Source organism: Chamaea fasciata, unplaced genomic scaffold (assembly GCF_029207755.1).
Source record: "Chamaea fasciata isolate MVZ Bird 193981 ecotype frontalis unplaced genomic scaffold, bChaFas1.0.hap1 SCAF_6, whole genome shotgun sequence".
Lineage (NCBI taxonomy): Eukaryota > Metazoa > Chordata > Aves > Passeriformes > Sylviidae > Chamaea > Chamaea fasciata.
This window is the reverse complement of record NW_027094091.1, coordinates 35,744,907-35,889,085: the sequence shown is the minus strand read 5'-3', so window position 1 is coordinate 35,889,085 and position 144,179 is coordinate 35,744,907. Positions and strand designations below refer to the sequence as shown.

General features: G+C 36.9%; 2 protein-coding genes and 3 long non-coding RNA genes across 14 annotated transcripts; 2 read left to right on the top strand and 3 right to left on the bottom strand.

Annotated features, from left to right (window-relative positions):
• Positions 1 to 28,295: 28,295 nt before the first annotated feature.
• LOC136290624 (uncharacterized) lies at positions 28,296 to 76,358 on the bottom strand. Its single transcript, XR_010721258.1, has 5 exons — positions 76,294 to 76,358; positions 71,748 to 71,885; positions 34,705 to 34,794; positions 30,635 to 30,738; positions 28,296 to 28,451 (listed from the first exon to the last, which is right to left on the bottom strand). It is a non-coding gene; the product is annotated as an uncharacterized lncRNA (long non-coding RNA).
• Positions 76,359 to 84,212: 7,854 nt separating this feature from the next.
• LOC136291171 (uncharacterized) lies at positions 84,213 to 100,842 on the top strand. The gene is made up of 3 exons (XR_010721443.1): positions 84,213 to 84,246; positions 99,418 to 99,463; positions 100,773 to 100,842. It is a non-coding gene; the product is annotated as an uncharacterized lncRNA (long non-coding RNA).
• A 2,144-nt stretch (positions 100,843 to 102,986) lies between these two features.
• LOC136291170 (uncharacterized) lies at positions 102,987 to 105,393 on the bottom strand. Its single transcript, XR_010721442.1, has 3 exons — positions 105,166 to 105,393; positions 103,935 to 104,399; positions 102,987 to 103,075 (listed from the first exon to the last, which is right to left on the bottom strand). It is a non-coding gene; the product is annotated as an uncharacterized lncRNA (long non-coding RNA).
• A 4,166-nt stretch (positions 105,394 to 109,559) lies between these two features.
• FBXO8 (F-box protein 8) lies at positions 109,560 to 129,610 on the bottom strand. 2 transcript variants are annotated; one of them, XM_066185966.1, is made up of 6 exons: positions 129,420 to 129,610; positions 127,273 to 127,612; positions 124,974 to 125,100; positions 118,683 to 118,801; positions 117,028 to 117,224; positions 109,560 to 116,240 (listed from the first exon to the last, which is right to left on the bottom strand). In XM_066185966.1, the coding sequence occupies exons 2-6, from the start codon at positions 127,599 to 127,601 to the stop codon at positions 116,053 to 116,055; spliced, it is 960 nt and encodes a 319-aa protein (XP_066042063.1). In that variant the 5' UTR covers positions 127,602 to 127,612; positions 129,420 to 129,610; the 3' UTR covers positions 109,560 to 116,052. The 2 variants fall into 2 exon arrangements, with proteins under 2 accessions (XP_066042063.1, XP_066042062.1); XM_066185965.1 differs by having other exon boundaries at positions 127,273 to 127,609.
• A 52-nt stretch (positions 129,611 to 129,662) lies between these two features.
• CEP44 (centrosomal protein 44) lies at positions 129,663 to 142,504 on the top strand. 9 transcript variants are annotated; one of them, XM_066185960.1, is made up of 11 exons: positions 129,663 to 129,759; positions 131,309 to 131,413; positions 132,008 to 132,155; positions 133,133 to 133,279; positions 134,158 to 134,265; positions 135,711 to 135,842; positions 136,211 to 136,420; positions 139,107 to 139,176; positions 141,098 to 141,225; positions 141,478 to 141,515; positions 142,304 to 142,504. In XM_066185960.1, the coding sequence occupies exons 2-11, from the start codon at positions 131,325 to 131,327 to the stop codon at positions 142,410 to 142,412; spliced, it is 1,179 nt and encodes a 392-aa protein (XP_066042057.1). In that variant the 5' UTR covers positions 129,663 to 129,759; positions 131,309 to 131,324; the 3' UTR covers positions 142,413 to 142,504. The 9 variants fall into 9 exon arrangements, with proteins under 9 accessions (XP_066042057.1, XP_066042053.1, XP_066042054.1 ...); XM_066185956.1 differs by having other exon boundaries at positions 131,306 to 131,413; XM_066185957.1 differs by having other exon boundaries at positions 131,271 to 131,413.
• Positions 142,505 to 144,179: the final 1,675 nt, after the last annotated feature.

Below are 144,179 nucleotides of genomic sequence, written 5' to 3'. Positions count from 1 at the left end.
GCTGCTCTGGAAAGCTCCTTTTATTTTCTTGGTAGACTCTCAGCCACTATCTGCTCACACATAAGATTAATTTGCTGCCTTTGAGGTATGCAGGCAGTAGAAAGTAGCAAAAGTAGAATCAAACAGTCTGGAGAGCATGGCTGTTCCCCAAGCAAGGTTTTTCTTGTGTTTTAAATTGCATGAAAATCAAAGCATCTGTGTCTATGGGTTTCTGGAACACTTTGGCACTTATCAGCTGACCACTTCCTGATTGTCATCTTATGAAAAGAACAACCATGACTGGTTGGATTTTGCTTTACCATGCTACTCAGAAGCTAATGGCATGATTAGGGAGAGAGGAAAAACAAATTAACTACTATGGACATTTAGTGGAAGTTTCTTGAGTTTTGTAAAATTTTCTTATATGAGCAGTGGAGGGTGTTTTTTGCAGACTTTTACTGATATGTACAGACTCCATTAAAATATGCAGTTTCTCAAACTCCAAATCGAAATGGTTCATAGTCACTTACTCATATTTCAAAATTCTTTTTTAAAATTTGGTACTTTAAACTTCCAAAGGAAAGAACAATGCAAATGGATGTTTAAAAAAACCCAGCAACAAAGCCCAAAGTAAAAATCTGGACTTAACATTTTGTTTTTAACCTTGCTACTTGTAGTTCTTTGGAATTTCTTGGAACTGTAGTATGATTTTCCCATATTTCAGATGAATAAAGAGTTTGCACAGATCATCTCAACCTCTACTTTTTTACACAACTGTTTAAATGCAGCTGACACCTTGAATCTCAAAACCAAATAAAGTAGATCTGGAAAATATTCAGAGAGGGGGCAGGATTGCATCAGCTCAAAGAAAGTCTTGCTTTGAAAAAAAAAAGCATTTTGGGAAAGAAGTATGATGGGGGAGGCAGAACATGAAAGAGACCAATAAACTTGAGACTAGCATGGAGAAGTTAAAAAGATATTAATTGTTTGTTTTTTCTCTTAATATTGCGACTAAGGATCATCAAACCAAACAGAGAAGAGGTTCTTAGTGCAGGTGGATAGATCAGCTGAGAACTCTTTAACAAAGAATGTAACAAATGCTAAAAAAAAGTTTGTGGTTTGTGGAGAAGTTCGACATATTCCTGAAGTAACTATTTGGTGTGACTATATTTACAGAAATAATTTCTTAGCTAATCCCTAAATTAAAAAAAAACAAAACAAAACAAAAAAAAACAACAACAAAAAAACAGATTCTGAATTTATTTTCATTTTCAGAAGATTTTAAGGTCTTCTACTGCTGGAGACCAGGTGTCCTATTTGGATTATAAGTAGTGTATGTAGTACTTTCTTGTAATTGCTCACTTCACAGAATTGTCTGACAGGTGATTTTTGGTTGTTCTAAAAACCGTATATCTACTTAACAATTAAAAAAATCTGTTGTATTGCAAATATTGTAATGTGGGAGCTGAAGGCAAGGGAAAAAGGGGGAACAAGAGCAATACAGTTTATATGGATTTATTATTATACTTGAATTGATACTTCAAAAGATCTTGTTTTCTGCCTACTGTCCTTTCTTGGCTGTCATATTTTAACGGCTTGGTTGAAATTCTCTGTTTTATTGGCTCTTTTGAATGACAGATATTTAACATCCACTGCCAAAGTCATGTATTTGAGAACTTTTTGAATAGAAGCAAAAATGTGACCATGCCCCAGAAATGCAGAATGCTGTTTGTGAGTAAAAGCCCAAACTGAGAAATCTACAGATACAACTTCTGGGAGGGTATTTCCTGTTCTCGTTCTCAAGACAGATTTGGCAGGACACAACAGTGGGACTCTGGTTGGGAAAATATATTGCAGGCTTTTAATCTCTGCAAACTCTTGAAGAACACAGTCAGTCAGAAAAATTTGCCCTAGAACTTAGTGTGTACTTATTATCTATTTTACTTCTCTGTTCAATTTCGTTTTAATGAGTCCTGTTAGACAACATGAAGTCTGGTAGCAGTGTTGGATTTCTTTTGAAGCAAGTTTAATTTTCATCTTGATCTTTTATATTTTGTCTGCTCTTGGCTTTAGAGTATTTAGCCAAAATCTTTCTTCTATGTCCACTTTCTTAACAGTTTTTTTTTAAGATATGGAGAAAATTGAGAAGAAAGTTACTGCAAAAAATATTAACAGAGCATAATACAGAAGGGCATACTGGGATCAAGGGTGATACCTTCCCTAACCTAACAAATTTAACACGCATATGGGTAACAAACTGAACTGGACTAATTTTTTCTTTACTAAAAATATTTCTATAGGCTTTTACCTGATTGTCCATTCCTAACTTATTTTTTTAATAGCAAGCTAACATAGAACAAAAAACCAAAGGAGCTCAAGACAGCTTTGTTTCTTGCAATACTTTTCCTTACACCTGGGGAAGACCAAAAGAAAAAGAAGTAAAGGCTTCATGTGGCCTTTCCTCTCTTGCAACCTTGCAACCTTCAATATTTGAAATTGGGCCAATATGTGTGTGCAATTTGGGTGCCAGCTCAAAGTTTTGTTAACTGTAGGCCCTTTTACTAATCTGTCCTGTGTAATTTGTCACAATCCTGAACTACTAGGTCTGTGTGTAGATTAGGAAAGTGAAGCTGGCAGAAATTCAAGTCGAGGGATGGCAAAAAGCACTTCTAATTGTCTCCAGTGCTTGTGATTAATCCTCAGAACAACACGGAGAAGAAAGTTGCAATGACAAGGCCAGCAGGCCCTCACGGGGTGAACAACGTCTCAAAACGCCTATAAGTTTTGGGAGGCAAAGGTCATAGGAACAATATTGGGCCACTCCAAGCCTATGTCATAAACTGTCAATAAAGAGCTCTTGTGCAGGGCAGGCCTCGTGTTTTCTCTGCCTATGCTTGTTTTTCCCCAGCACCCCATCAATTCACAGTGCAGGGTTAATAAAAATCCCCACAAGTCTCAAGGTGTTTCCTTTAAACTTCTTTGGAGGTTGTGTGGGTAGACAATAACACACATCTGACTTCCTGCTCAGACCTCTAGTGGTCCATGCTCTTTATGCAGTGCTTTTTAGGACACATTGCACATATCTGGCATGATTAAATTGTAGGGCTGCATTTTTTAATGAAGTTTATCTGGATCAAAATTTTGTGTGTAACATAAATCATAGGAATCTGTCACAAGAAGAAGACCTTAATCATCTTGGCCACACTGCCAGCATATCTAATCAAATTTATCACTGCATGACACAGGCTCAGCCCCAGGTCTGGTAAAAGAGGAGATGGAGCTCTTCTGTCTGATCTTCCTGCACCTCAATTCATTTTTATTCAACTTTTTTAAAGGTTATCTATGACCTATAATCTCATTTTGTCTTCTTAAACATCTTCTGGCTGTCTTCAGATTCCACATCATTTCACAAAATTACCTTTGGGTTGAAAATTCATATTAATAGCAAGGTTGAAAGAAGAAAAGACTAATACCTTGGGATCACAGCAGCTATTCATCAAGTTTAATTGCCATCAGGTCTACTTAAAAGATAGTTGATTTACCTACACTGCATTGCACAGTGAAGGAGCATTATATAGAAAATACCTGAAAGAGACAATTATTTTAACAGGTGCACACTGACATGTTTTTAAATTAATTTCCAATGTAATGAGATAAGTTCCCATGTTTTGTTTTTTCTCATAACAATCTGGAAAAAGATACTCTTTTAGAGGTCAGTTTCACCAAGGATTTCTACGACCACAAAAAATTCTGTACATAAATGACAGAAACCCAAATTGATGTTGTTCAAATGTGGCTAGATTTTGCAACCCACCATATTAAGATACAGACAGAGCAACTGAAAATTATTTGATCCATTGTCTGTCATATCCAAAGGCTCTGTGATGTTTTATCTGCAGTTCTAGTAATTTAAAAGGTCAAGTGATTATTTTAATGAAAAAGCAGCTAAAACAGAGTGTCAGGAAGTGAGATAAAGAAAATCCTTTTATGTTTGAAAATATAGTCTTATCATAAAGTTCACTTTTCATGTAAGAATAAGGCCAACTCTGAAAAGAACAAACAATATTTTATTTTGTAAAGGAAGCAAATACAATTGGTGTATTTTTACAGTAGAATACAGACTTTTTTTTTTTCTACTATTGTCAGTCCAGCACCTATCATAACAACTTGGGGTTCATATATATACATATATATATATATATATATATATATATATATATATATATATATATATATATATATATATATATATAATTTTAGTTATTTTTCCCTATGAATAGAATTACCTTTGTGTGATGAAAATGTTGTTAATGAAAGAGAACTAGTCCTGAAGTTCCAGAATAGACTTCACTATGGACGAGCCATTTCATCACTGCATTCAGAAATGCAGAAATTATCCTGGAGCAGGGGAAGTTTTGATAAATCAGAACTAATAGGATCATGACTGAGAAAATTATCTAGACTTCTTTATGAATAAGAGTATCCATTTCTCACAATTGATCACAACATATTTATTCTACAGGAATGTATTTTCCCTTTTTAGTTTTTAACTTTATTACAACCTGACCTTAAGAAGCTAACACTATGCCACCAACCTAAGCATCATATTTTATTGCTGATGTTTCACGAAAAAGCAGAAAAAATATGAGATAACATTAACATTATGGGTAGTGAAATATCAGAACCAAATGCAGTCCATTGAACATAATCCCAAACCCCACATCCCGACTAATCAGGAATTACCACAGGAGCACAAAGTGTTGGCTTAAAAAGCCAATGAAACATTTTGATACTTTCACAGTTTGGAATTTATCATAAATTTTAAATACGCACCAGGCCAACTGAAAACTTAAATACATGTTTATAAATTTTTTATCATAGTTTTATTGTAATTAAGATATCTTAGATAATTTTAGTTTGTTATATAGAAAAACTTACAAAATATCTTTTATTTATTCAGGGTATTTATTGGCTGCAGAGCTGTTCTTAGATGTTTCTGTGTACTAATTGTTGAAACTTCCCCTGTACCTCTTTATGCTTTTCGTTTCACAGAACTTTTTCAAGAGAGGAGTTTGACCAGAAGTGTGAAATTCAGGAGAGGAAAATGTATTTCTGTTAACCTCCTGCATGAGGCATTAATAGTAATCTGCTTTAAAAAGCTTGAGGAGACTAAGCTGCTTAACAGAAGTCTACCTTTAGGATAAACAATATATGAATTAATGTAAACCAATAAACATGCAAACAGAACCCCTAAGAACACCTTGCTAGATGAAGACTGACTAATAGGACTCATCTCTGATGTATCTCAAGACAACATAATACCTTACTTGCTTTTTAACATATATCATCATCTGAAAGCAAGGTGGTTCTTGGAATTTTAATGTCTGTTCTAACAGCCCTTCAATCTTTTCTGATTTAGCCTCGTATATTCAGTCACAACAACCCCATGCAGCACTGCAGACTGGGGGAGAGTAGCTGGAAAGCTGCCCAGTGGAGGAGGACTTGGGGGTGCTGACATACAGCAGCTAAACATGAGCCAGTGTGTGCCACTAGTCAGGCCATGCCTCGAATCCTGTGTCCAGTTCTAGACCTCTCACTGCAAGAAAGACATTGAGGGGCTAGAGTGAAGCTGGTGAAGGGTCTTTTGAGGAGCAGCTGAGGGAGCTGGGGTTGTTTAGCCTGGAGAAAAGGAGGCTCAGAGGAGCTTTATAATCCCCCACAATCACCTGAAAGGAGGCTGTAGCCAGGTGGGCGTTGGATCCTTCTCCCAGGTGACAAGTGACAGGACAAGAGGGTATAGCCTAAAGCTGCACCAGAGGAGGTCCAGGTTGGACATCAAGTAGAATTTCTTCATGGAAAGGGTTGTTAAGCACTGGAACAAGCTTTCCAGGGAGGTGGGGGAGGCACCATCCCTGGAAGTGTTCAAGAAATGATTGGAAATTACTCTTAATGCCATAGTCTTGTTAAAAGGGTGGTGATCAGTCAGAGGTTGGACACAATGATCTTGGTGGTCTTTTCCAACCTATATAATTCTGTGATTCCATCGTATTTCACATTTTTTCAGCATTAATGTACTGAATAATGAAATATATAATATAGTAAAGCTGTCTAATGAAAAGATCCTACAGAGTTCTTGGTGATCTATACACAGTCTGAAAGGTGCTAGCATTGAGAACTTTGAGAACATGTATAACAAAATAAAGGTTCTCCTACAATGTCTGTTTATGCCCTACTGTAAAGGTACGAATGTAGTCAAAAGTACAGAGAACTGTGGAATTCTTATTTGCACATTTATGTTGTTTCCAGATTGTTTTGTTCTAATGACTCTTTGTATCAGTAGAAATCATTGTATTTTTACGTATCCCAGTCAAGCCAACGGATTCATTGGAAATTGTTCCAGTTTAATTGCTTCCATTCTACAAAAATATTCTGGAAGTATTTGGTGATGTATCACAACAAGTAAGTCTGTGAATTAGAATATTTTTCTGTGAAATTCTCACATATTTTTAACAAATGTATCTTCTGTGAGAAAAACTTTACTTACAAGAAAAACAAGTCACAAAAAAAATTCTGGGCGTTTAAAGTAAGTCACTGAGTAACTAATGATAAAGCAGGATCATCAGACTTTACCACCACAGAATTATAAATAACCAATAAGAGAGAATTACTTTGAGGAATTTCATTGACTTGAAAAGAATTTTCTATTAGCCTTGATAGAAAATTCCATTGCTAATTTTTCTGTCCTCTGAAGGAATATTTTTAGATAAAGAAATAATCTATACCTATTTAATGAATTATCTGTTACAAATTATTTCCCCAAATCTAGTCATTAGGCCAAACTTTTATTGTTGCCTGTAAAGAGTTTTAAAATTTAATTTGTGAATTAATTTAATTTGTGAATTTTAATACGTAAAGAGGAAGAATTATGTTTATTTTGCTGGGGGAAAAAACCAACCCTGAAACATTTCTGCAGCAAACAGCATCCAAACTTCCAAACTGCCCAAGTCTATCAAATACTTGGCTGCTTCTCATTTTAAATAACTGCTGTTAGTTTTCTACAGCAGAAAAGTGAGACATTTTATTTAACTCTCCCAAATTACAAGTGTAATGTGCTTTCACAAAGAAACACAAAAGTGACTTTAGAACCACTGCTAATCGTAGGAATATCCTATTTCTCCCATCGAAACATATGGGCAAGTTAAAGCCTTATTTGAATACAGAGTTTCTGGGTTTTTTGCATTAGATTTACTTTGTAAGATGCATAGCTCAAAGCTTCCTTTTTTAATTCAAAATAATGGGAAATTTTCCACCTAGGTTAAATGGAATGCAATATAGTTCACAAGGTTTTAAACTATGGACTAGGAAAATGATCTGGCTAACTGACCTGAAGCCTTATGCAAGACTTAAACAAAACTTTGTAGTTTGCAAAAATCTAACTTAAAATAATCTACAAACTTAAAAAGTCATCATGGCAGGGAAATAATAGATTTTTTTTTCTATTCTATAAGGCCTATACCCTTATTTTGAGGATCTTGATTTTGTTCAGATAATAATCCAGATTTTTAGATGCTTATTTAATTGAACCTCTAAACCTTTTGACTTTGCCCATCTCCAATTTAAAAATTCTCTCAGGGAAAGTTATCCAGATGTCAGTTCTACAAAAGCACACCTGACAAAACAACATCTGCCTGACAATGACTTAGTGAGCTTCAGTAAAGGCTGACATATGTGCACGTGCAATTGGACCTTATACCAACAAAGTGTTTTACATATTAGTGTACACTAGGGAGTCCTGAATCCTGACAGAAAAATATGATGGCTTTTACACTTTAAATTACAGTGAAGCTGTATCCACAGATGGTACAGGTACAACATGTGCTCTTGTACAGCTGGCAGGTAAGGGGAGGTTATTTCCCTAACAGCCTCTTCCTGATTTCTAGTGTTTGCTTCAATGCAGTTTCAATTTGAGATCAGCATTCTGAATGGAGTTAGTTCCAGCTGCTGATATAATGCTGACTGAAAGCTGCAGTACCAATGAAGAGGCTTGATTCTTACTGTTGATGATACAGACGACAAAATATCATTTCCTCTCTTTTATTACAGCATCTCTTTCATAAGGTATATGGGGCACATTTGTTGTGGTTTGGTCAGACACAGTCCTTGAGTAAGTTGGCAGAGTTTCTTTGAGATTAGTTGGCTGGAGAACTTACAGAGCCATTCCTATGTGCCAAATGGCCATGCTTTGAAGATAGGGAAAGTAAATCTTACATGCTCAGGTTCTTGCAAACTAACAAAGGAGCTTTAATTCTGAAGGAAAAAGGACTGATACATAGTCTGTACTCTTATGCTGACCTTTGTCTTAAAACTATAACAAAAATTCCAGGAAATATTTATACATATTTATACTTGGCCAAATTTTGATAACAGGACATGGCCCAGCTGACCACCGGCATCTGAATGTGGAACAGAAGGACACTTATGTTCACAAGACAGAACACCAGAGCCATACTTCTTGCTTCAGAGCTGTAGAAACCCTCTAAGGCAGGATTTATTAATTTTTTTCCAGTGAAAAATGCAGTTCATTTCATTTGGATACCCAGCCTGACTCATAGTTCTTCTCTTTCTCAAACTGCCCAAGAACTTTATGTTTTTGAGAGAGTTGTGCATTATAGAGTTCAGTCTTAGAGGACTAAACCAGTACTGCTTTTGGAAGGCAGGCATGAACTTTTATCTAGGTGTCTTCAGAGGATAAATGGCCAGGGATAAAAGTTGTCTGTGAGAGTTAGGAAAATCCTCTGCCTGCCTACTTCTAGTAGGCCTAATCTAAGCCCAGAGTGTGCTCACCCATTTTTACCCTTTCCTGTGTCTTGTTTTGGCGTCTGCAGCTCATGGATTTGTTCTTTCATTTCCAGACAGCAAGGAATCCTGTGCCATAGCACAGGATTAACTGGGAATAGTTCCACAAGCAAAGTTGTATAGCCTAGTGACTAGGAAAATATGAGCCAGAAGTGTAAGTTTGCAGAGTCTGAAGTAGAGGGACACTGGCTTCTGCTGGAAGAACAGCATGAAAATAATTCCCCTGTTTCCAAGTTGGTTGTTTATATGCTGTCTTTAATCACTTTTATTTGGGCATTAATCTGTTCATCTTCAAAATCTACTCTACACAGCTGCCTCTTCCAAAACATTTCCAACCATTTCCTTGTGTCTTGGCGCCTTGATGCCTCTGTCTATAGCTCACTTCTGTGCTATAGACATTTCCAAAAGCTTGGGCTGGTCAGGTGTGTGATAATGTGGGACTCAAGTTTGGACAATGGTGTCAGCAGAGACAAGGGGTGTAAAGATGTACAGCTGTCTCCTCAACAAAGGCACTGCCCTTAAGACTGTGCATCACACTGACCCCCCTCTTTGCTGTATTCATGGATACACTCTTTTTAGAGGTTGAAAATTATGAAATCAGATTTCTTTTCCTGGAAAGGGGTATAAGTAGTGAGTAGATGCAGGTTTAACTACGTCTGCATCTGGAATCAAATAGCCTCTTGGGACTTGACCTTAGAGACCAAGGTCAAATCTTTTAATGAGAACTGAGGCAATGTCTTATAGCAACACAATTGACTTGTTGGGAGGTTTGTATAACACCTACCAAAGTAAATTTCCATCAAGTTGTGGCATTTACACACTTCAGCAGCACAGCTTTTATTTTTTCTTTTTCTTTGAATGGGTAATTAATTTTTTTTTCACTAATAGAACAAAAGTTCTGTAAACTGTTAGATTTTAATAGGTATTAGAAGTAACTGAATAACTTCAGAATAATATCCTAGAGATTGAATATAAATTTGACACAAGCCTAGAAGAAGGACCTAGTCAAAAGTAAAGCCTCTCCATTTTAGTAGAAATCTCCAAATCTGACTGAATAGTCTGAATAGACTGAAATATTGGTGTATTCTTTCATGAACAATTAAGATCTCAATAGTTGTTAACAAAGGAAATTTCTGAGGAAATCTATTAATTAAATCATCAGCTTAAGTGAGATAATGAAAAAGCAGTAAAATTGAGGAGAAGGTAAGGCTAATGAACTGAGATTGATCATGTAATTCATAGGCTTTATCCTGAATTTGTTCAACCCAGAGAAAGAAAAAGTAGAGAATAAGAAATTCAGATGTAGACTAGAAATTCTGAGTTTCTATACTGCAGCAGTGCAGGACAGTGTAGCTTAAGCTGGCTGAAAAGCACACAGAAGTTGGATAGAACAACTGCAGAACACAGTGTAAAAGATTATTAGAGACCTCAGTAAAGGACATATGCCCAGCAGGAAATACCTCATTATTTTGGGCACGCGTGTTAATTATAGTAAGGACAGGATCCTTACACATATAGGTGGAGAGAGCTATCAGTCGGCCTTTCTCACCTATCATTGTACCAGGAGCCTCAGCTGAACAAGGCTTAAAGGAGTATCTTGTAGCACTGATAGCACCAATACTGCTGGGGCTACAAAGGTTTGGTCTCGCTGGTCACTGACACAGCTATGAGCACATGGGCTGAAATACTACTGGCTTTGCTGGTCTCAGCACTTCTTTGTCAAATGGGATCAGAAGAATTTGAAACGGACTGAGAAACTGCTGGGTTTTTCCAAGCTTGGAGGAAAACAGATGATGCTTGTTGTGATTGCCCATGAGACTGGAGAACGAGAAACCTGAAGTGAATGGACAGGATGATGTCAATTAAGCATACGGGAATGTATTTGTTGTGCTCAACTATGCTTTTAAATTTAAATAATTGAACATCCGTACAACATTTTGAAGAATGGATACTAGTAAATCTAGTCTTCAGAATGTTCTAATTAAAGATATTTTAAATAGGACTTACAAAGTTTATATTTTGAAGTGTTTCCTGTGTTGACTGCAAGATCTTTTTTCAGAGATTTCTTTATGGTAAACTTGAGGTTTAATTCTGTATTTTACTTTTTGAAATACTGCAAAACAATGGATCCCCAGGCTCTGTTTCATCAAGAAATTAAGCTGAGGTGCAGAAGAGCTGTAATAATTGTGCATAATATAATCTCATGACTCCTCCACCATTTCTGTCATACCGCAGATATTTCTGGATACTGTCACAGCATCTGTGGAACCATATTCCAGCTGTTCTCAGGCTTTCCCACTTCTGGAAGCCTACCCCTCCTTCAGCTCCAACCACAGATGTCCACACAATAGAAATCCAGTCATTCTCCAAGAGGTCAGACAAAGACTAACCAAAGACTACCCCAGGATGTCTCTGTTATTCTTTCACTCCCGTCTAAGGACCTTTAGAATCATGAAGTCAGACATGAATTCATTACCTCAAAGAAAGACACCAACTTTTTTGTGAACTAGCCCTGATAAAATTGTGTGTAAAGGTCTTTTGCAAAGTTACTAAGTCTGCAAATCAGGATGCCAAAATATGCAACCCCCCACATCTTAATAAGTCACCCCCCCCCCCCAAAATAAAGGAATGAACAGGTTTTCTATTCTCTTTAAAATTTAGGCAACTTGCTTGATGACAATTAACAGTCCTGTCACTTTCAGATGTCACCAGCCATCTCATGCTGCTGCTTTACTTCAGGTTTAAAGTTCCATCTGCTCTTTGCTCTTTTTTGGTTTGGAAAAACCTTCCCACCATGGTGTCTAAATACTTGGGAAACCTTTTTCAAAAGACCCAAAAATGCATGATGTATGTATGATTTTGATCAAAATATATGATTAAAATATATGATTTTGTTTAAAAAGAAAGAAAAAGGAATAAACCTTCAGAGTCCTGTTGAAAATTTGTATATCTGTATATATTTGATTCCTCATGTCTTTAACCTCAACACTAGTATACAGAACTCCACTGGATCCTAATTTCCAATAATGTTTAGTAAGTTAATATCCTAGTTCATTTTTACAATATTACATGTTAAGCTTGCCTTTATGATAATCACTAGGACATGTGCTATGTTGCTCCAATATGTACATGTAGAATGATTGTGGGTGTTCCCACAAATTAAAAAAAAGAAGGATAAAAAATTAAGCTGCTAAACTGAAACTGTATTAAAATAAAAAACTTACCCTACTCCCTAGCCTACCCAAGTCTAGGGTTTTTTAGTTGCTTTTCTATAGTAAAAAAATGTGCTTTTGCTGCAGGATTTTTTTTTGAAATTTTGCTATGAGAGCACAGGATGTAGCTGATTAATACAAATAGCAAAAAAACTCTAATGCAACCCAAACCAAAACCCCAAAACCCCAAACTGGTTCCTGGAAACATTAATGTGCACTAGATTTTAGGCTTGTCTGCAGCAGGGAGCATTTTAGCTTGTACATCTCACTTCTGCACCATGCCTTTCAAGAAAATGTCTAAATTTTCTTGTTTCCTAAACTTTTCTTATGGTCCAAATTGTTTTGATTCTTATTCATGTAAGTTACTTTTCTGATTCTGTTCAGGGGGGATGACATTTATCTGAAAATAAAATATTTCAAAATCTGTTAAGCTCATCATTATATGCTATTGGATAAAATAGAGGGATTGTCTCAAGGGTTTAAAGCAAACGTTTATCATTATCATTGTTGCATAAAAACTAGGTAGCCTTCATTATGGAAGGCACAGAAAATCAATCAATTTGTCCATTATCATGTTACTGAGAAGCATGCTAAATGCAGCTTATTAGGAAGTGCCATTCTCATCCCTGAACCAAAAAGACAAGAATAGAACCAAAAGGGGATACTGATAAGGGGAATTATTTTCCTATGCAATTAGCAGAGTTGTTCCCTTTTGCAAGACGATTTTGTAGCCAGGAGTTCATGAAGAGATTTTCCCTAAGAGAATTGTTTGCTATATAAAACATCCTGTGTAGTCAGGGCTAAAATAACAAGACATTCACAACTCTTTGACTGCTGATCTTTATCTTACTTCTGAAAATAATATAGATTTAGGAAGCCTTTTTCTTCTAGATGTCTTATTTTACAGCAGGCTTTCTATATCAATTTTTTTTTTCTCTTTCTTCCAGAACATCAATACTGACCTTTAAAAGGAAAGGATTTCTAAACTAGCTAATCTAGAGGAGAGATTCAACATGATAAACTCCCTACAATATGATCAATACCTTTGTGTAGAAAAAGGGAAGACTACATAAACAAAGTCTAGGATAAGGAGTAGTATTACTGGAAGGATTACTGAAATTGCTATGATTATTTAGAGGTTTCATTTTGCTGCTTTTTGGGCCAAAAATTAATCCTTGTCCAAAGAGCTTGACAAATGATACTGGGGTGATGAACAGACAAGCAGGTATGTGAGCAAATATGGTTGCTTTTAGAAGGTGCTTTGATTTTTTATTTGTTGTGGCAGTGTTTTTCTTTATTTCCAAGACAATCAAAAAGAGAGTAGTATCTAAAAACTTGCTTTAAAACTTTTCATTATTTTTTCTTAACTTGTACTAAATAGATAATGAAAGAGAGCAATGGTTATTTTCCATGTGGATAATCTGGGATTAGAAAGGGCATAGGAATACTGACATATTGTTCATTCATTTCAAATAAATTCACATTTCTGTATAATTCCTTATTTATTTTCATGTCTCAACTGTTCATTACATTTAACTGCTAAAATGAAATCAGTACAAGGTGTTTGTGAAAGTGCATTTGGCAGTGTCTCAATAATACATATCTAGAGGGGGATGAACACAACTCCAGTCTGAATAGGTGTAGAGGAGTCCATGTGTTCATGGCTGAGTTGCACACAGGTTGAGCTGAATCATATAACACTAATAGGGAAAGAGCTCTCTTAATAATAAGTCTGGGAAAGCAGCCTAATTTATATAAAAATAAATGGAAGTGGGATACAGGTGATAGACAGCTGTGTTGAAGCCTCTCCTCACAAATCCTTCTCACCGTGGTGGCACGTAAGCCAGCCCATTTGTGCCAGTACACACTGAAGGCTTTGGAGTATGAAAGCTTCTGGATTTGTCTCCCAGGTTGGCCCTTATAAAAGGCAGCTCCTCTGAGGTCATAAAATCCTTGCATGTGGGGCTTTAAAACAATTGCCAGAGTTATGTTTGGGTCAGTCAAAATAAAGAAGCTGCTCCAAACCCATTCTTCCAGACTGGGGAAATTGCCACATTGCTCATGGTGTTAGGTGGACTGTCTTGAAAGAAGAAGACAAAGAATGCAGAATCATGTGCTGCTTTCATCAGCAAGCAACCTTTGATGCATACTTCTCCTGCATTCAGCCCTTAGGTAACAGATAATTGTAGAATGTATTTAATTTTGGACACATTCCATATTTACTTGCAATAACTGCCCTGTGAGACTCATTAATGCTTTAAAGCTTCCTATTAAATAGAAACCTCACAGTACTTTCTTTCTAATAAAATAAACTGAAAGGTGAAAATATTTTCTGTTTGTTTTTTTTTATAATGAATATGTGTCTCAAAAAATTACTCTTAATTTGTTGGATTATTTTAGTTTTATGTCCTTTCAGAAGCATGTAGATGAATAATGAAAAAAAGTGCAATAAAAGCAAACAATAATTATTCATGCTGACCTGAGGCATTTCAAGAAATAGTAGAAAGTCTAAAGAAACAGATTTCCTATAGTGCTACTTTCTTAAGTATACTAAGGTAATTAGCTTTAAGAGGAGATAATTTCAGTTCACTGAGGGTGCTCTTTTAAGTCTTTCTGGGAAATTTGGATTTTCCATTGATAGTAGTTTTAGCATGTCACACTGGAGCCAGAGTGAATTAAAGTGAATAGTTACACAGTCTAAACAAATAGTCCTTCCCATGATCAGAAACCTGACAACATAACAGCATAAATTATATCACATGCCCAGAAGTAATGCAGGAACAATTAAAAAAATAATAGCAAAACCTCACTGCAATCCATAAACAATATGTGATGCGTTTTATTGAGCTAACATTTTATGCTGTGCAATTTTCCAATTTTTCATGTTGCACTCTTACCGGTCTTAAGGAAATAAACAGCAAATGTTGTCTGTTCTGCAATCTATTATTTCTTCTGATTAAATGGTGACATAGCAATTCTCCATAAAAATAACTGGTTAAATCCTCAAAGCCATCAATGAAAAACAGAAGTTCAGTTCTTATCTCACTTTGAAGCATAGTTAGGATACATACAATATTTGTTTGTGGGTAGGAATATTTTTGTAACTTATTTTATCTATTGAAAATTTCTATTTCAATCTCGTTTGTGCTTCCTCTGCATCTCTCCTCTACAATAATTTTTAAATTTCTTTTCATGACACTTTCTAATTAAATAAGAACTTGAAGTCTCTTATTACTGCTTGCTGTAAGGATCTCTCCCTCTTTGATATCGTTATTCTCCTGACTGAATGTCCTAGATATGGGCAATCGTAGATGGAGAATTAAACCACAAACTGTTTGAGGGTTCTGACTCAGCAAAAAAAATAATCTGTCAGTCTTTTGGGCATTGCTACCTCCCTCATTCTACACAGGTGTGTGCTGCTATGCTTCTGTGAGACCCTTGTGCTCCACTATAAAGGTTACATTTGACCTCTTTTAGTTCAAAGTCTTCAGTGGCATCTTGAGATAGTATCTGGAAGGTGAGGCTTAGGTGCAGGCAATATGTGTCAGCACATCCCAGCTGATACCTCTGCAAGCAGATGCCATTCCTCCCGCTATGCTCTTGTTAGCCCACCAGCAGCGAGTTCTACTCAATTTCAGCTACACCGGGAATGACTTCACCTTTCTTTTTTGTTAAAGTGTTGCTACACATGTTTCTTGTTTAAGATGTGTTCTTTAATTGCACTTTCGACAAAAGGCAAGTTAAATGGTAAAGTTGATGGCAGTGCCTCTCAGCTTCTGTCCCATTCTTTGTACCTACAGACAAGAGGCACTTGATAATGACAGTACCTTGATGACTGCCATAACTGGATGGTAAGAAGAAGGATAGTTTTTCCACTACCCAAGTAGAATTTAAAGATTACTGTGTAGCACATGTGCTTCTCAACATCAAATCCTCCAGCCAGATGATGCAGATAAGAAAGGGTATTAGATCTTTTCACGTATCACTTTATCCTTTCCCAGCCTCAGTTTTCAGGTACTGTTTTCATAGATATTGTTTGTTGATCACATATGCATGGTCAAATACAACTCTGGAAAGTGCTATGAGAATTTTGACCAAAGACTGCAGAAGCACCATTAGAAACTACATAAAAGAAGAGAAATCACAGAATATGAATTTCTCATTGAGGATGTAGATACTGTTCTCAAAATTGCCTGGCTTGGTACACAGCTGAAAAGATTTGGTACCCAGGTTTTCCAAAGTATCAATACTACAGTGGCAAAGTTTAGAGTCTTCTATTAATCTGGTCTGTATCATTATTTTTAACATATAAATGTTATTAATGTATTTCACTGTTTTTCTGACTCAGACTTATTTTATTTTTCTTATTACACTGCAAAAAATTATTATTATTCTCTACTAATGAAAATTACACATGGAAAGGATAAATGAGAGGTGAAGATTCTTACAATACCTAAAAAACAGTAAGCTCTTCAGTAGGTCCATGTTGTTGTCCCTCTCTACAAAAATCATTGTAAGCAACATTAGGCAGCAGGTTAGTTGTTTGTTGGTATGGCTCCATACCAATCATGGCAGGCATTTTTCAAAGAGGGAACTAAAATATTAAAAGTCTAAGTGAAGTAGGTGCCCATTCCATTTTAGAATGACCTGAGCGTCAGGAGCAAACATTTTACCCGGACTCCTAAAATCAAGACCAGATGCCTTTCTAAACACTATGCTGTAATTCAACCATATTTTTATTGGACACAGCACAGGAATTACAGGATGAAATCCCATGATTTCTTTTATGTAAGAAGTCAGACTACATGATAGCATGATCCCTTATGTCACTAAAATCTCTGAATAACTGATGATGAAATCACATCTGATTTGCTCAAATTTCACTTCCTGGGTTTTTTGCCTTGTCATTTCACTCAATCTCCAGGCACTGAAGCAAGTTCTGGGGTAAACAATGTAGGCAAGACTGGTATTTTTAGTGTAAAAACAAGGAAAACCCTCAAAACTTTGGGAAACCTTCCTGTGAAATTTCCACCATCTTTAATGTTCTTATTTCACTTCAGGATTGAACTGAAGGGAATGCATATCTGTGTTTTTGCATTTGCTCTAATGCTGTTGTCACCAGGCAATAAATCAGGGAATTTATGCTGGGTTGGTATCTTAAGCATCAGCTTTATCAGCAAAATCAAAATGCTGATAAAAAGAAATATAATCTATTTCTGGAATAGGCCTTCTATGAATACACAATGATAATGCCAATTGAAAAACAGAGGACATTCTCTTATTCTCAGGTTCAGCTATGATGGAATTCAAAAATTTTCTTTTGAGTGTGGAAAATATCTTCTCATTTTCAGCACTCTTGAAGCCAAGTATTTAAAAGAGTCCAAGTGTGTTGAAACTTTTGAAGAACTCTAATGTCAAGAAAACCTCTGGATGTTAAACCACGCTCAACTATAAAATGGGTTTTAAATGTCTTTTCTGTTAGGAGGGATCACTTGAACGAAAGAAAACTAGAGACCAGTCCTGTCTAATGTAAGATTCAAGAACCAAAAACTCTCACCACCTTACCAAGAAACAGCCCAGAGCAATCAGCTTCGGTGGGAAATGGAAGGAAACAATAGGTACGCTTTGACCTCAGGATTTTCTTTCGAGTCTGTGAAGTCATCAGAAAACTCTAGTACCCTCTGCTGGCCAAGCAATAAATCTGTAGCCCCGGAGCCAAGATGACGTTCCCACGGATGCTGACATGCAAGCACGTGAGCAGCTTGGAAGTAAGAGCCACGTTGACTTGAATCCTCCTAAAAAGCAAAACAAAATTTCCGTGAAATAGCATATGAGAAAGTGTTAGTTAGGAAAAAGTTTCAGGCTACCAAGAGAGTGCTATAAAATAAGATCTAACTAAGATATTTAACACTAGGTTTTTATTAAAGTATTTTTAAAAAATTAAACTTCTACCTAAGGATGTTTGTTAATTTTTCAGAGTATATTTTAGCAATGCTATATAATGACTGCAAGCATGCTTGTGTTGTGTTCCTCTTGTCATTCAGATCAGGACTTAGTGCTGCTAAACAGAGGGAGCATGGCACACCTAGCACACTGCTTAAACATCTACAACGTGCATATGCACATTTCTTTGAAATGGAGTGATACCCTCTGTTACATGAGCTCACCTCTAATCAGATATCAGTGAAGTTAGAACTTTGTTTTATCCATTTAAAATAATGTGTATTTGGTGCCTTACAGTTCAGAAGGTTAAAAAGGTAAATGGTTTCATGTATACCATAGGCCTCTGATAAAAAGAGGACAATGATGATGAGCCAGACAGTTTTTCAGAGGTGGAAAGTAACTAGTTAGAATAGTTAATCTTTTGAGATGCATCTCTGGCATTAAGTGGATTCTTCTCATTCAGCTGAAGGCGCAACAGCTGGATTCCGTCATCCCTGACTGGGGCGGTCTTGTTAGTGTAGGATGACCTCTGGAGCACTAACACAGATAATACTGGCACCTCTCTCCACTCTAATCAACTACCAGTCTGAGCAATTCTACAGGAGATGGGGGCATTAAGGCCATATTATTCTAAACAAAATTCATTGATGGTAGCAGAGTATTGTGACAGCAAAAGACAGATTTTACCTTTCTCACCAAAGGTTTTTAGGGCTAAATTCGTGGAATGATCTGTAAAAACAGCACGGCTCCATATTTTCTCCCTTTTCTTAAAGTCATGTTTTGCGAAACTAGACTGTTTGTGTCAAGTATGTCTAAGCTAAGACTCTCACAGTTTTACTGCCACATATAAAACTGTTCATTGCAACCACACATAGTTAATGTGTTCTCTTCATCTCTTTCCACATAGATTAGGGCTGGCAGGAAATTTTTGGGCATTTAGCTGGAATGTGAAAGGCTCAGGTTCAAATTACTGTTCTGTCCTGCCCTGTTTCAGAGCAAGGCATTGAAAAAGGATCTTCTAGATCTGAACTGACTACTCTTGTGGGTGGACCAGTGCTGTTTTGGTGACAAAGCACTTATATTTTGACTGCTTTTAAAGAAGCTTCATTAAAAACTGACCTCTTCTCATGATGTACATTAACTTTCCCTGAAAATATTTCCTTCTGTAAGGTTTTCTGTCATAGCTAATACAGCTAGCTATATGTGGGGGAAAAAAAAAAAAAAAAGAAAAAAAAAAAAAAGAAAAAAAAAAAAAAGAAAGGCAACAAGGCTATCAGTAGTTATGAAGAAGCAAAATGAAGGCAGCTAACTTTGTTGAAAGGGATTCATTTGCCACACAGGCATTTGGTGTCCTGAATCACACTACTTGCAGAGCACAGGCATGCTGTTGATAAAAATGCATCAGTACACCACATGCAAAGTACAATATGTTGATTTTATAGGCAGCAACAATTCTGTTTATCCTTAGCATTTATTAGTAAATTACCAATACTTACACTGTCAACTAAGTTGAGCGTTCTACTGCACTTGTACTTTTATAGTAATAACATTTGCCCTCTGAATCCTTGGGATAATGGTATGCTGCTTGTGCTTGTGCCTGGGAAATATAGAGGCATTAGATTTGGTTGTGCTTGAGAGTTGCTTCGGTTGTGTTTGGAAGTATTCGCATCTGAAATTCAGATCCCACTGCTAATAGCACAACAGAAATTAGCATCTGCATCTGAATTAAGAGTGTTTACATTTTCTTTACTGTCAGTGGAGAGAAATAGGGTGTCATTTACCGCCCAAAATAAATATTAATTACTTGACAAATCCTGCCTTTGATTTTTCCTGTCAAATGAGTAAAGAACAGGGATCAGCTGTGAACAATTTGGGGTGCTTACTTGCCCACAGTCCTTCATGTCAAAGATGGGAATAAGACCCAAATCTCCAGGGTTGATTTGCTTAATTGGAGCAAACACTGTGTTGCACTCTTTGTTGACAATTTTATTACAACAACACCAGGCTTTATCTGTCATACAGATGCAGTTCTCTGCTGGGAGGCAAATGAATTACTCAGTGTTTGAGACAGGAGTACAAAGCATCCACGCAATTGAAGACTATGCCAGGACAAATACAGCCATGGAGGTCAGATGCAGTGTTTCTTTGGTGTGGGTGGAATGTCATAGGAGAAGCGGTACTGTTGTATAATTTCTTAAGCTTTTAAAAGATCAGGGAAAATGAAACCCTGGTCCTTTAGAAATTCATCAAAACTACTGGACTCCTTTAGCAATATACCATAGTCTTTCATCATTTGAACTAACGATATCAGATGAAGGGGACTTGTCATTCTGTTTGTGAATCACTTAAGAAGGCTTCTTTAAGTTTTAATTTTCATAGGTTTTGGTAGAAAGTACAAGAATTCTAAGGTTCTAGAACTCATCTGGTCTTGAAGTGAAACTTTGTTGGGAGGTGGGAGGGGAGTGAAGAGAGGAAGACTGTGATTTTGACACAACTTTCAGCAGAAAACACAAATGCTAACAGAATCAGAGAGGGGGGTTTTTTCAATATTAAAAAAAAAAAAAAGGAAGCAAATAAAATCATCATGGAAATGATCACTAACCTGGTCCTTAGGACACTTTCGGGCCCTCAGTTTCAGTCCCTTATCTGGCCAGTAATCTTGATATCCCATATCCCATATAAGTTTGTCTGCTGCAAAGAAATTATTACTCATCTTGTAAATTCTGTCAAACCCACCACAGCTCTTGCAGCCTTCTCACTCTGCTGCTTAGAAAGGTCACGTTTTGACTGCAGATTGCTTGGAGCACACAGGCAATTTGGTGATTTTGTACCTTTTGCCCAGTGATTTTACCCCTTTCCTTTGTGTCCGATTTTGCCCATCTCCTTCTCTCTGTGATTTCCTCTGCTGTCTATATTTCTTGTATTAACCCCGTCCAAGTGGTTTGTTCTTCCCGTTGTTCCCTGAAAGCCTTGCAATGCATTTTCCTGATTGAACGCAGTCAGCAGGGGGAGCATCAACAGCACAGGAGACTACCTCCAGGGCTACTGGGACTTTTTGGAGGAATGGGTCAGACTTGCAGAGTCTGGCCATCAACCTGTACATCAAAGACAATTCCATGACCAGAAATGCTAACTCATATGTAAAAGATAGTAAGGTCTTTATATTTAAATTGAAAGAAAAAATGCCCATCTACATGCATGTCATAATTGTCATTAAATAAAAAGGACCACATGGGAAAAATAAGATTGTGCTTGAGGTCTCTCTCCAATTATTTAAAATTATTTATTTTAGATATTCACTCTTCTGTTGTATTCTTTGTCCAGTGTCTCTCTAGAGAGTGAGTTAGCTCTTTGCTGGTGAATTTCAAGGCTAATAAATTATGTTGATTGTGACCAAATGAAAAATAAACCAATTTTGATTGCACTGGCATTGAAAGAAAACAACTTGGGCAATCTTTACCGTCTGGACATGATGTACACTTGGCTGATTCTTTACTTTAGTGAGTCATTGTTTTCTGGTAAATGCTGATTACCGCTCCATGTGCATTTGTGAAAATCTCATCAGGCTAATGTTGTAATTAGTACAAACATCAATATGCTATCAAAACATGCCAAAATAAAAATGGTGCATCCTAGATTCTATTCTGTATTAAGAATCCAGAGTTAATGTATATGACACAATGTATGAATACTTCTACAAAATTACCACAAAATATTGACGGTAACTAGAGACTTAGATAATTCACTGTAAGGAAGTTAAAAGGAGATACATGTTTCAACAACTTGTGTACACTGAGAGTGGAATGAAAATGTAAGTTTTAAGACTAAATTAACTATGACTATTCACTAAACAGAAGACAAAAATAAATTTTTAAGACTCTCCAACCACAGCGGAGTAGAGAAACCTCAAGTTTTCTGGAGTGATGCTACTTGGGTGTCTAAGATTGTGGTAGAATCTGTTCCTTTGTGATCTGAAGTGTGAAATTTGTCTTTCACTTCATGCCTACAGCTATTTGTGAGCTATTTATAGGCAACCCAAATGTCCCTGTGACTGAATTCTCTGGGGAGCTTGATGAGGTAGGTATCTTTTGAATGCATTTAACTCACACCAGTATTACTACATTCAGCCATAGCAAATTCTTTTCAAAGTAGTTATAGTGCTGGCATATATGGTTATGGTGTTGGTGTACATTTTTTGGTATTGCCTATTGGGTAGAGTGTTCTTCTACATTTAATTTGTCCCTAAACTTGTGGGACTTCCAGTTTATCACCCCCCAGAAGAGGGCCTGTCCTGGCTAAGGAAACCCAGTGACGCTCTTGTCTCAGACCAGCAGTGAATGTTCAGGACCAAGACCAGGGACAGATGAGATAAGAACTGCCGTTAGGTCTTACAGCTGGTGCCAGTCCCATTGCTTCTCAGAAGAGGTGGGAAGATCTCTTTTTCCTCCCCACAATTGTTTTCTGATCCCCAAAGCTAGAACCACACAAAGTTTCTGGAGCTTTGGCATTGGCAAAACAGATTGTGGGACTGTGATTGTTTTGGTACCAGAAGATGTACCGGCTGGCTGATGTAAGTACGGACCTTCTGTGGGTCCCACCCTAAGTGCTTCTTGTAGCACAACATTAGAACATGCCACAGTTTTTAAAACCATTTGGTTTATAAATACAGAAGTACTGTTCTTTCCTACAGAAGAACAGAAGCAGATAAAATAGTATATGTTCTCAAAGAGAGGCTCCAGTATTGCAAAGTTTTGAATTCTTGTCTTCTAAGTCTTAAGGTAGACCCTAAACAAATGGATCTTCTTTCTTCACTGCATGTGCTTGATGTTTAGCTAGCAAACATTGTAAAGTTGTGATTTTCTTTTCTCCTGGGCTGTTTTTCTACAACATATGTATGTCTTTAGTTCTGCAAGTTAAGTAGGTACAGTTTTTCATGCAGTAAACCAATTGGTATATATAGTATTCCTATGTTTAAAATGCCTTTGAAGACTCGTCCAAAGCTCACTGAAGCCAATGACATCTTTGTTTAATTTCAATGGAATATGAATCAGGATGTGGATTGGAAGAGAAAATGTGGTCCTGCTTCTGCACTGAGAATTAATGCAGGCATCCTTGAAAGTATAGGACGTTATTTGGTTGTAGAAATAATGGAAGCATATGGGATCATGGACTTAACAGAAATGTCTGTTTCACACTTTCTAAAGTGTGCACTATAGTCTGAAGCAGTGAATGTCTGAACAAAACTTCAGCATACAGATATCTTCTCTGAGAAAAGATATTTTTTCACAATATTTCCTTCTATTTTGAATTCAGCAAAACTGAAGAGAAACTATATCTCTCTATTTAAAATATAGGAATCTACAAAAACACTGTGAATCATATTAAAATAATGGCCTGAGTTTTGCTTAACTTAGCAATGCTTTCATGTGTCCAAGAACTGTTATTTGTGGAATCATAGGATAATTGGGGTTGAAAGACACATTTCAGGATCTTCTAATTCAATCCCCCTGCAATAAGCAGGGACATTTTCAACAAGATCAGGCTGCTCAAAGCCCTATCCAACCTGACCTTGAATGTTTGCAGGGATGAAGCATCCACCACTTCTCTGGACAACATGTTCCAGTGTTTAATCACTCTCATTGTCAATAATTAGTTCCTTTTTTTTTGTCTGAATCTACCCTCTTGTAATTCAAAGCCATTATCCCCTGTTCTATTTCAACAGATCTTGCTAAAAGGTTTTTTAATTACTGAAAAGCCATAATAAGGTCTCACTGGAGCCTTCGCTTCTCCAGGCTAAGAAGTCGTTTTTCTCTTACCCTGCCTTCAGAGGAGAGGTGCTCCTTTGATTATTTTTGCGACCTCTGGATTTGCTCCAATAGGTCCACATTCTCCTAGTGTTGGATCCCAGAGAGCTGGTTGCATATTTCAGGTGGGCTCTCATGAGAGTGGAGTAGAGGGACAGAATCCCCTCCCTCACCCTGCTGGCCATGCTGCTTTGGATGCAGCCCAGGACAGAGCTGTATTTCTGGGCTGTGAGTGCACATTGATATGCATGTGTCCAGCCTCTCTTCCACCAGCACCTCTAAGTCCTTCTTGGCCGGGCTTGCCTCAATCCCTTCATCCCCCAGCCTGTGTTGATATCAAGGGTTGCCGCAACCCTGGTGCAGCACCTTGCACTTGGCTTTGTTAAAGCTTGTATTGAGCTTTCCCCTGCAATGAGCTCAGTTGATTGGAGCATGGTGCTACCAATGCCAAGGTTGTGGGTTTGATGCCCATAGGGGCCCCTCAGTTAAGAACTAGACTCAATGATCCTTGTGAGTCCTTTTCAACTCAAGAATATTTTGTGATCCTCAGGTTTGTCCAGGTCCCTCCAAACAGTATCACATTAATTTTTAAGAATTGTTTTCAAGTTTAACAAAGCTACAGCAAACTGAAAAATCTGTTGAGCACACACAGTCAAAAACATTTGGAAGTCCCCTGGAAAGATTTGCTACTAATTGTAGCAACACTGTGTCCTATTAATTAAACAGAATGATTCAACAATTAAAAAGTTTTCATGGGGCAATTTTTGGACTGATTTTAGAGCAAAAATGGAGGAAAACCCCATGTGCTTGAAAGTAATAGAGGCATGGAAAAAACTCCACAATTTGTCAATGTGTTGTTATTATTAACAAGATTGTTTAGTTTTTTAAAAGCCCCACCTTTCAGAGTGGTTATTTCTGTTGTGTTTTTTTTTGTTTTGTTTTGTTTTTTGTTTTTTTTTTTTTTTTTTTTTTTTTAATCTGTTAAAATATGTTGGTTTTGAAAAACAATTTTTAAGTGAAAAGAAAAATTATAGCCTCCATTTCAACTTCATCACAATATTGGGGATTTAAATTTAAAATATCTGTTTTTTCAAAATTTATTTACTGTAAACTGCAACACAGGAAATCAGATTTGACACAAATTGTTTTGTTTTGACCTTAAACAATTTTTCTGGAGAAGAGAAGAAAATGTCCATTACTCTGGAGAGTGAATACAAGATGGGCTACACTGGAGTGCATTCACTAAAACTACAAACCTTTCAGCTGCTGGCAGCAGTTCACTCCTGATAGATACAAGATGAATCCATTGCACTGTGACTGCAGTAGTGCTGTGAGACTGAAGAACCGGCTTTGAATTGAAAAACACTTGAATGTGAGTGAGACATTTGCTGATGAGATGGGATCAGACAGAACTATTAGTTTCCTTGTATCCTTCAGTGTCATCTGAAGCCAGTACTGTTGCAGCCTTACCTCTGGTTGAATGGCACTCTACTTTCACTGTACATTTGTTCATGGACACAACAAAAATTGCTACAAACAGAACGAAAATGTATTTCTGGTAAACTACAGTCTTCTCTCAAACACTTCTTGATGTCTTCACAGCAAACACAAAATATCATCATTTTTCTTGACCATTAAGTCTTTTGAACATTTTTCAGCTTTCTCAATTACCCATGTATCTCAGCAATCAGCCTATTGTTACCGAGGAAATGCTCTTCAAGAGGCATATTAGGGATGTCATTTCAGTGATTATTTTCTATGGAATAATGACCATTTTTTTTCATTAGTGGCTTTCTGGTTCTAATCAGACATTTATTTTTCACATACCCCAAACAATGTTGCCCAGCATATGTTAAAGGACATGTGTGTGTACCATATGGCTAAGAATAAGAAATGCTGTATAAAATGGGGAAACTGAAAGGGGAAGAGTAATGTAATAGAATAGATAATGAATTCAGCCACATTATATGATTTCAGCATTGTGAGGTTGCAAAGATTAGGTTGCACACATAGACTTTAAACCTCAGTGATTTTCTCTTTCAGTATTCTAAACTGAATTTTTTTTCCCCTCATCTTGATCAGATGTCTCTGTAATCATGAAATGACAAAGAAGGAAGGCCTAATACTTGTATAGAATTGTACTGTATTACTCCAATTTCAAGAGAGGTAAAGCACATTAAGTCCAAATTTGTGGAACTGGAATCACCATGGAGACAGGCCTGTGATGTGTGGGCATTGGGGTACATTCTCTGTATTGCAAAACAGCATTCAGGTAATTTCTAAGTAGAAAGACCACATTCTCTGCCTTATGCTAAAAAATGTAGGTTCCAAAATAAATATTCCTTTTAGAACTTGGCTGGACTTCAGGAAGTGAATTTTCACATAGTTCTCATCATCTGCTATTAAGGTTTGAAGTCCTTAAGAATCCTCAGCTCAAATCACTAGAATGAGGAGCCGAAATAAAAATGTTTTGATTTCCTAACCAGTATCTACAATTTTTAAAATGTGTTCTGGAAAATAAAATGCTTGTTGGATGATAGCATGAGATATAAAAAGGACATTTCAAGCCATAATTTAACACAAATTGTTATCTGATATTAGACCTATTGTATGGAGTTTGGCTGATTCTGTAGTCAAAATCCCACATAGTGTTGAAGTTTTCAGCCTACATATTAGTAGCGAAATATGCATTTGCCTGGGTAGCTCTCTGATTTTCTATCAATAGAAATCCGAACAAGTTATCTGATTGAAAGCTGGCTCAGAGCTAGTACCTTGATCCACACACAGCCTTATCCTAATAGTGCCATTTTTCCCAGGTGTGTTAATGTTGAAAGTTACACACTGATTGCCCACACTTCTGGCATGTGTATTATAGTCAGGGCTGTACATCATATACTGTCCATAACCTTGCTTACAAGGATTATAACTTACGATTGTTACAGCTGCAAGTTATTTAATACCAATGCCTAAAAGTTATGCTCATTAGGCTCCTAACCCATGTCTCTCCCTGAAAAGTGCATTATCATAGTTGACAATATCAATAATTTTACTTAAAGTGAGTAATACAGCCCTGCCTTGATTTTATGATTTAAAGGTAGTTACTGAGAACCCTTGAGTTCTTAGCATATAATTTAGCATCAGCTAAATGTACACAAGACCTCACTTATTGGAGAATCAGAGGTGTATAAATACATATTAGTTTTTCTTTCCAACTTTTGTTTTAAATGTACCTGGTAGATTTATTGCTTGACTGTGCTTCGGTAGTCTGACTCCCTGTGGTGATTTCCAAAGGTCTGCGGGCAGGAATATACACTTACTGTTGCAAAAGATTATGACATCATGGATGTTAAAAAGAGAATGAATGATGTGGTTTGTCGTGCATTCAATATATTACTAGAGAGGGGGTTATATGGAAACATGGCCTTTCTGTCAGGTAGAATAAATGACATACATAATTTGTTTTGTCCTTCTCTTAAAAGAACAAGGGAAAGGAGATGATCTGTCTTAATAAGGGTGTGCTTAGAGTATCAACCAACAAGAAAGTAATATACTCTTAAACATCCATATGTGATCTCCTTATTAAATTAGGATGTTGAGCTAAATTTAAAGTATCAATATATAAATCAGTCAGTCAGTTAAATTAGCCAGTTTTATACTGATAAATGGGAGTTAATAAAGCAATTACTTCTTTCTGAACCATAAGGCTCTGGTTTCCAAATCAGTTGTATGAGTTATGGATTACTGACATAATTTACAAGTTTTCATTTACATGACTTATACCCTTGATTTCTGAGGAATTAATCCTTTATTGTACTAAAGGCACAACAAAATGGCATTTGCGCAGCATTACAGTTGAAGCAAAGCAACAAAACTCTCTGACTTCTCAATTTATAGTGACAGTGTCCCTTAGTCTAGCTGCTGTTCTTCATAACATATAGAGAGTTAAGGACAGAATTGTTGCCTTAATATTGAAGGTCATGACTTCTCAATGTGTGTGTCATGACCTATGTTCCATACCTGTTGAGTTTTGCCTTTTCTTTCCCTCAATTCCATAAGTACACAATACTAGCAGGCAGTTCTACACTATGCTGGCCATTTGCTATGAAAGAGGTGGTATTAAAACTTGTCAGTGTATTGCCACATAACCTTCACGTTTTCAATTTTTATGAGGCTCAGCTTTGTATAGGTTGACGTAATTGAAAGATTGGAAATTATTACAATGTGAGCAAGGTCAAGCTTATATAAGGTGCGCCTTAAATAAATTTTCATTTTAATTTTTCACGTGTTTTTCTCCTTTTAATGCTTATTGCTAGTATTTATCTTATTATTCTATTCAGATAGAAGTAACCTGTCTCTTGGGCCACACAAGTCTTGAAGTGTTGCACAAACCAGACAAAGTCAGGTAGAATTTTGCTGGAGTCCAATCAGTTCTTTACAAGGCAGTTCTAAAATTCAAGAAAGGGAATGGTTTTCAGATTAAACAATTTATTATCCTCTACCATGTAACTCATTGAGAGTACAGTAACGGCAATGGCAACAGCTGTTATAAGAGAGAGCAATAAGAAGATTTAAGGAAGACTTCATGATCCATGCTGATGGTGTCTGTGTAAGTTCATTCAGTGTTTCAAGAAAGAACCCCCGAAAGCCAACAAACCAACTGAAAAAAAAAACAAACAGAAAAAACAAACAAACACCAAAAAACCCAACAAAAACAAACCCCAAACCAAGCCCATAATCAATAAAATCATATTCTGATTGAAAATACAATTTTTCTCATGAAAAAAAATTGTTTGTGATGCAACAAGCTGAGAAATCAAACCTGGGTATGTAGTGCCAGAGACATGCCATATAAAAGTAAGGCATGAATAAGAAGATAGACAAAAAAGTCAGCTAAGAACAATAGGCCATTGTAGCAAAATTCTCAGAAGAAAAAAGACCCTGAACAATACAAGAATTAAATGGCCAAGAGTAGGAGTGCGTTGAGACCTGGCCTAAATGGCACACTCCATTTTACAGAGTAGCAGAATTAACAAGGGTCTGGTGAAAGAGTAACTCTGGTCTCCTCATTTACTTTGTTATATTTACTTTGCATGCAAGCCTGTTACTGGATTAGCATTAAGTGTGGGATGAACAATTTAAGAGATTGTCTTTCATCTCCCCAGCATATTTCCATTCAAATATCAACAGCTGATAGATAGGCAAGGCTCACAGCTTCTGTCTTTCTTAATGGCATGATTAGTGCAGCTGTGTGATGTGGAGCCAGTAAACTTAGCCACTCACTATCAAGGAACTATTTTAATTAAGTAAAAGGAATCTTCCTACGACAAGAGTTTTATTTTTTTCCTCACTGAAGTGTATTGAAACATTAAAGTATTTATTCCCATAATTATTATACACCTGAATCTGCCCAGTGCATCATATTTTTAAGTTTAGTCCAAGCTCCAAACATTAATGATCCAAACGATAACTCATGACAGAGGCAGTCAGGTGGTCATCTCCCTGGTATGTGTTGGAGACTAAGTATTGTTTTCAGATGTCAGATGGTATAAAAATGCTTCTAAGGAGATATCATAATGGGTTTCTTTAAATTTACCAACATTTACCCTCAAGCCTTATGTAATTGCCTAGTAAATATTATGTTAAACAGCTTCGACTGGAGCAATTTGGCCTTCACTGCTAGCATTAATATTATTGCAAGGCATCAATAGGTCTTCCAGTTATAGGCAGGTAGGTGTTACCTATCACGTCTGGCTAATAGAAAGATAAATGGATTTACTGTCAAATAGGATATATTCATAATAAAATATCAATGCACCTTAATAAACTTAATTCAAAAAGCCAATATTTGATAGACCCAATAGAAATGCATTAGACTGACTAAACTATTCCACTGTTGACTCAGGAGCAGCCAAACTGCTTCCATTTATACACTTTTTTTTTTTTTTGGCCTTAATGAAAATGAAAGTTATTTAATCATTTAAATATTATTTAAATATTTAATTATTTAAAAGAAGTGACATTTTGGAAGAACTTCACATTTACTTTCAGTCATCTATAAATTTATGAGATTTTAGATAACAGAACTTCCCTTAATATACCTTCCAGGATGTTAAAGAAAAGCTATTTATTTATGATATACGGAGCGATGCCAGATCTGGCTAGTCTGGAGGCAAGGTTTTTCAAGCTTTTGATCTGCAGGCTCTGGTTTCCAGAATGTTGAGATCCATGTTAAAAAGGAATCTGGTGAACAGAGTCTGTTCATTCATTGCATTACCACAATTATAAAACAGAACCAAATAAAAAAGACTGATAAGGGTGGATTAAAACTGTGGAACAATGACTGCAAGAACAATGACCAAAAGGACAATGGTGTATATAGACGAGATACTACAAAATCAAGAAGTGTGTGGAAGAGGTGAATATAAAATCTTTATTTGCTTTTTCTTCACTCAAGAACTCAGCACATGAAAACAGTGTCAAGAGAAGGCCTTTCTTCTCTCCACACATAGCTAAATGGTGGTCACGGAGTATTGTGGTACAGAGCTGTTAACCACAGAACGCTAATGGAAAGTTAAATACAAAAGTATTTGGAATCAAACAGTACAGAGCTAATTCCTGGAAGATGGATCCATCTGTAACTTTTAAACATGTAGGAAACTGCTCCATGGTGGGAAGATTGTATCAGATTGTTCTGTACTTGTTTTGTGTTTCCCTACATGACCACTGCTGGGGGTGGGATACTGGGGTATACAAACCATTATGTCCATGACACTTTTGTCATGCTTAATTTTCAAGGATTTAAGGAAAGGAAAATTCTCCTTGGTTATTATTGATTATTACCTCATCTCCCTATACTGTCCTCCAGGCAAGCTCTCCTTCTTACTCTTCTGGGCTTCCTTCCTTTTCTCCTTTTCCTTCTTGCCACATGCACTCCTTTTATCATTCTTATCAGGAAGACATTGCAGATGGAAAGAACCGAATTGATGTGTTAAATATTGATACTCTGTACAGCCACACCTGGACTCTAGAGAGAATAATATTTCCTTCAGCATAACTATTGAGCATGATTATATTGCTGTCATGTCCATTTTGTTGACCAGATAAGAACTAGATTTTTCATACCTGATTGTTCTGAGCTAGATCAATTGTTTGTATGTAACTTTTGGTTCTATTTAGCATAGAGGATAATGGTTCTAAACAAACACATGACCTTGTCAGTTAATGTAAGCAAAAAACAAAACACTTTTCGTTTTGGAAAACAAAGAAAGGCAGATAAAATTCACTCTGCATGTATGTAATACTCTCCAAAATGTTGCAGGTAGAACAGAGGGCTGATTTTAGTAAATGGTTCCAGCTCTGAAGCCATGATGTATGTGATAGTTGCAAATTCCTATGAGATTATTAGACTGGCAGTTTAGCACCTATCATTCAAGATAGACTAGCACAATAATGATCACAAATAACTCATCACACATCACTGCTATAACTCTTTCTACAGTATGGTTCATACTGCTGTTTTTGAGCTCCTAAAGCTGAATTTGATGAAGTAAATCTCAGGGAATAAATACTTACTTCTCTTATAAGGGTTAAAAAACACAATCTGATGGGTTTTATTTTTGTTGAGTGTTTTTAATTTGTATTTCTGCCTTTGCCTCTGAGGTTGTATTCTTAGACCTCATGCATGAAACTGGAGAAACTACAGAAAAACCTCTTAGGCTGCAAACATGTAATGGAAAATAAGCTTATACACTCATTCTTTGTTTGGATTATCATGAGACATTTTGTGATGGCGCAACCAATGTGAACTGTTTTGGATGATATCAGCCACCTGGAGTAGTGTAAGTAACCCCTGCCCACAGCAGAAAGTACAGACCTAGATGATCTTGAAGGTCTATTCCCACCAAGACCCATTCTAATATTCTACAATTCACTTCCCTTTCCCTGGAGAAGCTTGGGTGCCTCTCTTTTTGGCTGTGCAGCATTTTTCCCTTCACAGAACCCATTGGCCAGTGCAGGCAGGCCCCCTTTCCTCTGGAGGTAGCACTTTGTGGCATGACTATACAGGCCCTGCAGGTGCCAGGAAGGAGCCAGGTCCCAGAGAGATTTTCCTTCTGCATGCCTATAACGAATCCTCAGGTCCCATTCTTGTCACCTTTGCTGAATCTCCACTTTCCAGGGAAGATTTATATTCTTTTGACATTGAAGAGTTAAACGAGGGAAAAAAAGACTTTTACGCTGCCCTGTAAAAGTCATGTTTTGCTGGCAAACGGCAGCAAACTTGCTAGGCTTTCTTCATTAGGGCCTTGCCATTTAAGCCATCAGCGTCATTTTGTGAGGACATCAAACATGTGTACACCAGATGCCGGCAACACAGAGCAGCTCTAAGGACCTGACTCAACTTAACAATAATCTGCGGACAGCGGGTGTGAACCTGAGCTGGGCCAACACCTCATCAGACTGCATGGCTAATTGATTTCAAAATTAGAGTTGGTATTTCTGAACAATAATCTTAAAAGGCAGCAATAAAATACATCAGAATCCTTTGAGCTAGCCAAGCTTTCATCCAAATGGCTTATTACAAAGAGCTGGCACACCTGAACTTTGGCATAGACAAATAAATCCCAAAACAGTAAATGGAAACCACATTTGGCACTGGAGGTTTTGTCAAGAGAAGTTTGTAGTCACCAGGAAACAAGATTTTGGATTTTTTTTCCTCAGTGGCAGGAAGTCATTCACTGGATATATTTTATTCCAACTGCTGTGATTTATGCAATGAAAATATAGGTAGTGTTGAGGAGAATGCTCTTTTATACATAAAAATATGTAAATATTTTAACATTTCACAATCTTCAGGATCCCAGAAGCTCTAAAAGCACAGGAAAGGTTACAGTTATCCCAACAGTGATAACTTAATTGCATCTGTCGGCCTCCCTCTTTGAACTTTGAACTGCTGTTTTGTGGCATCATGATCCAAAAGGATTTAGATCTGACTTTTGTGTGGCTACAATAAATTATACCCAAGTATCTGAGCAATGCCTGGAATCTTATCTTCAAGGCAGGATGAGGCATCTCACTTAAGGGATAGTATAAATTTGGAATACAAATCTCTTTGGGTACTAGCATTTCAGATTAGGTAGAAAAGATTGCTTTTTCCTTTGCAATAGATTGAATTATAAGAAAATCAAGAATAAATAAATAAAACCATTAATTTCCTTAAACATTCCTGAAGAAATGGCTCCTCAGAACTGCTTCAAACCAATCTTTGCAGTCAGAGGCTGATCTGTGCAGTACCTGAAATCCATTTGCATTCAACACCTCCGTTCTTTATAAACAATTTTATACACTTGAATTTGATGACTAAATATGTAGCAGAGACAATTTCAGCTTTCATCATTGATTGGTCTAGGTGAAATGTTACTCACTGCTTGATTACAAACTTTGTATTTAAATATTAGTGGTTAAGTTTTACCCTTCCGACAGTCTCGGGTTGAGTTTGTGATAACTGAGATAGTTGTCTTTGTGGTTTTGAGTAATTCTGTTCCGTACGATTAATATTAATGTTAGCACGATCTCAAATTTAGCTCAAAATGTGAATCTTGATAGTATGCATTACATCTGCATAAACAGTCTTAAGACAAGTACAACCACAGAGCCATTATACATTATTATGCCAAGGGATATAAGCCATCTTTTTGTTATGCAGCTGACAGATGTAGCAAGATCAGCTTAGTCGATTCAAAATATTATCTTTTCTTTTGGTTTATGTCTAATTACAATTTTCAGGCATGGCCTGATTCTCATCTCACTTACATTGTGGATTTCCAGATGTACCCCTGGATTTTCACAGGGTTATTCATAACGATAAATTGGTCTGTGATATGCCAACTTTCTGATTATCCAGGGCCCAATTCAGTTATACATGTTTAAAACAAGCCTAATTCTATTAGCTGCCAATCTGTAGTGCTGTGAGAGGATAATCAGGCCTTGTAGATTCATCTTACCCTTATGAAAAATTTTGCTATGAGCATTATTTTCAATCTTGCCAGTATATAATTGTGTCTCCTGTGAGCCAGGCATGTGAGAACACCTTTTCATCATGTACTATACTTTAGCCATGATTGCTTTTAGAAAAGTTTTCTGTTGCACAGGTTTGTGGTTTGTGGGGCAATACACATTTTTACCCATTAATTAACTGCAAAAGTTATTCTTCTCTCTATTTCAGTCTAGTATAGTCAGCTAAAAGAATGGAATTTTTTAATTAAAATACCTCATCTTGTATTATGGGCATCTTGGCCTTCTCACGTCCATACACATATTGACTTAGCATGCAATTACTTAGCCATTAATGCTCATTTAATTGTTTGGTGTTAGTATAAATTAAACTAAATGTCTTGCATGCAAATAAGTATTAATGGGAGAGATTTAGACATCTTTTACTTCTGCTCAAACAGCCTCAAACTTCAGCAAGAGTCGCAGAGATGCAAATGAGGACAGATTTACCTGTAAATTTTTGCATTGCTCATAATGACACTTCTCTTTTCATGTGCAGCATAAAATCAAGGACTCGTTTTTGTAAAGTTGGATAAGGGATTGACATTTGTAACTTAACTCCAGCACATGGCTCTTCATGTTTTCCTCCTACTTCTACAAGTATTCATATGTAAGGCAAAAGAATACATCAAAGTGACTCAAACAGCATAACAAGAGTCTGTCTACAAAGTCCTGCACCAGCTGGGACTCTTACATGGTTTAGATTAGAGTCCAGAGAGTACTGAGGCTGGACCACCGCAGGAGAAAGAGCATGGGGACACTGCAAGTGTTCCCATGCACAGTAATAGACAAACACCTGGGTCAAATTAATCTAGGCTTATCCACTGTGAAAATTCACAGGGTTTAATGACTTTCCTTACCTGTGAAGGGGTGGTCTACTTACTGGAGTTCTGTACAGAGTCTGATGCAGAGGGGCAGATTGCAGATTTTTGAGTGTTAAAGGTCAAAATCTATAGTAAGAGGCAAACAGGTGGGAATTACCACACAACAAACAGAAAAATACAGCAAATATATTAATTCTTCAGTTTTCATTAATTTTTTAGTTTTGAAAAGCAACTGAGATGCTATTAAATCAAGTTCCAATAGAAAATTATATTTATTGGTTATGAGGAAAAATAGTAAACTGCGTTCCTGCTGTACGCTTCAGGATTATTTTAATCTAGAGAAAGATATTGGAACACGTGTGATATTTGTATTTCTATGGAATTACTTCAAAGGCTTTTCCCCTGTTTATTTCTTAGGCTACTCTATGCAGACACTTCATTACAAGAAATTTTTCTGTTTTCTCAACGTTTGCCCATTCTTTATCTTCCTTTCATGTCAAAATATGGAGCAGAATTTCACTGTACTTTAATCTTCTTCAAGTAGGTCACAACAGAACCAATGGAGAGAGGATATGGATGCACTCATTTGCCAAAAGAAGCTTGGCTGTATAACATAGTTCTAAGAATATGCTTCAAATATATCATTAGCCCCATTAGTTGCCAGGCATATAACAAGAGATAATCAGCAGGTTTTCTAGCTCTAATGCTGCAGTTAAAATAACTTTGGATTAGGGTTTGTTTGTTTGCTTTATCCATGCATTACTCTTTGATAACAATGCTGCAAACACAACTGTTCTTGTCTTCTATATGGAGATGGATGAACTGGCTTTCTCCAAAACAAGGCCAGGAATTCAACAAGATAACATGAGGGAAATCAGAAAGTAACTGGAATTTTTACAGGGCTTCTTCTACACTGTTTTCTCCTCAGGTTTTTGTACTGCTAGCTGGAGCAGCTTCCTGGCTTGATGCTTACATTGCTGGAAGACCAGGGGGTATCCCTGGCTCAGCTGGCTCCCCCCAGTAAAAAATGTTTTAATGTAGCCCACCACAACTAACAGAAATCTGTGTTGTGGTGTAGTGTTACTGCTTTTTCTGTAGTGATAAAGCCACAGTTTTGTTGCTGTAGGAAACAATTTGCCTTGCAATTTTAGGTAAAGCAAAAGTTTTTCCAAAAAGTTTTAATGCCTATTAAATATTATATTGACTCTGACACTGGAAGACCTATTTCTCTGTGAGTAATTAAGACATAAGATTTGTTTCTTGTTTTTAGTTTTAAATAAGCCCATCAGCCTATCAATACAAAAAGTAGATATGAGGCAAAGGGACAGAGAAGTTCTAGAAACCAATATTTTCCAATGTCAATCTGGACGATAGGTGGAAATGGCTAAGCAAATGTGTTATGCTTTGAAAGAATAAAGATTTGTGGATTGTAAAGCATCATAACTCAACAAACTCAAACCCCAATTGAATATTTAAAATTTTAATTGCATATAGAAACACATAATGTCCATAATGATTTATGAATGTATATTTGTCGAGGAAGTGGCTCCAAAGGAGAGCAGTAAAGGACCATTATGCCATTGCTGGTGTATAGGAAATTTGTGAGGAAGCACAGTTTCGCGATTCCTAGTCAGGGGAGAAGAAAACTCTTAGAACGTCCCACAACCTGACATGCACTGCAGACCAATATTAACTACTTGCACCATGGCAGTCAGTTGAGGTGATGTGATGGCCCTTTGGGAAGAGAATGGAAAAGCTCTGCAGATGTATAGCTATAAACATCAGCATGTTGTTTTTTTGCTTGATTTCTAGGCCTTGACCCTTTACAAAGTTACAAATAAAAATCCCAAAGGAATAGGATGAAGCAGACATGACAACAGTTGTGGAGAAAATAATCTGTAATACTCGAAATAACATTAAGAAATATAATATATGGGTACACCACATGAATAAAACATTACATGGGCCTGGAGTTCTTTCCTTTTTCTTACCAGATGTTGCTTTCCTAAATCATACGTGTAGTTTTGGAATACACAAGGCACAGGCTGTTAAAGGCAATGATGATATAATATTAATCCTTCTGGTACTTCTCCAGTGCGTCTGTTTGGCTCTACTAGCCTTGAGTTCATGCTGATGGGAGTCTAAGAGACATTGAGAAAAGTGTAAGCTGCATCTCTCCCCATCAACAACTACCTGTGACACGGTGTGGCCTGACCTCTCAAAGCAGTGTCAGCAAGCTGCTGGTTCAAAGGAAAACATCTCACAGAAAGACAGTGCATTAACAAGTGTGCTAATGACTTTTTACTCGGATAAGAAGGGCAAAATTGCAATTTGGATACCTACAAATTAATTGTTTGCATCCTACCAAATATATCTAGCTACAGTAAAATGTCTCTGCTAATTTAAGACATCTGAAGATCCTGATGACAGTGATGAAACAGGATAAAAAGATATAGTTTGAAAGTGGAGCAACATAGAAAGACACAATAATAAGGACACCAAGTTATCTGATGTGTAGTTTGAGGGAAATAACATCAAGAATATGCTGATCATTATGCCTAAATCTAAGGTGGTTTTTTTTGGAATTGATTTAACTTTTCTGGTTACCACTTTATCTTTCTTGCTGTGGAGATCAATCTCTGCCATTTTTCTCCTTCTATAGTTTTATTTTTCCTTCTTTGTCCAGCATTATCAAACTACGACACAAATTTAGTTATGATGTTGTGATGCCAAACTTGTGGTCCTGGCAAAGTATATCATGCAGCATATCTAGGTAAGTGAATTAAAAAAGCATCTGAGCAGGTATCTGGTGTGTGTCACTGCTCATTCTTCCATAATAAACTATGTTCTTCTTCTCATTCATTTGTCAATCACAGTAACTAAAGATTATTATATGCTGTATCTACGTGACACCAGCAATTTGCAAAGTCTGTTGGCAAGAAAATCAGGTTAGAATGACAGAGTGAGAAATTAAGCAGAAGTCTGATGTAATTAGCTATAACAATCAGTGCTCTAATTTCTGATTTATTGTTTCCTGTTTTCCTGCTGCTTTCAGTCCATGCATACTGTATGTGCTTCATATAGGTCAAACAATTGTCTTATCAGTCCTGGCAAACCAAGAGGTCAGAGTTAACAATATTTATTTAAACATGCAGGATGCTTCCCACTGCAATTAGGAAATAACTATTACTAATAGATCTTTGGTGCTATTTCCTCATTTATAAGACTTTGTAAAGACATAAAGGCAATAGGGAGTTCAGATTCATATTTCTTTGTAAATATTTCTTGCAGATAGATTTACTTGACTAGTAGCATTTCGGTTTGTTAAACTGACCACACTGAATTCCACCAAATGACAATCTGACAACAGAATATCAATATGAAATGTTTGCACATAGAGATATCTATTCAATAACAATGGGCATGTGGCATTATGTAATGCCAGATCTCAAAAAAAAAAAAAAAAAAAAAAAAAAAAAAAAAAAAAAAAAGGCTCTCCAAGTCTTGGTCCCTCTGAAATCAATGAGAGCTTTGCTGCTGTCTGTGATGGGATTATGACTTGGCCCTGTAAATATGTTCTGGATGCCTTTTTCACATTGTGCAGATTTTGAGGTTTTTGGAGGAGCAATCCCATTACATAATCCAAGAGTGAGGATAATTTACTCTTACACAGTCCTTGCAATTCCAGTGGGAATTCACGTGACCACTTGTTTTGATTGGAAATATGCATAGTAAATTCTGCATCTCACTTATTTACTATATGTATTGAACTCTTTAGCTAACAGATGCATTTTCATAAAAAGTGAATCTAGGAGAGATCCTTAGAGGTCATGTAGTCTGGTCTCCAAAGTAATTCTAAAACAAACTAGAACCAAAACATTCCTGACAGAAGCTGGCCTAGGCTATTCTTTAAAAATTCCAGAAACAGAGATCCCACAATCTACTCATGTAATCTATTCCACTATCTACTGCAGTACTCCTTCAGAAATATAATAGCAGGAAAGTTTTAATTAAATACTCTTGCTGCTGCAAATCAATCCAATTACTTTCCTTTCTATAGGAGACTTGGGGAGCAATTTATTCTTTGTAGTAATTGTCTATGTAATTATGTCATATTTCTTCTTAGTCTTTTTCCCAGCTAAAATTATTAATTTTTAGGTCTTGTTACTTGAAATTCACATGTACCTGATGTCTGATCATCTGGGGGTTTTTTGTGCTGAGCCTTGTCCAGTTTTGATAGAGCAATTGCAAAACTTGTTGCTGTATGTACAGCTCTTGTGTTTATATTTGCCATTGTGGTACTTTATTGAAGTGTTAAGACACCTATGACTCATGTGATACACTATAACATCCAGATCCTTTTCTGTTGACTGCTATCTGGACAAGACATTTCTCAGAGAGTAGTTGTAAAGCTGATTGTTCCTACTTAAATATTTTATTTGCCTTGATTGAATTGCTTTCTATTTATTATAGCTTCTTTCTCCCATTTGTCTTCCTTATTTTGAATTCTAACCTTGTCCTCAAAAATGCTTGCACTCCTCCCAGCTTGCTATCATATAAGAATTTAATAAACTTACTGCCTGTTGTAGTGCCCAGAGCATTAATGAAATGACTGCACAGTACCAGACTCTACACAGATTTCAGCAGAACTCTTGTTGATACTGACTTTCAACATATTGTGTTGAAGTCTTTTCTGCACCCTTGTTACAGAGGCGTAAGGAAAGAAGTTATTTTCCTGTTTGTTTGGGCTTTTTTCCAATAAGGTTAATATTCATGCAAAGCAGCATCGTCTGTTTAGTAAGTGAAGATGTAGTCCATTGTTTTTGGCTGTTACTTTCACTGGTTAATCTTTTAAGTACTTAGAAATAGATGCTTTGTTAGTTTTTCAACTGTCTGAAGTCACACTAGCTTACGTGGTTCCTTGGCTCTACTTTTCCCCACTTTTAGAAACAAGCAGTATATTTCTCTTTTTCTTTTTGGTGCTCCAGAACCTTGACCTCTTCAGATTCTTTAATTTCTAATGATTTCTAATGATTCTAAGTTTGGTTCCCCTTTAGATATCTTCGTGAAGTCCTATGTAGCTCACTGAAGACTGAAGTTTTACCTTGTTGCTTTCAATGCTAACCACACAATTTGTAATCTCAGAGCATGATTTTTTTTTTTTTTTGTGAATGAAGAGTACTAAACATTTTGTCCATCTTGTCATTATCTAGCACTCTCAACGGTACAGTTGGCTTTTCATCCCTGTTGACTGCCAGGATAATTTACTGCTCAGAAAATTTATTTTTGAGGAGAGGATCCACCTGTTCGGAACCTCTGGGGAACATCCATCAGTGAGGGCCTGTTCTGAAGTCATTTGTCCAAGGCCCAGGGCAGTGGTGGAAAAGAGTTAGGACTGCAGCATATAACAGCAGCAAATTTAGAATATGGGCAATATCAAGGAATTAGATTCTATGAGGTTCTATACAATTCAGTGAAATCTTCTGCCTATAGAGTTTTATGTCATTACCAAAGGGTGCATGAGAATGGAGGGAAGAGGAGGGATGAAGGTGATCAACGTAAATGTGAAAAATGTCAGCTCTTTAGATCGCTTATATTATTTTCAGGAAATGTTGCAAAATCCCTTCCCATTTTCCAAAGAGTGTAGTTTGTGTCAGGAAACTTTTGCTTTCAGGAGGGATACCTGAGCAGTTGTGTTTGGTAGATTGCAGCACATGTCCATGAGATTTCTATAGCATCCTTGAATGATGGGGTCTTGTGCCTGTGCCCATCCCCATCCCTGGGCTGAGATGGGAGCACTGGCAATGGCCTCAGCCTCAGAGAGTTCAGGACACCCACACCAGGAAAGAGGCAACTGTTGTGCTTTCTAGTTTGTACTGTGAAGAAGGCAAGGCTCCAAAGCATGAGAGGCTCACACTTTAGGTGGACATATAATGGCAAACTTGAGCAGGGCTTTAGTTTCTTTTTTTTTCCTATTCTAATGGACACGGTTTTCAAGCATTTATGTTTGCTTCTGAAGTTTCTACTTGTTTCTGATTTACTGTTAGTACTTAGATGGATTATGATTTTGGAATTTTTACTTAGTATTTATTTTCTTGCATATCAAAGCACTTTATAAACAGGAAGAGCCTAATTCTTTGCTATTCACACATCAAAGTTAGGGTAGACAGCACAACTGGAACTTAGTTCTCAAATGTGTGTGTGTGAAGGTGCTGTAGGAAAATATCACTGTGTTACTTTGCTGGCTATCATTCAAGGATACAATAAAATATCTCAAAAGTTCTTGGGATCACAAATTAAACCAGTGTAAGAGCCAATTTACTGCTGAAGAATTTGCATTTCTTGTATATACATATTAACATCTTCGCCAAATGTTCAGCTAGCATCAACCATTATAGTTTCCCACAAACTAACCACCTTACAGCAGATGAAGGTGGCTGTATGATATCATAAAAACAAAAGACACACCAATTAAAAGTTTGCCCAGATCACTAATGCTAAATATTAGTTTAATTTTTTGCAATTTCAGGAAAATGTGAACCCAACAGCATTATAATCTGCAACCATCCTAGTATTTGTACCCACCAGATTTCAGTGGACTAGTTTTTCTAATTTTTTCCCCTCAAAGTATTTCATCTCACTTATTTGCTGCCAGATATTGATGCTAATTTTCTTTGACAGTTAATCTGAGGGTAGAAAATATAACTTGGGCTCAGTCCTCCTTGTTTGATAATTTAATACCAATATTATTTAGGTTATTAGTTTTACTGGTAAATCAAGAAGCAAGTTGCCGGAATACAGCTGTGACCCCAGGGCAGGAACTTTCTGCCGGCTGTCACCTTCTGACAGTTTGGGCTGTTAATTACCTCCAACAGTTGGAGCACAAGCACCTCTGTGTCTGCCAGCTGGCAGCCTCTGCCCCACACTGGCAGCCTGAGATTTAAAACCTGTAACAAAAGGCTGTTATGTAAACAGTTTAGTGTATAATACACAATGGCAGCCGTAGACCCACGCTGGGAATCAAAGGTACTCCCTGCATTCACGAATAGGGCTGGAAAGGATGCAAGATCCTGCTTGCCTCTTTCCACCAGTCAGAGGACAAAACATAAAGTCCAAAGTGAAACAGCCTGACCCGAGGCTTCTCAGACTCTGCACACTGAGATCTAAGTGTCTGAATTGTTGCCGTACTGTTGAACTATACCAATTACTTTAACATGTGAGAATGAAAGACTTTAATTGCCTGGTGACACACCAGTCACCAGTCTACAGAAACTGCAAAAATCATCTCTGAGGTTTCCTTCTCAGAAAACAAATGCAGATTTTACAAGTGCATTCCCAGGTCCTCTTATTTAAGGACTCATTCCCTGAAGTGACACAGATGTCCCCTGCAGCTTGAGCGAGTCTGTATCTGGGAAAGCGTTCATGATTACAATTCTGAGGGAGCAGTGTCACCATGCTATATATAAAACTTGAGCTGCTTGGAAGTGTGAGAAGCAGGTTCCTTATTCGAAATTCATGAAAGGATCTCTTTATAGTCATAATGGCTCAAAGTGTGCAGCTAAAGCAGGGCTGGAACCAGGCAATGGGACATCCCCAAAATGTGGCTTGCAATTTGACTTCTGGAAGGTATTTCATGTCTTTACTTGTCAACCGTTTAAGTTTAGAAAACAGAACCATCCTAAGCAGGAGGAAGGTACCCAAACCCCTTGGTTAGCTTCAGCTGAGTGGTTTAGAGCTCTTACAGAGGGGCAGAACTGCAACGTCATCCATCCCAAACCTGAGAAGATTCAAGATCCCATCTCATTTTTCTGGAGAGCAGCCTGATAATTTCCAGGTCAGCTTTGGTCACCAGAGATCTAGAATTGCAGGACTAATGAAATCAAACAAGAGCAAGAAGGAGGGCAGGTATGGACCCAGATGAGGTGGTTTGGATCACATCCTTATTCTCTGTAATATTCAACTATTTTATGTGCTGGCTGCTTGGTGCAACAAGCACAGTGTTTCTGTGGCAGAAATTTGTGGAGTTTTAAAGACCTGAGATAACAACAAAATCATGACTTATCTCTCAATTTCCAATTGTAGGCATAAAAATTTGAATTCAATAAATGTATGTAAGGAATATTTCCTATATTAGGTTTGCATATCCAGTATAAGAGTGTTCAGACATCTGCTATCATGCTTAGATAAAGGCCATTAATGCTAATGGTAAGCAAAATCTTCTTGGGGTCTTTAAATGGTATCATCAGAACAGAAGAAATAATGCTTTGAAGATCAAGTGCAGCAGTAAGCTTTGTTTTCAGGATTTGAAATAAGTGAAAAAGAGACTTGTAACAAAATTATTTCAGTGGAAAATTTTTATAGAGCATTCTTTTTCTCTCTCTTACTAGGTTTTACTCAGAGTCAAAAGAAATCAATCATATCTTGATTTAAATATTGTATCTTACATGGAAATGAAATTTCACATCAGTGGTACACTTTCTGTACATGTCACAATGTTGTTTATTGAATTTATTCTAAGAAATACTTCAGTTTATGTCCTTTGAAATAACTCCTAGAGAGAAGGAACAACTCTTAGAGAAAAAAAAGCTACGGTGAACCAGCAATTTGTGCAGTAGAAGCTAGCCTGGGTTCCCTTTTGTAGATAGAGTTCTCAGTATTTTCAAGTATTTCACCTACCTCATCTTTTAGGTAGACTTGAGTATAGAATTTGCTTTTTAATAGATTTCAGATCAGCATGGAGACACTCTACCTTCTCCATCCCTTGCAGACATGGGGAAGTTGGAACCAGCATAAAGCTGTTTGGTAAAAGAGGAGGACAATTATCAGCTTACCAAAAATTAACAATAGCAACCCAAGTACCACCCATCTGGTCTGCTGACATCCAAGTAAGTCTAAGCTTCCCAGGGCAGAGGTGCCCACAAAACTTTCAGAAAGAAAACTTCTGGGAATGGCTTTTATATCACTATGGAGCATGCAATTTCATTCATATACCTGCAGTTTGTGTCTTCCTGACAGTTATTTCAAAGGTACAAGCTGAATGAGGTTTAATCTCACAATATCTGTTTAGAGCAAATGGCTGAGGTAGGATGTACCAAATTGCGGTTTTGACTACAATGGAACTTCCCCGTATTTACACCAGTACAAAGAAAAGCAAAGTTTGATCCAGTGACTTCACATAGGCATAACACTGGGAGGATTCCTAAAATGTGTATGAATTCTGAAATTTGAAATTTATTGTAAAATAAAAAGTAATTTTAAAACCGGTTTTTTGCATGATTTATACATATGAAATATTATTTATAAATTCTCTTTACATTGCTATTGAAGGATGCTTTGAAAACAATACACAGAAATGAAACCAATTGCCAGTGCAAAGGAAGCCTGCCTTCAACATTGCCAGAGCTACAGAAATGTCCATTTCTTTTCGTTCTCCTCTCTGAAGTAGTGGCAAACCTTTCATCAGTTCCCATTCCTGCAGGCAATTCCCCTGTGGGGAAACGTGGTTTAACTGCTTCACTGCTGGCCCAGCAGTCACATCTGCCGTGTTGCCATATCACAATGGTGCTCCCTTGAAGCTGGGGAAATGCCAGCAGGAGGTACCTGGTATCTATCACCAGCAGTCAAGCTATCAGACTGATTGGAGCAAAGCCATTTAAAAGTTATATTACAAAAACTTTCTATGGTTTTCAAAGATCTGAAGCACCCTGACAGTAGTGCATTTCTTTTTCATTTAAATCGATTTCTATTTTATTTAGCATTAAGAATAGAAAATATAAAAATATGTTAGCGTGACTCTTCTTGTTACATTTGAAAATATTATTTTTAATATTTTCGGTAAGGTATATTTTTCAGAAAGTCTATTGTCTTCTATCCCTTTTATTTGTAATAATAATTTAAATATAATTTCTTTTGCCTAAAGATTTTCTTATTCCCCTATCCTTTCTAAAATATATTTGAATTGGTTTCTGCTAGAATGTTTACACGATAAAACCTTTTCTGTTACTAGGGCTGTTTCATTTGAAAAATTCAGACTATTTTATAATACTTTTTTTCTTTTTCCTAAAATAACCAGATATCACAGTCTATTTCACAGGTACAGAGCTGAGTTTTTAAATTGTTCTGATATTTGAGTTCTTTCAGTTGCTAAAAATGTCAAGTTCCCCATTTTCATTCATATAGTATAGTTTTCTTTGTGGGTTGTTTTTCTTACTGATGGCACACATCCCCCCCCCCCCCCCCCCCCCCCATCCCTTCTTTTTGCCTGGTGTTCCTGTCAGGTGGATCTTTTAACAGACATTATACATTTGCTATATCATTGTTTCACACTGACCACTGCATACAGCTAATTTTCTGCCTGTGAGTGATCCTACCTAACTCAGTTGCTTTACCCTGCCAATGATGCAGAATTAGGAGTGCAGGAAGCCCATGTGTTCCTGGGCACTGGGTGTTCAAAGCTCAACATAATCTTCTCGATAGCCCTGCAGTGTGAATGAGCCCAGTGGTCTGATGATCCTGCCTGACAAAGACATAAAATTCTATGCTTGAGGTTGGAGGAGATGTGGCCTGCAGGACAGGGATACTTTCTTTTGCCCCTTTTTATTTTTAATGTGATTTCCAGTACCATAGAGCAGAGGGAAATGAAGGAGGGAGGAGTTCAGGAGGAAGAGGCATTGCTCAGGCTTTCTTTGATCTGCTCCAGTTGAAGCTTTTCTGACCCAGGCAGATAGATCAAAGAAAGACGCCAGAATACAGAGCACTTGAAACATTTCATGACTGTAGAAAATACTGCCCCAAAAGTGCTTCTTTTTTAGTTTGAAAATATGCTTGCCTTACATATAAACCGTTGTGGCACTTATTACTAAAACCAGATGATCACAAACTATTGATTATTTTATATACCTCTGTCAGGAAGGCATTAGCTATATAGTGCCTCAGATAAAAAACCTGTGACTGGTACATGAAGACTGCAATAAAACTAAAAGAAACAAATGATAACAAATTACATAACTATTTTATTTCTTAATATGTATTGGCTTAAAGGGATTCCAATTTCAAATGTTCAGTAATCCAGTGACTGGTAGAATACTTTCTTTGAATATTAGTAGACCTTAGCTCTCAATAATTTAGTGAGAGGCAGCAAACAACTGCTGTATTACCATTTTCAATCTGTGGTACTGAGTAGCCTTTACAGAGTATAGAGGTATCACCGAACAAGGACTAAATCCTGGTTTCATTATGCATGCTTTATAGCCATAATAAGGCCACAATCTGCCCCAAAGATGCCTCTAACGAGGGCTGATCTTTGTGGTGCTGTGAGCAGTCACACTGATTGATCTCCACTGACTCTTCACGGGCCTTGGGATTTCTCACAGTGCTTGCACATCAAGTGCAGGACATGCCTTCGGCACCAGCCCCAAAAACAACTCCTTTTACTGAAAAGTCATAATAGCCTTGTTTATGTGGTTTTCTGGCTTTTTTTCCTAGCTGGAGCTGGTGGGCAGCAGCAGAGAGGCTGAGTGCAGGTTCCTTCTCTGAGACAGAGAGAAGGGTGCCATCTACTGAGGCACTGACATCCCCTCCTGCATCCCACAGGCTTTCCACGGAAACCTCTCAGCTGTGTGCCAAACTGGGAAGTTCATAAGACCAAAGTATCATCCATGAATTGGATGAAACTCATTAAAAGACATTTCAGGAAGACTTGCAGTTGTTCAAATTACTGCTATTCCATTTGCTGTGTCCTAAGTGAGAGTGAGCAGCTTTGTGATGAAAAGGGACACTGTGCAAAAAGATCATTTTGCATCATGTGTTTTAAAATAACAAAATTCATCATGAAAACTGCCTATTTACACTATTAGAGGAAGGGATGAATAGAATAGTCATTGTGTAGTCATTTTGGTTTTAACTCTGAATTTAAACTGTGTATTTTTATGGAATTGGAGTTTCTATTAAGCGTTTGTTAAAGTCTACCTCATGCTGATAGTTATACATCTATTATCATTTTATAGTGTGTGTGGGACTTCAAAACCATTATCTGAAAATAGATTACAGAATTATTTCTGCTAATACTTTTATCTGATACTACAAAATCCAGCACTGTGGTATTTCATGTGGCAATGGTCACAAACAAACAGCATATTTTTCTCTTGGAGGACATCATCTTTGAAAATTGTCTTCTAGTACTTTGGCCAGTATGTTTGTTTCAAAAGCCAGGTCTGTATTTTGCAGAACAGACTCGTTTCATTATCTGTTGGTGTCTGTCTTCTTTAATGAGAAAAGGGCACTAAAGACACAGGGAGAGACAGAGCAAATACCTTCATATGTGACTGCAAGTAAATCACCGTCTGTGTGTAAGCCCAACACATGCTTTCTGTTCGTAATCCACAGGGGAGGGTACTAATCATGCACTTTTACTGCAGCGCTATGTATCCAAACATTTGACCAGGTAAAATTATTGGAGATGTCAGGGAAAAAGATATATTTGCTGTTCTTAGTTTCACCTCATCTTAGAGCATAAACCCCTGTAAATAAAAGCTAATCTTGGCAAATCATGCAGAAAAAGTCAAAATCAAGTTGTCAAAGCAATAAACAGTCCAATACAGCAGACAGGTCTCTTTATTACAAAATAATACACACGTCAGCTGTAAAAAAGATAGGCTGAGACCTAAACATACTGGTTTTGAAACAAGTATGAGAAGTTCTTGCTCTTGGCAACCTACACAACCTACACAAATGATAAAGTACAAAAGGAATTTTTTTTTTTGTTTTCTCCTCCTAAACATTTTTCATCAGTCTACCTTGATCTAAGAATTTACTGCAGTCTGATAGCAAAAGCAGAGAGGAGCACTGGCAGTTATTTGTACTGGCTTTGGGGGATTTATAAAATTTTATCAGGGAATGACAATTGTGATTGAAAATACTTCATGCTGCTGCTGTTTGTGCCTTTTTCATTCTTACCACCAGATTATGAAATAAATGTAGATTTTCAAGTGCAGATGTAGATGCCATGAGTATCAAGGAGAATTTATGGCATATCAAATTGTTTTCCTATGTTTTTGGATAGATTTTACAATCAAAAGGTTAAGTTAACAAGAGCTGTGAACTATTTCTGAAAGATATTTATAAATAACACTCAAATTTATTCATGCAGAAAGATACTGAGAAGTTTGAATAACACTGTCACCATGCTTACAGTCTTCCTCCTCCCACTTACTACTCACTGGTAGGATTCTATTTTCAAGATCGATACATCTTTAAGCAGGTATATGAGTAATATTGATTTAAGCTTCCAAATAAAATGGAACACTGCATCTGTTATCCAAAGGACACACAGTTGTGAAAGTACGTTTTTTTTAAGCTTCTGATCTTCCTAGAACATTGTCATTACTTTAATGCAGTTGAACAAGGTTCAAAATATTTAAAGCCAGGTTCATGTTTCTGACAGATTCTGCAATTTAATTTAGAAGCAGTATGGCTTAAGTGTTTCTTGGTGTTTGATATCATTGCCTATGATTTTGCCATAGGTAATGGAATACTGTATTCAGAAAAAGAACTGAAGAAATAGGAGTTGAGCATACCTGTTAAAAATTTAGGTGGGTGCTTTTTATTTTCCATGCTTAATTTTCTATCGTAATTTACAGAGTTTCTGAGCTCAGGGAAGTGCTATTGTGACACAACAAAAGGCAGTACAAATTCAATGCACCTTGTAATGATTCATTGCTTTTCTTTTTTATTTTTTTTAATGCTCTCTGTCCAAAACCCATGAAGAATCATCACAGAATTAATTGAGTCTGTCTAGGCTACTTCGAAAAAAAGATGCCAAGATGCAATAGTTTGACCACTACCATATGATTTTTTAATAAGTTGCAATAAATCTGTTGATAAGCAGAAAATAATCAAGAAAATATTGCCTTCAAATTTCCTAGATAAATGTGAGCAATATGCATGAACTTTGAAACTTATTGCATGCATGGAGTGCTATGAATATGAACTCCAGTATTTTAATTCCAGCTTTTATATTCAATCATTGTTTGGCTTGAACACAGAGCTGAGGCACTCTTTACTTTAGTTTTTGTATATTTAAGAAAAGGGAGAGATGGCAAGAGCATACTTACCCACCTCCCCTTTTAAGGGATGATCCGTTAATGCTGATATAACACTTTAAAGATTGGCTTTCCAGAACCTAAATATGATTAGACATTTCTACAGATAATAAAGCATTCATATTTACCTAGGATAAGATAGAAGGGATTTAAAATACTCAAGCTTCTTGCCATAGCTAGCTGCTTGAGATTAAAAGGGATATTTTTTCCCTACAGGCAGGTTATTACTTTTATAGTTATACTTTTATATTACTTTTATACTTTTACTTTTATAGGAGCATTACTTTTAATGGTGGTGGGGTAGTTTGCATATTACTTTGAAGTATCACACTGCCTTGGCTGGAGCAAGATACTAGTTTAAACAAACTGCTGGCCTCAACAAAGGATGGCAGGTCTTACTCTTGTGAGTTTCTAAATCCTCACTGCGTGGTGGTGGTGATGAACCCTTTAGCTTCTGCATACATCTTACTGATGCACAACACATCAGTCCATGGTTACATCATGTGGCTAAGGCATGTCCCACCCTGGCAAACCCTCAGGTATTTCAGTTTTTCATGTTTTTTGATGAGATTTAAAAGCTTGTGATTCTGATTTGGTTCAGTGGACATAATTCCAATAAGAAAAGCCTTACTAGCTAAAAACTCTCAAAACAAGCCGAGTTGCTTTGACAGAATTAGAAAGTAATGAAATAAACAGTTCTGGTGACAGACTTGGGGTGGATTCATCCCCACTGACAGAACAAGAATAGCACTCCCGAGTATTGTACTGGTATAACTCAGCTCTCCTCGAACCACTGCTCATCCAATTTAGTAAGCCCAATAGGTACGAGCTTACTAAGAAATAAGAATGTTCCTCCTTGAGAAAATGTTATTTATAGCACTATGTTTTTTTAAACTTTGACCTTTTTTAAAAAAAAATTTGCATCTTTTTGGCAGCAGTTTACATTTTTTAATACACACAACTACGTGCAGTGCATGTGTGCTATATGTGCATGTGTTCGGGCAATAACTAGCTTAAATTTACACATGATTAATTGTTTAAAACTTGCTTATCAGACAGCATGTCACATTTAGTTTTTATTCAGTTCATAGTTTCTGTTTTACTGCCTCATTATATTCTTCAAATTCACTGGATTTTTCTCCCTCCACCCTTTTCTTCCCTTTTGTTGTATACTTTTTATATATAAATATGCACATACATATACAGAGAGAGAAAAATAATTGCTCTGGGGAAATCTTGAAACCCTTTTCCTTTCCTAAACAGCAACATGGGATTTACATTTATAAATAGGGAGCGAGGGGCCAGCAGGCAGAACTAACACACAACATCAGTGAAGTTACACAGATAAATTTTTCAGTTCTTTTATCTAGTAAACATCCTAATGATCAACATCAAAGGCTGAAGTAAGAAGCCGTTCTCTTTTGTGCCAGATTGAGAAAGAGTGGGCTCTTTTACATCTCATTTGGGAGATATGAGGAGCCTTTGAATGGATCATTGCTTTTTATGGGTAGTAATGAGGTGAGAAGTATTCTAGTGTGTGGCACAGGCCTTCATTAAAAGCGTGAAACAGAATGGCTTATGGTTAAAAGGAGTAATTTGTTCTAACATACTTGCTAAATTGTGCTGTAACCATGCCAGGTCACTGGACTACATTTTCCATAGGATTTCCGAATGCATTTGTGTGTAATTATTCTGCCTATACAAGTTGAGAGATTTTTCCAATGACTTGTGCTAACTAGCTGACAACACTCATTCCTTACTGGAAACTTCTCTAAATGCTGTATTTTAAGAGGTGTGGAAGAGCCCAGATTCTTTTGCTCAAGTCTATATTTCCTCAAAAAATTAAGAACCAGCACAACAACATAAGTGTAATACTGTCTTATTAACATGACAAAAAAACCAAGGACCCATCTCCACACTCTTCATCTTCAGTGTGACAGGATTTTATCAGAGAGGTCCGTGCAAACCGAAGGCAGCCAAGCTGCTGTATACAGTTGTCTCTTAAGCAGCACATTTGAGCAGCTTGGTTTCCCGAGGAACTGCTTAGCCACTTCTCACATCACAGTCGACAAGTAGCGATGGTCTTCGCTTTGGGAAGTCAGCCGCTCGTATTGAGCTGCTGCTGAGAAATATGCTAGTAATTATGCAGGAGCACAGATACCACAATGTGCAAATGCTTTCCCACCTTCTCGCTCCTGTCATGCTTGAAAAGGCAGGACACTTCTACCTGGGGAACAAATTTTGCCCAGGTAATTTTTTTCAGAGGGCAGAAAGATCCTACCGCTAGGACCTACACTGTGATGGACTGTAATGCATTACACTGGCAAAGGACAATGGGAGTCCTTTTCTCAGCAGAACGCTGGTAGCATCCAGAGCTGACCTTTAGGCATTAAACCCACACAGTCTGCCGAGGATTGTGCATCCAGTTGGCGGCAGGGTATGGAAGAGAAGGGAGACTACAAGCTTTCCCGGCTCCAGTCACCACATCATACCACTTCCCTGCACTCTGCATCGTCCCAGCACCGACGGAGAAACCAGCTTTAATCCTTGCCTAGCAAAAAATGGCAGTTCTGACTTTTGATGTAGCATAGAAAGAACAGCGGACCAGGGGATTTTTCTACTAGACTCCTTTAGATGATATTTTAAAAAGTATTAAATAAAAATTATCTGGTTCAGGTTCTGTCTTTTATAACAAACAAACACAAAACCTCCAGGAAAATTTAATGTAATTTCTCTCTCTCTCTCTCTCTCTCTCTCTCTCTTTTTTTTTTTTCCTGTCCCATTTTAGGACAAATATCAGTATCTTGAAATAATAAAAATCCTATGGAAGTATTTTCATCAACTCAAGTCAAGCGTTTGTGTTGAATGCACATTGAAGAAAATTTATGAGATTTCAACGTTTTGCTCTGTCAGGCAAGGAAAGTGTTTGAAATCTCAAAACAATCTCCTTCCTAGCTTTGAACTAAGGGGAAGGGACAGGACTGTGCCTGTGTGTGCATGTGCATGTGTGTTTGGCAGCAATTAAAATATGAGAGCAGTGCTTAGACCCATATGCTTCCTCAGAAACTGATAAAAGTTGCATGTGTATATAATTGATGGAGAATTTGCCCCATAATGTTAAGACAGCTAAGTACAGTTGTTTCTTAAATAAGCTTACTATTTCTTTCTGTACAAGTCAAGAAAGGCTAGTCCACTTTAACCTATGCACATGAGTGAAAAAATAGAGGAGTTTTGTGAAGAATACATGAAATCAATTCCTATAAAAATTTGTCTTCTGAGTATCAGATGCTTAGAAACCTGAGAAAGAGATGAATTATTTTCTCCACATATTTTCTGGCCATATTGTGAAACCTAGAAGGTGTCAATACTTAATGTTCATCAGTAAGTGCTGGGGTCATTCCTCATAATCCTATTCACAACATTTTGTTTAAAAATGTTTGTGACAATGATTTAAACTGCTTATTTTCATGATGTAAAAAAACTAGAATAAAGCAGAGAAGTACAGTCTGCTTTAGTTAAACAGCTACTCACATGAAAGTGATGTATATATATGATTGTGTGGATGTATATATGCAAGTATAGTGTATATATATTATTATATATGTGTATATATTATTATATAATGTATATACACTACACTGTTTGAAAAAACAACAAAATACAGTCTTAGAATTTCCTATATGTTACATTGTTTTTCCTAGCTTTGTCAGGCACAGAGATTAAATGTCAAGAAAAAGATTGGGTAGTATGTCAATAGACATCTGGAAATTGTAAGCGTTCAGGCAGTGACTATATTTTCTCCATAACTGCAAGTGAGGAAACTCATCTGGTTTCTTACAACAATGAGGTTAGCTCAGGTTGTTGTGAAGGTTTTTAAAGGATACCTCAGACAAATGTCAGCTACTTGTTTATTGGGAAGGTCTGAATGTCCTGACCTTGAAACATCTTTATGCCAGCTTGATCATGAACACGTATATCCGCACATGATAAAGTCAGGGTATCAGCAGAGATTGTCAATTGTCTTGAGTTGTGAATCACATATTTTAACATATATTTTGGCACTGATGGCTTCTCTGTGGTTTTAAATAGTGTTGAAAATTAAATCTTTGTTTTATACTGATCTCTTGGAATTTAGGTCTGCAAAGCCAGCATTGGCCACCTTGCAAACACCACAGGGTTTGTGCTGCAGCTACAAATTAAGTACGCTTAAAACCAAAACTGACTTGAATATAATGTTATTTGGCTGCCAGTGTTGTCCAATCTTTCCCTTTATCCAGCTTCATCCCCAGGCTGGCTTTGTCACCACTTGTTTGAAGGAGTTTATTCTGTGAATAACTGCTGAATCAATAACTGCTTAAAAGTAGGGGAAAATAAACATGAACAAAATGAAATCACTTGAGACCATTTGGGAAACAGGAAAATTAAAAACTCGATTGATATGACTACCAGAAGGTAGAATTCTAACCAGCGTTTGAAGCCTTGGAGTCAGGTTACTCATAGAAGATATGAAGGTCTAGAAAGTGTTGGTCTCAATTGTGCCTGGATCTTCCCGATAATATTACGATTTTTTTTTTGCTACACAGAAACAAAGGATTTTAAGTTTGTAAAGGACACACAGATTCTGATAACAGGACTGTAAATGCTTCTATTAATGACTTCTTTATTGGCAATTATTAAGAAGCAGGATTAAAAGCATTGTAAAAAGAGTAAGTCTTGCCCTGTGTCTCAGTTTCTCTTTACAACATGTGAATCAGCAGATTTCTATGTCTGAGCTTCCCAGAGTTCAAATGGCTTGGTGTTATTCAAACCTTTTATTAAGAGACAGAATCTGAAAGGGATATGGTTGTGTGTATAGACAGTTGTTTTGTCCGGTAATGTCACAAATTACCCCAAATATTGCTTGATTAATCTTGAGTCAAATTATTTTCAATCATTTTGTCAATGTATTTCTTGCTTCATGAAACCTAGCATCAATGATAAAAAACCCCAAACACATTATCAGAAGGAAAAAAGTTTTACAGTGAGATTTCTCTCTGTGTTGTTTTTAGGAATTGTTGTCAAGGTCCCGTTATCCCTATTTATTCATAAGGCATCACACAGACGAGGAACATATATGTGCACTATATTTTTCCCAGGCAGTTCCATTACAACCAAAATCCTGCTGCTTTCCTCCTGTTACATAATCCTGCTCACAATCAGGAGCCAACTTATCATTCAGGAAGAAACTATAGAAGGCAGGGATACATCTCCTCATTCCTCTAATTTTAAACAGGACTGGATTTCTAAACTGTGTTACATTTTTTGCCCAGTAGAAGCTCTTCTAGATGACAATTGCATTTTTTTAAGGTGACAGATCACATACTTTGAATGTTTTATTTGCCTTCTTCCCATGTCTTTTGTCTTCAGATGCAGGGCAAATCTTCAGCTGGCAGACCAGGTTTTATTCTGGCTCTCCAGGGCTCCTTTTTTGGTTTTGGACCCCAATGCTGTGACATGACTCCTTATGCCTGGAGTTAACTTCCATGCGCTATCAAAATCTTTGATTTCCTCAGCCATCTTTGAAAGTCCTGATGATGTGCTGAAAAGCCCAGTTTGCCAGTATAACTACTTACAAATGCAACAATTTTAGTATGTTTTGGATGAGAAGTAGCATTTCTTTCCACCATGCAGGTGTGTGGGGTGGATCAGACCCAAGCTAAAAGCCATGCAGGTATGGAGTTATATTTACTCCATCAGTCTGCTGTAGCTACACGATGTGCATTTACGATCCTAAACAACCTGCTGAGATGGTAGGGAGAAAGGATAAGGGAACCACAACCAGAATGAGCACATCAGTGTTGTTAACCATAAAAAGGTTATCTCTATCCTAGTACTAAACTTTTCTTTTTGGAAATGATAAAATCTTGTCTGGCATAAATAAATTCCATTCATCGCTTTTGAAAAAGATGAAAGTCTGACCTGTAAATAGGATGTTTCTCTAATAAGTTTGGGATAAAATCTAAACCTGTTGCTGAGCACACAGTGGTGCCAGAGGCTAGACCTGGGCAGACAACTGACTTGACCACAGCAATTTCCCTCTCTAGGCTGCCACAGGGTGAGATCTCAGCTGTTTGAATGGAAGCTGTGGATCAGGAAGTCTCCCTCAATTGTCTGTGCTTAAAAACACACCTATAAGCAAACAAACCTTGGTGATCTTGCACATAGATAGTGCTGATATTTCACCAGTGTGTTATTCCTCTCATTAGAATCCCCAAAGAGTAGAGTGCAATGAGAAAAATAAGTTATGGCACTAACTACAAATGTGAAATGAAAACATAGCTACAGGAAAAGGAAATTACTCAAAAGGAATAATTTTCCAAAACAATTGAAAAAAAAAAAAAAAAAAAAAAAAAAAAAAGAAGAAGTAAAAAAAGTGGAAGTGAGTTAAAAGGGAAATTATGGTTGGTTTTTTACCTTTTTTTTAGGTCTTTCAAACAGTTTTATATCAGTGCACTGATCTGACATAGAGCAGAGCCATATAAACAGTTCTGTTGGCACAGTTGGGCAGGCAATAAATTGGAACTGGGATTGAGAGAGAGTAAGTAGATGAAACCAGGAGGAACACGAACATCTTTTTCACATTTTGCTGTTGAATTAATTAACTGAGTCCAAATCTGTGCTTTACAGGGTCTTAACTTCCTGTTCCAGGTTTATGCAGATTTCAAAGCACCAATGCAAGGGAAGATTTCCTGGTGATGGCACTTGGACTGACTGAACCCTATAGCAGTAGGGGACAGCAGGGGTACGGTGCAGAATACTGTGAAGAAAATCCATGAAGTGCCATACAACATTTTGACCTACTGAAAGTGAAACACTTGGGCTGCTGCTTAAATTGCCATTTCCCATAAAGGCACCACAATTCTAATGTGTTTGCTACTATTTTTTTGTTTTAAAATGCTTAGAGGAAAGTAATTTTTATAAAAATGACAGCTAGGCCTGACCCTCCATCTTTAAGCTCCTACTTGAGCCTTAGAGATCCAGCACACATGGTACAGTATGTTGCAACCAGCTGCTAATTGGACTCCCTGCAAACATGACTATTAAGGTCAACTGAATCAAATAAAGACAGCTCAAGCTTTAAATCCGAGGGATATATGCCCTTCTGCTGATTGCACACAGCTCCCTTTGCTACTGGTGAGAACAAAATGGATTTATTCAGAAACAATAGGCTCCTAGCCAGCTTTTATACTATTTGTAATATTTCTACTATTGTTATCCACTTTTAAGTACATTTGGAGTTATACATTAGAAAGTTCAAGGTCCACTCAGACATTTCAAAACAAAATTGTATGTACTTGGAATGTATATCATTTAACACATACTGAATTTGTTCCTAAATTTGTGTCTCACTTCCTTTTAGTATGTATAGATAAAATTGAGACTAGAATTAGAAAAGGTAAAATTTTAACTGTAATAGAATATCAGAAATCCTAACCCTTCTGTATTGTAAGAGCATATTTCAAGCAGTACTGTGATGATCTGATTCTAACAGAAAGTGATAGATTACTACTTTTAGCAAACTTAGTGGAGGCAAGAAAAATCTTAGGAGAATCCTACACCACTGTTATTGGAAGACTAATAACAAAAGTCTTCTAATATATAAGAAATCTTGGTCAAAGAGGCCAAAGAGTGTGTTTGTGTTTTAGTCTGTTACTTTGTGAACATCCCGCAGACAGAGCGTGAACCTTGCGTATATCTCAAGCTCAACTATCAAAGTCAACAGAGAACCTCCTGTTGCTCCCAAATATCTGTATTAATAAACCATGTAAACAAAACTTTTGTGGGTACCTCACTGAGTCTGAAGTCTTATGGAACTGTTGCTGATTAAGGAGTCTCTTTACTTAACATTTGTCTTTCACATTTATTTTTCAAAGTATTTCCGTAACAGGCCAATGTGACTGAAGTTTCCTGACCCTCTGCCAATCACAATATAACCTTCAAAGGAAAGAGATAACTTCCCACTGAAGTAAGATACAAAGAAATGTTCTTCAGAACAAAGTCCAGTAAAATTCAAATAGGGAGTGCAAAACTGGAACTGGTTTAGAGAATTATAATACTGAGATTAATTAAACTCTTTAACTAGTTAGTCCTGTAACAAAGGGGCTGATTTTAAATCAGAGTTCTGCCTCCCCAGCCATGCTGTAGGGAGCAAAAGCAGGGTGAGATAAGCCCTTCTGTGGCAGACATTTTGAAAGGCAGTGAGAAGCAAGGATCTTTCAGCTAGGACTGCTTGATGTTTGTCAAAAGGGAAGAGCTGAGATAAGCAGGACCTGAATCCTTGTTTGCATTATAACTGAGTGAGCAGTGAAGCTTTGGCCCCTTGAGGTATTCTGATACTTTGACATTTATTTCCACCCCAAATCATAAAGATATTTGGAACACCGTGTTTTGTGGGTTTTTTGTTTGTTGGTTTTTTGTTGTTGTTGTTTTGCTTTGGGTTTTTTGGTTGTTTTTTTTTTTGTTTGTTTGTTGGTTTGGTTTTGGTTTTTATTTTTTTGAATGAACAATTCCTAACAAACATGATTTTAAAAGAGTGGCTTGTTTTGACTCCATTTGCTTATCAGGCTACATTGCCTCTTGAGCAGCAATCCATATGCCCTGTGCCCAAATTCCTCCCATGTCCAGGTTTTCTGGTGGGATGATTTTTCTTTTCAAACCCTGATGTACTGTATCTAGATTAAAGAGGTAAGAGAATATTAGAAAGTGTAGCAAGAAGTGATACTCCTGTGAGAGCACCTATGACAGTGATGCATCTCCATTTGTAACCTCCAGAGAAAGATGGTAACCTCCCCTGATTCAACAGACCAAATCAGTGTTATTTAGAAGGAAGTTCAATTAGCAGACAATAAAAATAATTTTTTTTATTCTTTATACAATCTTCACTGCAACGCTGATTTCCACTGAGTACATTTTTTAATCTATGTTTCTCCTCCCTAGACAAATAGCAAACTGACGCTGTTTAAATGCTGAGAGACTCAGGGCTATAGTCAATAGTGTTACCAAAACATCATTACGGATTTTGTCTATTTTCAGCGTTCATTTTTGCCTCTTTCTTTGTTTGTTTGTTTTTGTGAATGGCATTTACAGAACTCCCTCGGAACTTTACCTTTTCGACTGAAAGTTGAAATTCTGGTGGTCAATGCTTTTTTTAATTCTGAAAGGAAACAACTCAGAAACAGACTGTGGATGGTGGTCCTTGCACAAAACATTGACAATGGCATTTTTTCTAGTTCTCAGTAACCTCCAGGACTATGTGTGTTCATTTAGAACATGTGTGCAAATACGGCTCACAACGTCACTATCTTCTTTGAGTAGAGGAGTATTAATTAGTCATCCCAATAACCCATCATTTTTTTAACCAGCATCAGCCTTGATTTACAGATGTGAAACCAAAGAAGAAACTCCTGCCTTTCTTGCCCAACATTTGATCTAAGTGTCTAAACATAATGCCATGTTCCTTTTCACAAATCAAAGACACTTTATTTTATACGGGCCCAGTGCTTGCAGAAGTCTGGAGGAGGAAGAATGCAGAGAGACTGTACAATAAATGATAGTTCAGAAGTTAGCTGATTATGATCATGGAATAATTATCATCTGAATAGTTATTTTTTTAACTGGTAGTCACATTTTATTTTGCACATTCCTCAATGATTGAATTCACCTAAACTTTACCAACTTTGTAGTAAAAAGTTCATCTTACTCTCTAACAGAAGATAACAACACAGATTTAAGTGAGGCAACAAATACACTTATAACAAATGTTTAAAATTTATTGTTGTCCTTGAATTTTTTTCCTTGCCCAGCTTTCAAGAAGGCCTCTTAATATTCTGTTTTGATAAACACATGGGTATATATATGCAAGGAGAAAAGTGGAAGAAATTCCAGCTTGTATCTTTAAAGCTCTGGAATGGTGTAAATTATTACAGTGATTTCACATTTTCATGTGATCAAGGCAACAACAGTAAGCTCATAAAACAGATACCACTAATTATGCAGAGGAGAAGTCATAAAGTCACTGATGGAAGTATGCTTTATATTCATGAACACATCATTAAAATTTTAAGACACACTATCAAATTCTACATTTTAATACTACACCCAACAGCATTAAACCCTCCCAACAAGAAAATCAGATTGTTTAATGATTGTGTTTGTCACACAGCTTTAATATATCTGCTGTTGAGGCAGAAGTAGTCTTTTCTGTTGCTGGATGGCTTTTATTACTGGACAATTAAAAATAACTTTTTAATGCAGTCTGTAGAAAAACTAGATACAACAAAAAGGAAACAAAATCACCAAAAAGTTAGGAATATTTAATTGCAGAAATATTTGAATTTAGCCAATTACATAAAATCTTTTTATAGTGTTGTCAATTTGTTTTTACTTCTCTTTTTTTTTTTTTTGTTTTTTTTTTTTTTTTTTTTTTTTTTTTTTGTTTTTTTTTTTTTTGTTTTTGTTTTTGGTTGTTTTTTTTTTTTAATGGAAAAGATGTTTTAAAGTAATAGGATAGTGATTCAAGCAGGTGGCAACCGAGCACAAAAATGTTAGGTATTTCAAAGAAATTTTTAAAGTAAACGTGCCACTAATGTAGCCATTTAAGTCAAGGGCAAAATATTAGGAAATATTTCAGGATTGCCTGTTTGGCTGAAATGCTTGGAAGATTAAAGAGTGTCTGGTATGACTTCCATTACTGTCACGAAGAGGCTGAAGCCACTGTCTCAATACAGAAATACAGAAATTAATAAGGCCCCAAATTCTCTGATGTTGAAAGAGGTGCAACAGACAGCAAATGTCAAGACATTGATGGCATGAGTGACACTTTCGAAGATGGTTCTTATGATATACGAGAAAGAGTCCTGGTTTTGGCTTTGGACTAAGAGATGCAAATAACTGTGCATTTGCACATTCACACATGATGCCCCTGCCCTACCCCTGGTGTGGACACACCATCTCACTTCACAGTGAACTGTGTTGCTTCTTACACCTGGGACCTCTAGAAAGAACTACCTCTCTAGAAAGGCTGGGAACAGTTAAGGAAATTAAGAATCAGTCTTATTTGCCAGAACTAGTTACAAAAAACTCAAATACTTAATTCTGCATTTAAAGGATATTTTTTAACATCTAACAATAGATTAAACTAGACCCTAAACTGGTGTAGCTCTAGTTAATTACCACATGATATTCAAATACCAGCAAACACTGTAGTTATACAATTATATGACAAAAATTCAAGAGAGAGCTTCAGTTATTAACATAAATTTCTTGAAGTGAGTTCTGATAGGGCTCAGTGAAGACTTCTGCCTAAAAAAAACAATGGCTAAACATGGTCTAATATTAGGTCTCTTCTAAACCTCTCTTCCTCTGGAGCCAATATTTGGCCTACACTATCTGCCAGCATCTTTTTAATGAGAAGCACACATCTAAAAGCTCTCACAGCTCTCAAAATTTAGGAGTAAATATTTTAAAATTAAAACCGTATGCTAAGCAGTGCAGATTTGCTGGTGCAGATGTTATATTTGGCTCATTTTTTTTTAACTGGTTCGTAACCAACGTACTTCAGCCTATTTTTCCAGATTTATTAGTAGTATTCTGAATACCACAGATAAAGTGAAAGAAGTTACTAGAATAATATCTCAAGATATTTTAGGCAGTTTTCTACTTAGCACCAAAATCATAGCTAAAATTCTGTTAATAAGATGTATCCTCGGGACATTATAAATAGCAAAAAGGAGAAAAAGAGAAAATGGAGGTAAAAATCACTTAGAGAATGGGACAAGGACCATCCTGCATGAAATTCTACACTCCACCTTTCTCATGAGACTCACACAGTCCACTGGTATTTCATTTGTGATAGCGTTTTGTAGCCTCTGCATGTCAGAGTACAGTCATGCAAGTTTTTTGGTTTTTTGGTGGTGGTGGTCCCACATTCATTCTAATTATTTAGGATTCATAACTATTTCTATTTTTGCTTTTTACATTCATGCCTGATATCCTCAGTGTCATTCTTCCCTGAAAGGAACTGAAGATCACAGTTTTCCACACTCTAGTAATTCTTAATTAATTCAGTATTAGTTGATTCCCTGGTTATGAGGGACCCTGTTGTCAGCCTTATTATGCTGGCCAATGATTTGCTAAAGAACGGATCACAAATTTTTTCCATAAGTAGATCTAATTAGTCTTACTCCTACAAATGTTGGTTACTGAGATCTTGAGACCATACTATTTAGAAAAGTGAGCTTCTCTTTCAGTTGTGCATGGAAAAACACTATCATATTTTTTGGATTGCAAAAATTAGATCAGCTCGGTATAACATCAGAGGGGAGAGTGCAGTAACAGAAGGCTTAAAGCATAGAGCTGCCATTCATTCCATTTACAATGATCTGTTCAGGTATTTTTCTTAGAGGCCAAAGTTGCCAATTCTTAGTTCAAGCATGATCAAATCTTATTTTTAAGCTGTATTTAAATAAGGTGAATGGGTTTTTACTCTGTGTGATTATGCTGTTATTACTGTTGTGGGGATCAACTCTGTAAGTAAGTATTTTTAATTTGCATACCATATAGGTTTAATATGGGACCAATTTTTAGCCCAAAACTTACTTAGAGAATTGAAATACTAAACAATTGTGGCACTCAAAAAATAATTTTTTTAAGCAAGCTAAGAAATGTGAGATTTGAGAATGAGAAGCTCCTCAGCCACAGATATGAAAATAAAATAATAGACTATAATAAATGAATTATACATAAAAGTTACAAAGGGAGTCTGAACATAGGTTTAGAAAAATGTCTGGACACTAAGGTCCATTCCACTAAACACCTAAGAATTGCGTATACTAGTATGATAAGTAGTCCCACAACTGCTAGAGAACTGATCAAGGCAGTAAATGGTAAAGCAGTTTTTGCAGAGTCAGGTCTTTTGGCAGAACTGCACAGGGTTTGCAGGTTTCCCATTTTTATGTCGTGAAACATTTTTGTTTGAGGTCTTTCTGTTAAGTTTTGCCAGTAATGCCTTAGACCTACGTGAGATACTTTACTATGTTTGATGTGAAACAATTACTTTGCGGATTTTTCTAAATGCCTTTAATTACTAGAAAGCTGTAAAGTAGAAAAGCTAAGTTGTCATGGGGTTCTTATATATTTTAAATTAATTTTTCCAAAATTGTGGATGTTTTGCAGAGTGTCACATTTTTTTGAAAAGAAACAAGCCCCAAACCTGCAGGTCATTCATTTTTATTGTCCTCTGGAACAAAAGAGAAACATGCAAGAAATGGAAAATGTCAAAACCAACATTCTCACTGAATTGTTAAAAAAGTCCTGATATTTTAGTGAGAAAAGATTCAAGGAAAAACCCCACTTTTGACTGGCATGTTTACAGACTGCCGTCCCATAACCAGAAGGATATGCATTTAAACCAGATAATTCCCCTTACTAAATCTAATAGTGGCACCTTGCTAGAGACGCTGGATAATCAGTCAGCAACTAAATCTAGGCCAAATTTATCAGACAAACTTTATCAAATAAATTTTGTATTGTACACTGCACAAAACTGAGCTAAATAATTGGGATTAATTGCCACCTTCATCAGTTTTAGCAAGGTCAAGGATTAAGCAGGTTTGGAGAATGATCTGACCTTTCATTGCAATTCTGCTTCCACTGAAGTTCTTAGCTGTCAAATTCACAACTGTAAGTTTTGCAGGAGATTGTCACAAAACAGATTTTGATGTGGTATTATCCATGTCTCACTTTACCCAGCCATGAAAAACCCAGACATTAACAAAATAGCTGCTTTGAAAAGCAATGTGAAAATAATATTAAAAGCCAAGTTTTCCCATGTTTTGATGGTTTTTGTTACAGATAAGGAACTAAAGCTGAGAAATCAATGACATTAAAAAGAGAAAAGATAAAGCAAGCTTAAATTTTTTATTTATAGATTTTATAGAATATCTTTAAACAGAATATGAATAGTTGAAAATTTCAAATAAGTTTTTTTCTATGATTTATCATTTCAACTTTTTATGAAAATGCCCCTAAACAAAATATTTTCAGCCAAAAACTTGTCTGGTTTTGGTTATTTGGGAGGGAAGAGGTTGAGGAAGAATTAAGATTTTACAATATGGGTCTAGAAGTGCCCTTCTGCACTTGGTTATGTATATTTAAGACATATCTCCCTCCTGGCATGATTTGCAACACAATAATGGAGCAATGTTGAGAAACCCATGCTATTGCTCTCAACTTAAATTCCCAGAATTGTCAATCTAGCAGCTGTCACAGTAAAACATTTACACAATTTTTTAATTGCAGACAATTATACAAAACTCCTCTCCATCAAAGCATTGCTTTCCTTCCCCACCCTCCCCCTGAAGTCAATAGCAAAATGTCCTTTCTAGGCAGTGGGAAAAAAATGCCTTGGTTATACTTACAGAAGAGCACTGTATGCTTGAAATCATATTTTTGCTTTTACCTAGTACCATGATATTTGAGAAAGCATGTTAGTAATGGAGGTGCTATAAATAGTAGCTATGAAGTCTTTGATGGTAAGCACTGTTCATGCAGAACATATATGATGACTATTTATGGAATGGTAAGAAATAAACAGACGGTGATGGCTTTTTGGTTCTGTAAAACTGTAGACTCCCATGACTGGAGATGACAAGAGTCTTTTCAAGTATTTATTAATCCTTCTTTTCCTTTTGTTTTGATGTGAAAAAAATCAGCCTTTTTTTAAATGATTGAAAATTTTAATTGTCAGTCAAGGAAACAGTTTCTCTCTTCTCTCTTTTCTTCTTGCCCTCATCCCTTCAACTATATGAGAATTACATTTTTTACAGCTGTTAGAATGAAACAACGCAGGATTGCCCTTCTCTGTCCCTGGTGCTGTGAATTTTTTAGCCAAATCACAGACAGATGGATAGATGAATACGATGCAAGTATGAATGGCCTAGCAGTGGTTTTGTTTCAGATGGCAAGGTAAGCCTGTGTATGTATGTGTATATAATGTAAAATGTTTATGTGTAGGCCCACGTACTTACACGTGTTGTGGCTGGTGTTTGGCCAGTAATGTGAGACGAAGAAGTGTGTGTGAGAGAGAGAGAACCTGGGTGCTTTTTGTATAGTTTTTACAATTATTCACAAAAGCTTTTAGCTGTAAAAAGCTGAATCCAAATGTTTTTTCTTTTGCTAAGGCAGCTGTTCATATGAAAAAAAATAGAAAGGAAAACAGACAAACCCAGCAACTTTACTTTGATTTTACTGCAGGATGCGTGCTCGACTGCTCTTCTTGTGATGCCCACAGTGCCGTGGAGCAGTGGACCTTGCCCCTTTTTGTAGTTAACTGGTGAAAGAGACTGCATCTGCTTATTCTCAGACATTAATACAGCTAAAGGAATAAGACATCAGAGGTCTGCAAATGAGAAGGTCTTTTTAAATTTACAAAGCATTTGCTCCTGAATCCACCTCAGCCAGTTTGGGGAAAGCGCTTTTGGCACCAAGTCACCCTTCAGGGAAAGACTGATAATGATCACTAGAGACATACTACGGGCTCCTGCCTCACTCACATCAAAGGCCTTCTCTCTTAATCAACATTAAATCATCATTTTGCCTTGGATATAGGGACAGCTGTACACAATCTATTTGTTTTAAAACAGATTAGGAATGGGTTCTCTGCCAGAGTATAAGCTGCATGATAAATGTACTTTAAAGCCATAACTAGGAAAAAACATTGCTCCCTTCGTTAGTTAGATTCCAGTACTAGCTGAGAACTAACAATGCCCCAGGACTAGACCCTTCTTCGGTAGTTTGGCTGTCCCCAGGAGCGCTCAGGCAATACGAGAATTTTGAAAAAATCAAGTGTCTGTTGATCTTAGCTGCGTCTTCTCATGAATTTTCCATGAAGAGAAATAGTCATAGGAAGTAGTATAAGATCGTCTAGGTTTGCATTCTTCTTCCTTTTTTTTAATCTCAGTGTTAAAAACCCTATTTCATCCACTGACAGTCTCACAAGGTGACAACAAAGGCCTTTTATTACCCAATTAAAAGTTGGTGGCCAGATAGTTGTTAAATAATTAAGTAAAGGCCCTAAATTACAGGGGGAAAAAAATCCCTTCTCTTGATCCATGCTGAAGATATTTTTGTGTGGTTGCTAAGCATCTCTCTATAAGCTGTTTTTCTTGCATGATAGAAATGCCCTAGAATGTGCAAAATTTAAAAGAGAACTCTAGCAGCCAGCCATATTTCCAGAACAGGAAATTGTGTACTGAAATGCAGTGGTTCCCCAAAAAGATCTGGGGGTTAAAATGAGTACAGAAAAGCATATCATTCTGAGAACAACATTGTGATGAAATGAGCTACTCAATTTTTGTATGTGCAGAGACAATATTGACCACGGAAGACTGAAATGAGCCCTGATTTCCACTTAAAAAAATGTATTAAAATTAAAATATAAAGATATTACAAAGAATATATCTCAGAATGAGAAACTTATAATGTTCAGTCTGTATTATTAAAAAAACCAAAACACCCCAGAAAGATTGGCAAGCAAAGTATTTGTATGACACTAGCTCCTTCACAGGGAGAAAAGATTTTTCTGTCAAATGAACTGGTACCTTCTGCGCTTTTTCTTTTCTTGCTGTCCTTAAGCCAAAACCAGCCAGCTTTTTGGGGGGCTATATCTTAATTAACAGCATTAGCTGCTTTAATTCAAATAGCAGTCCACTCATAAGAAGCTGAGTGAAATACAGTACTTTCTAAAATAAGAGAGGTAGAACTAGACAGGATGATCTAACAGCTCATCTTGAGCTCTAGTTTTTCTTACATGTCCTTGGTTCAAGTACAGGTGGCACTGCACAGCATTTTCAAGCATCTACCTTAACTGAGCATGAAGCGTGGGCTTGCGCATGTGAATTTCTGTGCCAGTGGATGTCACATGCAAGGGACTGGGACTGTTGTGTCTACTCAGAATGACAAGAATTCCTGTTTATTTGTTTGGACACTTTTTCCAAACCATGAAAATAAATTACCAAAAACAAAAGTTCAGATTTTTTACATTTTTTATCATAAATCACAATTTTGATTAATCAATTTTGATAAATCACAATCATAAATCACATTGTTGTCTCCTTTAATACTCAAGACATAGAATGAATGTCTGTTCTTGGTAATCATAACCAAATTCAGAATATTCTACTCTAACAAAAAGTCTGATTTTTATTTCTGTCTTTTCATATCTATATATATGTATATATTATATATGAATGTTCTATTTTATGATAAAGATAATTGAAGATGAGGAAGTATGCCAGGAAACTGGAACCCAGTGTAGCAAAGCAGATATTACCACTGACTTCAGTTTTCATACTGTGAATGAAATTCACATGGTGAATAGGGGGTAAATGAGAAATGCACTCTAACTTCCTTATGGATGTGCTATCATAAAGAATATTAGACTTCCAAGAAACTACAGCCAGGTATGGTCATAAAGGGACAAGGAAAGAAGACTAGATTAAATTTTAGCTACCAAGCAGTAGAGGGAATCAGCTAAGTGAAGGGAGATGGGGATATAAATTCAGTGAAAGCTTGGTAAATTTTTACAAAAATAAAGATTAAGAGGGGAAAATCCTAGTAATATGGAGCAGAAGAAAACACACCATGTGTGGAAAAACTGCCTGCTATCTAGAAAGGGGCTTCAATCAGTAGAGCAGAGCAAGAGTATTATACTGAATAAAGAGAGGCCCGGTCCTGTCCTGCCAGAGAACCTATTTTGCAGTGAATGACAATGCACCAGATCATCAAGCTAGTGAGCAGGATTCAAGGAAGGAAAAGCCATATAAAATGAATCGTATGTATTTGAAAAACAACAGAATGCAAATCAAGGCAAGATAAATTATAGAGAGGGAGTGAAAGTTACTCCAGGGGTTTTATCCCCCTGCCCCCACAGGATACAAGCCATTTCCTTTGAGTTTGCAATAGTAATTTCAAAATGCTACTCCTGGCACCGTGTGAGCCACATGTATTTTCAGCACTTGGCAAGAAGACATTAAGAAGATAGAGGTTGTTCCTTTACTTGGGAAAGGGAATTAAACTTCTTGCACTGAGACAGTAAATAATGCGTTTCTCCACCGAGGTCACCACTGCACAGACAAGAGTAAATCCGGCATTTCCTAATTTTTTGCTCCTTGACTTTACTACCTAAATAGCTTTTTCTTTTCACTGAGTAATTGTCCACATGGAGTCCATTTTTGTTGTGCGCGTGCTCATGGCCATCTCAGGCACAGGGAGCACGTACAGTCCAAGAATGGACTACATGTGCATAACACATTTCAAAGAAGTACAGTTCCTGAGAGGTAAATAACTCCTTACTAGTGGCAACACTGGCTAAATTAAGAGAGGATTGTCTAACCATTGCCAATGCAAATTACTTATCTTTCATAATGTGCACTAGATAGACAGGGTTCTGATTTCTCAAAAACTGTTCACAATTGAGTAAGTCCACAAAGTGATTAGAGGCAATTACTGATTTGACAGGACTGAGGAATTTTGTCCCTTTGTAAGGCATGTCAGACTGACTAAATATTCCAAAATTATTTTCCAACAATGTCCACCAGTATGTTATAGTTGTCAGATAACCATATCCTATGTTACATAAAAATGTTGTTCAAATGTATATAAATGGTGTCCATAATTAACAGTAATGAGAAGGGAAAAGGCTAGGGCTTTCATTTATGACAGCAGTTATAGGACATAGGAATAGCCCTTCTGGATTAGATCTAAGCCCCTGCCTGTAACAATGACCAGTAGCAGATGTTACAGGAATAAAAGAAAGACATGGCAACCCCTCCTTTTCTGTGCAACCAGACACTGTAAGTCCATACCACCAGGCTTTCCTGTGAAAGGGCACATATGCAAGAAGGTAGCAACTGGCCCATATTAACCTGTTTATTTACAGAATTCTTTTTTTTCAGAATTCTCTTTCATGCTGTGAAAGATTGTAGCCTCTTACCAGAAGACAAAAGGAGATTTTATACATCACTGATATTTGCTGAGCAAATAATATCACTCTCTTCAGAGAAGCTATGGCATGCTGAATGCCAAGATCAAGCAAAAAAACCGAAGAGTAAATCTCAATTTATTCCTATTATATCTAATGGAACTGCTGAGATTACTGTGTTCAGTGTTAGGGTATAAAACTCGCTGACCCACCTAGATAACTGAACCTTACTGAACAGGCAAATTGCAATTTTGATTTTTGATTTTTAGTTTTATCTAGTATAAAAGGTAAAAGTAAAACTCAATTTGAGAAGGACAAACCACTTCTATTTTGTGTATTTTTAATCACCAAGTAATTTCATTTCTTTCTTGTGGGAAGAGACACTTGTGTTAGCTACAGTTGGGAATAGCTACGACAAGAAATATGGTCTTGGTAGTTTATGTATTTTTGGTCTTGCTTTGTCAGTAGCTATAATTTTGAAAAATTGGTAAACTTAAAGGAATTCAGATTAATAGTTTCACTTTCAACTAGTGACCACTGGACTTCAGCATGCAATATCACATAGGCTGGAAACTCAAATCTATACCTGACAGATACAAATAAGAAAAAGGGAGGAATCTAAATCATAGCTAAACTGTATCTGGTTTGGATCTTGTTGCTCTTTTTAAGATCTGATTAAGAGACTCTGAGCAGGCAGGTTTGCTTTTAGGAAGCAATTCTGCAAATTATAATGGGGAGGTCAGAGCCTCCAACTGTCATGAAGTTGCTTGAATTCATTGTTGTATCTGGGCATCAACTTAGAGACAAAGTCAGGACTTGTGTAGAAGCAAAGTGAATGGATGTTCCTGTCTTTCAGCTTATGTATCTCCCTAGATGAGAAAGGGTTAAACATGAGTTAGGGATGCGTGTGAAAATATATGGGTGATGTAGGGAAAAAAAATTCTCTTCTAGCTTGAGCCACTCCATCTGTTCCCTTAATTCAGTGGCAGACCTTGATCAGACCCTGGGATCCGCTAGTCCTACACTTCATACAGCTTCTCTCTGTAAATTAAATTGTTGGCCTGTGTTACTAAGGGTTTAGGAAGGTGAGTGATGACCTTGGTTTGAGTATGTTTGTATAGAAACATGTCACTGTAGGGTGATGTCTTTCCTCCAGGGACATAGGGCCCAATACTAGCCATTTGTTAAGAAAATACCAAAGCTAAACATATCCAGTGTATGAAAGGATCCAACACCCTTGCCAAGTGTAACTTACACTCGTCTTTGAAACATCAATGTACACAGTATTTTAAAGGTTATTTTTAGCACTTTTCTTTTAAACTGCTTCCCATCTGATGTTAACATCTTGCAACTTTCAAAATAATATGAGCTATTTTTATTATTAAAATGGGAAATGTATTTAATGTAGTGTATTATGACAATATGTTTAATATATATTTTTAAAAGGAGATATAAAATAGCATTTATTCTCAAGAATCAGGACACATAATTCCAAAGAAATACCACAATGCTTTCAAGTTCTGTGTTTCTTTATATAGCTAAGATTAAAAGTAAAACTTTAATGACAATATAGTCCTCCTTTATTCTTACTTCCCTGCAGTATTTTCCCCGCAGTGATCTATGTTCCTAAGTCTGATGCATGCATGTTGTTGTTGTTTGGAGAATCAGTTGTGGCTATTCAATTCTCAGAGAAAGTTCTGTTAAATCATGTGAGCTCTCTTACAGCATTTATATTGAAATAATAATAAGGTAAGGGTTTCAGTCAGGTCAGTAATTTTCTTTCGCTTGTGAAGTTCACCAGAAAACAGGAAGAGAAAAATTCAGATCAGAACCACAGTTTTCAAGCCAAGTAGTCTTAAACCTAAATTCCTATATGTGGTTTAGACTTGAACTTTAGGCATCTGAGCCTGAAAATGTTGGCCTTGTTTAATATTCCTATTGAGCGTTGATTAATGTATAGTCAGGATGTTTCTCCATACAGCCAGCCTATAAACGTTACCTTTCTAAAGTTCAGCCTATACTTACTTAGTTTATCTTTAAATAATTTATCTTCCTTCCCTACACTTTTTAAATATTTCAGACTATTTCAGTTTTTGAAACTGTTGCAAAACTGATGATCTGGTGCTAAAGCTTCTCCTGGGTACGAGGGGTAGCTGGAGCAGGGGACAGCCTTTGTTTAAACAGAAAAGGATGAAATTTTAGCCCCGTCAGAGTCAGTGGAAGCTTTGCTGCTGGCTTCCACATGGCCTGGATTTTACCCAGGTATCCACCTTTGGTCTCAAGTGATGTAAATCAAGTATGACTGCACCAAAGACTGTGAGGATGCGAAATGCAAGACTTGTATGTGAAGGGAAATCAGGCCAAAACCAGTAAGAAGAACTATGAAAAGCTGGCCAAAGGAAAGTATCTGTATTAGAGAAGGGTGTACTTTAACATTTTCTCCCCTGCAAAATTTTCTCCAAAAGTGTGTTTCAGGAAATATAGTCTACCACCATGTGAAACCATTCCTAATGGGTATCTCATCAAAAGTAAATAATAATGCTGTATATGTGGTATTTTAACTCTTCCACAATAGCTAAAGAAGTTACCTAAAATTGATGATGAACTATTTCTAAATGTCTCCTTTACTCCACAGGTAAACAACCTTTTTGTCATATCTGAACTTCTATAAATTCCCAAGTCTTGCTCACTCCAACATAAATAGAAAACCAAAAACATATTTTACTTGTTCTTCTATTGCAACTGTGCCATTTAATTTCATCTATTTAAAGAACTGCATTAGATAGGAATGACAATATAAAGAATGCACTCAATCTCTTTAGCTGAAAATAATCTTTATTTACAATTGGTTTTGGATTACTTTTTGGAAGCTGTCATTCCATTAATTTTCACATAAATCAAAGCAGAAAAGAAATGTTTTTGCAAATAAGTGGGAACTAAAGGTCATATCATTCAAGAAAAGGCATATGCTTTATTTGGGCAGGCCCTGAAGAATAGAATGAAAGATTGAACAGATATCTGGAGAGATGTTCTGAATATTGTCTGGGTGAGAAATAAATTAATAAATTTTTAAACTTTTAAATGAACAGGATAAAATGTTAAGTGCATTTTGTTTTGTACTGAGCACAAAGAAGAAAATAGCAAACCTTTTTAAGATCAGCCAGGATATTATTCCAAGAATAACTTCAAGAGATGCAAAAGCATGGTTGGAGGGCATTAAGCAAAATGCTCTGCAGCAGCTGGGTGAAGACCACCTGTACTCCCCTGCTTGCAGAACACATCTCCATTTTATGACAGCTCTCAGACTATAATGGAAAGGAATAAAAACCTTTAAAACCCTCTTAACAGCAGAGAGGTCTCTAAATTTAAAATTTTCTGTCAGAAGGAGAAGGGCATACCGGGGGTTCCTATGAAATCCATTGTGCTGTCAGCCAAACTTCTGAGGTGTGTGCTGGAGCTGGCTACCAGCTTGATCTTAGTTTTAATTAACACTGTGGGCTGTGAGTTGCAGCAGTGGAAAAGGTGGGCACTTCCCTGAGGAAGGTTTCCTCCCAAGCAGAGAAGCGGGTGGATGGGTGAGGCGGTCACCTCTGAAACTGCCTTAGCTTGTGGAAGCAAAACCTGTAGACTGGAGATCTTGCTGTCCTGAGCTGTTCAGAGCTCAGATTTCAGTACCCTTCTCTATGCTATCTCCTGTGAGCTATTTCACTTTAGCAAAAGGTTTTGTTAGCTTTTCTTTTCCAGTGAGAAGACATGTACAGAAGTGTCTCACAAATTACAAAGCTCCTCACCATTTGGGCTAGCAGAAAATGCCATAAACTTATTAAAAATTAAAAACATTGGACGTTGGAAGATGTGCTGGATCTGCAAACACTTTTTCTATGACAAAACCTCCTATTTAGGAGGGACTCTTCAAGTTCCCATTCACCATCCCTACCTGTGGAAGGAAGGGGCTTCCTCACCTGAGATCACTCCAATTGTCACAGGGATGGAACATCTTTGCATGGTGGTTGGAGGACAGCTGCTCCTTCTGCTTCTCTGTTTCTTGCTCTGTTTCCTGCCATTGTTTTTTCCTGCCAGGTCTGAGGAAGAATGAATTCCTACTGGGACAGTGATTAAATATAAAAAAATTAAGAACTACTTGAATTTATTTCCCCCTACCCCAAATTCTCCAAGAGCTCTGGTAGAGAGAACAAAGTGAATGCAGCAAATGAGATAACAAGCTCTACATTTTGAAGCATTTTGAAAAGAGGTGCTAATATAAAAGGTCAGCACTACCTTGCTCCTCTTTTTTCTTTCTTTGAATTGTGTGAATTGGGCATAATTATAAGATATTTTTAACAATCAGAAGCTTCCTTTCCTTAGATCAGTTACTTTGTGCTCCCAGACAGAGGACAGTATCATGAGCTGAACAAAGGCTGTTTACAGGTGACCCTTTAAGTGAATTTACAAGCCTGTTTGAAGACTTCAATGAGTTCTTGTCTACAAGAGTTCCTTGTATGGCTTGCCGTCCACTTGTCAGACGTGTGTATTTTTAAGCTGATTGACGCAAATCTGAGAAAATATTGGTTTTGTGGGGTTTTGCTACTCTTTGTCTCGATAAACTATCAGTAAAGCAACACTTTTAGCATTCAATTTATTATTACATTCATCACTTGTATGGTAACTTTGATGAATAATTTTTTGCCTTGGTCAGTACCAGCATCCCTAGATGCTGTGTATTTCCACAACCACAAGACCTGAGCAACCAGGGGGACTAAGCAAAAAAGAAGTGGCAGGAAGAATATGTAAAAGATCTTCTTGCATTGTGTTTATTAATGTTAATTGTAGAGGATTACAAGAAAAATGAGTTACACTCTGAGCACTTCTGACTTTATTTAAATATTTGGAAGAAAAATCATATGCTTATGTTTACTTCATCCATTTACCTATTTTTGTTATCTAAGTAAAGTATGACTTCCTCAATTACGTCACCTTCAGATCCTCCCCAGAATTAACTGTTCTGGTAAAGAATAAAAAGTGTATGACTGCACCACTTGAAGACGGGAAAATAATGGGTACAAATTTTAAACCAAATTTTCCTCAAATGTATTTTTAGTTGTGTTTTTAAGGGAAAGACTGCAGATGTCAGGCGTGTTTGTGTGCAGATCTATGAATATATTTCTGTTTTACTAAGAGTTTAATTTTGCCTCTCAGTATTCCAAAGCTGTAGGCAAAAATATTAATGAAAAAGATGTATTTCTATGTGAAGTAAATGGCACTGTAAACAGAAAACAGTCTGAGCTTTCAAAATCCAGATTAGGACTCAATCTTTTCAAAAGTTGATAAAATAATTTTTCCCCTTTACAGATTAAATTAATGTGTGAAATTTTGGCACAATTGACACCTGAGCTTGACACACCATTTTCCCTGGCTGGGGTGTTTGGATTTGTGTTCTGATGAACTTGTTCTGTAAGGTATTATAATAATGTTTCCTGGCAAGCTTTCTGAGTTTTTCCACAATGCATTTATTTTTTTGGAGATAGTTTGTTGTGTCTGTTAGGACTCATTTAAGAAAACCCTCCAGCAACAGAGTACCTAAAGAGCAGTTACTTTTCTGCTCTTTTCCTTTAGAATATAATTCAAGTTGAATTTTAGTTTTATTACCCTTTCCCTCCCCTGTGGATGTTAACATAGTAACATAACCCCAAGGTCCCACCGCTGCAAGCAAAGGGAGACAGCAGAGGGGAATGAGTGAGAGCTGGGGAACAACGTGGTTTGGAGGAACAGAAATCAAATCAGCCTCCTCTAATTTTCTTTCTATGTGTTATGGCACTACATATGCAGAATTCCCCTCCTCCTGCTTGAAACAGGGAGGAAAAAAAGTAGGCTGAATCAAGAGCACCGGTGACCATCACCAAACAGAAAGCAGTGCTGGTCCTGCCTGCAGCCCTGGCACTTTGGGGTATTAGTTTCAATGTTCAGTTCAACCGCCGTGATAATGGCAGGGAGGAGTTCACTGCAGGAGGTCTTTTGTCTATACAAAAACAAATCTTGAATATTATATGCAAGAACAACATTGAAGAGATGCTAAAATTGAAAAATCTAGGCTTTGAAAATGGAAATGCAAATTCATTCACTTATATTTTTCTGCAGTCTGAACTCCGTTATCCTAATTCTGTTATAACGTGCGTGAGCATTAAGATGAGACTTTTACTTTTGCTAACTCACAAGTTTTGAAAATTACTAGTGTGAAATTTTTAGCATAGTAGTCAGGTCCACATATACAAACAAGGAACTTTCCAACACAGAAACACTTGTGCTGAATTTGAAACAATGATAACTTAATTTATCACACTTTTTGAAATGTAACTTCAGAACTAATTTGAAGAATAATTTTCTTCTTAATTCCCCTGTAAGGATTACCAATATTTTAGAATTTGAGGAAAGAAAGAAAAGCAAAAAAGCATGTGATACAATCAGAAGCTAAGCGAATAGTAGTTTAAGTTTGTTAATGCTTTTCAAACTGAGAAAATAATAATTTCACCCATGTAACTTCTATAGTGATGGCAGAGTGAAAAATTTATTAAGCACAACTAAAATTATCACAAACTTTTCAATAACTCTGAAATTATAGTTGAAAATATTTCTTTTACTCCATGACATGTTAAATAATGGTCTTGGGAGAAAATATGAAATAGGAGAAATTAAAATAATACAGGGATAAATCACTTGTTTCCTACTAATCCCACAGAAAATTGTACTGAAATTGTAGGGGGTTTAATGACCAGTATGAAATTTTGTTTGCTTCCTTTCGATACAACGCTTTCCTTAGCTGAAATGAATAGCTCTCGAATAGCAAAAAAACTGTGAGAAGTTTATTTGAGGGGTTTCTATTGCCACCTAGTGGCTCCCACGCTCTTCCCCTGCCCTGTGCCCTCGTTCGGGCTCCCAAAGCCTCTCAGGACAGAGAGGTGCGGTTCTTTAAACTTTTTAGACAGAAAAAAAAGGAAAGCATGAATTTAAGTTTCCTCATTATACGGACTAAAAAAGGAGAAAAAAATTCTTTGAGTAACTAAGATATCCCCCAGCTGACATAAATTAAGAACTGTGCAGTAACTTAGTAATGAGCACTACTTTGAAAAAGAGAATTTTATACAAATGTGTTTTTTGTTGTTGCTGTTGTTTGAAACAGATGATATAGATTTGATTTGAATCTGTCTTGCCTGAGTTTTAATCTCCTGAAGGTTTCGATGATATCTTTTGAATTGATACATTTTTATCCCTGGAGCAATACCTGTATATACTCTTCCATAAAGAAATAGAACTTCATGTTGCTCAGGACAGGGTATGTTGAGATAAACTGTAAGAAATATGAAGTCTTCAGTTTTCTTTACTTTTTGTTGATAATGGTAAATATAAAAAAATTTATGGGCTTTCACCCTTGCATGCTGACATCTGAGAGTTAAAATAGAAATGAGTAAAAGTCATTTTACTTTTATACTTCATACTTATGCCACTATAAAGTCTGTGGTTTCCCTGAAGTGGAGGTATTCATGTCTATGGAGGTAAGACTTGCTGTAAAATAAATTAGATTGAAGCCCACAAACCTGAATAAAGTCCAGAAGCTTTCCATTGTACCTGGCTTCATGTGGATAGTACAGTACTGTAATGTAGATTATAATACATAACACCTGTATGTAAGAGCTCCTTGTATCAGAGTTTCACTTCTCCATGAAACAGTTTTTCAAAATATACTTCCTCTTGTACTAAAAACTTTCCTCTATTAAAATTTGCAATTTTTTTCTTATTTCAGTATAGACTAAAAAATGTGATTTCATTTCTTGAAAGTTCTATTTTAATGACAAGTAAAAATTGTAGGGATTAATTTTTGCCTTCCGTGCTTCAACAGAAATAGTGTGTTCTGAGTGATAACCACTCCTCCCTTTAAAATAAACCACACACTTTTGTCTTGGCAGACACTCAGCTCTAGAAGACTTATCTGCTAGTAAAGTTTTCCTTTGCATACGTGGTCACTCAGCTTAAACACATTTTAAAAGTATGGAGCAAAGCACAGAATGGAAAAAACTGTGAAGGCTTTGATATATATTCTATTTTTACTTTGTGGATATGCAGCTAACTCTCTCTTTTCTGGTGAATGATTCATTCCCCTGGACTTGGTATGTCTTTCAGTCAAAAGAATTGCCCAAAACTTTGACTTCCTACAAATGGAGGCTTTTCTGGATATTTTTAATGCACGAATTGGCTGAGAACAGGACTGCTAGGAGCCCGACATGGAACTTGGAGACAAGCATTAATTTTCACGCTCAGGCACAGCCTTCCTCTGTAACCTCGACCCGTTCACTTAGGCTCAGATTTTCAACACTTTAAAAACACTTTAAGAGGTACTTTTAAAAGACTCTTCTGCCTCAGTTGCCCAGCTATAATATAGCCTTCTCCACTGTGGCACCTGTATTCCTTGTCTTGTGGTTGTTTGGGTAGGGTATTTAGAAAGAGCAAAGCACTTACCTGGCTTTTGTCTCTGCAAATCCCTCTGAAAGACTGAAACTTCTTGGAGGTTCAGCCTGTCCTCTCACAAGAGGATCTACCTCAGTGAAGTTGAGGAGGCCCCATATTGGGTTGAGACTTTGAGTCACTGCCACGTTTCAAGCAGTAAAATAGAACAGGAAACCAATGTGAGTGGTCATTCTTCAAACTGAGCGTGGCTTATTCACACAGAAATTTCTAATTGCTGAATGAGCAATTGCAGTGATTCTACCCTAAAAAATGAACATGGCTGATGGAAGAGACAATTCTCTTCAGTGAGTATTCCAGGGCTATCTGCCAATCCTGTACCCATGCTTGCTTGGCAGCTGCAGGACAGGGGCTAAGCTGATGTCCCTAGGAACAATAGCATCTCCAGCAATTCCTGAGGGAAAGTAAAGCCAGTAATAACCATCAGTGGGGTGCAATTCCAGTTGTGTTACTTAAATACAATTGATCTATCTACCTAGATATATGTGTATCCACACAAACATTTGAATCAGGAAAACATTGTCAAAATTCCCTGTTCACAGTGAAAATATTCAGTGTTCTCTTGCATTATTTCTTCAAGTGTTTCAAAGTTTATCAGTTCAATATGATTTAGTAAGAAAATAAATTTAATATTAGATTTTTGCATTTTGATTCCTTTTGGTTTTTATTCACTCTAAAGGCATTTTTTTCTGCTGAATGTCCTGCTTGTGCTAATGCAATGACCACCTTTGAAGCACACTTTAGGTGGCTTGTTTATATCATATTTCAGTTACTTTTCTGAGTAAATTTAAACCCTCGGGGGTTTTTTGTTTGTTTGTTTGTTTGTTTGTTTGTTTGCTTGTTTGTTTGATTGGTAGACTGTTTTTTGGAGGGGTTTCTGGTTTTTCTTTTTAAATGGGAAATATACCTTCCAAATGCTAGGGTATTTTTTCCCAATAAACACAAGAAAAAGCCTTTTTCAAGCCTTTAAACTCATCTGTTGTGCTTCAATATGGTGAAAAGTAAAAATACCTTAGTTTTATTTCCCTGATAAAGACAGGAATCAATGGAAATGTGAAGTTATTGTTACAGCTCAGTCATGTGTTATGTTTCCCTAGTGATGCCAGATTAAACAGGGTTAGGCACTTGTGCCAGGTAACTGGTATCCTGCTCCCACAGAGCAGTCACACTCCAGACAAATGTAAACTTTCCATGTGCAAGCATTGGAATGGCTCTGTTTAAGCTATAGAAGCCTAAGAAGAATTTCTGTAAGGACATAACCTAGAAAAGCTCAACAGCTCACTGATGGGGTGAGAAGGTCACAGGGAAAAGCTGGTCACTTGGATGCCTGAGATTGTAAATATCTTTCTGAAACGTTATGATGTTTTGTGCATCTGCAGAGAGTAAGTAAAAAAGAATGAGGCATGTGGGAAAAGATTGAAAAGTCTGAGATACTGAGAAATAAGTGCTTCTAGTTGCTCTCCATCTGGCTCAGTGATTGATGATGGGGTTTTGGGTTGCAATGGGTATGGAAACACAGCACCACAGCCCTCTGGGGTGAGCTCGGACAAGTTCAGGAGCTGTGCCTCTCTGCACAGCAATATGACTGGGTCCTCTGCAGGTCCTCAGCAGACATCCCTGCTACTGTAACTATACCATGCTGTGTGCTGCAAATGTTTTCTTAATGGCTTAGGATATCCGAGAAAATGGGAAAGACTATTTTTCTTAACAAAAATAGACATGACAATGGAATTTTGCTTCTCTTCTATCATTTTGGAACATAAAGTTAATACTACAGTAGCTTCTAAGATGCCTGTGCTACCAAATGGCAGCATGTAGTTTATCTCCTAGGTAGCTCTGGGGAGCACAGTCCTTCTGCATTTCATTTGGGTTCTGCCTCGGGTAGCCTCTACTCAAAAAATATATCAAGAGGAAGGTGAAGGCCTGCTGCCTCACCATTGTGAGATCTGCTCATTGTCCTCACTATGACCCAGGGAACGTATAAATAATTGTTATCAGTTTTCAGGCCTCCACCATCACATCTTCTCTCAGTACTGATGTAGAAGGACATGAAGTCTCCCATCCAGCAAAGTGCATAATCTAAGCGAGCAGGCAGGTGAGTGACCCCTTTCCTCCTTAGTGAGCCAAAGAAGGTGTTTAAATCCTATTAAAACCTGTTGGGCTTCAACAAATACTTAAAATTTGGTAGAGTTGAAAGGCAGAGGTGCAGCTGAAAGGCAGATGTGGAAAATGAAATTGAAGAAATGCAACTCTGCCTGCTGGCTCAACGAAAGACTGACTGTACGCTCACAGTGTGTGGATTCTAGCTGCAGTGTTTTACTTACACAAGTGTCCTGATACAGAGAGCTAATATCTATAAGAGGATTGCCATGCTTTGCAAGTGGATCAGGATTTAGTTAGATCCTAATTGCCTTCATTATCCAGATGATTTGCCAAAGTCACATGCTAGGCACAAGAATGTGCTTTTGCTTCTACAAATTTTGGGCCCCGTACAAGTATTTGACAGACAGAGAGAGAGAGAAATGTCAGTCTATTCTGAAGAGAGTTTGCATTTGGAATATATATTCTTCTGGAAACTCACCTCTAGGTAAACAAACTTTGCTAAAAAAGTCCTAAGTCTTAGAAGGAAAGTGAAATGAAATCCCACACTGAGTGAAGAGATGTGTTATTTTTTATTATATTCTCTTGGGTGAAAAAATACCTCTCACCAAAACCCCCCAAAACCAACACCACCACTGATTTTTCACTAGCTGAAGGTTCTGAAACCCGCTCTGGGAACAGCAAGTCAGGCTGCTGAGGGGGGGAATAAAAGGCACCATTGCTATCTGCCCCCCTGGGTTCTGTACTGCTTTGCTCTCTGATGACACACAGTTCATTTCCTGACCTCTGGAGAGATGACAGGGGAAAAACAAGAAAGAAAGAAAACAACTCTTAGTGCTAAGGAATGAACATGGAGTTCAACTTGAAATATAGGGAAGAGAGTCTTTCAAAAGTTGGAGCTGTATTTAGCATCAGAGTTCATGAGATCCACATGTCCCATCTTCTTTTTCTACAAATCCCAGAGGGGAAAAAAACCCATTTATTCTGATAGCCTGGAAGGAAAAAAAAAATGTCTGTTCATCAATTTCCCCTTTTTTTAAGAGATAACCACTGACTCTACCCATATGTTATCTTTATCCTGAGGCAGCAAATTTATCATAATTTATTCTGGTATATTCTAAATTTACCATGTTGATTACCACTGTATAAACAATGTCTGGCGTTTGCCTCAGCCAAAGAATTGAGGCTGGCGCTGATTTGGAGTAGAGATCTGTGAAAGAGCTTCAATTTACTGAAGTGGCTGTAATATCAGTACAAACACCAGAGATAGATAGCTAAGGATATGGTGGTTTTAAAACGAAAAAAAGTAAGGATTCTTCTCCTGTGTGATGCTAATGAGCCACTTACTGAAATGTATCTGTTTGGAGAGGGAGTCCAAATGACACAAGGTTAAAAACCATTAGAAAGTGGTCTGCAGGAACAGCTGACTGGACTCCATCATGGAAAAGCTGCTCTTAATTCTTCTTAGGTATCAGTGGGCAAGGGTTAAGAAAATCTTTATGTAATTACTGCACACAAATACAAGTAACATAAAAGGGTTCTCATAAGGTTGGACTGAAACCAGTCTTAATCTTTGGGGACTATAAAAAAAGGATTTAAAGGAGGACAATAAAAAACGGGGGGGGGACGGGGGGGGGGGACGGGGGGACAGACTATCTTTACTAAAGTTAAGTTTCTATTTGCAGTAAAAACAAAAAGAATTATTTGACCAATTGGCCAAACTGCATATTTACTGAAAAATAGCTGAGACCTTCCCATGCAAGCAAGAAGATGAAGCAGTTTTTATGTCTGTTTCCTCATAGGATTACAATGTATTTCCTTCAAAACTCTTCAATCCTAATTCCTATAGTAAATTCTGATACTAAAATCAATTTATGAACATTTAAATAACATGATGAGTTCCTTCATAAAATAGCATTCAGGATTTAATTTCTATTTACATCCTTGAAATCATGTTTGTCTGTTGTCCCGTGCATCATACTTATTCCAGAGCACCACTCTGGCATTAAGATCTTGGGTGAACTGCACCTGACTTTAATGAGGCTGAAAAAGCATTATTGACCTCCTTGGACAAATCTTACTTATGGTCTTTTTTTCTTCATGTGAAAAATACTTGGGTCAATGATATGTCTTCTCATGATACAAAAAACCCAACCCCCCCCCCCAAAAAAAAAAAAAACAAAAAAAAAACAAAAAAAACCCCCAAAAAACCCTAAACACAACAACAAAGAAAACCTCAACCAAAAAAATACCCACCCAAAACAAACAAAAAAACCCTACCAAAAACCCCAAATAAACTTGTCATTTTGGAGTACTGTTTTGTGTGTTGGCTGATTAAAATGAAAAATTAGCTCCTGTTACGTGTGGAGTGTGCACTGTTATGATCCATGTAAACATGAGGGCTTTTAGGCAAGAAGTGTGTGTACGAGCTTAGCAAATGCTTCTTTGGAAGCATCTTACAAAGTCTGTCTCTAATATTCTGTGGTTTTGTTTGGAATTTTTTATCTTTGCTTAATACTGTTAAGGAAATTCAGATTTAAACTGTGTTTCTGGTTTTCTGGGTTAAGCTAGAAAGATAATTTCAAATTGTTTTCCTCCAACTTGTCACTTTCTACTTTTTCTGCTGTACTCTGCTTTTCTTCCCTTACAGAGATTGCTTAAATTTAGTATCAAAATAAGATTCATTGCTAAAGTACAGCAAAGAGAACAGCTGAGGTTATTTACAGCAACATTAATAAATGTACTTTCCTCTGTTTTCAAAGACACGGTGCATCTCAAGGAGAATGAGGATAATAAATGTAACTTCTACACAAGGGATGTGGTGTTGGAAAATTCCATTTCTCCTAAGACCACAGTTGCCCTGAGCTCATATGTAACTTCAATTTCTTCCTAATTTCATGACATTGTTTTTTTTGTGGATGAAACTGGATGGGACAAAATCTTGCAGGACTAAATATTAGAATGCATTTTTCATGTCTCAGCGCTCAATTTTGTCATTTCAGCCTCCATTCAGCATCTTTGATTTATGCAGTGCACACAGAAGCAACAGAGGTGTATCTTCTAAATAAGGACAAGAGGAAAATATGCGTATGATACATAAATAAAATAAAATAAAATTCATCACAATTTTGAAGTCTCTTTTGTGCCAGTTATCATAAGAGTAGCAAACTCAATGCCTTGACACCAGTTAATGTACGAGCATGCACTGACCTTTGAGCATGTCACCGGACCTGTAACCTTACATGCTTGCAGTTATGCACTCTGTTTCAACATTTTACTTTGTTGGGATGTACAAAGTATGGTGTCTTTCCACACTGAATCCAAAGAAAGTTGCTATTTTTGATCTTTGCTCTTTACAGGATTGTATTTTGATATGGAGCATTCTGCATGACACAGCAGTAGCATGAAATCTGACTTTTGGGGATTTTTCAGTACCTGTCAATCAGGAAATGAGATTATTACAAGAACAGGTAAAATTGTGCTTTTTTCCTTTTTTTTTTTTTTTAATTTTTTTTTTTAACTGAGTTATTTGATGGTGTGCTAAAAGAAAGCTCTAAAACCCTTTGTTGCAGGCCAATTCAGCCTCCGACCTCTATGCCTATGCAAGGCAGGAAAGAAAACAAGAATTTTAGGACTCCACACCAGTACTGGGTGACTCCTTGGCCCCCTTCAGCACAAATTTAAACATCTTCATTTGCAGTGGAACAGAAGCCATTTGGGACAGCCAAGGGCAGCTGTGGGATATGTTTGTTAATCAGTCTGTGTAACCTTCCAGGGCAGTTTTACCAAACTCTGTGCAGGAAGAGTATGACTGTGATTTTTCATTAGTGTGTTTGAAGCATGGATAAAAATGAGGGTGCATCTCTGCAAAGATACTTGCTTTATCCAGTCAAATAAAAATAAAATAATTTTTGCTTTGAAGTGACAACACCCAGCAATTATTGCAGTGTTTGATATTCCACCATGTACTGTGATTCTTTTCCCTTCTTTATTCTTGAATCTTCATCTTGGTTTTCTGTAAAGTCAGCAGGTGCTGTGAAGACTCCTTCTGTTAGTCCTTTTCTGTGTTCTGTTCTGAATGGTTTCTCCATACTTATAATCCTAAGTACATGTTTATAGGAGTTTATTTTAATGCAGCAGTTTGAAATGTTTAATTTCTCTTAATGCCATCACACTCTCCTGGGACTTGAAGGCAGAGACATTTGTTCCTGCTTGTTGCCTTTTGAATAATATTCTCCCTAAGTACTTTATTAACCAAGGGAAAATACAATACTACAGTCTAAATGTCTTGGAGGGCTTTTTTGGCTGGAAGACTGAGATTATGTCTTTGCTAATGTATTGTTAAGAGTGAGGTATTGTGAAATACAATATTTTGTTGATAGTACAGAACAAACACACTTTACCAGGAAGAGAAAGCTGTGCTAGTCCACTCTGTGGTACAGGAGTTTCTTCTGTGGTTTTAGCAGCTAAGCCATGTCATTCATAGACCAATTTGGAAAGCCATTTGAGATCATTCAGAACATTATGGCTTAAAAAATGGGTAAAATAATTACATATATTTACATTCCATTCATGTACTGCCATGTGTCTAGTAAGGCCATTAAGAAAAAGCTCAAGTTCTTTCACAAAATATAATATGGCCTAAAAATAAACATAACATAGTCTTGTAGTTTAGTAATTATTATCAAAAATTGCTAGCCCTCCACAGAAAAATGCAGTTTCTTTCTCCTCACAGGCTGCAAGCTAGGACACACGCTAACAAACAGAGAAGAGGAGTGCAGTATCAAATTTAAGCCATAAAATAGCAATAGCCTCACTGCTTTGGATAAGGCTATATAATAACTTGCTAAGGGACACAGAGACCAGGCGGGAGCCTTTGCTTGCCTCAGGCACTTGTGGTGCTGGGCGAGATGCAAGTGGTGATCACTGCTGCAGGGCAGAGCATGCCTGTTGTCACTGCTGCTCATTCTCCCTCCTGTGCAGTGCTCTGGGAGTCTGGGTGAGTTCCTCTGGCCCAGCTTTTAATGCAGACTCATCTCTGAGGGGTGGCACAGTCCCCTCCCAGCAGTGCAGTGGCTAAACTCTCAGCTGTGTGACAACGGCTCAGGAAAGAGAGCAATCATCCTGCAGAGTGATTGCAGGTTTATTTTGGTATTGTGTTGGGATTTTTTTCTCTAGGGTGGATGGGAAGAGTTACAGGCTGAATAGAGAAGCTCTTTAGGATAACTGAAGCCATAGATCAATGAAAAGTATTAAGGAATGTCTGCCAGAATATATGTTGAATGAAATACACTGTAGAACATGATATTATACGAAGAATTCTTTAACACACTTTTAAACTTGGGCGCATAATGGATGTACAAAGAATGGCTTGCTTTCTTCATACAGTGTACAAGCCACCATGCTCTAATGAACTGTAGTGAAAATGGTGGAGGTGCTAATATCAACATTTTGGGGAAGAAATTGTTACCAGAGTCAAGGAACATCGTCTCTGTTTGTAGATAGAGTTATGAGATCAAGAGCTGAGGGAAATGACACAGCTGTCTCCTAGGAGACTGCTTTACAACATTCCAAAAAGGCATGGAGTTGATTTGGGCAACCAAACACTAATCTTGGTACTTCCAGTATGAATGGAACAGGGAGAAACTTGAAGATGCCATAAATAGAATTGGCAGTCAAACAGCCTACATTTCCTGTGAAAATTGCTCTTTATGTGAATGTTGGTTTCCCCACACCTGTTTTGCATTGCTGACATTTTTTTGGAAGTTTTTCTTTAAATTTAGTTGCTGAAGTTTAATCAGCTGAACTTCTCAACTGACTCAGCAGGGTGGGCACAGGTTCTTGAAGGTAAGAGTTTGTTTTCCCAGAATAATATCACTGAGTCTGTTTAGTTTCATCCACGTGTTGGAAGCTGTTTCCACTATGATGAGTCCAAACATAAAAAGGAAAAAAAAAAGAGAAAAAATTATCAAAGTCTGTTTATATTTTCAGCATTTAACTTAAACAAGATATTATGATGTCCTTGAATCTGAAGGAAACTTTTGCTGCTTTGACACTGCAAAATGTGACGCTGTAAACTAACTGGATCTTTTCCAGCTCTACCTTATGTGTCTGGGTTGGCCTGGAACCAGATTTTAATGTTACTATTGGGAGTACATTTTCAAAGTAATAAACAATTAAACAGTAGCAATGTGGTGGTGAGTAAATTTTTTTACTGTTAAACTTTAGTTGGCTCAGGTTTCTGTTTCCAATGATTTTACAAGCAAACACTAAATTCCTTCTTTATTCTTTCCTTGGATGACTTACAGTCAAAACAGATCAGGAAAAGTCTAGCTTCATAATTTTATAAAATAAAGTAAATTTTATTAATTATTTAATTCTGTGATTCTCTGACAATTACACAGAACCAGACTTTTTCAATCACTGGTCTCTCTTCTACTATTTTTATCGTAGTTTCTGTTAGATGGAATTATAGGACCAAGTCTACATACTATACAAAGTTTCACTGAACTGTAAGTTATATTACTTTGATTGCTCTGGACTGCAAGAGTCAAGAAGCAAATAAAACAATAGTGAATGAGAAGAAAGCTTTGAGGGATTTTTTTTTAGGACTATTCAGCACTGACTTTCACGCTCTTGTGGATGTGGAATAGGAAAAAGTATGTGAAAACCTGCCCCCGTCATATAATTTTGTGCACTCTTGGAGACTTACATTCAAGTGTGTTACACACATTCAATACAGATTTTCTCTGCCCTGGAACTCAAATGGAATGCTCTATGCTTTCCCATATATTAAAATATCTATAGGAGTGTTCTGTGTAGATGCCCCATGGCACTCAAAAAATTTCTCAACATCAGTAGTGTGATGTGCTAAATTTAATGATAACTTAATATTCCGTCAGAATAATGGATGGATTCATTAGTGGAGAGAACCCACCCTTTAGCTAAGATTCCCAAAGGACGAACATAGGAGCAAAAAGACAGAAAAGCAAAAGAGCCAGAAAACTAAATTTCATTGGGAGGAAAAACTAAACTCAAAAGTCTCATCCTGTACTTTGGATGCAGAGTTTAGTATCAGTGGAGAAGTTAGAAAGTAATGGAGGGGATGCTGGAAATCTTGAGAAGCCCTGACTTTCCTTTGGTTGCTATTTTCTTTGATCTGCACTGGTTTCAGCAGCACGGGCCTCCTGACACGTACAGTGTGCCAGTCATGCTCCCAAACCTGTGGTGCATGGATTGCTGCCCTGATCTGCAGAATGGGCTGAGACCTCACTAGAGGTCACAGACACAGTTTCTTTGAGCTGTTCTCCCCTAGTTGCAGTGCCCATGTGACTATTACGTATTTTATTTCCTGCTCTAGCCCTTTCTTACACTTGATTCAGTGCCACAAAGTTATAGCATGCTTCACTCTTGCACAGATGGAATAAAGCAATGCATGTCCTCATAAGCTGAGATCAAGACTGTCCCACAGGTAAAAATGGTGTAAACTAATCCAGGAAGCCCTTTCCCTTCCTACTTCTAAGTGGGGTTTTTGGGGGGGTTTTTTGGGGGGTTTTTTTGGGGTTTTTTTTTTTTGGTTGGTTTTTTGTTTTTGTTTTTTGTGGGTTTTTGTGGGGTTTTTTTGTTTGTTTTTTTTTTGTTTTGTTTTGTTTTGTTTTGTTTTGTTTTGTTTTTGGTTTCTGCTTTCCCAGACATTTTCTCAAAGCATTCAACTGTAGTGTCACATTTTAAATCCTTGTGCAGTTGATGTTCTTTCCACTGACTTAAAAGAGCTTTGGATCAGGCCCTAAGTAAATAATGAGAATTTCTTCCACCTTAATTTATGTTTAGTTTCCAAACTAAGCAGTTATGTCTTTCATCTTTATTCTTTATATTTTCTCATGACTCTGCTTGTTATTTTAAGGAAGCAGTAATATATACAGCATCTATATACACAGACTGCAATATATGTATACTGCCTGAAGTACAGTGGATTGTCTTGATGAAGGGATGAATATATAACAGTAAGAAGCCCTTTAGAGTTCATCCAGAATACATTGTTACTTGTTGCATTGTAGCCTGGATTCAGTCAAAGGTGTATTTAATAGTAATTAAAGATTTTTCTTTTTAACCAGATCAAACTATGATAGTTGTTTTGGAAAAGACGCATATTCCAGGAGGGAAAAAAAGCACCCTTAGTAAAGGGTAATAGATTTAAGACTGCTTAAGATTACTGGTTAAGACTGCAAAAATCAGGAAATGTTAATAGAGGTTCAATAACAGGTTAAAGAATAAAGTCAATTTTCTCATCTATCAACCAATGGAAAGTGGTTCCCAAGTGTATATTGTTCCCAATTGTTCAGTCCCCAAACTAAGTGCTTTCAATTCCATTCCTGTGCACTTGTGCATTTATGTGAGGGCTTTTCAGTATAAAATCACATCACACTACAGATATTGGCTTCTCCCTTCCACTTTCCAAATTAACTGTTGTCTATGAATGATATCATCACTGGCATGCTGGCTTTAAGTTGTTTTTTTATGACATGAAATGCTTTGCATCATACTGTACATTTTGTCACACACCAGCTTTCATTTTCATTTCTGAGTAGAAGGATAAATATTGCCTTTGGAAAGAGTGGCAGCAGAGGAAAGAGAGAGATGGGAGATTGCTGTGGTTCTCATGCTTCAGCAAAGCATCCTGTGAGATGTTGGTCTGGATGCACCACACCACCCCATAAGGATGGAAATTAAGTGTTTCATTTGAAGTAACAGCTGAGACAATTTTAAGGTTACCTTCACCTTACCCCTCAGTTATGTTAGCTTTGAACTTCACATCTGATAGAAAGGCATCTCCAGAGGGGAATTTGTATTCCAGGTGCCTCTCCTCATTTCTAGTGGAGAGGGTAATAGATACCTCAGTGCCTGTGGTTAGTTGGGGTTTTGGCAAGGTGGGATTTATTGAAATTTTATGATGCTGTGAGGAGGAATAAACATTTCAGGAAAAAAAATGTATCTAGACATCATCTATGCAAACGTGGCCAAGACATATTTAGGGGACACATGAGAATTTTTGGGCATTTTCACTTCTGTTGATGAGGGAAACAGGAAAGCGTACAAATGCTAATATTCTCATTCAGATATTTACTTTATTTTCATAATTTCTTATTTTAACTAATATGAAAGACCTGTGGCCAGTTTTCCAGGGGAATTGAGCCTTCAATACTACTGCTGAAACTGTTCTGTGCTGACACTGAGAACCTATGTAAATAGTCAAACTTTTCACTCTACTATGTATGCGAAGATTATCTTACAAATTCATGACTTTTCCTGATGAATTTTTTTTTGTTTCTGTATGAGGATAAAAACCCCAGTCATTTCATGGGTCTTAATAGTAAGGTAGCATGAAAATAAATCTGCAAAGTACTCCATTAAGCTTGGTGTGAGGGACGAAGGTGGGTATATACACATGAAGTTCATAGCTTTGTATTTAAAGCAAGGCTGGATAACATGCCTCTGTGTAATGGTTAAAGACACCATAAATGCAGAAGACATAAAAAATGCCGTATGATGATTTCACCAAATAATACAGGAATTCTGTTGAAAATCTAATGCAAGATCATAGAATTAAAGTTGGACAAAAGTGCACTTGCATGAAGAAGTAACTGATGTAGGTAGATCACATGAATTCAGGCAATATTATTGTGGCATTTCTAAATTAAGACACCAGTCTGTATATTTGCCAAGTATCCTCTGGAGCATAAAAGTTATAAAATATTTTCCCTTATTGCTCAAAATGTTGTGAAGAGTTAACTTTGCTTTTAACTATAACAGTTTGAATGTTTAGACTCAGGAAAGTAAGGGTGGTTTTAAGTAGAAGCTGGTACACATTATATGAACCCCATCATTCCTTGGCATCCTTTGGTTAATAATTAACCATTTTTCAGTTCTGTCACAGATTCTCTTCATCTAAATGCATACAATCTTTGTAAATGTTGAAATGTATGATACTATTATTAACACTCATAGAACATACATAAAGACTTCTGAAATATTTAATTATCCCTGTATTGCACTACTCCAAGAATTCAGAAGATACTGTTTGGGTGTTCTCAATTTGACTTTTGCACAGAAAAGGTGTTGAATCTGAGATTTTATACCAGTAGGAAATAAACAACCAAGCCTGTGACAGGAAAGTAAATGAGTTTCTCTGAAAATCAACTCCAACCACATTCTAGTTCCTTCTGAAAGAGGGATTCTCCTAATCCTTCCTCCTTCTGTGACCCAGGGAGAGAAAACCTACAAGAGATTTCAGATGAGAGCTTCATCTTCCTTCCAGTCTTCCATTCGAAGACTGGGGAACCGTACTGTCCTCTCACATGTACGGCTCTTAAAATAAAAAATGTAAATGCATCTGGTGAGGCTCTTGTGAAATCTTGTGAAGCAAACTAGAGAAATTGTTGTTTTCTTATTTGCCAGAACAAATGACTAATAGCCCATGTAGACAGGTAAAGTGCTTTGTTCTTTATTTGTATTCTTGCAGTGCCTTTAAGTCTCAGTATTGGCCATGAGGTAAAGGTGTTTCTTTGTCTGGAGACATTGATAAAAAAAGGATACTGTGTGAAACTAAAGCACTTAAGCCAATAAATCTAGTATGAACTTGGAAATTTTGCAGCTTCTTTAAGGTTGCTTGTTTGAGTGTGATGCCAAAGTTTTTCACTGTAGAAAATGTAACAATTTATTTTGCTACTTTAGAAATACAATATCTGCATAGAGAAAAGATTGAATTACTCTGAAATGTGCATGGAGTGCTTTCCTGAGTGTGCTTTTGGCACATGCTATAGGAAGCAAGTATAACACTACTGTTCTCCTGCTCCTGTGTCCTGGTGAAGTAAATATAAAGCTTTTATAGGTGTGAAGTGCCTCAGGAACTGGAACAGAGTTTGCAAAATTAGACTTCAGAAAATTAAACATATGCACTTACAAACAAAGCTTAGAGAACTGTGGATAGTAGTATCTGTGTAAATACTGTCTTTTTCACCTCTTTCAGTTTCATTTCCATGCACAGTGTACACATTCAAGCACGGTTGATAATTTGATAGTTACACACATCGTGGCATGTTAAATTTGCTGGTATCATTTAACTTTCTCATAAACATGAGGTTTTTTGTGAAAGTAATTAATGAAAGGGAGATTACATTTCAGAATCTTAGCTGGTGAAGAGATAAGAAAAAACTGGGAGATAAATATGTCAATATCATTCCCAAAGCAGAATAAAAAAATCTCAACTCTAGCAATGTCAACAAAAACATGTTTCTCCTCAGATTTAATTTCCATGAGAAACTGTGTTAAATTAAAACTTTCCAGTGCAGTGTCCTTCCATTTTTTGCATTTTTACTACCTAGAGATCAAACAGTTTGACACAGCAAAAATTCTAGTGAGTTAAGAAGAAATGCTGATTGGTTTGTTGGCTGGTGGCCGGGGGAATGTTATGACCAAGTAATTATGTGTTCTGGACAGATGTATTAACCAGGCTTCGAGCTGGAGCCACTGCATATTATTTTAGTCATAAGACTAGAGGAACTGAATCATTTTCAAAGAGCTGGCTGGCTGACTCTGCCTTACTGATGCCTGTTCCAATGATTCTTTGGCAACAACTTCCAACGCTACACTTATAATACAGTAAACAAAAACTACATTAAAGGTTTGTTTTTTAATCACAGAGAAGTTGAACATTTCCACTGAGCTATTTTGCTATTTATCAAGAAGCACTGAAGGTTGTTGTACAGCTTCCATCCTTGTTTCTCTCACCAAAGAAGGGGAGCTGTTTAGTCAAACTGTTTTAGATCTGGTGATAGTAAAAATACTACAGAATTCAAGGTTTTTATCAATTCATTGAGTTATTATCTCTAAACCTGCTGTGTCATGTTTGTTTATTCACTCACTTTTTGAGTCAAGAATTTTTTTTTTAATTGGACTGACAAGTAAAATGAAGGGGGCTTTCATTGTCAGCCTCAAGTTAAGAGATGGTGAGATTTCTTCTGTTCTGGTAAGTAACAACATTGTTTTGCAAGATTCTGAAATATTATATTGACAGGTGAAGAAAGAACTTGGAAGGGAAAAGAAATCTGTATTAAATATAGTCATTGCTGAAAAACGTAAATTTTGCATATAAAAACAGCACAATGTGTGCATAGATTAATATTTAGAATCTTTTAAAAGTGATACTTGAAGTATTTCAGTGAGATTTGTCATCTGATAAGCATTAAGAGGCCTTTGAGTTTTGAAGAAAAGTTGTTTTATTTAATTTTCAGCCACTTGATTTTTGCAACTACTTTGTAAATGCACATTGCCAAGGTGCAGATAATTTGCAAATGCACATGGTACAAGAGTTATTTTTGGGGGGTGGGGGTGCTCTGTGTTTTTTGTAGTTCTAATCTGACTTCACCACTGGTTCTTTCCCAAGGACAAAACAGAACAAGAGCAGCCCTTCATTATGAACCGGGAAAGAGTCTGTTGTTTTGATTTCCCTCCGCAGTGATGGATTATGAATGTAAACTGTTATGTAAGGTCATTTTGAACACTGCCCTGGAGGCAGTATGTCAAGGGAAGCATAGCAAACAAGTCAAGATTCTCTTTCTTGGAGTCGCAATGGATTTAAATGAGATAGACTCTTTGCTGCCCTCTGATTCTAAGGGTGCACTATGTGACTGGAAAAATATAGATCTGCACCTAGACCCCTGGCAGCTGGTTATAGGAGGCTTGAGAGGAAGCTTTATTTTTAGGTCTCTTACTTGCCCATTTGACTGTGGTAAATGGCAGACTCTGTGCTCCAGGTTCACCTTCTGTAAAGCGCAGGTGATAAAGTGTTGGGGCTGACGACAGCTACCGTAGTGCTGAATGTCTGAGGCTTGTGGGGTCTCTTGAATAGATTAATAGTAAAAAACACAAGAGAAAGAGTATGTTATGGTAAAAGGTAAAAGTCAGTCAAAACTCTCCTTTTAGAATTGTGCAGAGTAAATTATCCTTGTCCCTGGTGATTCGTCTTTCGATGTGCATGTTGGAGTCCCTTATAATTTGTATACCCCAGTCAATTATGAAGGACCAAATTGGCCTGCAAATTTGTCTTCCACCCAATTCCTGTTGGCAAAGAGGGGTTTGTCTGCACACTTCCTTTCCATGTACCTCAGCTGCCAAAACTCCAGGGTCAGTTTGCTAGGACAGTGAACAACGGAAAAGTGAGATCCGGTTAATGTATTTGTTCTCTTTTTTTCACCAGGGCAGAACAGTGTTTCAGAAAAGCATCTTGTTTCTCCCTGAAAGAGGAAAAGAAATGGGAAGATACAGTAAATTGGCTCCTGTACAAACATGTATTTTATTGTTCCTTTTTAAAAAATATTTTTAATAAACTGTAAATTGTTGCTAGTGAAACATTGAGTATTGTAAATTTCTAAATATATTTTTAGCTTGATAGAAACTTAGTGAACAGAAGACTAAGAAATGTTTCTCTAACATGAACCCACTGAAGGGAAACTCAAGGGATGCCTCCTGTTTCACTGTCAGACCAGTAATGAACTTGGTCACTGCTCTGATATGGATCTTTCAAGAATCTTTTTTGTCCTGGGAAGCTTTGAAAGAAAGTAGATCTTTTTTTCCTTCTCAGAATCATGAAATGGTAACAGAAAAGCAAATGCTTAATTTTCTACATAAGTCTTCGTGCTCTACATGTTTGTGTGTATCCATGTATGTGCATCGGCCTGAGTGTGTGCATAAATGATTCAGATGATAACCTGATTCAGATGATAACCTGAAAGCCATTCAGTGGAAGACTAACATACAAAAATTAAAGCCTAAAGTGGTGTCTATAAATTTGTACCAAACTCCCAAGGTAAATGAGCCTCTCCAAGAGAAAGTCTGAAAATGTCTTCAAGACCTGTTTTCTTCAACAGGCCAAATCTAAAACACCCTAAGCTGATAGATGACCCTCCTTTTGCATTTCACTGGATTGGAATGAGCCCAATGGATCCAAGAAGTTGATGTAATGAGAAGCTAAGGGATTTCATGCGCATAAATAAAACCCTGCTGCCTAAATTATGTTAATTTAAATCCCCAGAATGTATATGAGTGCTCCACAGTTATTTATTAATCCCTCAGCCACCAGGATGAGCTTAAATTGTGAGCTGAGTCCCTGGCAGATTTATGCAAGTTTCTTCTTTTCCTTAGTTGGAAAAATCTGTTGTGGGGATTTTTTGTTGTTATTGGGGTTTTTGTAGATTTTTTTTGTGTGACTTTTTTTTGTGTGTGTGTGGTTTTTTTGTTTGTTTTTGTTTTCGCTGGGTTTTTTTGGTTGGTTGGTTGGTTTTATTTTTTTTTTTAAGAGTGAAAATAAAACAAATCCTTCTGGTTTAACAAAGATTTCTTTTCTTGTAGTTACATCTGAGATGTTAACACTAAAGTGTACAGTCCAGACCCTGAAGTCTTACGAGGGAAATGTTTTAATGGCTTATAGACTAAAATAGCAATTGTCTTATTTACTCTGGGAACAAGCTATGAGAGCTAAAAAATTAACAGTATAATGAATAAATATACTCTAACCTAGACCAAAAATTGTTTTCTAAGGATGAAAAGTGGAAGATCATGAGACTTCAGGCTGGCACTTTTTAATAAATTGTGCTGACAATTGTGTCAGGCTGCTATAATCCTTAGACTACATGCTACATTATCCTACAAATTTCTGTAAATGGAAATAAACAACAGTGGTCAGGGGGACTGGCTTAGCTTACAAAGAGCAAAATAACTCACTGACAGTACAAGAGAAGATAATCTTTTTTTCCTTCAGTTAATTTCTTCAAAGTGTGTGTATACTATTAAATCTATGAAGAAAATTGAAATGCAGTCTCCATTGGATATATGGGTATGCACAGAGAAATGGGATGGATAAATGCCTTCAAGCATTAGGACCAGAAATCCATGATTTTTGTGATTTTGAATGGTAAATGAGCAACTGGTATAATCCTAGGATATGAGAACCGACAGTGTTTTTAGTGACCATTTACCAAGAAGTGACATCTCATTGCTTCTTTGATATTTGGAAGACAATGGAAGGCAGGAACAGCTACCTTGAAAGAAGCTAAATCCTGCTCACCTGCAGGTTAGTGACATCTTTCCTCCTTCAGCCACAGCAGCTCTTGAATCCTGGTTAGCATATAATAAAGCATATAATAACTATATTTTCAAAATGTAATAAAGCAACATTCACTAGTGTCCTTAAAAGCCAAAGCATTTTCATCTCATGCACAGCATGGAGCTGCTGCCAAGTGCCACCTCTGCTTTCCTTGCTGTGTTCCCCAGCTGTAACACTCAGGTCAGCCTGGTGCTGGGCTGCTACCTTGCTTTTCAGTGGTTAGATTAAGTGTGGGATTTAGAGGTTTATTTGCTTGGCCCTGTTATCTTACAAACTAGAATTATTTTTTTTTTTTTTTGTACTGGCAAGGCTCCTGATACAGATATGTTATGGATACAAAGGAAAGGAGAGTATGAATGAAGCTATTTTGGTTCTGTTTAGAAACAAAAAAATTTTCAAATTCTGGTGCTTAGTGGGTTAGGGATGAGGATGTTTACAGGATAATCTGAGTGAGGACTAAAACAAAAGGAACATTTCATCCTTTCTGATTTGTAGATGTTTGTACAGCATCATGAAGATGAGAGGCGCATTAAGTGTTATTAATTAATATTCTTTCAAGATATTTATAAGATATTTATAATATTTATGTATTTATGACAACAAAAATGTTTCAATATCAAAGCGAATTATCCCAGAAAAAATGCCAAGCTTTTGATCTGCTTATACATCACGTCACTGCAAACCTTTTCCTTTCAACCTAGAGTTACATTCAAAAGCAGAAAGATATACAGCTGACGTTTCAAACTGAACGACACTACGATAAACTAGGGTTTCTCTAGAAGATAAAATACATCATAAATCGGTGTAACACTTACCTCATTTTAAATATTACTGTCTCCTTTTATCAGGTAACACTATATAACCTCCCTTTACCTCCTTTCTTCCCATATTTTATTTGGTATATTAATTCTGAACAATGATCACAAGCAGAATTTTTTTTAATTAAAATCAAATATATGGCCTTAGAGGCTTAGGTTATCTGATAAAAATATTTTAATTAAAAAGATACCAATTCTTTTGGCTCCCTGATGATTTGATAATAATTGAAATGTACAGTGTTAATTTTAATCTGCAGCAAATTGTTTAAAAAAATAATTCTTACCCTTTTTCAAAGTCAAAAAGAAATAAGGAAAAAGAAATTCCTTAAGGGGAAGAGGAACTTCGCCCGTTGGGCTTTTTATTGCAGATGGTCAAAAAAATCACCCAATATTAGACAGAGCTTATTACATTTACTTATAAAGTTATTTTATTTTTCTACAGATAAGGAAATGCTTGTCTGACTAAAGTAACTGAGTTGTTTCTACCTTCATGGCACTCTTCTTCTAGAGGAACTTTATATCTCTTACAGATGTACTTTCTTTACAAAATGCTGACTCTGTCATGATCATTGGGAAATGTATTTCACTAAAGCTAGGCTTCACACCTGGGCCTTGCCCCAAGGAATGTTCATGTAACGGGGACAGATTTCAAATGGAAAAAACTGATCTTACGTCAGGAACATATGTGTGTTGTGTACACAATATATTGTACGTTGTGTACACAACATATTTTATGTTCTGTAGCAGCCCTGCAATGTTCAGGGGAGGATAGAAAATAGCATTCTAATGCTCCAAGAAAAAATCAAGAGCACACAAAAAACAAGAAAGGAAATCTCCATTTTTTATACTTTTATTTATTTATACTGTAAACCACTATCAGAACAACTTATTTTTCAGGTATTTTTAAGAACCTCTATAGGAAAATGAATTTTAGTACAAGCTTTTTGAGATGTATCAGAAGTTTAGGAGTGGCTAGTCATTGTTTTAAAGGGATACCCAGTGTAACATGAATTTGAAAGCTGATACTGAAGCAAAAGTGTAGATCTTGAGTGACAGCTACTATATAAGAGCTCCTTTATAAGAAAAGTTGAAAATGCCAGGTAAAGTGCATAAGTCACTAAAGAAGTTTTATTTTTTTCCTTTCAAGATTGTAGGACTTAATTAGATATTAATTCCAGGTGGGATGTTGCCTGGAATTCTTTCATTTATAATGAATGATTTTTAAGATCTAATCCATTTTTATAAATCACTGGATGAGCATGGCTTCATTCAGAAGAATGATTTAATTCTATTGTGACTGTTCTGACCCTAAATATTATGCAAACATAGGATAGTAAGTAAAATACTTTTCTAAATAAATAAATAGCATAGTTTGTATTTTCACAGAAATTTGAAGTTTATTTTCTAAGTTTGACAGTGATTATGCAAAATCAGCTAACCACAATCAAAATCCAGTACACTCAAATAAACAGTCATGTTTTGGTTTGTGTTTTTAATGTAACAGCTTAGGTTGATCACATGCTAAAATAAAACAAAAATAATAAAATATTTGGAAGCAGAGCCAATCTGTGTGTGCCACTGAATAACATGTAAGACTAAAAACTCTTACTGCACTACCGACAGAAAAAATAGCCTTGACTATGCAAGAGACCAGACCAACTACACTGAAAGCGTGTGTACAAATATTAGGGTATGGAGGGTTACCCCCTGCCTTCAGTGTGCCCTCTGCCTAACCAAACACCTTATTTAGGCAGTTCAATAAGTATTGCAGTTTTCAAATGTGCAGGACACTTTCCACTAACATTACTGGGAACTGTTGGCCAAACTTCATTAGGAGGCTAAGTAAGATCCTGAGAGTTCAACCACAGGTATATACCTCTAATGATTTTGTTCAGCAGCCTCAACTTTTAAAACTTCTTAACCTTTTCATATTCATTTATTACTGTCATTCTTTCCAAACATTCCTGCTTCCAAAGATTATTCTTGTGAGTACTGTAAATAATACCTAAAAAAATTTCTTGTGTATCAGTTTTCACTTCACATGTTTTGCTGTAAACCTGGAATAGAGAAAGGAAGATTTATTTGTCCATATTATTTCCTATTTTATATGGTAGTTCAGTGAAAGTCTCAAAAGTTTTAATAAGATTTGTAATTTTTTTAATATTTCCTGAACATGTAAATGTGTTTAAGATATGAGTGAGGAGGAAGCTTGAGCTGGTGAATCAATGAAATCAAAATCCAGAATTTTAGAAACAGGTAGGCAACTGATTTTAATTCCTTGACATTAACTAAAACTATTGGTGTCTGAAGCGGTGTCACTGTTTTATCATCATTTAATGTCAAAATTTGACACTTTTGCCTTTCTTATATCTACCTAATTACCATTATATCACCATAGTAACAGAATTAAGGAGGCATTCAGAATAGGTATTTTAAATCAAGACTAATCCTTGGTGAGTAGTATTCTTTCTTTAAGATAAAATGCATTTGTTATGGACTCCACAAAAAAAAAAGTATATTCATTTGGTGTTTTTTAGTCTCTTTCAGCTCTGTAGTAGGAAAAACAAATTAGGATCAGCGTAGAAATCTTATCTTCACGAGGTCAATGACGTGGTTTAGGAACAAGTTTGTGGCAACCAGATATACAGTGGCTTTTACTTGCCTTTCATCTCTGTAGTGTTTTCTCCATAAGACAACTTCAACAGACAATATCAAGAGGTTTGGGCTGCTTAAATGTAATGTCAGTCAGTCTGTGCTTTTCTTGAGTATTGCCTAAAACAATGTATTTCTTTTCTCCTCTGTTTGGATTTTTATTTTTCCTTTTTGAAGAATCAATCTTTTATTATCTCCCTTCACAGAAGGGCAACATTTGTTTCTTTATTTTTGAATGAATTTACTACAACAGATAACAGGATATTGCAGTCTTTGCGATGATTTAGAAGCAAGGGGGTGGTGGTGGGGTGGTTCTTTCTTTTTTCTTTTTTTTACATGCTGTTTCTTTACCTCCTTTGCTTTTGGTTTTGCTCATGTTGGATTGACCTGCACATGTGCTGTAGACAGTCTTCTGGCTTGCATGCTTGCACACACATGTGGTGCCTATACCAATAGGATCCACCATGAGATCTGCATTCCTGCAATTAAAACTACTCTCGTTTAAAAATAGGGTTTATTGACATGTGTCACTACAGACAAACAAAAGGAAAAAAAAAACCAACCTCAAATGCTGGGTTTCCTGAGAGAGGAATGCTCAAAAGCAGTGCTAATATCTGGGGGAGAGGTCTGTTTTTGCGACTGCTTTTCACTTCCCGTTTCTCTACAGGAGGAATCCTGGAACTGTGTGGGGTAGTCTTTCAGCTTTGAAAAACACACACACTCCCTGCAGAGACTGCACCCTCAATACGTGCTTATTGCATATTTTGGTGATAATCAATACGTGTTGTTAAGATAGTTTTCTGGTTTTGATATAGAAGTAGAAATAATCATACTGATCAGAGAAAAACAGAATTTCTAGAAAACAATACATTCACCAGTTAAAATGGCAGTTGAATAGTCTGCTAAAGAACAGTTTATTCTAAATTTCCGTAAATAATTTTATTGCTTTGTAAAAAGAAGTCTTAAAAAATCAGAGGAAAAGCATATGATTTTTTTTTGAGATAGCATTTTTAATTTTGATTATATGTAGAGCAAAAATACAACTCATTGAGTTATGCCTGAGTTCATATTTTGTTCAGAAATTAGTTGTATTAGTATAATAGATTTTTTCTTAAGCAGGAATAAAGAAAAGCCTTCTCATTACCACAAAATTTGACACCAAGCTTAGTATTTTATAAACTGCTATAATTTTTTACATAATTTTACTTTGTCATCAGAAAAAAAATAATCCATTTCTAACTGTGCTTCACTGCTAAAGGTATGAAAGTCTGTTAAAAAGTTAAATTTACTGTTAAATGTGTTACAGGAGTGAAATGTTAAAACACTGCATTGGTATGTTGGAAGCATTCAATTTTGATAGGCATGATGTATAGCTAGGGAAGTAAATGTACTCAAATTATGCTGTCTTTGAAAGACTAGGTAATTTAAAAGTAGATTATCCAATGAGACCGAAGTAGTAGATGTCAAATTTTCAGGAAGTAATTAAACGAGCAGAGGGTCTCTCTTTTTCACTGGCTGTTTCTGGGTTGCATAGAGATTATGAAAAGAGACAAGAAAAATGACAGAGCAGGCTAAACAGCACATCAAACTCCCCTTGAAGAAAGCTTTTCTTTTCCCCTTAGTGACTTTCTGAATAAGCTAGGTAATGTTTTATGGTATTTTTGTTGCAGGTATCTGGTAAAATGTGCCCTTTGGAAAAGCAAGAGACACTACGGGCAATTTTTTTTTTTTAAATACCTCTCAATGAAATTTGTGTTATTCCAAAAGGCTTCTTGCCTATATACAGGGTTTTTTTGTTTTGTTGTTTTGTTTAATATTTTTGTTTAGATCTCAGCTCTTCTGTTTGACTGCCATTTTGGCACTCCGCCTTTTCCTTCCTAAAGTAGGGCCACAATTGCTTGTCCAGTTGCTGTGGGTGCTGCCCAAGCTTTCACACAGCTCCACACTCACAGAGCACCTCAGTCGTTCTCTGGCACACACAGCCTCATATTTGCTCTGCTTTTTCCAGTTTGCTTGGTGTGACATGAAGTAGCTGACCCTGGATTTCTCAGCAACATGTCAGGCAATGAGCTTGGGTCTCAGTTTGATGAAGAAATCTCAGTGCCTGCCCCTCAGAGCAGAAAGCAAGTGTCCAGAGTGGGGATGAAGTTAGATGATAAAACACAGCCCTCTGGCCAGTGTAAACATGGAGGGCAGGGCTGTGTCTTTTTATTTTGCAAATTCCTATGTAACCATTTTAGGAATCAGCCCTCCAGTATCTAGGTAGTAAGTGCTGTATCAAATCAAGTGGTTTTCTGATTTCAGGAAGATGAGAATGAGTGTCCAGCCATTAAAATGGCTTTCATGCTAATTCTAAAAAATTCATCCCTCTTTACCTGTATATTTCAGTGGAGCAGATGCAAGAAGAGAAATCACAATGGTGCCAACTCAGAAGGTGAGGCAGCAGATCAGATTATTTTGAGAAATAAGCAGTAAAACCCACTCCTGACTTTTGAGGAAACCTTCTGCAGTGTTCTGTGCCCAGATTTGTCATTGTGCCATGCAGAGCTGTAAGGCACTGGCATGGGGACATTAATGGGGACTCAAAGCCAATCTGACTGGCCTCCCAGAAAAATAGGAGGCAAACGTATTTTGGAGAGTCAGATTGACACTACAATTACCTACAAGTAGCCAGTTCTCCCTAGACTTCTTCCTGAGGCATAAAATGTCTGCTGTGAGCTAACCTTGCCCTTTCCAGTTGCCCAAAGAGCTAATTCTCACCCACAGAAGCCAGTGCTTCAGCCACTCTCTCGCCTAGTGTTAGGACTAGTGTGGAAACTTTCCATATTGACAATAGAGCTTCAAAAGGCTTTCTTCACCTTCCTATTCTTTCCCTTTCATATGACAGACTAATGCAAGATTTCTCTCTAAGACATGAGGATTTATATGTGTTTACCTTACCTATTCACTGCTTTAAACGGTGGGATGTAGACTACTGATTAATGTTGCTAACTACTGAACAACTGCTGTTGTGCTCCCTGAGGAGGACTGGAAGTCACCAATGGGATCTCCTGTAGGCTACAGCTGTCTGTGCATCAAATAGTCTGATAACATTTCCGTAACTAAATCTTATAAATGAACTGAAAATTAAATTCACACTTTAATTTTAAAAGTTTGATTAAAAAGTGGGAATATGAGGAATTGAGTAAGAAGAATATTTTAATTTTTTTTAAACAGTCACCTTAAATATTTTCAGTTCTACATCTCATGAGAGGGGGGACATCTTTTTTAGAACTAAATTACCTTTTAAAATTATTATCTTATCAGCTTTATATTTCTACAGGAAAACTGCACTTTCAAAAGACTATTTCTTGTAACTGGAAAATTAAAATGACAGGAAATTATGACAGTAGATGAAGGTGATAGTTATTTTTCTGACGACTTTCTACAGTCACGGTTGTAATGGCCTAGAGTAAGCTGAGAGGCCATTGCTTTTCTGTAGTTGCACCATCTGATTAGCAGTGTATGCATGACTAGATAGTGTTGATGACGCTAAGCAGGCCCTTTTCAACCCAGATAAGCACCTGTGCATCAAGAATATTTCACACCAGCTGTAAAAGACACTTCTGAATGCATCCACAATGTCTAAGAGAGGTATCAGAAAAAGTACTGATATTTGTTAGCAATATGTATATGTGCACATTGAGTTTCAGGACCAATCTGTTAACAGACTGCTTTTTTTTTTTTTTTTTTTTTTTTTTTAGTTAACTGAAACAGATGAATTAACAGATTGTACAGTCTTTGGAGTTACCAGCCAGATGTTTTTATGGAAATGATACTGGAATCAGTGTCCAGGAAGAGGTTGACTTGTGAAGAGGCTGAATTTTTGCAAACAAGTTTGGGACTGGTGGGGAAAGGCTCCTCTTGATACCAGGGAGAGGGGTACTTGAAAGGTCACGTTTGAGAAAACAAATGTTTGAGAGATGTTTCTGTATGTGGTAGTAACACTGAAAACTGAGAACTGCATATCATCAGTATATTTTCATTTGAAGAACCTGAGAGATATAAAATTTGAGCTGTTAATCACGATTGTTATTACTGTGGGTGAACGAGGAATTGACAGAAGAAATAAGACTGATTTGCATGCGTTTGGATGAGAACGTGTGTCCAGAGCATCCTTTGGTATTATGCACTCCCTCAAGTTACTTTAAGATAAATTCTTCAAACAAGTGCACTGTGAATAAATTCACAATTCCAAGGAAAGGTTTTGATTATATTTATTATATTCTACATTTGGGGAATCATTGGGCATTGATTATAAATGCAGGGAGAAAAACTTGTGGTTGTACCTGAGACACCAAGAAGACTTGAGATTTTTTTTTTACTCAAATATCATACTAGGTAGGAATGACAAAGTTTCAGCTTTGTCCACAAATAATTAAAAATAACTGATTTGGGAGGCCCGGTTTGATCCCTTGGCAGAGAAACGTATGCAAATACACTTGCCAAGGCACCTCGTTTAAGAAGGAAAACTCCCAAAGTGCTATTTTTTTTCTACCAGGTTTGTTTGCACCTTTCCAGTTTCGTTGCCCGTTTGCCCCTGGTGCTGCAGGAGCGTCCCGCTCCCACTCCTCCCCAGCGCCACGGGCAAGTCTGACCCTCCCCACAGCGGCACAGCTCTCCTCGCCGCTCAGCCTTTCGCCCCAGTTGCTGGGCTTTTTTCTCTTTCTGTCTGTCTGTTTTTGGATGTGGGAGACGGCCGGGCGAAGGTAAATCTGCCGCCGGCAGGACCAAGGGAGCCCCTGAGCTCCCCCTGCTTTCCCCGTGCTCTGGCTTTCCTCTCCCTGAAGCCCTGTGTACACAAAGGGCTCGCTTCTGCCTTTCAATTAGGTAACCGAGATTTATTTACTTCTACTCTTTCTCCCATCCCTACACGTATTTAGTGTCTGTAGCTCCTGTCAGCTTTCGGATTGGGTGCTCTTTTGATTCCACCCCTCCCTCTTCCCTATTAAGTTATTTTTTAGCATTTCCCCGGAGGCAGATTTAAATCAAATGTCCGTGTAAGGGAGGACTCCATCCAGCCTGACTCCTACACCCAGCAGGCAGACCCGGATCGGCCACCCCGCCGCTCCGGCCGGGCGCCTGGCCCTCGCCTCGGCAGGGCTGAGGCTCCCGCGGCTCTGGAGGTGACCGAGGAGCCCCGGCTGGCTGGGAGGGACTGGCTGAACTCAGCCTCAGGACATACCCTTACGGAAAACAAACAAACAAACAAACAAACAAAAAAACCCCCACAAAACCCCCCAACAAGAGAAAACACATCAAACCCATCAGGGCGTTGCTGGAGAAGCAGGCTTTCCCCTTGTTTAAGGAGCTGAGGCGGGGTCGGACGACCCAAAGAGTCGGGGACAGCGCTTGGCATCGGCGGGTCCTCCGGGGCTTTCCCGGAGCGCCTTATATGGCGGGGGCGGGGGGGCCCGGCCCGGCTGTGCGGCCGAGCCCCAGCCTGGGGAGCGTGTGCGGGGCCCGCCGCGGGGTACGCGCGCTTTGCGTCGTTCCGGGGGACACGGGGAGCGGACGAGACGGGGATCTCCGAGGAGACCCCATCCCGCCAGAAGGGAGGACCATAGCAACCTTCCCGGCCACGAAAGGTAAATGAGATTTGGTCTCTGTTGGGGTTGTATACTTGTTGTTTTGAACTTTTTGTTTGGACTGGTGGTTTGTTGTGGGAGTTTTTCTCTGTCTGTTTGTGAGTTTTGAAAATGCGTCTGTTTTTTTCATTCTCTCTCTTTTTCCCCTCTTCTCGTCGTTTTCTGAACAGCACGGACCTGCCGTGGGGAGGCGGCTATCGGCATCCCAGGGAACGCAGCCGCCCTGCGTGTCCCCGCGGAGCGCCCGGCCCGGCCGGCGCCGCTCGCTCTCGTCCTCCTTCCGCTCGGCTTCGCTCGGCGCCGGGCTGCCCTGCCCTTCGTCCCTTTGCTGCCGGCCACCGCTTCCCCTCTGAAGCTCTCCATGCGTAGCTTCATGAAGGAATGAAGGGGAGGAAAGACGAGCAGTTTCCTGTTTGGCACTGAAGCGGGGAAAAAAGGAAAAACCGCGAGTTCGGTCACCTGCTCCGCGTCTCGACCGGACGAGAGAGCCCGGCTCGGCCGGGGCCTGCGGGAGGTTTTATTGCCCATAAATAGTACCGGGGGAGCGGCCGGTAATGCGATCAGGAAGGGAGGCATTAGGCAGAACAGCGCTCAGGCACCGGGCGCCTACAAGCGCGCTCTCTAAAGACGTTTTGAGGCGAGTAGCAGTAAAGGTTTTATTGGTAACTGAGAAGCGCCTCGCAGCCGCAGGTTTGGCATTAATGATCGCTTCGGTGGGTAGGAATTATACTGCCGGGCTGGCGGCGAGACCCAGCGGGCAAAGGGCGCTACGCGGTAGTAACAAGTATTTACTAAAGGAGTTGGTGCCAAATGACTGCCGGGTTTCAGCCTTCGATTTGCCGGATGAATTTTTTAGTAATTATGAAAGCAGGCCAATAACATTTATAGAGGGGAAAAAAAAAAAAAAAAAAGAAGTTACAAACTTCTCTAATAGCTGAGAATTAACTTTTGACAACAAGCGGGATTTCCCCTCTTCGTTGATTCAAAGAAATGCCTATACTTAAATTTCACCCTACAAGACCTACTATTTTAAAAATAACAGCACCCCGCAGAGCAATTTTCCAGTTGTAGAAGAACCTTTAAAACCAAACCGCAGTGTTGCCTGTGGGCAGACGTGTTTAGAGCCAGTGAGAGCAGAATATCCACAACATTTATGTTAGGATTTTCGGCTATGCAGGGAGCACAGGGATGTTACTCTCTCCCGCAGATCCTGAAGTCTCTCCTACCAGATTTTCTTTTTCATCTGCTTATTGTCAAGTAATTAGTAAAAGGAATTACCCGTTCTGGCGCTGTGTCTTCAGGTAGCAAAGGCATTAGGGCTGTAAACTTCGCATTTTCTGCTTATGTCCGGCTTGCCTTCCTCCTCCATCAGCAGTGGTCCTTTCAGGGGGGTTAAAATTTTAATTTAGTTCCTTGTAAGCTGTGAAGGGGTGTGTTATGTCGCTGTCTCTCCCCATTTGAAATTAATAGACTGGGTGCAGTAACTTTGCCTGTCCGGGCGAAGGCGGAGGGGGATTTTGTGGCGAGGCAGCGCTGCCGGCAGTCCCTGTCCTGCCTCCCGGCCGACCCCGCGGTAGGGATGGCTCGCACCGAGGCACAGCTGGGAAAATCAGATGGAGCGACCACCAGAGCAACTTCCACTGTCCTTGGGAAGACCGTCTCCTTTTGTCCTTGAAAACACCTCATGCGAATTTCCCCAGGTAGACAACTATATTTCAATATGCTCTGGAATGTTAAGGTTACCTTGGGGAAAACAACAACAACAACAACAACAAAACAAACAAACAAACCCCAAACAAACAAACAAAAAACCGACAAGAAAAAAAAAGAAAAAAAAGGAGAGAAAGATAAGAAAGCAAAGGCACTGGTAACTAATTAACCTTTGAATTTTTGCCTTTTCTCAGACATGGATTTAATCTCTAAATTTTATCTGTGTAAGCAAAACAGTAAATACTGAAGTCCGAATTTATAAAGATACCTAAATGAACACAAAGTGTGACTGTGTGCATATGGATATAAGCAGTTTTGTTAGAGCACTTTCATTGAAAAAGAAGAGAAACTGACGAAACTATTATCCCTTTATCAGATTAAAAGCCGCCTGTTATTTTTAAATGGTTAAATCCTTTGATCAGACTTGTGGCTGTACTCCAAACGACGAAATAGAGGAATTTTGCTTGTAACAGGGAAAAAACCAAACCAACAAACAACAACAAAGAGATAAACTACTCTACCCCCAAAAGATTTTTTTCACCTTCCCATCTCCAAAATAACAACAAAACCCCGAAGCGTCCGAGAATTTTTGTTTTGGTTTTTATTTTGATTCCATTATTCAGTGCTGGGACTTAACAATTACCAGTTAGAAAACCCATTTGAAAACAGTAGGGCCACGTTACAACAAAGGTCTGGCCAGCATTAATCTAGAGTTTGGAAAACACTTGACAGTTGCGAGGGCTCCCCCCTTCCGTTCCTTTAAAAGTTACCCTCTTCAAAAGGGAACCACAGCCCCTACCTCTGTTTCTCCAGGTAGATTCCCTTCTCTCTCTCTCTCTCTCTCCTTCCCCTTGGGTGAAGGAGTGAATTGAAAAAATCATTAAATTATTTTCATTCTAATCGCCTTAATCCCCCTTATACTAGGAGCAAATGATGATAATGGGATCCACATGGAAAAGAGCCCCGGATGGGAGGGGATCCTCCCGGCCCTGCGTCTTGGCAGGTGGAGACGGGAGGGGCGGGGCGGGGCGGGGCTCGGGGTTTTAACCTAAAGAAAGCATTGGACTAAGCCTTCTCTATCCGCGGGCAGTTTACTTTTCATAATTTTATTTTTTTTCTCCAGGTGACGCGTCTCTGAAGTGACCTGGCTGTCACTCTAGGGGAACACGGGTCCCTCCTGAAACAGGAGAAGAAAAAACAAAACCCGTCTCACTCCTCCGCCCCCGCCAACCCCCCGCCTTCTCGGAGCCTAAGCAAGGACAAGCTGATTAATTTTCCCGGGTCGCCCTGGCAATCCCCGGGGGCCGCTTCGCTTTGCCGCCATCGGCGGCCGGCCACCGTGCCAATCCCTGCGGTGCGGGGGCTCCGCTGCAGCCCAGGGATGAGGGGGAGGAGAGAAGGAGGAAGGGCAGCTCGCCGGCGGCATTAGTTATAGGCACCGCCGTAAAAGTACTCCTATCTGAGTCTGTAGGAACAGAGCCAACAGCGAGATCACCGGGCGCTGGGTTTTCTTTGGGCGTTTGCAGATCTGTACAAATACGGGGCCTGCCGGTTTTTATAAACAACTTTCAGGACACAGTCAATCAATCATGCTGGCAAGCAAGCAGACCAGGAGCCTAGGATATATACAAGGCATAAATATATACATATAAACCCTGTCAATTTTGGAGTAGTTACAATTTTTTTTTAATTTTTTTCCCTACAAGCCTAAGCGAAACTGTTTCTAGAAAGATTCTGACAAATCAGGAAATCACAGTGGAAAAGAAGGTATTGTTAGGAAGTTATGTTACATCATTTAATACTGGCAAGGGAAATACTGGAAAAGGGAAAGAAAAAAAAAAGTCTAAGCAAGTCAAAGGTTTTTTAAAAAAATGCTTACAGTCAGAGAGACAATTTCAAGGATATGTGGCTGAAAACATGAAAACTGGCCACTTTAAAATACAATGCAATGCAATAGATATATCTGCAAAAGACATGAGTTTACCAGATTTTCCAGTCAGGAAAGTATTCTTTATGTTGCAGTCATTTCTAGTCTTTAATTTGAAATATATTTGTATCTAGGGATAGGTCCTTGCAAATGCACTGTGTTGTTTTGTTCTGGTTTTTAAAATGATCTTTTGATAATAAGAGTTCTGCACAGCATGGAGTTTGTGCTCTCTCTTTCTGACACTGAGTCTTTTTCTTGTGAAAGGACATGTGTGAACAAGGAACCCATAAAATGAAGGGTGCAACAGGTTTGAACATCCCAGTAATGCAGAAAGAATAGTTGCATACCAAAGTAGGAGAAAGATAATCAAGTTTTCGTACTAAAAGAGGAGGACATATTCTGTGCAGGAGTAAATTAGGAGTTTCACTGAAACAGAAGACTGGTTGGTACTGCAGGAACTGAGTGTTGTTCTTACGCTGCTATGATCCAAAACTGTGGCTCCTTCTTCTGCATAGTGAGCATTGAGGAAAGCCTGGGCAATGATGCTCAGAGAGCAGAAGCTGTGCTCTTGGAGAAAGCATCTAGAGGAGCTTTTCCCAACTGGTAAAACCTGCCAAACCAGCTTGGAAAATTGAGAACCAGAGTGTTGGTTTTGCTCAGTAAAGACATTGCAACTGCATTGTCTCTATGCAGCTATTGTCAGTAATAATTTTATTTTTTTGAAATTACTGCGTTTGTTGTGCAAGTTTTCGTAACAAGAGTAAACTTGGTATTTGGTCATTTCAGTTTGTGGTTGTTATCTCTCAAAACAAATCCTGTACGGACCCTAAGCCAAAAACTACTCACGTGAGGAGAGTGGGTTTGGTGATGGCCTTCCAAGTTGACTGGGTCTTAGAGACATAGATAATAATTGGAAAATTGTGTCACTGCCTTCTCAGAAACTTAATGTGTTCAAAGATGTGTATGGTCAGCAGAATGGGGATTTGGCTTACATCTAAGACCTTCCCCTTTTAAGGACTTGTGTTTAAAATGGATTGATCTCTTACTTGTTTAAAGGCAGTTTCATTTTCCTATAACAATTTATGCTTATAACGATATAAGTAAAGGCTTCATCAATCAGAGCTTTTTCTTGTGTATCCAATGTATTATTTTTCATAACAGAATATTATGGAGTCCTTTCACAGAAACTTGCCTTGATTTGTGGTGTGTAAGACTGGCGCAATGAGTGATAAATGTATTAACTGACAATTTTCAGTTAAAATAACAACAATTAGAGTAGTAGCTAAAGACTCTGTAAATACTTAATAATTTTGATGTTATTTTAATGTCATAGAAAAACTGTGAAATCTCACACACTTCTTTTACTACCAAAGATTCAGATTGTTTCGTTGTGGTTTTTTTTTTTTTTTTTTTTTTTTTTTTTTTTTTTTTTTTTTTAAATCCTGGGCTAAATGATAGTTAAGACTAATATAAACAATCTTTTCTGGAGATGAAGAAAGTGAAAAAAGTAGAAAGGGAGATAGATATATACAATGTATACACCTGAAAGTATAAACAACCCCACCCCATCTTCCCCATAACCTGGCTTCCTTCTGCCTTTGAGTACTCTTTCTAAACTTTGTAATATGGCTAGTGACAAATGTATTTCCAGAAGGTCTTACAATGCGACTGATTCAGCAAAGGCTGTTTGTGAGAGGTACCTGCCACAGCATACAGGTTACCTCATCAGCCTACTAACACACAAATTCTCCTGTGTTGCATTATGTGGTACACCTATATACTGAGAACTGGGTGAAGCCAAATGGGTACTTTTATCACTCCTTGAGAAAATTAAAGTTATAATCTAATATATATAGTTACATACTAAAACTGAGACACCTTTTCCTTTACACCAATATACTGCTGCACCTGTACAGGTGGGACTCTGCTATCTATTTTACAGATCTCCTTTGCATCATAGTCATTGAATTTTACTATACCTCTTTTCTTTGAGGTTAAATGCTTTTTGGCACCACTTGTATGAAGTATTACTAGCACTATTTGTAGTTACCATAAAGCCTTCAAAGTCTCAGCCTGCTTTTGGCTCCTCTTCTTTATGGAGAATACATTATCCAAGAAGATGTGAGAATACGGCTTTGTTTCAGTTGGTAACACAGTGATATCTATCACCTTAAAGAGTCTGTTGAGACCATGGCTCTGTTAGGAGGTGAGTCATTAAAGATACTTCTAAGCCTTTGCTTCTTCCAACGTCATCCTGAATCTCCTCCCTCGAGTTACTGGTTTGCCTTTGACAGAGGTAGGGCAACAACTGAGTGTAACTTGTTAGGTGGGTGGTAAGGCAAACGCAGATAAGTTTCTCCAAGTATTATCTCATATTCTGTGTAAAATTCTTAGTTCAAATCTGTGGTGAACAACTTCTAAAACAGACTAAAGATCATTAATTAACATTCATGAAATAAATTTGTGGATGATTTTGGAATGAAGTTATTGACATAAAACTGTACATTTTGCAACATGGGCTTCTTTTTCTGTTGCTTTTGTATAATAGAATTGTCTGTACTTAGAAAATATTGATACTCACTGAGAGTACATCTTAACTGCTAATTTCTCTTGTTTCTGTTATTTAGCCACTGTGAAGAAATTACAGAGTACACTTTATATTTTATAAAAAACAAGATTACACGCTATTTACTAATTTGGGGGGAAGAGGTGTAGTTTGCAAAGAAAGACTGCTCTGCTTCTCTGTGGACAGCTGTGGAGAGGCGCAGATGTGTTGGCAAGGGCAGAAAAGCTGTTATGTTACTGCAGGAAAGAGGGAGGATGACGTATGAATATAGCTGGGACCAATCTCACCTCTTCAAAACTTCTGTCTTGATCTGTATTAAAACCAACAAAATTTTAGCTTTAATGAAGTCTTATCACAGAAAATTTCCTTTGCTTTTTTCTGCTTTACTAATTTGAGTCTTTAGACTCAGGTTATAAATCCTGATTTATGACTGACAATTTAACTAAATATTATTAAATATCATTAATTTAAAATAAATTTCAATACATTTCAGAGTCTTTATTATTTTAAATAAAATCTATCTTATATTGAAAACCAGAATAATGTCTATGTTCCATTTAGATCTTCAAATTAGCCCTTCAAGTGCTGTGATTTTCAGTATAGGTTATGCAACACTATGCACATTGTGAAGACTTAATACCAACAAAGGGAAATCATATTTTACTTTTAAAAAGTTGAAAAAGGATTTAACAAAAGCTGATTACTTATCATGTGACTTGTTTATTTTATTACATATCTAAACCTTATTTATAGGGAAAAAAAAGATCCAAGCATTTCTTATCGCATTTTTGCAGTGATAGATGAATGTTGAGTATTTACTTTAATTTTTTCTGCTATTCCATGGGGGAAAAAAAAAAAAAACAACCCAAAAAGTCAGCTTTTGCTGGTACAAACCAGAAATCGTACTGTCAGGCTTCAGACAGTGTGGAACAGTAACAATTACTTTTATTGATATAAACTCCTAAGTGGAATATAGAAACAAGAAGTTACATTTAATGTGAAAAAATACAGCATCTTGATTGTTCCTAAGAAGCACGCTGAGAGATGCACTTCTTTAGCACTTGTAAAGAAGTTCTGTGATTTCCTTGTTTTAGTTGTCATGCAGGTGATAAATACTGCAGAAGGCAAGTAAATTCAAGAAGTTGTCCAGTTATAAAAGTATATTTCAGTTCAGTTGTGTTACATGAAATTATGACAATTAGCCTGAATTCTGGATATGAAGACAGGGAAGCTCCAGTTGTGAAAATACTTTTAACACAAAAATAGCTAAGATTAAAGTAATGCAAAGAATACATGTGCCATCATGCCCTGTAAAGGGGTATGTTCTGCCTGGTGCAGCAGAGGAGTAGAAACTCTTTTTCACCACCTACATCTCTGTGAAGCCTGCAGGATTTTTTGCCTGCTGAGTGAAAGGATAGAACTGGTGTACAAAGGGATCCATAGGAGTGAATGGAAGGTCAGTTTTTTGATACAGCATTATGTGGCTGAAGGAGGACTTGCATAGCACAGGCAGGCATGTTTTCTCTGAAGGGGAACGCTACTTTCAAAATTAAAATAAATCTTTTTGATATTCGACTATTTCACATGTAAGAGAACACAATGCTCAAACTGCAAACCAACAGAACAAACTTCCACAAGGAAAGCAAAGAAGACAAGTTGTAAATAATTTTCAATATCAACCTTGCATTTCAAAAGAATTACTCATCTGCTTATGTTATGGTCATATATGAGTAGTACTGCAAACTTGTCAGATTTTGGCTCTTGGCATACACATTGATGCATCTGCCTTATGTGCAACAGAACATTCCTTGTCACTCAGCAAGCTACTGGCATGCACAGTGCTCAAAGGATGAGTTCCTCTGAACAGAATACAATATACAGATTGAATATAAACCTTTCTCCAGAAAAACTTAGCTAAACAAGATTCAATACATATTTTTTTTCCCTTTTAAAGTATTTCTCTTCTGCATAGATTATAGGATTTTCCATAAGGTTAAAAAAAAATGGCTATGCTTGCTCTAAAAATTTAAGTTTGCATTGGTATCCAATGTCAAAAACAGACTACTGAAATAACAAATGAGGTTCACTTCCTCAGAATGTGTAAATGTCCCAGCTTAGAGTTAAACTTTCAACAGCTGAAAGACAATACCATTGACACATACCTGGCACTAGTTACTGGGGTTTATTTTTTCCTGGAAAGCAGTTTTGGGCGACAGAGTGGCGTCCGGGTTTCCCAGGTTGTTGTGCTGACAAACTGCAGTGGTGGTAAAGGCAGGGAGCCTGACAAAATCTCATTAATCATCTTAAATTAAATCCAACATTCCACTCCAACACTGCCAAGAAGAAAGCTAACTTTTACAAATGAATACTCTCTCTGAAAATAACTGGTATCCTGACCATATTGCTTTCACAAAAATATGCTTGATTTCTGTTACGTACACGTGCACCATTTTTAAGCTTAAAAGTGCATTTTTTTGATTGCTAGGAATCTGAAAAGTGCTTTTTGCTTGTTTTCTCTATTAGGGTCTATGAGTTAACCACACAACTGAAAACTAACAGCTTCTTTTCTTTCAGTGAATTGAAGCTTTTTTGTTTTTCTAGTATTTTAAGTACAGAAAGTTTGTTTTTAATGCAAGTAAATTTCACATAGGAAATGGAAGTATTCAGTTTAAATATTTTCTCTAAGCATATTTACATGAATAAGAAAGGAAAACTGCAAATTTACTAACATTAACAAAAACACTGAGGTGACAAAGGAGCAATGTGATCTCTTTTAGGTTTCTTACACACTTCTGTAACTACTCCCAGCTACTTGATTATGATTTAATTACACGTGGCAAGTCTGAACTTTAAACATGTCATAAATAATATTAGATTATTACATAAATTTTTATCTTACTAAAATGACCATTACATGCAGATTATAAAAGTCTGTATTTATCTTTAAGGCAAATGAAACCATAATGTGAGACACAGGAATTATTTTATATCTGTTCTTTGCCCATTTTAATAGTGCTTTTGAGCTTAGAGTGGGAGATTTTACAATGGCAGAGGACAATTCATCAGCCTTAATGTTTATTAATTTTAATACATCTGTGAAATATTTCAAAAGAAAAAAAGTCCCAATTCAGTAGAGGGCAAGTAAATCTGACTTTCCCAAATACTTTTATAATTTTGACATTTTAACATGATCAAGTAGGTATACCTCAATTTTGTTTAAGTGCTTAAAATAATACTTGTTTTCTAAAAACAGAGCTATTAATAATATCCAATTGCACAATGACATCCTTACAGAATCACACAGAATCACTAGGTTGGAAGAGACCTCCAAGATCATTGAGTCCAACCCAAGTCTCTCCTTACACAGAGAACAAAACTATCACTTCAAAAAAGAGCAATTCCTGTTGATAAACTTGTGTTAAGAACCTTAAACTGCAGAATATTGAAGAAAAAATAGGAACATTTATTTGTCCAGCTAGTCAGTTTATTATCTTAAAGCTGTATTTTGAAACTGTTTACATTTTTTCTTTTTCCAATGTGGGGGGTGGAAAGAAAAGGTTGAAGAACAGAAATTGATTTTTTTTTCCTTAATGCAAATTTCTCACTTGCTTCAAAATAGAAAAACATGTCTCAAACTTGTATTTGTTTGGGCTTCTGTATGTTGCTGCAGCTTTGATTTATTTTAAAAAGTCAAAGTTGTATAAATACGCTGTTTAGAATTAGAATGGAAAGTATTCCAGACAGAAACAGAGTTTGAGAAAGCAGATACAATCAGATGCTGTCTGTAGCTAAGCCATGTGAATATCTAATACATGCCATATTCCTTCAAAAAATGCAATCAGAGCCTCAGACTTTAATAAAAGCAAACAAGACTTGCATTTGTGTGACACTTACAAGGACACAGGTGCACTCATTTTCACAACATGAACAGAAAAATTTTCCTTCTGTCACATCTGTTTATACTGAAGTTACCAAACTTTCAGAAATGGCCATTCAGAACAATTCCAGTGTCTTTTAGGATAGAACAGAGTGTTTGCAGGGGGATGGGCTGCAGGCTTACTTCTTCCTTCAGTGTTGTGTACAGTGCATACAGTTAAGAGTTAAGCCAACACCTCATGGCCAAAGTTCAAAGGACATGCAGTGGTGGAATCGCAATAGCTTGGGAATCACTTTGCAGTTATAAGCATGATCATGCTCACATAATTTGGCTTGAGATTCTCTACCTAAGTTTTCTGAAGTGCTTGATCAAGTAGCTATTCCCACATCACATCATTTAGTGGCACCTGGATCAATGAAGTATCATTATTTTGAAGTGTACATGGAGACACCAAGTGCATTGAAGAAAACACTGCCCAAAACTTTGGTTTTTTTAAAGAGTTTTTGGAGCACAACTGAGACAATTTTTGTCACTTTTTAAGAGTACTATTACACCTGATTAAGACTTTTTTCTCCTTTTAAGACAGAAAATTTTTTAACTTCATGTAAAGTCTAGATTGCTAAAATGCAAAAAATTACTTCTCAGCCACTTTAGAGCTAGACTCGACCTGGAAAAAGGACAGAAGAAATGTCTGTATTAATTAGTTATTTCGTGGTTGTCTCTGAGGGAATTCACACTTGGCATGTTGTGCTCGCTGTTTTCTGTTACACTCTGCATTAGTAACATAATGTAAAAGCATGAGCTGGGTGGTAATCCTCTAACACTGTTCAAAATCCTGTTGTGAAGATCAGATGCTGTTATCTGCAGGTCATTAGGGTTTTGTTTTCTCCTGGACTTGTTTTATGGAAACTTGAATTGAATCATCCTGTTTCTAATTTATCTTCTTGGCTGCTACACTGGCCTTGAAGAATTCTAAACCTTGCTAATAGATATATTCATCTATTCCAGAAAAAACATGTTCTGTCTGCCTGAAGGCTTTGTTCTGTATCAGAGTAACTGGAAATTAAGAGAAACACAGACTAACAATTCATACTCTCATATTAGTGCAAAATCAAAACCAGTATCACTAATGTCAACCTAAGCATAAGTCAGAAGAGAATTAAGCCTTGCTCTGCATTTGTGGTTTGAGGAGAAAATATTTTCTAACAAGAGAAGTTCTAATTTCAAAATTCACTGAATTCTTTTTTTAAAGCGTAAAACCTTTGAGGAGTGTTTCTTAGAAAACTATATTCCGCCGTCTCCACTTCAGATGACTTTAAAGAGCCCAGAGTCATTTGTCCTTTATAGCTGGTTTTACAAAGTACGTTAGAAGTTTTCCTTTTTTTTTTTTGTAATACAGAAGTAGATAACTGTGCCTTAAATCTCCCCACTGTATCATATATTCTTAACTTGTGTTTGAGATTAATTGACCACTGCAGAATGCATCCTTGCACTTTCTGCAATACATGAAAGAACACTGCGTGAAGAGTAGTTACCCTGAGCAAGGCAGGTGATGCTGTAAACCTGTCTGGAACATGGCCACAATGCTGCTGGCTCTTGGCTTTGGCTGTGTATGCTACATAAATGCAATGGCATTTACACTCAGTTAAAGGTAATATAAAAAAGCACTTTTTCTGCATGCAGTTTGGTTTGTGGAGAAGAGTTATAAACACTTGAAATAGCAGTAATAGCTACATCTTTTTCTTCCCATCATTTATGGAGCACTTGTATGAACTGTCCTCACATCTAAAACAAACCTAACACTGTCTAGATGACAAACAGAAAGCAGCACCATAGGCAATGTGCATGGCAGTGAGGGGTCACTCCTGAATTAAACTCTTGGCTCTGCAATAGGCTTTCTAGATAAAAACTCAGATTAGTTCTGTTTCACAGATTAAGAATACCTTCCCACTTCACCTCATGGTACGGTAGGGAAAAAGAATAAATATACTTGGTAATGTATCCAGATGCTACTGATAGCTGAATATTATGTAAACATATATAATCAGGAACAGCTCTTACCTCAACTACGTGCTATGTCAACTTAAGAAAAGCACTGCTCCATGACTTGTCTGAACAAAAACTAGGCAAATCCTTATTCAATTCCTGCACATGCACAGCAGTTCCACCACTAATATTCTTCACGCTTCAGAAAATGGCAAGACACAACCTGACCAAGTAATTTTTGAAGTATTTCCATAAATTTTGAGCTGTTTAAAATCTAGCTACATGACATATTTAGAAAGTAATTCAGTATCTGACTCTCAAACAGCTCTCCAATCCTGCACAGTCACTGCTCTAATCTTGCACCGTCAGTTTTTAACAGCTTTAGCAACAAGTCATCTGGTATACATTTGCTGAGGCATTTCCATCATTGACACTTCTAGACTGAGGAAACCAGTTGAAAGCAGCAACACGTTACTCACTCCTACCACTTTCTCTGTTCAGATTTTTTCTTGCTTACTGCACTGAATAGGTGATTGTAGTTGCCCTGTTTCCCAAAAACCAGTATCTGCAAAATAGGTTATGTACGTAAATAACATAAACCTCTCTGCACTGCATGATTTCCCCTGGCTATCCCTGTAGGGCATCAGGGTTCATCTAAAATAGAGCCTGTAATCTTGAAAATTGAGTGAATAGCAGATTGGCAATATGCTAATTCAAGTTAATGAATATAGCATAAAATACCAGCTTAGATATTTTACAAGTGTCCTATCATCTCCTAGAATAAACTTTATTGTAGTATTCAGACCAACGTTCTTCTAACTTAAGTACCTGAGGTAGTCAGCATTATAAAAAAAATGCAAACAAAAGTCAAAGACTAATTTAAGAGATAAAAGGAGAAATTTTAGTTAAAATACTTTACAATAAAATAATTATGATTATAAATCTCTTTAGTTAAATATATACACATTACATGGTATTCTAAAAAGAATGAACTTATTAAAGTTTCAAGCAGATCTAACGCACAAATTCACCACTTTTTCAGCTTAGACTGTAATGTCAGTTTAACATTCATAAATGGCTGTGTCAGACTAATGGCATTGTTTTGTGCAAAACTAAAAAAAACTTATGAAAAAAAATCCTTCTGTTCCCACAGTAAATAGATAGAAAAGGTAGTTTACACATACACACACTTACACACACAAACTTTGATTGCATACAGAGGTTAGAATGACCAGCACTAAAATAACCCCCATCTCTACAAAATAATTAATATCTTGAATTGATGTAGTTTTTGAAAATTACAAATTTTAAGTGCTAGCAAATTGTGCTTTTAGGCAGCCACGTGGCCAATAAGGTAGATGTTGTCATAAAGGTGCCCTACAAAATCTTCACTAATATTCTGCGCAGCTCGTCGCGTATTTCGGATGAATTCCCTCTTTGACATTTTGTTCTTCACATGAGGGCTTGTTAGATCAATTGAAAGTAGAATCAAAGAGTAACACAGTACATAAACTGCATCTAGACAAGAGAGAATAAATAAAAAAAGTTTAAAAAAGAAACTATGATCATTAAAAGTATTTTCCCTTAAGAACCTTATGGTCTTTATCATCTAGGCTCATAATTTTATATATACATATATATATACACATATATACATACACATACAACTACTCAGAAGGGTAGCCCAGTGAAAAAAAATTCAATATAGCAAGCTTTAAAGTAGTAATTTCAGCACACTGCCAAAAGAGAATTTACAAATCTCTTATTATTTCTACATAATCCAAAAGCCACTAAGGGCTTTAAACATTTTCATTTAAACAGATTCTTGAAGTTTGTGTAAACTAAAGTCAACATCCTGTAAAACCTTATCTTTTAAATATGTAAGCAGTCCCACTGCTGAAAACTGCCTCCCCCAAGCAATTAGAAATGCTTGTTAACTTGAATGTGGCCCAATATTCCCTTTCATTTCTGTGGGACTATCCACAAGGTAAAATGTTAAGTGTGTAAGACTCTGCAAGATGAACTTCAGAAAAGAAAAACAGCTTCAAGTACAGACAAAAATGAAGATAACATGGAAATAAACTCAACTAATCAGCTAAAAAAAGAATCTCTACATTTGCTTTTTTTTTTTTTTTTTTTTTTTTTTTTTTTTTTTTTTTTTGTCCAACCCATGTGGAATGATGACTCTACACTGAACCATTTTGTAGTTTCAGAAATACTTGTTTAGGTGCTGATTTTAAAACTATCAGCACCAGTAGCATCATCCAGAAGTATAAAGACTGATCCACTGCTCATTTTTGCTTACCAGGGCTAAGGCCAAGCTCTCTCATCAAATCAGGATTACAAGCACAGAATCTGTGAGAGAACTTTGTTATGAGAGTTTCAAGGTATTCCCCACGCTCCTCAGGAGCGTGAATGTGTCTGAAGAACTCTCTCAGTGCATTTGGCAAGAACTGATTTCTGAAGTTGTGCAGCGTCACAAGGTCATCCAAAACATCTCTCCTGGCAGAACAAAAACCCATATTATTAGAAAAGTTTAACTGTTTAAATATGAAAAAGTGTAGATTTTAAAATTAAAGCTTTAGAACAGTATGAGCTTTTGTTTTTGCTAAAAGGCAAAATTATCACCAACAGCACAAAGATAATATAAACACATGTTCTTTGCCTATTTGTAGCCAAATACTATAAAACCATACATGAATCAGAACTCAAAGTTTATTTGTGTATTTAATCAAGGTCAACATAGAAGCTTTGCTTCCTTTACACTGTGACAAAAACCATTAAAAATGACAGTAAAGGGAATAGATTCATGTGTGTCACAGATTTTGATGTCTAAGCAGAAGCAGCTACAGGAGTGTCTTGTTAAAAACAGGCTTCAGTAAGGCAAAATTTGCTCATGAATATCCATCAGAGTGCGATGTTCTCAAGTGTTTTGCATGGAACACAAACACATTTAAAAGATTCAGACCACACTTATATCACCAGATGAGCAAAAGATAATTTTAAAAAAATTTGAAGCAAATTTGAAGTGAACCTAAGAATATTTTCTTATGTTTAACCTGATTTTTAGCTTGCTTGTGAGTTTCAAAATTTAGAAAAGTACTTCTTATTTTTAGTGTCTGATTATACACTGTTTATGAAGGGAAGATAAATGGCAGTAGGAGTCACTAACATTAACTTGCAATCTCATCCATTAAATGGTTTTGTATTTTTATTATAGTCTAAAAAGTTGATAAATCTGAAGTTTTACAGCACAGGACTACCAGTGGAGATAACATTACAGACTCTTTCTATTCCTTTAGTAGTCCAGGCTGAAGAGGATGAGAAGCAGGAGAGGATTCCTGCTGGAAGTGCTGTTGGCCCTGTGTTCTCCCTATTCAGGTGTAGTTACTATTCTCCTTCCCCTTTCATGATACTGCCCTACCCCAACCTGATGGCATGAGAAAGCACTGTGGAGACAGAACAGCATGCTACAGCAGAGAGAGTGTTCCCTTCTGCAGCTCCTGATGTCTCCAAGAGAATGCTCCCTTCCAATCTCATAATGTGTGTGCAACTTCCAATCAAGAAATATCAGACAACCAATTAATGGTCAGATGATCCAACATTAGTTAAAAAGCTATCACCCCTTCATAAAGCGATAACTACTTTTTCTGAATAACACCCATAAGAAAGGGAAAAAAAACCTGCCATGTCAAAAAATGCAGTAAAATATCTGTGTAAGATTTTGTGAGGATGTGAGATTTATTACTTCTAGGTGGTATTTTTGAGGATTCTTATTAAGTGTCACAGTCACATAAATACTTGAACTGAGCAACTGTTCAGATTTAGCAGAACAATTACCTAGCTGCATTTTCTTGCCTTTTTACATCCTTGAAGTGGCATCTCTACATTCAAAATGTTGTTAAATAAGGTTGTACATTGAAAATCAATAGAAAATGTCTTAAGAGAAATTTGAATTACCTTTCATCAAGGTAGATTCTCAGCTTCTTCCAATTCAGTGTTCTTGTGCAAAAGATAAACTTAGCTATTTCTTTCGGTGAATCATCTAGTATGCCTTTGGACATAAAGTAGTTGACTCCCTGAGATAAAATACATGTACATATAAATAGGTTTAATCTTCATAATGTATTTAGGAACAAGTACTGTACTTCACAATGCAGGAATGTAATCCTAGGAATTAACTAGTTTGTTTTTCAGAATGATTCCTCCTCCTCTAAATCACATTTCAACATGCAGAATACACTCTAAAATTATAAACCAAATGCAAAGAAACAATTTAGTGTTATGGTTGAGATTTTACATATAGTCATAGTAGAAAATTTTAAATTATGAACCCCATAATAAGCATGATGGTTCTTTAATAATTTCTTTATCGTGTATATCAGTATTTTGCTTTTCATACTTTTGTAATAGTATTTAAAATATTGCAGGGACCATATCCAGTAATTTCACAATTTTTGCAAATAAGAAAATCTTAGCCATAATGAGTTTAGTTTTTAACATTAGTAATTAAAACAGTAATGTTCTCACATGTATACAATGTATCACATTCAAATAGATGCATTAAATGCATTTGTTTAAATGTGTAATAATGCAAATAAACACAAGCACGCTGATTTCAAAGCATAGGTAAGTATTAACATATATAAATAAGCATACACATAAATAAGAACATTATGCCTAACATAAAAATAGTTTAAAAATACAGAATTGCATATAATTTATACTCATATTATGATTTCTAGAATTTTACACTTTGGCCAAATACACATTTCTCACAGAATAAACGCAGCAAATTTAAAGTATTTCAAGTGATATTCTGGATTCTCTCTAGTCACTGAAACATCCCAAAGCACAGAACTGTTTTCCTTACAACCTCAGAAATCAAAACTCAACTAACAGATTTAAAAAATGTCCACACTTTTCAACAGCAAAAACCTAAACCTGAGAATAACTAAACAAGTTCTTCTGATTCAGTTTGGCAGGGGCTGGGAGCAGTTCTCAGCATTTGTTACAAAGAAGTGTTACAATACTTAAGTACAATATATCTTGACTATAGCATAAGGTTGAAATGTAAAATGAGAAGGACAGTGCATTTCTGCATAGAATAATGTACCAAGGCCACAACCTAAATCACCTTTAAAATACATCTGAAATAGTTTTTCATAAATCTTCTGATATCAAACTTGACAATATTTTTTAGGTCTGCCCTTTTAGTTTACATTACAGCTACAAAAATGTAGGGGCAACCTGTCATTCAGCGTATAAACTAAACTTCCCAGTGCTCTTAAATTTTGTGTGAAAAAGAAATAAAGGACTGAGCGCAGGTTTGGAACATTTTGTGAAGAGGCTTAGTGAAACAAAGTTGCAGCTATATCAAGCAGGAAAATAGTTAGAATATATGTTTAAGTTCACAATTTAAATTACTACACCTGTAGTATTAAGGCTACAAAGTCTTTGCTTCTCTAATTCTTCTATTGCTTCTCTAATTGTCTAATTCCTTTTTCCCCCACCACACATAGTGTTTGACAAAATCTTTCCCTATGAATGCATTTTTCTCAACTCCTTCACAACTAAACAGAGTATAAATAAAATCTACTTCACCACATGCCATTGTTTTCAGTTGCTTTTTATTTCATCCTAAGCTATCAAACACACTTTGCAACAGTAGAAGCCTGATTTCTTTTTTAAGTTCTAAAATTTTGTCTCACAGCAAATTAAATTTATTTACAAGATTTACAGCATGTCATTGAATCTGCTTTTCGTAACACTGTAAATACTACCTTGAAAACCTCTCAGAACCCTTGCTTCAAATAAATCACTTTTGGTAGCTAAAATGGCGGCTTGTGGCATATATACTAACTGAAATAAGTAGCCCTACACACTGATAAAACCTATGCTAAGATTATTTATCAGCTGGTGATTCTCTTAGGAAATATTTGACTCCAGTCAGCCAGGCAGGCTGTTCTGTGCCATGATCGACCAGCTCTGAAGAGGCCTTTTTAACACTTGGGAAACACTGCAAAATGAGCACATGAAAACAGTAGTTTTTTTAATTCTGATTCAGAGCACTGTAACATTCTTAGCATTAGAGAATTAGGAAAGATGCCTTAAGGATACTTGCCTACCTTGCTCTGTGGCAAGCATGTTATCTCTGAATTTCAGACAGCTTGAGATAAAATATTAATGTATGGAACTGTTAATTTAAATTATATATGCAATTTTAAGTATAGACTAATAGTAACAACAAAAGCCATTTGTTATATTTTTATGTCATTTTTTACAGTTGCTTCTTTTTTTTCCAGGCACACAATGTTTTATCAGCCTATTCTATTACAGCACTGACACTCCTTGCTTGTTTTCTACCTGTTTCTGATAGCCTTTGATATTGTTTATATTCATACAGAATATTTAAAATGGAAAACTTTTCTTTTTCAGTGTTGGTTCCATTTCTGCATTGACTGTCTTCTTTGCTAAGAGTATTTTCTGAGCACTTCAGCACAGCAGTCAACATTAAAACTTTTGTAGTTGCCTTTGACACCTCTGTTAAGATATGCATACAAAACAAACCAGACAAATCCTAAATTAATGGCACAGAAGTTTTGAAATCAGTATCTAGTATAGTAGGGTCTCCATTTCTGTTGGTGGTTCTAGGTAACATTAACATTATTAGTAAATAAAATTAGACATGTACGGTATTGCTCTTCCCATTTTTCTAGAGAAGTACAATATCTTAATATATATCTAATGGTGCATCTTCTGGAACAATGAAGAGTATTAATGAGATCTTGTATAATGCAAATTTTTAGGATTGTTAGTTAACTAAGTTACGAATTAAGTCATTTGGTGAAAAAGGTGGACACAATATGCAACATAGACTTCAGAGTCTCTTTCACTGTATGTCTCTAAAATACAGTCTCAGTGATACAAACTTATGATGGCAGAAATTGCAAATGGAATGTGGAAATACTTTTCTTGTACACAAAATCCATAACTAATAATTTACGAGATTAAACTACTCTGATTTTAATGTAGAATTATCAAAAGGTTTCAGCTCAATGTTCTTTTCCAACTTTTTTGATAAATCACAAAAAAAGAATGTCTTTCCTCTACAACATGCACATAATATTCTTCAGACCGATAAATCAATGCATCTCAAAACTGGCTTGCTCAGTAGATCACTATGAGACAGTCTGTAGATGATGGAATGTTTACTGTGCTGAATTTCTAAGCAAAGTTTTTTGAAACTTATCCCATCTATAACTAAAAGTCAGGTAAGGTAGCTTTATACAAGTGGCTAAAAATTTATAACCAGGAAAAGGTCAGAAAAACCTGGCCTCCCTGTCAAAAACTAAGGGCAACTTGTAGAATGAGACAATCAGAAGAGTGGAAAGACAGGCTTAGTATAAGCACTGTCCTACTGTACTTTATTATTGTGCTACATAAAGGAAATCCTGACCTCACTGAAGACAGACAGTTTTGGTACAATACAGCTTCCAGAAGGTCTATAAAAAGAAATACTATTAAATAGATCAGTTAGAACCATTAAAGATGGAACAAAAAACCAGATCTTCTTTCCCAACCAAAAGATTCTTATTTGTACCTTCAGTTTCAATTTTAGCTACATAGCATTGATCCATGTAATAAATTTGACGAAATACTTTGTGGGGAGTTAGAACTGGATACAAAACAATGGGAAATAACTTCTGGTTCCTTACAAATTCTGAATCATAAGCACATGAGATGAAATGAGAACTGCATGAGAAATATTTCACATATACCATACGCTCTTTAAAATAAAATATAGCAGAAATCAGGTAGGCAGATTAAACAACAGAGTATTTATATTCAAGTGCTAATACTAACACTAAACCATCCCCTCTCTCCAAAGAAACAACAAAAACCAGGTTCCAAAATCTTGGCTACAATGGTGGTGCCACATAAAAAACCCCCACCAAAATCAACTAAACAACAAAAAAACCCCCCAAAAAGAAAAAAAAAAAAAAAAAAGAAAAAAACCCCAAAAAAACCCAAACAAAAATCCCAACCCAAACATGCACTGGAGGTTTTTTTTTGTTTTTTTCCAGATTATGTGTCATGTGTTTACGCACATCCTTTCAGCAGAATGTGAGCACCTGCTACGAATTATGCAAGCTCATGCACACAACCAACACGTTAAATTACAGCAGATATCACAACACCATGCACACAACAATGGCTAACCAGAGAATCCTACCACAAAGTGTGTAGATGCTCTTCCCTACCCCGTGAGCCACCGCTAGCTCTGGAGCTGTTGCTGTGGAGCCTGGTTACCCATTTTCATGACATGGGCGGTGTCCTTTGGAGAATCTTGCTCCTGTGGCTGTAAGTACTCCTATTTTTATAGTAATTTGATCAGGTCTGTTATCAAATGTAAAGCAGAGTTTGGCAGGAAATTCGGAGACACAGTTTGTAATAGTGGAATGTCATATCATATGTTCCAGTCACAGTGTCCTTATAATAATAATTCTGCCAATATCACAGTTGTAAACAGTAAAAGCAATAGTATTTGTGAATTCTCCTGAAACTCAGGCCCTGAATGATTCCTACCAGGCTACGGTGCTCCACAGGGAGAGAGGAACAGAGCCCTTAGGAGATACCCTGAGATACTTGTCTCTCATTGAAGCAGAGTGTTTGTACTTCTATTGTAAAATATAACCATAACGAAGAACCAAGAGTAGCATAATAAAGTTAATACCTAATTTAGGTATGCCATAAGTTAGCTCTGATTTGCAGATCTTAATTTCCTTTAAAAATAATGAATCTTCTATTAAGTGCCTTTTCTGTAGGCTACAAATGCTTTAAACATACCAAGATTACCTTACATAACGTTGAAATACAATGGCACATTACAAACTGAGATAGTTAAGTGAAAAATTATGTTAAAACAAATTGAAATACAAAGAAAAATTTGGATGGACAATGCTGCTAGCAATATACTTGAAACACTACTGAAAACATGTAAGTTACCTAAATATTGCACCTCATTTGAAAACTTTTACATTTATTACTAAATCTGTGAAAATTTTGCAGAAAAACAACACCAATCACTCAAGTGGCCAGGTGCTGATGTCTCCATGGTGTGTATCAGAGTTCAAGGCAGAGTTCTAATGACATAATACTCTCTTCGTGACTGATAAAAGTAATGGTCTCTTAATCAAGCAGAATATGAGATAAAACAAGAACTTAAACGAAATCACATTATTGCAATGATCCACTGAACTGCTTTATTTATTTTACCGCATGGTCACAAGTTCACACTTTCTGTATCGTATCAGCAGAGTGAAATTTGCTTCTAGAAGTGTTTCTTTTCATATCCCAATCCTTTTTCTACTTTGGATTTATTCAATTACCACTTCCATGTGTATATGTAACTATATGCAGGAAGTTAACAGCATTATTGTTCAATACTGTGTACACTCTTTTCCTAGGAAACATGAAGCAGGAGTCTGGTTTTATACACAAAAGACTCTCTCTGTCACTTGGGCATTAACTGTCTATCTCCCAGGCAAAAGCTGTCTACTCTCAAACTGTTTTCTTCTTTTGAAAGGTGACAGACTGAAAGCAGAAACTGACTTTTCCAGTTAGCCACATGAACTTATAAATGGAAACCTTTCAGATTGACAAGGGATTTTTTTTTTGAAGATAAATTTACGTTGTTCTATTAGGAGAGGTTATGCTCAACAAACACCCACAGAAATAAAATCTAACTGATCTTCAGGATAGTTCAGCAGTAGATCTTTTTTCATATTTCAAGATTTGCTCCTTGATAGTGGAAATACGTAAAAATCGCCTACAAGCAAATGTGATTGTCATAGAAGTAACTGGACTTTATACCTCATCCTGCTTTGCCTAAAGTGGAACCAAACTCACACTCTGCATTTTAACATTTCTATTTATTTAAGCTCATTGTTATGCTCTTACAGCTCACCACTGTCCCTTCTGTTAGGGTATCTGCCTTGTTTCTAAGTTAATATGTGGTTATGAATTTCTGGCATCCACAGAAGTGTACAGAGCACTTAACAGGCAAGTCATGTAAATGATGTACACAGGTACAATATTCAAAAAAAGACCAGAATGTGGCTGTAGCTCAGTATTAACCATCCCTACAGTAAAATGAACACCTATTGAAACTTTGGTTTTATACGGCTATAATAATAAAAAGTCACAATTATTGTAACTGTTTATTACTGTCAGCAACAGTTCACTTACCTCATCAGGGTTGGCATTAAAGGTGAGACTGCCCTCATCTAGCTGCATATACAATTTTCTAAAAGAAAATCCTAGAGGCGGATTCTTATTGTATATAGAACAGTGACCCCAAGTGGATTTGCACAACCTATGAAAATAGAATTAATCTATTATAAAAATTCCTTTCTGAATTTCAAGGATTTTACAGAAGCAAAATGTAATCAACAATGCAAAGCTAAATACTCAAACTATAGGAAAAGTTAGAAGTAGGTTGCTGTAACAGTTACTGAGTCTTTTGCCATGTTTTTCTAAAATCTTCAATTATATGACTAAAGTTTTCTTCTCATAGAGGTTTTGGTCTATTTGAGTGCAACCTCAAAACAATATCCCAGTAGGTGGCATCATAATGACAACCACACAGCAGAGACCTCTGGCACTCCTAGAACCTAGACACTGGAGAACAGTGGCAACTTGTTCTCCTGCAGTAGTATGACAGATCAAAACATTGTGTCCTTTCTTGTGCTCCAGTTGTGCAGTGAATTGGACACAATATCTACACAAAATTATGCCATTAATTCAGCATCTTCCCCATCTCCCCTTCTTCACCCAACTCTTCTTCCTCTTGTCCTAATTGGCCAGTCCCAATGACTAGATCCAGCCCCATCCCTCTCTATCTTCTACAACTTTTCAGCTTCTTTCCTGTTTATTCCACTCTGACTCCATATCTCAGTTTCATCAGTTTCTGCCCCTCATCTCAGTCTTTGATGATACCATCTGCAATTCCCATTCTACACACTCTAGATTCCTTATTGAACTGGTAGTTCTGCTTCAACACACCTGCCCTGTAACGAATTAGGAACAATGTTTAGGACCAAGCAGGTAGTCACTGGAGACATGGCAAAAATTCTGTTTTCAGCTCTGGAACCTGGGTCTTATTTGGACTGAGTTTGGAACTGCAAACACAGTACTTGCCAAAGCTTAAACACACACAAAGAATAGTGAAGATTTTTACAGAGATTATGCAAATTGAGATTTTTATTTATTGCTAAATCAGGACACATTTTCATTACCAAAAGAAATATGGTATGAATGTGAGTATTTGGAAAGATTTCACAAAAAATGATTCAACTGTTTCTCAGAATGAACATCAAGGAAAATACATATTTCTACCCCATACGTTAAGAATATATACTGCATGCAATTAAGAAGCTCTAGCATCTTCAAGCTTTGGTCTATGGAATTTATTTGTATTTAGGGTGGGTTTGATATCAAAAACTGAGCACAGTACAATGCATATTGATAAACTTAGAAGCTTACTGGTATCCTTCACTAGAATTCCTGTTTCCTATCAATATAACAGTCCCCGATAGCAGAACAATTGTGACTAAGAAGTAATGCTGCATTATCCTTTTTTCTCAGTTCGAAAGCATGATAGGAAGAGAAGCTACTTATTTCAAATGCAGCAGGGCAAGAAATAGATGAGGTGAGGAAGAGATGTAGAGCATAATAAAAGGAAAATAAACAACCTGAACAGCAACCCAACTTCTACAGTAGTAGTGCTGTCAGTTAAGGGAGAAGAAAATGTTTTGAAAGAAGTTACAAGTTTTGCTGATCATCTACTCTAAAGATAAGTATGATTTAATGAGTCTTTCCTAGTGCTGTAAAACATAAAATACCAAAGAATACGTTAATTACATTTTGATATTGCGCTATGTTGTCTGAAAGAATGTTCCTTTATTTATTCCCTAAACATACAAATTCTGCATATGCTATACATTAAAGTGGTTCAAGTGTTAGGCTGAAGAAATTTCACTTGAGAAAAAACGACTTTTTCTTTCTTCCCTCCATAACCATCTTCCAAAAAAGATACACCTAAGCTGTTATAAGTGTAGTAGATGAATTCTCACTCCTCTCCATTTGGAAGTTTGGCTGAATAGGTTTGCTTGCTTAACCTACACAACCGTTTGAAGTTCAGAGAAGTAATGATACAAACACCTGAGGTGTGCTTTGAGCTAATACAAATGTGAAGACAAGTCCCTGTTTTCACCCATGCTATCTCAAATACCAGGTGTATAAAAATACACATGTATACTTGTGCCAAGCCCACTTGTGTATGTAGTAATCTCCAGTAAATACTCCATACTAATTAGAAATCCAGAATAGCACATTTTTAAACGATGTATGTATCCTCTATATCAATCTCATTTAACTTGGGAAACCTTTGCTAAGGTCAGAAAGACAAAAAGCACTTACTGAGACAAATTTAAAATCTAATACTTTTTACTATGTCTAGGTGATACTTGTTTTTTTTTGTGCTTACCCTTGCCAGAGGAGCTCATCATTAGCAAGATCCTGCCAGACACATGATGCTAGACAGAGATCAGTTGCATTCAGGTATGACAAGATGGTAAAACTAAGCTCTGGTGGCAACATTTCCAGGTTAATGAATCCTTCTTGTTCTTTAGATTTTCTCGTTTTCAGCAGGTGGTAGATGTCAATGCCTCCTTGGGCTTGTTTGCGGTGGCTTGTATTGGAAACATTGTTAGCAGGTATCCTCCTACCATGCTCTCTGGTAAGATAGCCTTGTCCACTGTATCCTTGCTGTTGCAATTGCTGGTTTCTAGCAATTCTCCAGAGTCCCTGACCCATCTGCGAGCCTGCTGGACATAAAATCCAGATTAGATGTTGACAGCTATTTATAAACACCTGTAAGACATACTCAGCACATAAGTAAAATTTTAGGACTGATCTGAACAGGTAAAGTGAGTTCTGTCAATGTTACATTGACCAGGTAATCAGTCTTCATGAGGCAACTGAAAAAATACTGAAAATAAAACCCATTAAAAAAACCCCTAGAAGATATTTTTCAAAAGTTTCAAAAGTTTGAAGAGCTACAAAATTAACAATAGGCTTCTTCCCAGAGTACCAAATATTATCTATATCCCATGCAAGTTAAGAAAACTTAGGCTTCAGAACATTTGGAATCTTCAGACTTCCTTCAAAATTTAATAAAAACCCCCTTATTTAGAGTCAATGAAATACTATAAAACATAGGGAGAAATAAAAATGTATTGGGTAGCACAGTGACTGACACTGAAACAAACTTTAACAACTTCAGTGATAATGCAGTAAGGATTTTGAGTGCCCAGAAACAAGTGAATAAGTATCTTTTCAAGCTTCCTTACCTGGTAGCATAACATAAAGCCTTGATAATAAGGTAGCCACATACTTATACAAAAGATATTACTGTAGAAATAGTATAAAAAGCCTTTTTATAATGTAAAAAAGAAATTAAAATTATATTTGCTATTTTAAGGACCAACTGATGAAATTTCACAGAAGAAACAAAATGAGACAGAATTTAAACCAGTCTAGAACCAGCTGCTGAAAATCCACAAGCTCTGCTATTTGTGTAGCTATTTAGCAGCTTATATGCCATTTGTTATAACACATATAATTTTTCCTATCATGTAATTACTTTCAGCTTTGTAGTAATCCAGGATGAATGCTTTCAGAGCTCATCATCGTTAAAGATGAGCAAACCCATTGTAATAAAGCCTTTTAAGTAATGGCGTCAAAACCGATACTTTTAAATTATTTTGAACATATATTTTTAATCTTCAGATTCAGTATGCCACTCAAATGCATGTTTTCAAACTTCTAATAATGTAATTTTATCTAGTAATTGAAACCTCTTGACAGCTTGGCTGTAGTAACGACCACAGTAAAAATAACATCAAGCTTGTTTATAAATCGCTGATCTTCTCTAGGCCTGTCTGCTATCTATCAAAGTCTGATTTAAATTCTAATTGTGTCTTCCTCATGTTACTTTGCTACTGCGTAATAAATTCTTTTGCAGTGTGTTGACAAGCGTGATCGGATGCTAAAAGTAATCTGGATTAACGCTGCATAAGTACTGGATTCTACTTCATTAAATAAAAACCAACATGCACTTTAGATATTAACACTCTTCACTTTATGGTAACCGAGCCCTACAGCTGCTGCTTTGCAGCCACGATTATCCCAACAGGAAAACGTCCCTTCCTTCGATGCAAGCCTATAAAAGCTGAAGCTTCGTTCATAGCAGCTGCGTTGCAACCGAGGCCTGCTGGAATCCCCCGTAACATGAAAGCTCTTCAATCCCGACGCCGGGCAGCCGGGCTGGCGGGTGGAGGCACAGCCCGACCCGCAGGCCCAGAGCCGCCCCAGGGACCCCAGAGCCGGAGCTGCCTAAGGCCACACCACGTCCCGAGCAGCTCCGCAGCCGTGCCGCCCCCGCGCCACTGCTCCCCGCGCAGAGCGGCACCGGGACCCGGCCCGGGCACGGCCGCCCCGCTCTGGGGGCAGCGGCGAGCGCGGCCGGCGGGTGCCGCCCCCCGGCCCCATTGGGCCGCTCCCGAAGCCCCGGCTGCCCATTGGCCGCGCCGCCCGTCCGTCCGCGCCGCGGGGGGCACCCGCGGGCCCTACCTGTGCCAGCTCGGCTCCAACCGCCGCCGCGACGAGCCCGGCCCGCCTCCGTGCGAGGGCCGCGCCGGGCGGGAGGGGCTGCGCGGGCCCGGCGGCGGGGACAGGCGGACAGGCCCAGGGAAGGAGCCTCGGCAGGGAGGCCGTGCCCGCCGCCGCCGCCCCGACTCCTACCCGGGCAGCTCTGACGTCGGCTGTTGTTGCTGGAAGTGACGTGGGCGGGGCGGGACGGGCGGGAAGCGGAAGTGGCCCTCGGGTTCGGCGGCGGCAGATACGGTCTGAGCCCGGCGCGTTCGCGGCCCTGCCGCGCTGCCGAGGGAACGGCGGCGCTCCTGCCGCGGGGGTGAGCGTCAGCATCGCTCTCGGGCGGGGTCTGTCCCCGGCCGGCTCCCTCCCGGGGCTCTCCCTCTCCTTAGAGACGGCGAGCCCTGGGGAGGGCGCGGTCTCCGGCTGTTACAGGGGCGAGGAAAGGCGGGTGGGGAGCCGGCCCCGGTCCCACTCTTGCGAGTTTCCCGCAGCACGCTGGTTCCGGGGCCTCAGCCCGCCTTTCCGTGTCCTGGCTGGACACTCTTTCTTTCCGCTGGTGCCCAGGGCAACAGGCCTGGGACGCGCAGTCCCGTGTGGCGTTCGCTGGTGTGCAGGTGGCCTCTGCGCGGAGGTGTCGCAGCTGGCACGGCCGCCAAGTCCCGTACTTGTCAGTGCCGTTTTTGCATCTCTGCGTAATGGTGCGATTTCCTCCAGCTCCCCGCCCTCTGCAACAGTAGAGTCTAGATTCAGTTAGAAGAAATCTAAAGTCTAGTTGTTGAGCATTCCAAAGACAACGTTTACAGTGTTACCGTGGTTGGTAACTTGCATGGGGTAGTTTTTTTAGGTTTTGTTTGTTTTGGTATTTTTGTTTAGTTTTTTTTACGTTGATCCTTTGAATATCATATGCAGTTTTGAGAGTTGGTCTTTGAGCCACTTGCTCAAACTTCTGTATTATCGTATCCTGAAATATCTTCGTTATACTCGATTTTATTCTTGGTAGCCAACGGTCTGTAACTTCTGTTATGAATTTCTACAGGCCAAAACTATGTACCTCATTTTACAGGGTTCACCTTCCCAAGATTTGCTACCAACTTCACTGTTACTTTTATGATCTCTTAAGCTATTTTGTAGTGACAGTAGTTACCGGTTTTTACATCCGGAGGTCTGGTGTAAAAAGAAAGGATTGTTGGTACTTTTAGGAAACAGCCTACATGGTTAGACAAAATCCTGTGAGAGTGTCTTCTGTGAGTATTTGCATTGCAGAATAGAGGTTCAGTCTTATGTCAGATTCTTTGAGATTTGTCTTAATAGCTAGTTAAATTCACAAAACCATAGAACAGATCACATTATAACATAATGCAGGAAGAATAGCTGCCTCAATTTCCAAATAATTGGTTAATCTATTGTGTACTTATGTTTAGTGCAACCAATAACTCAGAACCTAATGATTAAATTAAAGGAACTTGATGATTAAGTAGGAAGAAAATCGTTTTAACAAGGACAGAACACATGGGAAGAGCTGGATCTTGAGGACTGTTGATTGAATACCATAGAAGTACAAGAAGAAAAACACCCACAACAAACCCAGCCCCCTGTAAACGTAAGCTTTAACTGTCTCTGGAGACCATCGTTTCACTTATAGGCTGTGTGACTGTGCCTCTTCACTGCTTGGATTGGTAGGCTTCAAAATACTCGTTTTGTTTTGTAGCAAGAAAATAAATTTAGTGAAGATAGTGGCAGGTAATTGTCTCCCAGGTTCTAGCAGAAAATTGAATTTAAGTGATTATTGCATTTTGTAGTTTTTGTGTACATAATTTTTTTGAACAGATGTAATTTTTTATGCTTATTTCATAATCTGGAAGAAGAATAGCGTTTGGAATAATGGCAACAGGAGACCTAAATGGAAGTTTAAGAAAAATAGAACAAGGACTTCGCTTGTTAAATTATCCAAGAGATGTGGATTATACAGTGTAAGTGGCAGTGAGAAAATTTATGCTAATATATGAGACAGCCAGATGTGTAAGCAAGATATGTAAAAGTATTGGCGTTGCACCCAGTGATAAGTAAGCAGAACATAACGGTGGGACGTTATGTGTGAACTGGAGCGTAAAAGTATGCAGTTTTGCTCTTCTGAGCAATCCTTAGAACAATCTTGAGCTGGATTACTGTCTTGCTTCTCTTCTGCTGTTCTTATCTTTGTTTTGGTTAATCTCACTTCTCTGATTTCTTCGGAAGTGCTTGCAAAACTTCCTTCAGGAAATTTCATCCTGTAAAGATCAGAAATAAACAAAAAACGGTCTGAATGTTGAGCTAAAAAATGCTGGTGGGCTTTAGACCTGACAATGTTTAAATTACATGAGGATCACAAAAAGACTTTTTGAGCATTTTACACATAACAGCAAAGAGAGCTGAATGAGAGATGCCTGGACAAAAAACCTTAAAATGAAAGATGTTCAGTATAGCATACTGGCTTTATTTATTCCTTTCAAGTTAAATGTTTGAATTCATGTAATGAAAGGCTTTTGTTACCTTCTGCTGTGTAAAATACTTATGTTTCTTAATAGGTTAGTAAAGGGTGATCCAGCTGCATTTTTACCTATCATCAGCTATTGTTTTACATCTTTTTCAACTTGCATAGCCGAGCTTTTGGTGAAGTGTGATGTAGAACTCACAGCCAAGAGTGACTTGCGTTTTATCGAAGCTGTTTATAAGGTATCTCTTCATGGCTCTTTGCAAAAGAAACATGGGTTTGAGAGCAACTTCACAAAAATTAAACATTTACTATGGGCTTTACTAGAATGGGAAAATTTTTGGCAGTGAACATGGATTTTAGTTCTGATAGGATTTAAGATGAGTAGGTCACTGGGTGCAAGTTTTTAGATTTTAATGAAAATAAGGATGGGTGGTGGTAGCCAGGTCTCAATTTTGAGACATTCGCAGAAACAGTAATATTGTTAGATGTTAGTTTTGAAGAACACAGAAATGCTTATTGGACAATAAGATTTACAGAACTGACCTTGGCAAAAATCTTAACCGTCAAAAAATTACAAGAGACTCAAAAAAATGTACTGTAAGCACATTAAGAAATACAGCTATTTTGAAACACTATGCCATTTTAGTACATAAAATTGAATACCTAACCTTTTATAAATCAGAATTAAATTCTTAACTGATTGAAAATAACTTGGAACTCTTCTTAAAACATACAAAAGCACATTTCTATGAAAGGTGAATTGATGAATTAAGAAATAATGGGTTTTTCAGACTTGTTTTCCATCTGAGAGACTGCTTTACAGGGTTCTGTGGGAGCCTTATGTAGCCCTCTGATGCACTTGCTGCAATTAATAATAGTTTATTGTGCATTCACTTAGTTTAAGTTTTTTAATATTAATTTCTATAGTCATTTATTTCTTGAATCTTAAGACTATGAGTTGAAGTTTACAAGAGTGAAGTGAATGAAAGGGGAGGCACATTTAAGGCCTTCCTTTCTGGAAGAGGAGGTATGTTTAAAGCCTAGTTAAAAGAGACAGAGATATATGTATATGTATATAATCAAATGAGAAAAGGCTTAAGTGCTGAAGTGCAGAATGAAAGAAAGGATTGTAGTAAAATAAAATAATGGGCATGCCATTTCTACAGCAACTTGTGAGGTGATTTTGAAAGTGAAGTAAACTCTTATTTTGTTTCAGTTTCTTCGAGATCAATTTCAGTATAAACCAATTTTAACAAAAGAGCAGTTTCTTCAGTTTGGCTTTGCGGAAAGAAAAATGCAAGTTGTTTGTGACATTATCAACTGTGTGGTGAAGAAACATAAGGAGTTGAGTAACTCTAGTAAGGTACTGACCAAATGGTTACCTTTATTTTAATTTTCTTTTGACATGTTTGATGCTGCAGATAAACTGGTCTGCAGCTTCTATTTGAAGATGCAGCTTTGCTCATGGACTAAATAATGGAAAGTTAGTATGAAGTTCCATTGTAAGATGCTTGAATGCTTTCATTCGATACATGAAGCTGCCAATATTTTGTAGAATAAAAAAAATTAGAATGAAGATAAATGTAATTGGTGTCGTTACACTAAGTGATACATTTTCTTTTACACTTCTTGATCCAGTGAACATGTGAATCAATAAACTCTTCAGATAAATTTAAAGGTGAAGCAAAATCATCTCATATGTTGCATTTACGTAACAATTTAAACATGACACTTGTATTTGTTTCTGAAGTCTGATTACTTTCATCAATAATACTTGTAATGGCATTTTTTTTTTTATCAGTGTGTGCTTTGTGTCAGTCTGTGCTTTAATGAAAGGAATTTCTAGTCTTTATATTTTACAGGATTTTGTTTCCTTTGAGTTTTTAACAAGTCTTCAGGACTTCCCTATACTTAATTTGTCAGTTTTGAAGACATAACTACATATTTTTGTATTTTTTTACTTTCAACTCTGGTGCAAGTTGTCTTTTCTATTTGTAACCAGCTTTGATGCAACCTAGTGTAGGCATTAATTAGTGTAAAAATATGGCATTCACTTCTGATCTGTGTTCTCTATAAATTTGGGTCATATTTAATTTTTTAAAGACATTATTATACTACAGAGATTTAAATGTGTTTGTGTTTGTGTGTGCCATGAAATATTCATGTCAGTGGTGATGTTGGAAAGTGGAGTGTGGAATCCTGAAAATTTTCCTGTGTTATTTTCTTCTGTTCACTTTGGAGGTTAAATCCCAAATGAGGAAAAAAATCAGACCTCTTAAATTTGAAGTGTGGTCAAATTGTGGTAAAGGTCTTGCTGATCCTAGTGGCAGTGTTCTGAATTCCAAACAGGTATGAAAATAATTTTTATGTTTTATGTCTAAAGGTTAATCTCATTTGTAGCGAGTCAGGCTCTTGCTGAAATTTTTGCTTTCATTTAGGTTTTAATACTTAATCAAACCAGTTATGAGGTGGGCTGGTGCTTGTTTGTTTGTTTTTCCCAAAAGTGTGGTTGGCTGAAATAATAGCTGAAATACAGAGGATGTTGGCTCTCTCTTTTACTGAGTAGTCGATCTCAAAGTCTTGGTGGTAATGACCTAGTGCTGTTGTTTGTGCTATAGTTGAATTATATCAAGTGTGAGGGAGAGCAATGGAAAAAGATTCAATGGGACAAAGAAGCTAAATTGTGTTTGAAGAGTGAAGTGTGCTTGGCCTAACACGTGTTTTCAACGCAGCTTTCAAAACACTGTTTGGTCTTTTGTCTGAATCTGTCCAGCAAGTTTTCATAATGTAGCATTCCTCTTGGCTTGGGCTTTACAAAAGTATAATGCTTATGCAATGAATAAAAATGATTCTATATTATGCCAGTCTTGATATGTGAATGAGGCAACTTTCCTAATATTTTCTGCTAAAAGGGTGGAAAATAAAATTGTAGAAAACTTTTAGGACATGACTGCCTGTTAATAGTTGGTGATTTCTACTTCTAAGGAAAATATCGCTTTTATCGAGGAAAACTTTCCAAAGAAAGTATTTGGAATGGCTTCTCTGTCTCTTCTAGTTGTTTAATTGCAGCACTGAATGGGGATAGATACGTGTGTTTTAAGAATTCCCAGGTAGAGGAGAATTTCAGCTTAACTAAAACATCGAGGAATCTGTACATGTTAAGATGCTGCACAGAACTAGTAATTGTGCATTCTTAATCATTTAAGTATTTTATTTTGTTCTGTGATAGTATCATAGTATTTAATCCAGCTGGAAATAATTGCAAAATTTCTCTTTTCTCCAAGGGAAGCCTTCAAAGGAAACTAATGTATAGGGCTATTTTGCTGACAGTTTCAAGAAAAAGAAAGAATTCTCCTCTTCCTACTTAAACCTTTTTTGTTCTTAGTGTTTTTGTCATGGGTTTGATGTTAGAACTGTCTATACGTATGAATGCATGTAATATATTTTCCAGTCCACACTTAGAAATCTAACAACCTTTACGTTAAGGGAAGACATTCATGTTTTCATTACTGTTTATGGAAAGGAAACAAGGTACACAGTATATACGGTAAAGTGTGTGCATATTTGTTTTACAGTTCCTTCAAGTCTGTATGATTTCTTAACAATTAATCTGCCTGCTATTGCTTTCTGTATTTTGTAACCAGTTGGGATAAGATAGGTAGATTTAAATAAATATTAAAATAATAGGCCTTATGTGTTATTTCTTGGCAAATGAATTGAAAAATTCCTGTAATGAATAACACCAGCAGTTTGTTGGTTTTGTTTGTTTGTTTGTTTTTTAACATACTCAAAAGAAGCCTCTAGTGGAACGGCACTCAGGAAATGAAGTTAGTGGTGACCTTCGTCCACTACCCCTTCCAGCACAGGAAGGGAATGAGAAAGAATTGTGCCTAGATCATGATATTGTGGAAATTAAATGTGAACAAGTAAGAGCTTCTATTTTAAGATGCTGTCTTTTTTTTTTACAGGATTTTTCTAAAGGGATAAAGGTTTTTACATTATAATTATACTTCAGGGGCATGCGGCTGATATTTAATAAATGTATTGAAAAAGTTGGTAAAAAGAAAAGTCAGTTAAATTGTACTGTCTCCTTCAAGGCAGAATTCTGTCAAAAGCTTCTTTTAAAAGCTGAGTTCCCTGAGTAGGCATATTTTGGTAGTTTTGGAAGAAAAATAATTTTCTAATGTAGCAGGATGTAGTTAGTGAACTCGAAGATTATGCTTGATTTCTTTGATCAAATAATGAATTATTTCTGTTTTGAAATCAGAGGACACGTTCTTATCAATATTTTCAGGTCACAGAAGAAAATTCACAAATTGAGTTTTTAAAGAATCAGCTTGCAGATCTCCAGGATAAGCTTCATAAGCTAGATTGGATGGAAGATAAGCTACAAGTTTTAGAAGAGAAACTGCAAGGGAAGGTGATCATAGATGAGAAGGACTGGAATAACTTACTGAATCGAGTTTTGCTTCTTGAAACGGAACTGTTGTTACAATCCAAAAAGGTGTGTTAGCTTCTCTTAATTCTGTAACAAAAACTGCCCAAACACAATCCTGTTGGTCTATTTCTGCCCTCCCTGCCTCCTAATGTGTTTTTTCACTGGCTTTAAAGGCATGGTCTGAATGCAAGTGCTGTTTATGAAATTGATGGTATTTTTTTTCTTAATTGTTTAATTCTATTCTCTGATATTTGGTGAACCAAAGCTCTCCATCTGTTCTCATTAGTAATGATTCAGTGTCATTTTATTTACTACTGAAGTTATGGAAGTTTTTTAAATGTGGAGTCTTCATTCTCTGCAACTGATAGTTACAAAAATGGCTGGCATGCATGGTGGAGAATACAGGGTTAATCAAAAAGTTAATTCTTATTTTAGTCCTATATTTAATTTATGGGTCCTTGAAATTTCTAGCCTAATCAATGGGTTTTTTTCTCCTATTCCCACTCTCTTCTCCCACTTCCTATTTCTTGTCAGTTATGCTCATTGCATTTTGTGTAACGTGTAAAAGCACTAGAGTTGTGATGTGGCTACATTTGGCATGGCAAATAAAACCTCTTGTTGCATTAGGACTCTGGGTTATTTTTCATGCTGTTGAAAGGTTCTTGAGTGCACATTATGTGATTTGATATATGTACACATGTAAATATTTTGAGTTGCAGTGAACCATAGCATCATTTTGAAATTTACTGTGTGATCCAAAATGTTTTTTTTTTTTTTCTCATACATCTTACATATCCTTCAGATACTGTCAGATGCTTTCCAGAAGTTGAAAACCCTTGTGGAAAATAGCTGATCGGTGCGTTTTTCTTTGCAGTTGTAAAATCATTGAATTTATTCGTAATCAGGAGCTCTATGCGGGTTGCTGACCCCTCAAATTTGAAAATGTTGCTAATACTTGTATACAAGACACGTTTTACTGTGTGCCTTGGAAGTGTGGTGGTTATGCAAAGTCTTGAAATGGACAGGTGTTCAGGCTGATCACCAGGTTATTTCTAAAGGCTGAGGCTCAATTAGTAAGAATGGATATTCTCAATCACTTTAAAAAAAAAGTTTTAGGTCAGTAGTAGCTCAAGTGATTTATCATCTGAAATCAGATTCTTATGGATCAATAGACATATGTTCAGACAATACCAACAATGATAATGTTTTTTTTTCTGGCAGCGGTCTCAAGAGGCCTTCAGGGAACAGCCATAGACAGTTTTTCTCCTGTTTCAAATGTATTCTTTTCAAGAAATTACTGTAGCACGTGGGGAAGCTTATGTTTCAAGACTAGACTTGTTCTTTTGTTTTTGTAGATTTGGTTTATTACTGCTTCAGTAACATGTTTATTGCAGTTGTTCATATGGTTGGAATAGCATTTGGAAAATACTCTCATAAATATCACTCAGGAATTTCCAGTGAGGTAATTATATTTCTATACTGCATGTTACTGAAAGAACTCACCTGCAGAAAGAAATTCAGTTATAGTTTCTGTGTGGGATTGTATATACAAATATATATGTATGTATACATAGTCTTCAAAACTAACTCTTTTGCAGTAGACATTTGAAAACTGCTAAGAAATAATCCTTTGGGACACAGAATTGCTGTTTTTTTGTTTAACGAAATTGCATCCAAGTCGTGCTTCACACATACAGAAACAATTCAGAATTACTCCTCTCTTACTCTTGCACTTTTCAGAGACTTTTTGGCATCTAGCCAATGTAGCAGGAACACTCTAAGATCTGTTTTTTTGCTGTTGCCAAAGTAGCAGCAGCTGTGCATTTAGCTCTGGGAAAGTCTGAAAGCTACCAAATCCATTTCAATGAAAGGAATTGAACAGACTTAGTCTGTGCAGATTCTATTTTTGTATTTTTTTTAAGAGATAGACATTATTACAGTTTTTTTTCCAGCGTTTTCCCATACAATACCTACTATTTCTCTTTCATTCATTTATTTGGGTGTAGTATTCCCATTAGCTGATGTAGTTGCTCCAGTATATAAAGTGACATATTTTAAAGGCTGAGATGTCAAATCATAATGATAACTCATTGGTAAAAAAAATGTCTAGATGAGTGTTGCATTTTTTTACTTTGAAATTAGAAAGCTGAACTCAAAAATACTATTTTCTTGCTTATGAACAAGCCTTTTAAAATTAGATTGAGTTAAACTGGGAATGTTTCTTAGAAGAGCTCTCTCTCATTTAGGAGCCTGGGAAACCAGCTTAAAATAGCCTTCTGAGTTCTAAGACTTTAGGTGGAATGAATTTCAGTTAGTCTACAGGGTGTTTTTTTAGGACTGAGGACTGTATTTTTGAATATCAACCAGTGGTAGAAGGTGGCACTGTTACTTTAAGCTAATGACAACCAATGTTGAGATGAAATGATTAGTACAGGCTAAGAGCATTCTGATTGTCCATTCTACTCATAACTAGGTTATAAGCACTGTATTTTGGCCTGGTTTTGACCTCTTTATGAACAGCAATATTGATATTAAAAAAAAAGACCCATTAAATAGACTTAGTTTTTAATGAGCTGCCTTTATGGGAATGTTGAATTTTTTTAGTCCTGTGAAGATATTTGTGCAGTAACAACATATCTGGATGGTGTAGCAAGCAAGTACATACATACCTAGTACTTAAATATATTTTTGTTCCGTCGGAAAATGATTTAAAGAGGGTGTATGGCTAAAATGCAGTAAACTTGTATTTCAGAGAGACTTACCTGAAGAGTTCAGCAATATAAATCGAGAAAGTACTTCTGGTAGCATTCCAGTTTCTCTTGGTGAGTATTAATGATTTTCCTTTTAAATAACATAAATATGCTAAACACTTCTTACTGACCTTGACTAAAGTACTTTAAGTAGGTAACTGCAATTTAGTCACCTCTGAATTTAAAACCATACTGCAGATTAGAAGTTAACCTCCTCATCATTTTATGTTTCTAACTTTTTCTTTAGATGATTTAGTTGCTATAGCATAGTAAGTAATAGCTACAAATAGCTACTAAAAATATCAAACATGCACATTTAATTATGGTTCTGTTACTGAAGCTGTGAAAAATGATACTGTCTTCTGGACTTCAAAGCAGTTAGCATCCTGTTTTAAAAATGCGCTGTTCTTAAGCACAAATGGAGTTATTTTTGCTGTCACTAATATCTTTTAAGTTGCTGTTTTCTTCTTTTTAATGGGTCTCAGACAAATCATGATTCATAATCTTTGTTGGTTTTCAACTCACTGCTAAATGTTTTCTATATTTCATTTCTGAAGCAGTTAGCAGCTGTCCAGCTGGCATTTTTGATAAACTTTCTTTTTTTGAAGAGGAAGACAAAAATCTTTTTCTTCCATTTCCAACTTCCATTTAATTTTGATAACGTACAAGAAGTAAATGAAGCAGACTTGAGTGGGAAAGGAGTTAAAAGCACTGCCCAAGCCATGAGTAATTCTTCTGTCTTCCTCAATGGTAGCTCTTTAGCCCTTAGCCCTTAGCTCTGTTAGCTTCCTTAGCTCCCTCTGTTCTCTTCCTTGATTTGGCCCGTTTCCATTGTGGCAGCTGTTATTCCTACCACCACTGGTAAGGGGGATATTCTATTTTCCATTCTCACATATTAGACTTTTTTTGTCCACTGTGGGGCTCTTGAACTGTAATTAAAAGGGAGTCTCAGTAATCCAGTTTCCATGGAAATTAGGAAGGCAGTTCTTGGTTATGTCAAAGCTTGTTTTTATCTTGGAGTCTCAGAAATGGGACCTTCATTTTACAGGAAATGGAAAACTTGCAACATGTTTACTTCTTTTGATAAGTTTAGTGGTGTGTTACTGACAGTTGAGGACTTTGTAGTAAGTAAACAGGCAGATGGTTCTTGAAAAAGAATTTTCATATTTTCAGACTCCCCAAATTCTACTGAGTTTGTTATTCCTACTTTTCTAAAATTCAGGAAATTTTCAGCATAAAAGATATGGGGACAGTCTTAACATTTTTATCTGAGTATATAGTACTTGGAATTCTTTCAGGCTCTTTTTGGTTGTTGCACTCTTCAGAAATCACATAAATATTTGTACCAAATAAACAATGTTTAATTTTAGGTATTTAAAAACAGTTTCATATGCATTTAGGTACAAAATAATGTAGCCATGTTCCAAAGGTACAATGTATAGATGGTGACATTACTAAAAAATGGGTATGGGAACATTTTTTTTTCAAGATACTAAGTTCTCTTCCCTGACAATAGAAATCTAAAATTGCAAAGAATATCACAGCCTTCCAAATTTAAAAAAAAAAAAAAAAAAAAAAAAAAAAAATCTGCTACTTATAAGACAGGTTACTTAGCACAAATTATAGACAAGTTTGAACAGATAGTTTCCAATAAAAATAATGTAAACTATTTGAAATTACTATTAAATGTTTGGCACTGTAATCAGATGTTTGTAAGCTTTGGTTTCAGTCTAACCGAGAGAAAATAATCTTCTTAGTAATCTTTGCAGTTTGCTTTTTGTATATTATACATAGTATACACAGTGTAAAATTACACTTGTTTTAAAAAAATGAGAGTCCTGTTTTGGACTCTTATGGTAGCTTTTTCTTTTCCCTCTCTAAACAATGCATTCTCTTCTGTTATTGCCTACTGTAAATCAAGTTATTTGATAGCTGACCTTGCAAAAGGGAGCAAAAAGGCAAAGGTGACATAAAACTGAGCATTTCTCTATAGATACAGAGAGGAATGAGGAGATGCCAGAGAGTCATCTTCAGTCGTCTGGATGCAGTCCACTGTTATCCACAGACCAGTCTCCCAAAGACACGACCATTAATTCTCATGATCTGACAGATATTTCAAAGGTAAGTAAAACTGGTGAATGCTCAGTTGATTTCCTTTGAGGTCAAGAGAACAAGTAAGCATCGGTTTTACTTGTATATACTGATAGCAAATCAATGAAACTATGCAAAACTACATCTAGGTCTGTCTCATAAAAATACTTTTCATATGTAAACAGTGCTTAAAGTCACATTTTCTCTGAATTTAAGTTGAAAGTCCATCTGAAAAATGTCAGCTTTGAAGAGTTCACTAACTTTGTTGCTTTTAAATTGTAGGAGACAATAAGACAAAGAATGGAAAAGATAAGTAAAATGTAAGTAATAGGAAAGGGCAGCAGGAATTTATTTGCCAGGAGGGAGTTGTACTGGACTAAGGCACACAGAGAATGTACATATGTGTTCCAAACCTCAAAAGTCTCTACATCAGGTGTGGCATTTCCTTATGGCTCTACTGCATAGTAAATCCACTTACAGTTTTGTATTTGTGGGATGAGTCGTTTTGGTTTCTAAAAAGTAATAGAAAGCACTCTTAATGGTATTAACTAGAGATTAAAGAATGTTTCGAATTTGGTTGATAAGACATAGGAATATTATTTATTTCCTGATTGAAATTCCCTGGTACTTGCAACTTTTCTTCCTGAAAAGACCTACGTTACCTTAACTGTTTTTTATTATTTAAGGAACAGTAAAACCAATTTCAGCCTAAGCATTATAAAAACTGTATTAAGATGTATTTGATATTAATTGTGAGATCTATAATAAATTTTTGTTACATTTTTCTTATGCTTGAAGAGAAATGTGTTGCTCTACAATGTTTCTCTAGCAAGAGATTTCTATTCTCTTAAGGGCATGGCCTATAAAAAGCTCTAGCCTTTTCAGTGTTTTTTTTGTGTGGGTTGCTTCTTTCTTTGTGTACTTAAAGTTTATTGATATATAGTAGGCATTTAAAATAGAAACCAATAGCAGAGGAAAAGGGAGGGATGAGAGAAGACTTATGGGGTCATGCTGCTTGTGAGTATTTTGGATAGTTAGGAAGTTAAAAGCAAGTCAGTTATTTTGTACCTTTTTTAATTAAATGTATGTAAACAAAATTTATTTTCAGAATTGAAGAAACCTTCAACTTGTTCAAAACACCAGGCCCACCTCTGGGAATACCTGAAAGCACAGGTCTTCAGACCTGGTCTCTGCAGACTTATGGATACCAGAAATAATATGTGTGTTTGTACAGCATTAAATTCTTAATTTATCGAATTTGTAGTGATCACCGGAGCTTTTATTGCTTTGAATAAATATTTTACTCATGCATCTGTGTATTGATTTCCCCCACCACCACAATTTTTGGTTTTAAAGACTGTTCAGGTAGCTTCTTCCCCCATCTTTGCACTTTCGTAAATTGAAGTAATTACAACAGTGTATTCTTGTGTTGACATTTGTTAGCAGTGTGCTAAGTAATATGTTTTTTAAAGCGTGGGCTTGAGGACCGTGGTTTACATCCTGTTGGAAACATTCCAGCTGGAACTTGAATATTACACCCAAGAGGCATTCTTACATACCATCTTACCATCTGTACTGTTGAATACTTCTTAATAAAAAACTTACATGCACAGTTCCAAATATGTACCTTTTTTGCGTTTGTTTTTTTTTTTTTTTTTTTAATATTTTAAATAAAAGTTTTCATGCTGAGCTGGAGAGCACCAACGCTTTATGGCTTCGATTAACACTGACAAAGTGAGGGTCAGTTTGATCCTAAACACTAAAATGTGCAAGTCAGTTCACAGACTTTGACTGCAAGAAATGTGTTGAGTGTTTTAGTGCTCTTACCCAACACTTTTTAAGACCAGCAGAACAGATGGAGACCAGTCAGTATACAAAGAAAAAACATTTTCATTATTTGAAGCCATATTAAGATTTCTGTTTAGACATAAGTAGATGTAAGACTTCCATAAACAAATGATCAAACCAAAGATGTGTGAGGCTTGATTAGATTTATTTATTTGTTTATTACTCTTTGTAAATTGTTAGCCTATCACATCAAGGTTCCTTTATGTTTTAATACTTTACTTTAAAAGATTTTTGGAGTTTAATATTACAAACCAGTCGGAATCTGCAGAGTTTGCAGGTGAAGACAAAAGCAGCTGTTTGACATGCTGTAAAAAGTGATTTCTATGTTTTAACAATAATTATGGTTTTTTTCCTATAACCATATGAAATATAAAAGGACTGTTTTACACAGAAACAGAAGAGCTAACAGTGAGATGTTATATAAACTCGTTCTGGTTTTTTTTGACTTCTGTGATTTGACTTACTTTTTCAGTTGTTTAAAAATAAAAGGAACCTAAAAAGATTGGAAAATTACGTAGTAGGAATGTGTTTTGCCCCTTAATTGAAAATAGGCCTTCCAAATCACTGTTCATTATTCTAACAATGAAATGAGATGAGGTTTTCTTCTAAATGTTAGAGCAAGTCATGTCTTAAAAATAGGACTACAGCACCATCTTGTGGAAATCTTTATAAAGTCAGCAAAGAAGTAAAAATGAGTATTTCTGTCTGCTTTAAGTTGCTATGGTCAAATATTTTGAATTATCTCTCTCCTATTTTTCTTCTTTGCCTTGGAGTCGTAGAGGCTTTTACATTCAGTAAGATGCTCTCTGTGATATTTGATGATTGTGGCAGGAATGAGAGGAATTACTATTGTTTGTTGATGTCATGGCAAAAATGAGAAGTGTTAGTCAATATACTTGATTCAAGTTACAGAGACTTATCATTGAATCCATCTAGGGAATGCAGTGAGTGCTAGAAAAAGCTCTTTCTGTGTGTGCAATTCAATATCATCGCTATTTAGTGCTGTAAAATTGAAAATCCCAAGTTGTTCAACTATTTCCTTCTTTCAGCAGCTTATATAGTAATGAAAAGCCGAAATCAAGGATATGGACAAACTGAAGTTTGAAAAGTGCATTATTGTCTTGTAAAGGTTAATT

Coding starts and splice junctions, on each gene's coding strand:
- FBXO8 (XM_066185966.1), bottom strand. CDS start 127,601: ATGGGTCAGGGACTCTGGAGAATTGCTAGAAACCAGCAATTGCAACAG. Junction 118,802..124,973: donor TTAATGCCAACCCTGATGAG/GTAAGTGAACTG, acceptor ATTTTATCTCAG/GGAGTCAACTACTTTATGTC. Junction 117,225..118,682: donor AGAATCTACCTTGATGAAAG/GTAATTCAAATT, acceptor TTGTTCTGCCAG/GAGAGATGTTTTGGATGACC.
- CEP44 (XM_066185960.1), top strand. CDS start 131,325: ATGGCAACAGGAGACCTAAATGGAAGTTTAAGAAAAATAGAACAAGGA. Junction 131,414..132,007: donor AGAGATGTGGATTATACAGT/GTAAGTGGCAGT, acceptor GTTTCTTAATAG/GTTAGTAAAGGGTGATCCAG. Junction 135,843..136,210: donor TGGAAATTAAATGTGAACAA/GTAAGAGCTTCT, acceptor CAATATTTTCAG/GTCACAGAAGAAAATTCACA.